The following is a 135,525-nucleotide window of genomic DNA, read 5'->3' as shown; positions in this document are numbered from 1 at the left end:
ATGGAGAGGAGATTTAGGAGGAACAGAATCTAAATGGGGTGGTCGCCATACAAGGAAGGTAGGTGGCGGGAGCTCAAAGCCCTTGGCCCTGTAAATAACAAAGCAAAACTTGGGGTGTCTATATCCTTGTGCCGTGATTAAAAGGAAGGGTCGCTGACAGATTTGGTGAGTTAAAAAAACTACACAACAAGTTAACATGCAGGAGTACCTCCGTTTTCAAATAGATGTAGTTCTAAAATACGTACAGTTAAACTTTAGAAACTTTAACTATTAATATATGAAAATGATAATAGTGAATTTGTCATGAAAAATATTTTGATATCATCTAATTTTTATTAACTTTTATCAAGAGGTAGTTGTCAAAAATAATAGTCAAACGTGCTTGTTGAAGACTGTGTCGGTATCCTAAACGATAAGTAAAAGAGAACAGAGATAATATATGACTACAAATTAGAGTTTTGTACACATAGGTAAGAGACATGCAAGCATGGATTAAGGATCTTTCACACTGGTCCTCCTTGAAGTAAGCCCTCTGAAAGAAATTAGTAAAAGGAACAAGATTGTGTTGGGAACAGATGCCGGTCCGTTCTGTTTTCCCCCCTTCCCTTGCTTGTTTCTCCTTTCTTCAAGTGACGCCTATTGTTTACTTGGGAATTGTGAAAATGAAGGAAAAATTCTGAAGATTTCTATTGCGTTTTGCTTATTGCCTCATGGTGTGTGATCTCTCTCTTTCCCTAACGTTTCAAGGAGGCATTTCATTACCTGTTGGTTACATTTGCAGTTCAAATAGACTCCCTCTGCATTCATCGTTCCAAGCCTGAGAACTTCCTCCTACTTTTACCTGATAAGCCAATGGCGGTTTTGGTATCTAATGAAGGCCGGCCAATTCGCACATCTTTGTTCAGACTCAAGATCAAGCCGTGGACACATCAAACTCATGCTTCTACGAGGAACCTACCTTTCATGGTTGATTTGGCCCTCGAGGGTATACCTGTTCATACATGGGACATTGCGACGGTGCAACATTTGCTTAATCCCTTCTGTTCGATTCAGAGTATTCATTCTTCTATGGCAGATCGTTCGGATCTCTCCACGTTCCGGCTCAGTGTTTGGACGCATCATCCGGATAGAATTCCGCCGTCCAGAGATCTCATTGTTGAGCCGGACGCAACTGCTGCCGCTGAAGAACCCCCGGGGAAAAGGACGCTGGCGTATAATGTGATTATATCCGTTTCTGCTGTCCATGGCCCTGATGATGCTCGGAGATCCCCTCCATCCTCCGGTATTGATGATGGTGATGATGACAGTGACATCGGTCGGTGTTGGCGTCGGCATCTCGATTCGGATCTCGACAACGGCGATGGTGTGTCTGATGGTGCTGTCGCCCATCATACTTCGGTGTTTAAAAGACTAAGGCCATCTCCAGTAGTTATCTTAAATTTTCATCTTCAAAAATACTATTACAATATCCTCTATCACTATTACAGCATCCTCTATTTTTTCATCTCCAACAGCTATCTATTTTCTACCTTCTACTCCTTTTTTTCTCTCTCTAATCCTGCTGTCAGCCTCTATAAACAGTACTGGTACAGTGTTGATACAGTACTAGTACAGTGTTGATACAGTACTGCTATAGGAACCGACGGTGTTTCCTCTTTCGGCCCACTGGCAGCCTCTGTAAACAGTGTGCTACAGGTTGCGGTGATACAGTAACTTCACATATTTGCAGCCCCATATTCTCCGCAGTACTGTAGCAACACTGTAGCACCGGGTATTGATTCTGATGGAGATGCTACAGTAGCCCGTAAACACTGTAGCACCCGAATCTGCAAATTTGAGAGATCTGCTGGAGTTGGCCTAAGGGACCCATCTTTCTTGGGCGGTCGGATGAGTGCCTCCTCGAGGGCCAGTCAGTTTGGGTTCGACGACTCTTCTCTCTACGCTGACCGTTGTTCGCCTCTGCCCCCCTCGTGTTGCAGCTCTGACCATCCAAGATGTATTCATATCGGGTGGCGAAGCCGAGGCAATTGCTGAACGGGCTCATAGCCCAGTGGCAAAGTCCCAGGGAGAGATCGAGCTGGTCGGGGATTCAAGCTTTCAGTCTCACACGACCCTGTTTACAGTGCTTATATATCCATCTTTATAGTGCTTTCCACTCTGGGTTTTAATTTTGACAATTTTGAATATCTCCCTGCGGATGGTACAAGAGGAGGCATTTTGTTGGCTTGGAAGGGCATGTTTGGCAAGCTACTGCCTCACGGACAGATATGCACACTGTTTCTATCCACTTTCAGCCATCTGAGGGGACCCATGGTAGTTTACCAGTGTTAATGGTCTTCACCTGGATGCGGAGAAAGTTTCCTTCCTTGAAGAGCTTCGGGAAATCAAATCTTTCTGTTCGGACACATGTGCGGTGGCCAACGATTTCAATTTGATCTATCAACCTGAGGATAAGAATAATGCCAATGTGAATAGGGCGATGATGGGGGCGATTCTGCCGGCTATTGGACGATTTAAAGCTCAAGGAAATTCCACCTCTTGGTTGATGCTATACTTGGTCTAATGAGAGACGTGCACCAATGCTTGTGAAGCTTGATCGAGTTTTTTGAACAACTGTTTGGGATGGTCTCTTCCCATATTGTCTTTTGCAAAGCCATGCATCTTCCCTGTCCGATCACCATCTGTTGAAGTTCGGTCTTGGTGATGTGATTGCATCTTGGGGAAGAGGCGGTTTCACTTTGAGAGTTTCTGGCTGAAGCTAGAGCGGTTTCATGATGTGGTGCTTGCTTCTTGGGGACAACCTACTGCTGCTACCTGTCCTTTGGAGCGATTTTCAGAGAAGTTGAAGCGGTTGACATGGGCTTTGCAATCATGGGGACAAAAGCGTATTGATCATATTAAATCCTAGCTTCAATTGGCAACATTGGTCCTACATATGCTAGAAATTGCTCAGGACTTCCGGTCTCTTTCAGCTGACGGGGATTGGTTGAAAAGGCACCTGAAGCGACATTGCCTCGGATTGGCATCTCTCAAGAGAACAATCGCCCGCTTTCGCTCTCACATCGGTTGGTTAAAAGATGGAGACACAAATAGTTCGTTCTTCCATTTACATGCTTGCTACCGGAAGTGAAAGAATTTTATTGCCAAACTTCAATCCGATGATCAAGTGGTGACCAGCCAATCAGATAAGCAGCAGGTGGTTTTTGACTTTTTTTTGGAGCTTTTAGGCACATCGGTGCAAAGGCCTTACTCAGTTAAGCTTGAGAATTTCTTCAGACAGCCTTTTGAATTCTCTTCCCTGGACATCCCATTTTCAGAGGAGGAAGTTTGGGCAACCATTAAGATCATGCCGCTTGATAAGGCTCCCATCCTTGATGGTTATACATGAAGATTTTACTGCTCATGTTGGAACGTGATAAAAAATGATCTCATGGCAGCTTTTCTTGTTGTACAACAAGGGGATAATCGTAAGCTTGGATTGCTTAACTCAGCTTATTTGACTCTCATACCAAAGAAGGTGGATGCTATTTTGGCCAAGGATTTTTGGCCTATTAGTTTAATTCACAGCTTTGCAAAGCTTGTGGCCAAACTTATGGCTAATTGGTTATCCCCATGGCTGCCTTCCTTGATATCCTCTAATCAAAGTGCGTTTGTGCGAGGCCATTCAATTCATGACAACTTTGTTTTGGTACAACAGACAACAAAGATGCTCCACCGCCAAAAAGATCCACACCTGCTATTGAAACTTGATATTTGTAAAGCATTTGACTCCATTTCTTGGTATTCCCTATTGGAAGTTCTTTCTCATCTGGGCTTTGGCCAGCAGTGGCACAATTTAGTGTGCAATCTGCTATCTTCTGTGACCACCAAGGTTTTCCTAAATGGCAAGCCGGGAGATGAGATTGTGCATTGGCGTGGGCTTCGCCAAGGTGATCCACTGTCTCCCATGCTCTTTATTCTCATCATGGATGTTCTAAATGCCTTAATTGCAAAAGCCCATGAAGAGGGTTTGCTGCAGCTACTGACTACTAGGGGATTGGGTCATCAAGTGTCTCTATATGCTGATGATGTCGTTCTTTTCATTCGGCCAAGTCCCGATGAGCTGAAGTTGATCAAGGATATTCTCACTCTTTTCATAGATGCATCAGGGTTAAAAACAAACCTGCAGAATCGTTCAATCTTTCCTATTCAGTGCAACGACACTGATTTGGAGGTCTCTCAAGTGGTTCTACAGTGTGACATTGCCAACTTTCTTTGCAAATATCTAGGCTTGCCTCTTTCGATTACAAAACTTACAAAGGCTGATGGGTTGCCCCTGATTGATAAAGTGGCGGACAAACTACCAGGGTGGAAAGCATCACTTTTAACGAGGCCTAGTCAAGCAACTCTTGTGTAGGCGGTTCTGGCTGCAATTCCTATATACCAACTTGTCAGAGTATTGAGTAAGGGAGCATCCTGGCTAACGGGCCCCACAAGGGATGTGGTGACCGACGGGGGATATTTCCTGAACCCTGGCCCATCGCACGATGAGCCCTTGGCTCGCATGACCAGCGTGAGGCTTGCGCAACTAGCCTCCTTGCGATATAATATGGTCCCGCGACTAGCCCTTGCTGGTCGTGAGATGTCCACATCTAACCTGTCTAATCGTATTTATTGATATCTACTCAAGTGTTTTTCTTTTCGAAGCACCTCCTCTAGTGAACAAAGATGTGGTCAGCGTAGATGGCCAGTGCCTCATCCCATAGCATTAATTGCTTACAGGGTGGGGTGTTGCGGATCGATTTGCACCACACGATGGATGGGACATGATCTGCAAAACGACCAAGCAAGTGGATGATTTTGCAGGAAGACTCGCAGAGCGTAGGGACGGGATGACTTGGTAGACGAACTTGCAGTGCACAACAATGGGACTGGCCGAGCGATCGGGGGAGGCACGTGCGGCAGCGTTCCACGGATGGGACGGGCATGTAGAGCTCTCAGAGCAAGTTGGGTTCACCCGGTTCTGCATGATGATGATCCAAGAGTAGAATATCTGATCAGGTATGGGTCTGCTAAGCAGGACCTACTTATAACTTCTCCTTCTTTCTAGTATATAAATAGAGGAGGACTCAGTTTGTAAAGGGACGAAGGAGGAGTCGTGAAAACTCATATGTAACAGGTTCATAAACTATGATAACAAAATAAACAGGATGTAGGGATATTATCCTGAGGGAGGTCTGAACCTGAATAATCCTTGTGTTCTTGAGTTCATCACAAACACACGCACACCACAAGCGTTGTTCACACACCCATCGACTAGTACACCCCAGAATCATTGTCAGGAACTAACCCTCGACAGTTGACGCGTCAGGTAGGGGGCGTGCATTTCTGCGTTTCGGTAAGTGTTGAAGATTAGATTGGGCTACCCATGACTAGATCCACGATAACCGTTGAGTCCTATTCCAGGTGCCGGTGATGATCCCCATGCCATGCGCCCAGAGGGGAACCAGATTGGCACCCAACATGGGGATGCTTTGGCAACCCCAACCACCACAGCGTCGCTCGGAGGAGTTGTTGTAAAGGACCCGATCTTTTGCGGCGTTGTCACTAAGTCTGTCATGTCGCATGAATGCAGGGGGCTCCCCCTCGCGATATGTCACCACTCCACACTTAGTAGCTCGACTATGAGGCCATGACGCATGCGCAAAATGTGCAGACCGTGCAAATGCTTCTTAGCCACCCATCGGTGGTCCGGGAAGTGTGGGCGACCACGTAGAGCCCAAGCCTGCGTCTGAAGTGGTCGGAGGTGCTCCGTACTTTCAGTCAGGCTGACCACCCCATGATTGTCAAGCCACCTAGTCGCTACCATGTTGTGGTCGAACCCACCAACCATTCAGAACATCCGACTGGGTCATATGCTGATCGATGGAGGGAGCTCCATCAACCTCCTCTTCGTTGATGTGCTAGACGCCGTGCAAATTCCAAGGAGCGTGGTTAAACCGTCTTCCCCTTCTTCAGGATTAGCTTGGTCTCTTCGGCTAAGCCCTTGGGGCAGGTCAAGCTGCCCGTCACTTTCAGCTCGCCAAGTAACTTTAGGATAAAAAATGTTCTATTTGATGTGGCGGACTTCGGGATTGCTTATAATGCGATCCTGCGATGACCAGCGATGGCCCAGTTCATGATTGTCGCCCACTAAGCATATCAGGCAATCAAGAACCTTGGTCTGACCTAGGCCATCATCATCTTTGGCAGCGCAAAGATGGCCCTACACTGCGAAGAGGATCCTCAACATGGTCGAGCTAACTTCTGGGTTGTAGCCGGAGAATACTACTCCTTGTCACCGCCTGGTGAAGGTTCACATCGTCATCAGCCAGGATGAGTGACTCAAGGCACTATGCCTTGACGACTCCGACCCAACAAGGACAGTCCAGATAGGGGCCGGTCTAGGCCCCAAACAGGAACTCAAGCTTATCACTTTCCTCCGGGCGAATGCGAACGTCTTTTCATGGAGTCTATCTGATAGGCCCGGAGTTCCCAGGGATATGATCGAGCACAAATTGTCCATGCTACCTGATGCACGATCAGTCAAACAAAAAGTTCGTCGGTTCGCAGCCAACCAAAAGGAAGCACTTCGTAATGAGATCAACAAGCTCCTGGAAGTAGACTCCAAGAAATATAGTACCCAGAGTGGCTGGCTAATCCACTCATGGTCCAAAAACATAATGGTAAGTGGAGGATGTGCAACGACTTCACCGACTTCAATATGACATGCTCGAAAGATCTCTTCCCTCTACCCCGGATCGATCAGCTTGTTGACTCAATCGCTGGCAACAATCTTCTAAGCTTCTTAGATGCCCATTTGGGGTACCACCAGATTAGCATGTATAAGGAAGATGAGGAATAGACTGCTTTCGTGACACCCTTCGGCGTTTTTTGTTATGTAAAAATGTCTTTTGGTTTGAAAAGTGCTGGTGCCACTTACCAGCGTTGTATTCAACTCATTCTTCAACCATATCTCGGTAGAAACGTTGTGGCGTATGTTGATGATGTGGTCGTAAGGAGTAGAACCAAGGATGACCTGGTCGTGGACCTCTAGGAAACGTTCGGCAACCTTCAGAAGTTCCACATGGAACTGAACCCTGAGAAGTGCACGTTTGGAGTCCCATCAAGGAAGTTGCTCGGGTTCCTCATTTCCAGTCGAGGGATAGAGGCAAATCCTGACAAGATCATAGCCATCGACTGGATGAAATCCTTGACCAGGCTAAAGGAAGTCCAAAAACTAACACGATATGTGGTAGCTTTAAGCAGGTTCATCTCAAGGCTGGGAGAGAAGGGGTTGCCATTCTTCAAGCTCTTGAAGAAGAGCGACCACTTCTGGTGGACCCTAGAAGCGGAAACAGCTCTCCAAGATCTAAAAATGTACCTCTCCTCCCCTCCTGTACCGACCACACCTCGACCAGACGAGGAGTTCTTGCTCTATGTTGTAGCTACCCCACAGGTCACAAGTGCGGTACTAGTCGTCGAGCGAGAAGGTCTTTAGAAACCAGTCTACTATGTTAGTGAGGTACTACACGACGTGAAGGCTTGGTACCCACATGCTTAGAAGCTGCTATACACCATTCTGATGGCCTCTCGCAAGCTCAGACACTACTTTCAGGCCCACAAAATCAGGGGAATCTCCTCACTCTCGATTAGAGAAATTCTTCATAATAGGGATGCGGTAGGAAGAACAGCAAAGTAAGTAGTAGAGCTTGGGGAGTACGATCTCCAGTTCATTCCCTGAGCTGCTATCAAGTCCTAGACGCTGATCGATTTTACGGCCGAGTGGTTGTCCTTTGAGTCCGAGCAGGTACAACGACAAGAGGTGGATGAGCACTGGACCATGCACTTCAACGAATCATTAACGCTGAAGGGAGCGGAGCCTGGAGTGGTCCTAACCTCACCAACCGGCAACCTCCTCTGGTACGCAGTTCAATTATATTTTCTAGTCACTAAGAATATTACGGAATACGACGGTCTCTTGTCTGGAATGCGAGCAGCCTCTGTACTTGGGATTAAATGCCTGTTAGCGATAGGGGACTAGTTATTGGTTGTTAACCAAGTGCAATATGAGTTTTAGTGCTCTAATCCGATAATGGTGGCATACCTCGCTGAGTGAAAAGACTAGATCGATGTTTTTTTGATTTTGAAGTCAAGCACGTTCCTCGCAAGGACAACTTTCTAGCCGATGAGCTGGCCCATCTAGCTTCTTCTCGAGAACCTATCCTGGTCGGAATCTTTGAAGAAATACTCACATGACCATCCACCATGATCTTAGGCCAAGGTGAAGGGGATGCTTCACTTGAAAATAAAGCACCAGAGGCAACACCTTTGGAGGCAACGCTTCCTTCAGTACCGTCGACCTCGGGTGGCCGTCATGTGGTCACCTTGCTCAATTCGGGTACAACCTGGATGGATCAGATCTTAGACTACCTTCAGAATCGAGCAATCCCTAACGATGATGCATCAGTAGAAAAGGTCTCGCGGCAAGCCCGCAGATACTCCCTGGTAAATGGACGCCTTTATCATCAAGGGAGCAATGCCTTTTATTGAAATGCATCACTCAGAAAGAGGAGAGCATATTGCTCTCTGATATCCACGGCAGCATATGTGGTAGCCACGCTTTGTACCATACTCTGGTCGGAAAAGCGTTCCGGCAAGGATTTTATTGGCTCAGAACGGCGAGACCATTAGAACGGGCTGGAATATTTTCATTCATGGAAAAGATAGGTTACATGCGGGTCGATTACATTCGATCGAGCTAACTTTCCTATTACATACTTGTTCTTTCCCTCTCGACTCGAGTGGCTAGAGTCAAGTTGACGAAAAGGTTTCGCCTAACTCTCGCATATCATAAAGATCCACCACCTCACTCTTGGAAGTACTGAGGAACCTCAACAGGTGCGACATCCGAACCACTCGAAATCCAAGGTGGCATGCATGGGGAACCAAAAGTTCCTCAAGCCTGGTAGCAATCAATGTTTCTCTCTCTCTCTCTCTCTCTCTCTCTCTCTCTTAGGACGCTTTACCTCCCCACGTGAAGTGAATTTCAGAGTCAAAATCTAAAAGCTAAACAACATCGATGACAACTCTATGGGTGGACTATGTTCCCACGGGGCCTAAGTGGTGCGACCAAACCTGACCACGGTCATGAGGAAGCTTGGGGGATATTCTCGGAGTATTGAGTAAGGGAGGCATCCTAGCTAACGGGCCCCACAAGGGATGTGGCGACTGGCGGCGGATATTTCCTAAACCCTAGCCCATCGCGAGACTATCCCTTGGCTCGTACGACTAGCGATATAATACGGTCCCGCGACTAGCCCTTTCTGGTCGCAGGACGCTTATACCTAACGGTGTGAATATTAGGGGGTGGATAAACAAGGACCCAAACTTGGTTTCTCTTGAAGTTTTCTAATTCCTCATGCATGGTATTGACCCAATTTGAATCAGATAAAGCATGTCCAATATCATAGGGCTCAAAGGATGCAACGAATGCAGAATCAGTAAAGTGAGCATGAGAAGCGAATTTGGACCATGTTACCCTTTCATTGATGTCACCGATCATCATCTGTGGAGGGAGTCGCCGCTGAATGTGCTGAAGAGCTTCGTTCTGTGAGATGATCTCCCCCTCAAACACTGCTGGTGTAGGCTCGAAAGCAATTGAAGTGGAAGTAGAGGCTGCAGGACCCTCTATTGGTGTAGAATGGGTAGAAACCAGCTTAGAAGCAAGTGTGGTAGTAGGAAGTATGGACCATCCTCGTCATCCCCGAGAGCTGAAAGGTCGTCACCTACAACGATGCTTTCGCTCATCTTTTGGTCACCTGCACACTCAAGAACAGGACTAGCACACGGGGTTGATTCATCAAAGATCACATTACATAATTTCATGATGGTGTTAGTGTCAAGATTAAAGATCATGTAAGAATGACCATGAAGAGAGGACCCTAAGAAAATCCCATCAGAAGAACGTGACTCGAACTCATCAAAATTGTCATGCTTTAGGATGAAGCATCGATAACAAAAAACTCTCAAATGTGAAACCTTCTGGTGCGAAAAGTATCAACCATCAAATAATAGAATCTTTCCACTTCTCTCCATTGTCGCCTACAGATCACACAACCAGTTAAGGTCAACAAATGATCAAGCTAGCTCTGATACCAATTATAGGACCGAGATTGGTGACTAGAGGGGGGGGGGTGAATAGGTGCCTCACCAAATTCTTCCACGGATGGCCTTCTCCTTTGTTTCACCCAACACACCTTAAAACTCAAGCATAAACAAATAGAGAGGAACGAAGAAAAAAAACCATTAACATATGACTCCATGGATGAGATATGAACACAAGGTTCCTTTTAAGATCATTCCATGACCCTAGTCATAACAAGCTCACAACTAAGAAAGAAACTCGAGAATATAGTCACAGGGTGAAGAAACTCTCCAAATTGATGACTTAGAGGAAAGGGAATATGAAACCCAAATTCGTACTATTGTACATGCATTTTATGTCCCCAGCAACAAAGAGATCAACTTCACAAGGGAGTAAAAACTGCAGCTCAAAAGGAAAACGAAAATCACAACCGAAAACTAAAAACTTGCAAAAGAAGCAAGGGAACCAAAAGAAGGAGACTAAAATTAGATGACCACAAACTCATATGAGAAAATAAACTTCATTAAACCTAGAGTCAGCCCTATTTTAGGTAGATTACAAAGTATTTTCCTCTCAAAAGCTCTAACCTATTACAAAGGCTAAGCATATCCTCTCCTCTACTTCAAAATCTATCACTAGGCTCTCAAATGGCTGGCTCCTACCTTCCCTACAACCCTACCCCTCTATTTATAGGCCTAGAGAGGTAGCTTAGCTCTTAAGCTTCCTTGATCCAAAAATACCCCTTGCTTAGAATGAACTCCTACCTACCATCGGAGCATTTTAGTCCATTTTCTACTCTGTCTATCAAACGATCGTGACACCTTCACAACTTAACTTCTCCTCAACGCTAGCTCTGCGATGATGTCACGTGCACTTCACCCCTCCACGGTTTTGAGGCAAAACCACGAAACTGCTTCGCATACTTCTCAAAGCGTGACTCACAGCTGCTTGCTTTGACATCAAGCAAGCATCCTGATGTCGACGTGTGTACCCCGTCTTAGGATCTTGATCGTCGACAAGTCTCTCCCGCTCCTGATCCCTTGGACCGCCTTGTCACTTGCACCCACATCCCCTTTCGCTTGACTTTGTCAACACGCCATCTTCATCCTTCCTTTCAAGCTTTGCTTGACCTCCATGTGCATAGCTAGGATCACCCTCGACTCCGCCCAACCTCCTCGATCGTCTGGCACCAAGTACCCCACTTGGCCTCGATCATCCCGCCGTTGGCCGCTAAGTTGCATCCATCACCTACACATCATAAGATAAGTAGATATGTATCTCCAAAATACAATGTAAACTTATCACAAGTTAGTTTAAATCAATTCCCTGTTGAAAAATAAGTCAAAAGAAAAACATAAACACCGAATGTTCTTGTGTGTACAATATCTGAACACTGGACCATCCGGTGAGTAAAATGATTCCTTCTTTGGAAACCACTTGAAAAACCCTCCAGCAAGTACAATGTCCATCTCCAGATCATCCAGTAGGTACAACTGCATCAGACCTCATTTTGCAACATCTCTGTTAAATAGTTTGATGAAGCCTTTGATGCTCATATAGCTCATCATCAAACTGTCCGGTATGCATCTTCTCGCTTGCACCAAAAACACACTTCTCTGAAAATTTATCTGGTGTTCACTTCCCTGAACACCGGATCATCCGGTGCAACATTCAAATTTTATCGCCAAAGAAAGAATACTCCGACGAGCACTATCTCTGATCATCAGACTATTCGGTGAGTAGACCATCCCATACGCCTATTTTTAGCACCTCTGTTAAATACTCCAGTACTGTTTCTAAGTGCTCACCGGATCATCTGGTGTGTACAAATTCCCACATACAGACCATCGAGTGAGTGCAATTTTTCTTGAACTTTGACATAACTATGCCAACTTCATTTCCTTCGATTTTGGTTAGTCAAAATTATAATTTTAACACATATACATGTTTATGCAATCAACACGTCATCAAACCAAAGCAACCATTTGTCAATCATTCATTACATGTAAATCAAGGCTCCTTTAAAATTGGTTTCTCATTCGCTTAGATAAAGAAATAAGATTATGGTAGCCTCTGCACCATCAGATATATATAGCAGACCAACTACCGTACTATTTTTAATGAAGGAATAAGATTATCTTAGCCTCCGCACCATTAGATACATGTGACAACCAACTAGCACAATCTTTGTGTAAGCTCTTTACTTTGCTTCACTGTAATGATATTGATCCCTTTTTGAGTTTTGACTCGATGTTCAGACATAGCCATGGAGTCTGAAAATGGCAACATTACTGGCATCAGGCTCCAGAGCATGGGCATCCAAACAGGCCCGGGTCAGGTCAGGTCACTCAACAAATTCTGCGAGAACTTCCAGAGCAAGCTAAATGATGAGCCAAGAAAAAGAAGGCACTTGTTAGGTGCTGAAACGAACTCTGTATTACTTCTCCCAGTAAAGTGTCTACTACACAAATGCCACTTTAGCAGCTGAATTTTACTATCGTAAAAAGATATAGAACTGTAATATTAGTAAAGTATCTACTACACAAAACGAGACTCATATTATTTCTCACACATCGAAATTAACTACTACATATTCTGCATAATATCTTTAGTCGAAACTAATACGGTTAAACTGCAAATCGTTTTGCTTCTTTTCCGAAGGCAGCACATGCTCACTTTGATCGAGTACAAATTTTACATTGGCTGTTGATGATTGCCACCCCGCTGCATATCATGTGTCGGCAGAGAAGAAATTAACAGCTCGATCAACGTAGTAACTGTAGAGGCACGCTGGGTTTAATTTGACAACCGCACGTGTAGACGACAATGGAAGCCGTCTTTTCCATGCAGATTAGGGCTACCCGTCATGCATGATAACCATCGTTACATTGCGCCATGGACTGAAAATTAGCCAACCTACTAGTACGTAATCACGTACGTATGCTGCTCCGTTAAATAATCCATGCAATGGTTACTGCAGTCTGCAGTAATCAGGGTTAAAAACTGAATTTCTACGCTAACAGATACTAGTAGCCGGAGAGGATGCAGGACTGAACGAATTAAGTTGTTGTCTACGCATTCATCTTCAAGAACAATGATCTGAAAAAAGAAAAATTGCTATTGCCGGAAGATATAGAGTGCAATCGATGACATAAGGCGAACCGATCGGCGTCGCCGTGTCAGATTTGCAAATTCAACAGTATACGCCACTGAAACTCTGAAAGAATCTAACAAGAACGAAAATGCTTACTGCATGCAGACAAGGAGACACATGGTCTTTGTTGCCAACACCACACGTTCAGATACAGCGGAAACTCACCGTCTTCTTCCCCGACTCCGATAGACTCCGGTAAGGGATTGAGCCGTTGGGGGGAATGAAGCCTGGTCCGAGACCGTCCAAAGCCGCCTGTCCGGTCTCGTGCCAGACGACATCCCCCTCAACAAGTTGAGAAGGAGGAGGAGACGGACAAGGCCTGGGCCAGTGTTATATGCTAGATGCCTGCAGCAAATGATGCAGCCTTGTGTCAGGCAATGGCGTCAAGTCCACAAGCAAGCTCATTTCTTCTTTGCTGCTTTTACACTACATCTTTCAAGCATGGACAAACAAAATCTTTGGCCATACATCAGTGTCAAAGAGGTGACTATTAATAACAGATTTATGCAGGCTGCTCTAGCCAAGGGGTTGAGACATTTAGTCATGGTCATGCATTTTAATATGGCCATTTATTAGTCGTAAATCGTAATCATGAGAAATATATGCTTAGCTATGATGGTTATGCCAAAACTCCACACCAAGATTCTATCGAATAGTCAACTGAACTAATAAATTTGTAGGCAGAGATGTCAATAAACTACTTATCAAACTTAGGTGATCATTACGCATATTCTTGGTTATGATTAGCCATAATATTGAGTTGCAGGAGAAACGATTAGTAGATTAGTTCATTCATTCAGGAATACTAGTTTCTGAGACTCCGACGACATCAGTCCATGATTTTTATTCCAACCAAAGGGGTTCTTTAGCTTTGCATGGCCGTGCCGAGTTGTTTTGATTCGCTCTAAGCTTAGCTCTTAAGAAACTACTGGCTAAGAGGCTCCCTGCAACAACGAAATAGCTTTTGTGAGGCTGTCGACTGATGTGTGAGAGGGAAGGGGCATTAAAATTGGTTAGGAAAAAAAGGCAGGCCATTGAAAATGGTTAGAAAATACGGCAGTCTTGTTTGCTCCTTTTTCTTATCTATACTCCTATATAATACACCAATTGTGATAGATTCGAACGATCTCTACCGTCCATTGAATTAATCAAACGGTCACTATACAAAGTTAGACTATATTTCTACTTCTAAAAATACATTTAATCTCATATTATTTATCTTTCACACCCATACATCAAATATGTGTCTTCCATATATTTTTAAAATACATTCAATCTTTCATTATTCGTCTTTCATACTTTTTCGGATTGCAATATACTAGATTGATTCCATGTGTAACTCATGTGTAGTTGCTAGTATTCGAAATGCATAAAAAATCCTTTCCCTTTTTTCCTTGGGCTAATTTTGCTCTTGTTTTTTTTCCTTTTCTTTTTGGAGCATGGATCATAATACCAGTGTTGCGTTAGACTTTCTGATGGCTTTGGTTACAAAGGGAGATTTATTGGTACTCATCTGTCACAAATAAGTGTCACTTCGCCAATGTTCTAAAACATAAAATTGGCCAGCGATTTTTATTTATACCGAGAAAACTCTAATCACATTGTTTTCGAATGTCCAACCTCATCAATATTCATAAAAGTTATTATTCATCAAATTTAATGATTTTCATGTGCAACATTAACAACCATTGGAAAATTTGAGTGACATGTCGTGGTTCTTGCCTCGTGGCGGCTTTTAATAAAGCGGTTCAACTTTAGAGGCAAACCTAACTCTGTCGGTGAGAGGTGTGGGTGTAGGATCGAGAATGACGACCAGAGAGATGTGAATAAATGTCTTACAAAATTCTTTTGAATCGGATGACCTTCTCCTTTATTTCACCCAACACACTTCAGAACTCAAGCGGAAGTAAAATATGAAAATAAGTAAGTTGCAATCAAGAACGCAAATGAAATCAGGGCTCATATGGTTGTAGATAAACCCTAGGTTCTATTGAAACCAACTTCACGAGCCATAGCTACAAAAGATTGCAACTTGAATGGAGAAACACTTTAATCCAAAAGGATAGACACCGGGGGAGAAACTCCAAATTGATGATTTCAAGGTGGAGATTTCAGCATAAGCACAAAAACAAAAATCACAACCGAAAATCGAAAAACTTGCAAACTTGCAAGAGAACCAATAGAAGAAAACTAGAACGAGGTGAATACAAGCATGAGAAGGAAAATAAACTTCATTAATTCCAAAAACCCTATTTTAAGAAGATTATAAAGATTTTTCTTCTCAAAGCTCTTATCTAATACATAGGTTAAGTACGCATCTTCCTCTCCTCTAAAATCCTAACACAAGATTCTCATATGGATAAATTAAGAGGCTAGTCCAACCTCTCTCATAGCCGTACCCCTCTATTTATAGGTATAGATTCATTAATCCCTAAGTTTCTTAGCTTTTTTCCAAAACACCCCTCTATTGTAGTATACTTCTACCTACCACCAAGGGTATTTTGGTTCATTTTCTCCTCTATCCATCAGACGGTCATGACATCTTCATGACTTAGTTTTGTCTTGATGCAAGCTTCAAGATGATATCATGTGCACTCTACTCTTTCACGGTTTTGAGGTCAAATCGAGAAACCGCCTTGTATGATTCTCAAAGTATGACTCATTGCTTCTTGCTTTGACCCCAAGTAAGCATCATGATATCGACACATGTATTTTATCTTGCGATCTTGACTGCCAACAAGTCTCTCCCACTCTCGATCCCTCGGACTCGCCTTGTCACTTATACTGGTATCCCGTTCGCTTGACTTTGCCAACACGCTGTCTTCATCGTTCCTTCTAAGCTTTGCTTGACTTCCATGTGCACAACTAGGGTCATCATTGACTCTGTCCGGCCTCCTCAATAGTTTGGCACCAAGCATCCCACTTGGCCTCATCCCACTATCAGCCGCTAAGTTGTATTCATCACCTGCATAATATTAGATAAGCAAACACATATCTCCAATTCTATTATAGATTAGTCCATAATCAAAATCATCGGTTAAAGCATATCTCAGAGAAATCGTAAATGTCGAATGGTCCAACGTCCTGAGCGTTGGACCATCCAACATGTGCAAACCATCAAGCTAGCAATTTTTGCAACCTCTCTGTACTAAAATGCAAAGACGTATTCTCCAGCGTGCACACTTCCAAAGCCGGATCATCCGGCGTATGTAACTCCTCCGGACCAGCAATCTTGCAACCTCTCTGCAAGAATTGCTCCGATGAAGCATCCGGCGTTCAATACTTCCATCGCTAGATCATCCGATGTTCAAAGCTTGATTTCATTCGAAAACTTCTTCTCTGCAAGAGTTAGTTCGATGTTCACAAGGGTACATCATCGGACCATCCGGTGTACTGATTTTCTAAGCTTCACCTCCTGGAACAATCTGGTGTGCTTAATGCCTCATCGTCGGACCATACAGCGTGCATAACCTTTTCTGCATCGGACCTTCCATGTGTAAATTTCCTGGGATAGAGACAAAACTCTCAACTCCATTTCTTTCTAATTTTGGTTAGTCATGATTATCATTGCAGTACATATACATGATCAAACAATTCAAAAATCATCCAACAAAATTCACACAAACTTGTCGATCACTCATAACATATAAACCAAGATATATTTTCACTTAGTTTTTCACTGGACATATGTCCTTAGTCAATTAGGTTTGAGCTCTCTCTGGCTCAAGCTTGAATGTTACTTGCTTCTTGCTAATAAAAAGGATATCCACCTAACCTAGGTATCCTTGCCCTTTCTTATCAATTGATCGAGATCTCGCGGTGTGTGGGACCGGAAAAGAAAAGGGTAAAACACAACTCCATCAAGCAAAAGAAAGCATGCTTTGGGGTGTCCATAGTCAACTATTTTTAAGTCGGCGTATAATATCTCCATATACATTTAGATTTTTCACATGAAAATAATAACTATAAATTTGAACAGAAATCAGTGTCTATACCTATAATCCCACTTTTTCCAAAAAATCGGGAGAGAGTGAAAATGATAGAAAAAAATCAGGGGAGAGTGAAAATGATAGAGATAGAACATTGTGACCTGTCCAAATCCTCGAGACCCAAAACTCGAAGCCCAATTCTTCTGACAGGGAGTTCAAGCGCAGCCAGTTGCGAGGGGCTGGAGGGGTTTTCAACCACGGTTTCCTCAAAACCAGTTAAACCGTCTACTGGGCATGAACAGTAGAAGCAGGAACGGTTTGGCAGCGAACCGTTGTGTACAGCCCACCGAGCCCACTGGATTTCCGGGCCCACAAGGCCCAACCGCCGATGGGGTCGGAGTCTTGCGGTCTTCCTAAACCCCTCCTCCCCCACCAACTTCAAAACCCCTTTCTCCCCTTGATCCCTCTCGTGCTCCGCCTCGGCTGGTCGTCGTCGCCATTGCCGCCTCCGCCGCCCCGCCGGACCCTTTCTAAGAGGAGGTAACTCTCCTCCCTACGTCTCTCTCTACCTCCCGCGCGCGTGCGTGCGTGCGTTCGCGGGCGCCTGAGCGGACCATCGGATCACGGCGGGGCGGGGGGGGGGGGGGGCGCCGCGGTGGGTCTCGGATTTGGAGCGACCTCTGTCGTCAGTGGGGAGCGGCGCCTCCATTTCTTTGAGGTGGGGATGGGGATGGGGTTGGGTTGTGCGGCGTTTGGGGGTGCAAAAAGGCGTCGCCTTGATCTGATCGTTAGCTCTATTGATGATTTTTTTTATAAAAAAAACAGCCTTACTTTTGGATGCAAATATACTGGTTGTTACCTTCAAGCTGCTTGTGTGGGGTCCCCCCCGCCCCCGCCGGCGGACTGTGGTTTGGATGGTGAGTGTCAATCTGTTAGAGGTTGACCAGCTTGACTTGTGCTGTAGCGATTTAAGTTCAAATCTCACATGCCTTGCATTTTGTGGAAAATTGTGTGATACTTGTTCTTGTGGTGTATGGTTCGATCGTGCATCTGTGGAAATGACAAGATTGTTCGACATTGTACGGTAGTCTTGCTCTCTTTGGCTCTGTCAGCACATATCACTGAAAATTTTAATGGAACTTTCTGCTGACTGCTATCTTTTAGGATGTACCCTGTGTTATTGTTATTGTTGGGGGTCGTTTTGACTTGTCTTGTTTATCTGTTTCGATGCTTCAGTGCTGGTGGGAGGAATGGCTAGGATGCAGATAAATTCGAAGGAGCAAGAGGTTCATAGAGTGGCCAGGAAATTTCATGAGCTACAGCAAAATGAAATGATTGGGAGTGTTCTAAAACAAAGAATTGTTGATGACGAAGACTACTGTGATACTACTTGCTCTGCTGGTGAAGACAGGTATCCTGGTTGGCCTGGAACCAGTGTCTTCAGGATACTCATTCCTGCACAAAAGGTTGGTGCGATAATTGGTCACGAAGGAGAGAGGGTTAGAAGATTGTGTGAGAAGACTAAAGCCTGCATCCGAATTATAGGCGGTCATCTTTGTGCAGCAGAGCATGCTGTGAGTTGCCCATCGATTAGTTGTCTTATTAATAATTGAGGATATTTCTTTGATCATTCTAAGGATTTCTTTTCTGGTTCATCGGAGAATACAATTCCTTATATTTTTGTCTTCGTTATACTGGCATTTTTGTCAATTATATGCTGCTTTTTCTTTGGAAAATAAAAATGGATTTCATTCTTGTATGTTGTTTGTTTACAAAACTCATGGTTTGTGGTTGCAATCGAACTTTTTGGGCTTTGTCAAACTTGGCTAACTATCAACTTATAGCCCACACTAGTCCTGTAAGCATTACTTCACATTATCCTGGTCACAGACAAGGTATTTTGTCAGCATGTTTGTCATCCCACTGTAAGTCTTTTTTGTTCCTAGTGTTCTGCTTTGTTGTTAATTATTATAAACTGTGCATAGTGCATCTCGATGTCTTGTTGTATCACCCAGGCCCTCCACGGGCGCCTAGGACAGTATTGCTATAACTGTACCACCTTTTAATCAATGATTCATCAAAAAATTATCAGGATCCCATTAAATATAAACAAGATATATAGCGGATAAATATTTTAAAAGAAAACCAGAGAACAACCTCTTTAACTAAATAAAACATTTACCATTAACTAAGAAAAATTCCAGGAGTTAATCATGATAAAAGTTCCTCAAAACGGTATGACTTGGGGCCATGGATTCTTTTATCAGTGTCCTTGGTTGCGAAGACCCACGGTTTATGAAAAGAAGAGCATGATTTATGTTTTGGTTCAATACAAAAAAAAGTTGTCCTAATTTGTTTTTTCATTTTGTCGTTAAAAGGTTATCATATTTGCAAAGGAGCAGCCTGATGAGCCAATACCTCCAGCCTTGGATGCACTACTAAGAGTATATCGGCAAACAATTAATGATGATGCTTTAGATGTGGGATCTAATAGTATTATTGTGACAAGGATTCTTACACCAAGTGAACAGGCAGAAAGCCTTATTGGCGAGCAGGGTGTGATGATAAATTCAATCATGGAAGCTACTCAAACCAACATATGTGTCCTTGGTAACTTCCTTACTTTGATGTACCTCTCAGCTCAGTTTTCCGCAACTACTATTTCCTTCTAAAATTGTCATAGATGTGCATGTTTGTCTATGGATGATTGGATTGTCATAGTTAGAGTATGAGTAATCTGTCAGTAAGCAACATGATTTTGATCTTATTGAAGTGTGTTGTTAGTCCTGTTGCTGCACAACTTTTGCTTTGGTGAAGCTGATGTTTGAAAGCATACAGTGTGTTGTGCTCCCATCACAGGAAGTACACTTGCTATTGCATTTGCATCTTTTCTCAAACATGGTTGCACCAATCAATACTAGGCTAAAAATGCACTTTTGAAATGTAGTGTTTCTGTAGTAATGATTTGCGATGCATATATGTGCTATCTGTTGTCAGGTATCAGTATCTCATTTGTGCTCAGAAAATATCGGTCTTGTCTACCAATTCGATTCTGGACAAATCAATTGATTTAGTAGTCGCGGCACAAGCAGAGAAGTCAATGTACACCAAGTGTTTCTACTTGTACCGAACTGGGACTCCAGCTACATTCAAAGGGTTTTAGTAAAGTAAAACTGCGCTAGAACTTTTTTAACTCCCCAATTGCTGATGTATCTTTTTTGTTACTTTTTAACCGATTTCATGGAGTTTTGTCTAGTGATATCAACTTTAACACTAAAATGAGTGCTCATGATTCATGAAAGCCACAGAAAGAAACAGTTTGAACCATGACTTCATCAATCACATAATGCATTCATCTGTTAAATAAGATGAAGCACGGTCCCAACATCATCCATCTTTGAATTATAGTGGGTTTCAGTGTCACTCTTAAGTTCAATTTTATTTAGATTTGGAAGTTTCAACTTGTTACCAACCTTAATGACAATCTATCTTTTCCATTTGATGGACAGTTTGAGTGTGGAATCCTTTCAATTGGTATCGTTGGGTTTGTTACTCCAGCCTTCAGTATTATTTAGTCCGTATCTCATTCCTTACATGATTTGACTGTTTAGATGGTGACCTGCCGCCTGTTGCACTGGAAGAAGATAGGGTTATTGAAATATGGGGACTGCCTGCACGAGTGCATAAGGCTTTGGAACTTGTTGCTTCTCATCTGAGAAAGTACCTGGTTCACCCAAGTGTCATCCCATTGTTCGAACCTCATGTAAGTTGCTACTATTTTGAACATTAGTTATTTATAGGGCATACTGAAATTAGAGCACATTTTACTCTTACCAACACTTAATTCTGAGGACTCGCTCTTTAGGTGCCTGTGCCAATCTTCCACATGGACATGCCTCCAGGTCACTTCATTGACCATCCTGAGGGCCTTGGGCATGCAGTTAGTCCAGGCTATCGTTCTGTATTTGCTGAAGATCTTCAGCGTGAACCATGGATTGACACTTGCTATTTGAGGGGTAGGCATCCTATGGGAAATCTTTCACATGCTGATACATTTGAATACAGATGGGAAGCACCTGCATCTTTCAGGAGATATCGATGGGTTACATCACCAAACCATGGTATAAGTGCATATGGGCCAGAAGCATCTTCATCTATGGAATTAGGTTCACACCACAACCTGACTTATGGATTGCGAGCAACTCCAAATGGTCCACCAGCTACTGTTGAAAGAATACGCTCCCTTATATCTGTGTATGGACAACAAGCACATCCATGGAGACAAACATATCAATCAGCCAAAATGGGTAAACATCCTCACTTTGGAGTGTCTTTACATGGAAGTGAAGCTCATCCAGCCAAGGTATCTCCGTCAGATGCTACTGAACTACCTCCAACTGATGGTATTTCTGCATGTGAACGAGAAGCATCACTATCCTTCAAGATGCATGCACCAACTACTGTTGAAAATCTTCTGCACTGCCGCATATCTGCATGTGGGCCAGAAGCACCACCACGTGTGGCTCCGCCTTCATTAACTAGTCAGTCTACAGCAGTTCCTTCTCAGGTTTGTATGGTTTCCAAAGGAGAGTCTTATTTAGTTATTTGTATGATTGACCACATGTTTCTGTTGCCTTGCTAAAATTGATTAGTTTCTATTTGGGATGGTGGATTGTTTAACAGGTTAAGAAAAAGATGCAAGTTCCAATATTCTATGCTGAAGCTGTAATTGGCCCAACTGGTGAAAGAATTCAATACATTCGTCGTGCCAGCAGGTCGAGCATTTTGATAAACGACTCTGAGGAGGGCGCAATGTCTATTGAGATCTCTGGAAGTGCTGCAACAGATGTTCTAACTGCAGAGCAGCTGATTAAGGTATTCTAAGAAATTTCATTATACTGCTGCTGAGATAATATATTATCCTTCAGATAGGACTTTACCTGGTTATGCTAAGAAAATACTTCTATTAAATTTCTCGGTTGACTACAGTGTGGTTGCATATGTAGAACATAAAGTTCTCTGTCCTCTGTTTTTGTGAAAACTGCTTCCATTGATTGGATGCCTATTTATTGTCTAGTGTGTTCAATTCTCTTAATCTATTGGAGGGTTGGTTACCTGTTCTCTAGTTAATCTATTGGAAAACTGCTTCCGCTCTCTTGTTATTGTTGAAAGACTATAAGTTATTGTAAACTGATGTTCACTTTGACAAAGAAACAGCTCAATACTTTTGGTAGGGTAACGCGATTTCAATTAACTTATTTTGCATCGCATCTTATTTTCTGTTGTTGTACTACTTTTTCTTTTGATAAGCTTGTTTTAAAATGTTTTTCGTTCATGGTTATCTCCCTTACAAACATCACCTTTTCACTCTCTTGATCATTGTTTTCTTTTATAGAACTTTATGGCTGAAGGGGCTGCTGCGTCCCCTGGTCACAGTTTCGACTTCATTCCATCATATTTGCCAGCACCCAGATCTCCCCAAGCTGATATTCTTACTACTTCCAAGACAAGCGGAGTGTCCACTTTGCCAGAACGGCGCCTGCAAACAATTTACTGAAAGCCCCCAAAAGTTATATTTCTGCACATATTACCAAAGATACCCAAACACCAATACCGGCATCACAGGAAATTCTGTAACAGTAAATTCACCAGATGTTTTTGATATTCATCCAGTTACCCAGAGATTGTTCTAGCGTTGCTTTCTTTATACCGAAACCCCAACACCAGCAGTACAAGAAATTCTGCACAGTAAATTCACCAGATGTTTTGCGGCAAAAAACAATTCACCAGATGCTTTGGTATTCATCTAGAGATTATTCTAGCGCTAATTTTTTAGCCTGAAAATTTTCTGTATTCTTTGTAGACCGTTTTGTTGTAGCCTTAATCCATGAGTTAAACACTTGAGGCTGAGCTTATGCTGTAGGAAAACAAAAAATGGACATTAGAGTAGTTGACACAAATAATAGGGATATCAAAGAGCAAACATTAGCACATATTTGTTTGACTGAGATGTGTCCCGAGATATTTGAAACTGTTGTTGTTGCAGTCAAACAAATATGTGCTAATGTTTGCTCTTTGATATCCCTATTATTTGTGTCAACTACTCTAATGTCCATTTTTTTTCAATACGGGTGCCCAATTATGAGTATGATTGCCACCCCAAAGCCTGAGATTTTTGGGTGTTGCAATAAGGCGACTACCACTAATGTTTAGACAATTCGGGGGAGGAACTGAACTCGATATTTGGTATTTTCAAATAACATGATAAATAAAACCTTGAATATAAACAAGATGGATAGCACAACAGTGCAAGATTAATCAACGGTGAAACCAAAACAAAAACAAAGGAGGTGTTTCTTAGGTTGAGATAAACATGGGACAAAAATGTAGCTCCTAACTGTGGTTAAGATAGCACTCTATTTCTTTTTACAACGTGTATTAGGATCTGAGAAAGTTATACTTTACCATTAATTCCTTTTGTAATATATTATTAATTGCTACGAAACCAATATCTTTTTAAAAGATATGTAATATATGAATCTATTGATACATCCTTTGTACACTAGATCTGCACATAATTTGACTAATTGCTGATCAAAATTTATAAAGATTGAGTTTTTTAATCCTAATACGTCTTATATTTTGAAACGAAGGGAGTAGCAGGGTCAAAGGGCAAGGAACCAGAGCAGGTGCTCCTGCCAGGGATAGCTTGTCTTCCAGGGTTGATTGCAATGGCTTCTTTTGACACAACTTCTGCTTCAGCTGGGAAAAAGGCAGCTCCTGAATGGTAGGATTCTTCATATTTATAAATACGGGATTGAAACGAGAATGAGAAATTGCCTCCCATAAACCATAAAGCTTCTTTACAAATTAGGATTTAGGGTTTTTGGAGTATTATATATATATTTATACATCTTAAAAAAATATATACTTTATTTATAAAGAAGTATACATATCTCAAAATATAGTATAAACATCTTAGAAGTATATATATATCTCATAAATCTTTACTATATAAAACACGAGTTAGTTCTCGTGTCATTTCTTCCTCTATTTTCCTCTCATATAATAAAAACTCATAAAATTTAAATAATTTACCTACTGTTACTATTCACCTTCATCCTTCAGCCACTTAGTCTATTACTGACTACGGATATGGGATATATTTTACTAATAAAAATAAATAAAGAAATTAGGAGGAAAATTAGCGGATAATCTCCTCTTCCTTTTTCAGATCACATCTGAAATCAAACTACAACATCACTTCTGACGTATTTATTCGATGATGCTCTCATGGTGCATCTACATCTACATACCTTGAGTTTATACTTGATGTTATTATATATACATATATATATATATGTATTTATGTATGTATGTATGCATACGCTATTGTACACCTATGGTGTATTATACTATTCTACACTTAGGACCCAACACCCAACCTAACTAACAACCTAGTCTAACCTAACTAACGAACCCAGCCCATTTCCCACCCCCACCATTTATTGTAGTAGACAACCCAACACACTCCCCCTGTCGGGCATTGTAGCAAGTGGACCAACCCACTTCCCATGATGGCTACTGTAGCAAACGGACCAACCCACCCGTCGATCATTGTAGCAAATGAGTCGACCCACTCTCCCGATAGTTACTATAGCATCCGGGTGTCGCTCGTCTTATGCCACTTGCTCAGTAATTATCTAGTAACTGTCATCTAGTAATTCTTCAGTAGATGTAAAAGTGCATATAGCACATAAGTGTGATTTTAATAATTAATAACAATACCTATGAACTAACAATATTGTTAAGAATTGTTAGTAGGTTGTTCCATATGTGATGCATAACGAAGAGATATGCATCAAGATGAATAAACTCTAGGTGATGCTCGGGTAAGTGAATGATAATACCTATGAACTAACAATATTGTTAAGAATTGTTAGTAGATTATTCTATAGGAGATGTATAAGAAATAAGACATAGAGTCATTTAGGAATGCTATGAAGATCAAAGATATGCATCAAGATAAATAAGCTTTAGGTGGATGCTAAGTTACTTGTGAAGATCAAGTAATTAAAGTTATGAGATTGTCAATTACGTTTTATGGACTAATCCACGTGCTATGTGCTTGAGAGTAAGTGGGGTTAGGTTCTAAATGAAGATTGACAATAAAAGTGAAGACCAAGTTATTTGTGAAGATCAAATGACTAAAGGTATAAAGTTATTGATTAGGTTTTATGGACTAATCCATGTGCTTTATGTTTGAGAGTGAGTTGGGGTTAGGTTCCCTAAGAAGGTATGAGTTAAATTGAGATATTCAATATGTAAGTTAGAAGAGTAAGATCAAGACAAATTTAATGGACAACTTATATGCTTGAATACTTGTGGTTCATGCCTCGGTAGTGAACAAAGTAAAGAGTGTGTAGATGCTAGATACAAAGTGACTTTTTATGATAAGATAGTGAAGGGCAAGCAAAACTCAGGTGCGATAGACCATTCGGTGGTGAAGGGCAAGCAAATGGCTTGACGCCAAAGGATCAAGGCAGTGGTGAAGGGCGAGTGAAGGTTTTGCACTAATGGAGTGAAGTTTATATGAAAGTTGGCAAGTCCCAAAGTTTGAAAGAAAGAAGTGGTACTAGAAGGTATTCAAAGGCTTTAATTAGTTCAAACTAGTTTTATATTTGAATTTGAGTATATGTGTGGTGCACTATTAAAAGGGATGCAACGTAGAACATTTTGACTTGTCTTAGTGCTCAAGAGTATCTAACCAACACAAAGTGAGAGACACAAAACACTCACAAACATCAGCTAGTGCTAACTTGAGTTTGTGTTGAGAGTTCGCTTTAGGAATCCGGTGCCAAAAGTGTGAAAGTGCCCGAATCGAATTTTAGAGTGTTCCTAGTTTTGATCTAATGTGTTTGAGATCATGATTTTTTGTGGGATAGGTAGCCCTCTGAATAAGCTTTTTGCAGAGTCCAAAATCATCGAAATCGAATATCAGGATCAAAAGTTATCGCCTTTTTCAAAGGATCTGTTGTGCTCAACTTGGAAGTTCTGGGTTAATCCGGAAGTTCCAGATGGATCGAAAATTTCGGATGAAATCTGGATTGGGGTTCTCAGTTCTGGTTTTTAAAACCAACCTGAAAGTTTTGGGTTGATCTGGAAGTTTCAGGTAGTCAGAACCTCCGGATGGAGTTCCGAATAGGGGTCCTCGGTTGCTTAGTCTCAAGCTAACATGGAAATTTTGGGTTAAACTCGAAAGTTCCGGGTTAAACCAGAAAGTTGCATAACAACTAGTTTTTGGGGGTTAGGTATAAATACCCCCTCTTTGCTTGTGTTGCTGGTGCTCCTACGAAAATACTCAAAGCCAAAGCCATTAGAGCTTTTCCCACTCTATTTTAGTGTGAGATTTGAGAAGAAAAGTGAGTTGGGTTAAGAGATTAAAAGATTGAGTTGAAGTGAGCATAACTCCCATCTTGAGCACTCGAGTTCATCGGTAAGAAGTTCATCGTCATGTTTGTTACTCTTGGAGCTCGAAGCTCCCAGATGGCTAGGCGTCATCAACGAGCACCTAAGGTTGTAGTGTGCCATGGAAAGTTTGTGAATGCTTGGATTTTGCTTCTACAACAGAAGAAATCAAGAGTGAAAGCCTAAAATCAAGAGTGAAAGATCAAGTGTGACCGAGCTTAGTGAGGAAAAGGGTTGAAAGAGATGCTAGTTGACCAAAAGCATCCAAAAGATAAAAGTAGTCTTGGATTCAATTCCAACAAGAACAAGTCCAATAATACCAAGAACAAGGGTCAAGGTTAAAAGAAGATCATCGCACTCATGACTTGCTTCAAGTGTAAGAAAGAGGGTCACCATATTCGGGATTGCCCTTTGAAGAAGAAGAGATCCTTGATCAAAGAACAACAAGACAAGAGGTCTATGAAGGAAGAAGCTCCTTCATCATCAAGAGATCAAGAAAGTTCTCATCAAGATGACCAATATCAAAAGAAGAGGCTTCAAGTCATTTCAAGATCATATAAGCGAAGGAGTCAAATAAATGGTCATCAAGGTATAAGCCTCAAGTGAAGCGGCTAGGTGGCAAAATATTCTATATATGCCGCAATAAGGGACATTTGTCCTCATCATGTCCCCAATGTATCAATTATAATCCTCAAATTGTCAATAACAATTATTTACTTAGAAACGATAAAATTGGTAATGTGTTTGCCAAACTGATTGGTACTCAAAGTGACTTGAATAAGAAAAAGGCTATTTGGGTTACCAAGCCTATTGTGGCTAATATCTTATAACCCAATACTGTTGGGGACCAAAAATCTTAAAATTGATCAAGTAGGTTAAATGAAGGGTATTGGAGACTTGGCTAATTGTTTGAAGATTTATCTAATTGATTAAAAAGCTAATTTATGTGAAAATATTATTATTATCTATCCAATATCACTCTATAAAGGTAGTTTCCTATAATAATGTTTTAAATTTATATTCTTCATTATGTTAGATTTATTGCTCTATACAATTTTTACCATCCTTTAGAACCCAGAAGTTCTAGACTCAATCTGGAAGTTCCTGTCTCTTTACATGTGTAGGTCTTGTATCTATACTTATTTAAGAGTTTATGTTTATCCTAGCATGTGTAGACTTTATTGTATTCTTGACATGATCTTATTTCCTATTTCAAACATGTCTTGATTGCTTGCTAAGTGTGCTATGAATTTGTTTCTAGCATATCTAGCTTTCTTGCCGACTAGTATGTGTAAGTCATATAACTAATATTTGTATGATACATTGCATATTCATTTGTTGATTATGTGGTTTTAGAGCCTTATTTGATCTTATGATCATATTGAACAACTTGTGATCATAGCTATGTAATGCTTAATTATTCGCTAATCACAAGTGAAAAGACATTTAATCAAAATCGGTTCTTCAAATCTTTTTAAAGTCCATTCTTTTTGCTTGTTCTGGATAACCTGGAAGTTCTGAGCTGAACCCAGAAGTTTCAAGTTACCCGAATATTCCGGATGGAACTCAGAAGAAGGTCCTCAGGTTGCATTTATGCTCCAATCTAGATGTTCCAGATTGAAACCAGATATTCCGGTATCTATGTGCTTTAATTGTCTTATTGAATTATATTAAACTCTTTTGAGATGTTAATGGATTATCACATTATGAGGAAGTATTATGTTTTATATATTTTATTTAATCATAAATTGTGAATATTTGAGCAATATTATTTAGAATTGATATAATTGTTTATCTAGCATCTACGTGGTATGTTAAATTCATATAAAGCTCTTTCTTGCAAGAATCTATTATTTGATCCTCATTTTGATCTTAAATTGAAACATGAGATTCTTGTTAATTCTTTAGTGATCTATTTAATCTCAAGATTTTAATTTGTATCTTTTTCTCATTGGAATCAAATTGACTATAATTTTATGTGTTTACTTGTGTTAGTTAATTTTGCGAAGAATGCTTTTAAAGCATAGCACTCAATTTCTAAACCTTCTTCATATGCTTCTTTAAAAAAAAAAGTTGATATATGCCTTAGTGCAATTACCATCTTGTGAAAACTCTATATATCATAGTTTTCTTATAATTGGTAATAATACAAGTGGTAATTTTTATTGGTCAACTTTGTTTCAATTTTTTGCTTCCAAGCGATTTTTTTCTTTGTCAAAAACTTTATTTAACTTGTATGTTAGGTAATTTGGTTTCTTCGAGAAAACTTTTTTTTTGAGTTTATATAAGCTTGCTATCTCAATACTTGTATCCTTTTTAATATACTTATTTGAGGTAAGTTTTTAAGTATGAATGCAATTCATTTCTTTATATGCTCAAATCATTGCTTAGTTCACATGTTAAACTTTGCGAGTGATCATTTGTTGATCTTTTATTTTAGATGTAATTTGAATATCATTTGTGATATTTTACCTTTTATTTGGTATCTTCAAGTCTTATATGCTATTTTATCCAAATTATATTTTTACTTAATCTAAAAGTAGTGAGCATGCTTGTTTGACTTAAATTTTAACATCTATAGCATGTTTACTTTTTTTATTCAACATATGGAATAAACCTCTCTTAAGAGCTTTTAATGGCTAAAAGGTACATATAGTTTAATTTGATTTAAATTGATATATGCTTTCAATTGGTATCTAGCTATTGGTATGAATGTCGATTGTTATCAATTCAATATCAATATGCACCATTTATTGAAGAATTTGCTCTATGTGGTAGGGTTTGCTAACCTCTTAAGACCCAATGAGTTTAGGAACTAAATTGTACTTAAATGAGATTTAGGTAGGAGATGCATTGGATGCTTGTATTAATTATAATGAAGGTCTTTCCGAAAATAAGATCATTTCAATTGGGATTCATAAAGAGTGTCTTTACCTTTCAATTGGTATTTATAAAGAAGATCATCTTCTTCAAACTCAATTGGAATTAAAAGAATGATCATATCAAAGTAAAGCCAAGCACGAATAAATAATGATCTACTACATCAATTCAATATCATTCTCCGTAACTTATTCTTAATTCATGCATTTAATGTCAAAGATTCAATCTTGTGTAGATTACATCGTAGCATGACAATAACTTACTTAAATTTATTTTTTATGCAAGTGCCAAAAAAACTCTATATTGCAAATATAAGTAATTTGAAGTAACGTATTTTTGTGAGAACTCTATAATCATGTGACTCATCCAATCCCAAATATGCAAAAGAATTTATATCAAATGCTTGAGTTGTTTTTATATGCAATATTGATGAAAATTGCAAAATCTTTTGCTTCAGATTTATAGTCCATTTTGAATGGCCTTATCGAACATATAAGATTATGAGATGTTGGCTCTTTGTGATAAACTAGAAATTCATTATAATATCAAAAATTTGCTATGTTCAACTTTTAGCTTAATCTATTGCACTTGTATTTTGGATATTAATTCCGGTCTCATGCTTAACTTGCCTTCAAAGTGAATTTGTTTCAATTGACATCTATTTCAATTGGCATACTTTGGATCTTCAATTAGTATCTCTCGTAGGTATCCAATTGATATCTTTTGAAATTTTAATTGGTATTTTTTGAAATCTTATTTGGCATATCTTTAAACCCCTTTGTTCCATTATATAGTATGATCTCCTCACATAGTTCATAATTAGATAAATTTATTTGAGTCCACTCAATTATGAGAAATGCATATATCATAGGGAGCTCATACTATATATATGGTCATGCAATAGCTTTCAATGATTATTTTTGTGAGATATGGTTAATGCGCTTCAGAGAGATTTTTCTTTTGACAAATTGAAATTTTTGGGGGAGAATTTGTATCCATTTAGCAAGTCCTCCAAAATTCTTACCAAATTGATGTCAATTGGAGGAGGTTTTGTTTGGATAATTTTATTTTGGCATTGATATCAATCAGGGGAGAATTTGTATCTAGATGTTATATTTGTAATTGGGGGAGAAATTTCTTAAATTGAGGAAGAATTTGAATGCTATGACTTTGAGATATGAGATAAAGGTTTTTTGCATGCATAAGTTGCATGGTTTTGCTTTGCATGAGCATATTCAATTTAATAGCTACTTTGTTATGCTTGCTCTATATGTATAAAGAAATTTGAGATAGACAATATATGCAATGATATTCAAGATTAATTCACACAAGCATAGTTTGTGAGAGAGTTTTTTAAATACATATGTTTAGTTCTACTAATATCAAAACTTTAATTGTGTTTGATGCTAGTAAAGCTAGTTTTGGTAAACTCAAATATCTTTGTGATGTTTGATATTTCTAAAACTTGTTCTGTGTATATATTCATCTTCGGATTAAATGTATACTTATAATTTTAAATTTTTAAATATAATCATCTAGTGAAATTATCATCAATTACCAAAATAGGGGAGATTAAAAGTGCATATAGCCCCTAAATGTGGTTTTAGTAATTAATAATAATATCTATGGACTGATAATGTTAATAATAATTGTTAATAGGTTGTTTCATAGGTGATGCATGGAGATGTAACAACCTAAATTCTTAAAAACCAAAAAAATTAAAAAACTTTTTCAAAGAAAACTAAAGAGTTTTCAAAAACTAAATAAATCCCTAAGTGTGTATGTGTTCCTTTATACATATACACATATATGAGAGTATGTGTGCTATATGTATAAATACATATATACATTGAGGGATATTTTCTTATAAAAGAACATCTATATATATACGTGTATATATTGGTTGATTATTTGTTTGATTGATTGGTTGTTTAAGTGAGTCAATATAAAGTATACTGAGAAGGGTATATACTGTATAAGTATATGTACATGCGTATACTAGTATATATGTGAGAGAATAGAAATGGAAAATAAAACGGTTTTGGAAAAAGGGGAATCACCTCGGACCAACCTCTACCACCTCAGCCCATACACTTTCTCTTCACTGTCAGCCCAACTTCCAGCCGGCCCAGCCTGCCCCTATGCCTTTCCTCCATTTGGGCCCCAACTTGTTCCTCTACGCACAGCCCATCTCAGCCCCGCCCATCCTTTCTGCCGGGCTACGACGGAGACGGCGCGTCTCTATCTCTCTCTCTCTTTGCCAGCGGTCCCCACCGATCAGGAGCTCCTTCAACCTCCGGATGAGTCCGTTCTCTCCATGAGACTGAAGCCACCGAAGAGACTCGCGCCAAATCCGAAGAGATCCACCGAGGAAGTGCTTCTGGAGGATTGGCATCAAGTAAGAGGGAGATATCATAACCGAGTCAAACGCTATCTATAGCCGGTGGGGCATTCAAATGAGGAAGTCGTCGCGGATTGACACTCGTAGCCGCCACACTTTGTCTCCAAACCCTACCCAAAACGCCTCGGACTCCCCTCGGCCGCCCCTATAAATTGATAGTCCCTCGACCCTCCCCAGCCAATCCCAAGCTTTTCCCCCATGTTTTCGACGTGATTCCATCACCAGACAATCCTTTGCGCTAGGCACCGAGGAGCTTCGCCGCTTCGCGCCGTCGCCCCGCCTCTGCGCAACGCACTGGTGCTCCAAACCTCTCCAAACGAGTTCGCATGAGGCACCTTCTTCTCTTCCACCGCTCATCGGATGATGCCAAGCAGTGTGGCGCGTTTTTGGCGAAATCCGGCGATGCGCTGCCGTGTTCTCAGAGCGCCGGCAGGGCTGACCGCTGGAGAAGACGCCGTGAGGAACCAAGTAACACCTCAGCCGTTTGATCCAAACTACACAGACGAGATTAGATGGTACTGCTGGATCATGGATCAAGAGCCAGATTCAAATAGACTTAGGTCCGGTCATCTAGCCATGTCACCATGCCATCTCATCGCTCCGGTCCAAGTGTCCATGCCACCTCGGCCAGTACCGCTTGCGTGGCGTTCCAGCCAACCACCGCTTCAACTGCAATGCCACCTTGGCCACCTCACCCTTGTTGCCTAGTCAGTGCAAAGTGTCATCCACCTCAGTGCCACACAGACGCCATGTCAGCCCTATCAGCACACGTGTCAGCACAATAGGTTGTTGTTTCCTTTTTGGTTTGTTTTCGGTTGATGACATCGAAAATAGATTTTTGACGTAATAATTAGGTTTGTAGCATAAAACGAATTATGTTAATTGGTTTTAGACTGATAATCGATCTAATAATGGTCTTCGGTAATAAATAGATAGTTAATAATTAAGTTTAAATATTTCCTATAGCAAGAATGATTCCAATAATTTTTTGGAAAATAGTTAATAGTTTATATAGTGTTTTTCTTTAGTAAATAAATGTGTCGTAAATTTGTGTAATGCTTTCTTTAGTTTAACAATTCCGATCCATATGCTTTCCAGTATAAGTATAGCTTAAAAAATAGGATAAAATCTGAAAATAGTTTTAATAATGTTCTATAATGTTCTATAAGGTTATATAATTCTGTTTAATGTTTTTATATATTTTATTAATTCAAATAAATGCTAATAAATTTCAAAAAAATCCTAAAAAATTTCAGAAAATCATATATGTCTTGAAAAAATTCTAGAAAATTCCTAGCAATATCAATTAGAGGACAATATGAATATTTTACCATGTATCTATAGTTAATCTTTTTAGTCCTATTTTGATCTTTAGAAAATCATAACTTATTAACTGTAGTTCCGTTTTGACCCGTTCTTTCACCGGAATGTCTGGAAAAGCGTGATTTTGTATGTGATGATGTTTGTTGTGTGATATTTTGTTCTTTTTTATCTTGGCGCTTATTGGTCTATGCCTTTTTGTTTATGTTCACGGGTAGACGTCAACGTTCTGAGGAGCTGCAAGGATTTCAAGATCAAGACTTTGAAGACCCAACTGAGTCGAGTGAAGACAAGTTATGTTTTTTTTATCATATTTATCCTATCTTTTAAAATTTTTGTTTTACAAAAATACATGCTAATAATTTTGTTGGGAATCCCAAGAGTTAGATTTTACCCTAATTTTCTCTTATCATCCTTACCACCATAGTATGGTTTTGTCTTATGGAAGGGTAGATAATGCTTAGCCTTGCTTTGTGATGGTAATCATGATAATTTCTCTACAAAATTGATAATGGTTCTATACAACAATGATAAAATATGATGGAATGATTTTTGTAGCAACATGACATAGGAATTTGAGCAAGTGGTATGATAAGGCTGGTATATGATGTACAATTGGAAAAGTGGTAGTCTTGCTCAAAATCTAAGGACCGGTTTGTGGGGTAATCTTTCTATGTTTACAATACAACCACAAGCCTGGTGTGGGACGGACCTCGCTATGTAATTTCTTTACTCTCAACATAGTGTAGACCATTTAGTGGTACAAGAAATGGAAGTGATGAACTTCCTTAGATCCGTAAGGCACAAGAGAGGCTTCTGTTGTTGAGGTGGAATCACGTGACCGTGAAACCTTAGCGGGTAAACATGTAATGAGATGAGTATTGTAAAGGTTTTGTAGTGATCTCCTGGCCATACACGTTAGAAGTGTGCAAGTGTCTAGCTAACACAAGCAAAATGAAGACTTAGTCACCAGCTTATGGGTGATGAAATCACGACTTATGGGTAAAGTACAACCTTTGCAAAGTTCAAACTGAATATTTAGCCATCACGAGCGGCATAGAAAACTTACCATGATTATAATTTGATGTTTTGGTCAGTAGGGTCAACTGTGGTGGTGGGAACCATAGCTGAGGTGTGGTGGGTCAATCAAGATGGTGGGAATCGTGGTTGAGATGGGTTGTCAGTGGTTCAATCTTAGCGGTGGGAGCCATGGTTGAGGTGTTGGGTGTTCAACCTTGGTGGTTAGAACCTTGGTTAATGTGGTTGGTTGGTTAAGTTAGGATACATGGAATCTTGAGGTGGTTGGTTATTTATAGATATTTATTTAATTACTATTACTTTTCAAATGTCTATATGTAAATGACGTTTTCTGCAAAAGAGCCGAAGGAGCCTTATTCTTGTTAAAGCCTTCATATGCATATTATTCATTCACAACTTGTTGAGTACGATATATGCTCACACTTGCTATAACCAAACACTCGATTGGGAAAGAATTTGAAGACCTCGTGGAAGGTGCATTCTAGGGAGGTGTTCTCCGTCGATTCTCCTGTGGAGTTATCAGTGAAGATGAAGAATATCCTTAGGATCCGCTGCAATTAATTGGTTCTTTGACCCTTGAAGGTCTTTTGTAAGATGATTTGTCAATTAAGGTATGGATATTGCAATGAAGTCGCTATGTGTTGGGATTGATTCCTGGGCTCAGCACATAGACTGGTCTCAACAGAGAAGAGATATGCATCAAGATGAATGAGATCTAGGTGATGCTCGAGTAAGTGAATGACAATAACTGTGGAATAACAATATTGTTGAGAATTGTTAGTAGGTTATTCTATAGAAGATGCATAAATGATAAGACATGGAGTCATTGAGGATTGTTATGAAGATCAAAGATATGCATCAAGATAAATGAGCTCTAGGTGATTCTCATGAGATGAAGGAGAAGATAGACAATAAGGATGAAGGCTAAGTTACTTGTGGAGATTAAGTAACTAAAGGTATGAGATTGTCAATTACGTTTTATGGAGTAACTCATGTGCTATGTGCTTAAGAGTGAGTGGAGATTAAGTCATAGTAAAATTGTTCAGTAGTTTTGTATTAGTAGTGTTAGTAGTTATCAGTAGTTGCCAATAGTATCAATAGTTTGTTCAGTAGTGTCAGTACTATGGACTTGGAACTACTGAACACTAAAGTATTAGGTCATACTGCAACAACTAATCTACACCCTGGGCTGTAGAATAGATTTGTAGTGCTTAGTAGTGTTCAATAGTTCAATAGTTCAGTAGTCCAGTAGTGCTGAGTAGTGTTCAACAGTTTGTTCAGTAGTGTTAGTAGTATTGAAAACTACTGACACCTACTGGGCGGGCACGTGGTGCGACTAGCGCGCCATGTGGCACATGCTAGCATGAACACGTGGGCATGGTTGCGGGTGCACGAGCACGACTGCATGGACACGTGGTGCGCTCTGGTGCGTGTAGGCAAGCTAGGCCGGGTGGGGTATAGAATAATTATTATATATATATAGGAAAAATAGTCTGTACTCCCGGCTTGATCCATAGTTGATCTCATTATAACTGAAGTATATATTACTTTTTGAGATGTATATATTATTTTTTAAGATGTATATATTATTTTTTAAGATATACATATTCCTTTCTGAACATCTATTAGAGGGGGAGTATGTATACCTATGAGTACAGTATATATATATTAAAACTAGTCTATACTCCCATGAGTACATACTCCCGGCTTGATCCATGGTTGATCCCTTTACAAGTGAATTATATACTACTTTCTTATATGTATATAGTACTATTTTCTTAAATGTATATATTTCTTTATAAGTATTTTTTCTAATATGTATATACTACTTTTTAAGATATACATACTCCTTTCTAAACATCAATTAGAGAGGGAGTATGTATACCCGGAAGTACAGAAAATGCTTCCTCTCTCTCTCTCTCTATATATATATATATATAATATATATGAAGCATTTATATATATATATATATATATGGAATAACTGCAACTCTTGTGTTTGCCTAATTTCTACCCCTAATTCCAAAATTATCTAATTTCTACGTATCAAAACTGGCTCAATTTACACCTTGAGACTGTTTTTCCCTCTTTCCTTGTTCTTTCTCCTCCCCTTCTTTCTTCTCTGATAGCCATTTCTAGCCACAAGAAGCGATAGCGCTAGTGTCGGCAAGAGCTCCCGCACCATCCCTCACACGGACCCCCCCCCCCCCCCCCCCGCGCCCCGCGCCCCATGGTTTTCATGGGCATGCTCCCCTTGAAGGATCAAGGTGGCCAAGAGGGGGATGAATTGGGTTCTCAAACTTTTCTAAAACTACAAACTAAGAGTATTCAAGTAAAACAATCTTAACTTAGATGAGCCCTAGTTTGCTAGTGTGTCTATCTAACGCACGAAGTTTTGTAACCTAGTTCCAATCCTAATCTAGCATGAGAATTTTAGTGAGATAAATTGCAAAATGTAAAAGACATGAATTGAAATGCTAGAATGAAAATGCTCAAATGTAAAAAGAGGGACTAGGAAAGCTCATTTTTCCCAAGGTATCGGAGAGTTGGCACTCTCCACTAGTCTTCGTTGGAGCACTAGCGCAACGGTGTAGCTCCCTCTTGATCAAGTGCTCTTTAGTGGTAGTCCTTCTTCACTCCGGATCGGTGGACTCTAAACAAATACTCATCATCTTGGGGCTTCAAAAATCACTCCACCATGAAGCTCACCTAGATTAAATGTCACCAAACTGTCTAGGTGATGTCAATCACCAAGAGTAAGAAGCCAAATAACTCCCTTAAACTAATCTAAGCCAAACAAATGGATGGATGCACAATAGTTACTCTTCTAGCACTAATGATTGCTTTAATCTTGCAATTAAGGAGCTTGGAAATTACCCAAGTGCTTCCTCTTCCTCTTGACTCTCCAATGATGTAACATGTGAAGATTTATTTATGACCCCAAAGAAAACTAGCCGTTACAGCTCACATGCTCTAGAAATCTAGCCCACCGCATCATACGGTGACTTTAATCCTCAATGGTAAAAATTGTACCTGTTACTATTATGTATTGTTGATCACATCATGCGGTGAGACCACTACATCATGTTGTGACTGCATACTCTTCAATTTTAAGATTTCCCCATAACCTCATGGAAACAAGGCGCGATGCACCATCCTATGAGCATCGCATCGTACGGTGACTTCAATCCTTGAGCCTCCTCAAACTTGGGACCTCCTGGAAATGAGGTGTGGTGCATCGTCCCTTGACGTCACCGTATCATACGGTGACTTATAATACTTGAAGTCCAGCTCTCAAACCTTTCCTATAGGGCACTCATTGGATGTGCGGTGGCCCCACCGCATCGTGCTATGGCCCCACCACATCATGTGGTGACTTAAGTTTCCGAGTCTACAAGAATTTACCCATCTACCGAGAGACACCGCATCACATGCGATGACCTAAGAAAAAAACATTGACATCCAATTCAATCTCATCCTTGTCTTAACTTTGATTCCTCACCTTCTTAGACTTCTTCTCAGCTACCTAGTGCTAGACTCAACTATTGAGCATCACAAGTATCTCTTCTAGTCCAAACTAGGTTAAGCTATTATCCTCAACTCCCTTTGTAGTATGGATAAAGGAAAAACAAATAATCCTATCTACTCCAAGTGTCAGCTTCAACTCCTTGTGACACTTAAAGCTAAATAGTCCTTGATCTTTGCACATATCCTTTGATAATCCCCTTGAGAACAATATCAGGACGAGAATATTCAAGAACCATCACTATGACCTAACTTTCAATGATCCTTTATAAAACAAGTTAGTCATGATGAGTCTGTTATCATTAATCACCAAAAGTAAAATTAGTGGGCTAAATGCTTTCACCCCTCTGCTGTCGTGCTGATCCTGACGTCCGAGGAGCTCGCGACCGACCTCCTCGTACGCTTCTCATGCAACCTGGTGTTCCTTGCCGCCTGCCTCCACGAGGACTTCTATGAGAGGTTCTGCAAGCACTACATGTGACCAATGCTCCACTACCTCCTTCCGCTCACACCCATCTCTAGTGGCGTTGACTTATACTTCAATGACTACCATCTCTGGGCACTCCCCACCATCCTCCACCACAAGTCACCGCACGCTTGCATAGGCTTCTTTCTCCAATCACCCTATTCCACCTCGGAGCTGTTCTGTGTCATCCCTGTCTATGAGGACCTCTTCACGCCCTCCTCAACACTGACCTTGTGGGGTTCCAAACCTATGTATGACTTTTTCCATGGAAGGCTTCCTCCACTCCTATGCTCGCTCCCCCTATCTCGCCATCATCACCGTCTCCCGTAGCTAGAAAGGGCAATCGAAGAAGGAAGAAGGGGGGATAGAAGAAATTGAACGAGGGAGATTAGGGATGATAGGTGGGACCGGTGGTGAGAGAGAGAAAGGAGAGGGTAACAAGGGTAAAAAACCATTGCCATATCACCCGAATACCACTTATAATGGGCTTAGGGTGTAAATTGAACCAGTTTTGATTGTTGGGGTTAGAATTTATACGGTTTTGAAGTTGTGAGTAGAAATTAGATGAACACAAGAGTTGAGATGTAAAAAATGGACTTCCAATCTCTCTCTATAAATATACAACAAAAAGTTGGTGCATGACATCAATATATGTCCATTTTTCACATTGGAAAGGGCATGTAAGGTCGGTAGAGAATTAGCGCGAGATTAGAGGAAGCAGGCGCATTGGCGCAAGTTCAAATCAAACAGCAACACTGACGAGTGGCAAGTGGGTGAGCTGGTGTGAGTGGGACCATGAGGGCAGTGTGTGTGGCTATGGGGGGTTTATAACCCAGCCGTGTAATCTGAGAAAACTAAGGAAGAAAAATAGAAACAAAATTGCCCAAAGTTCTTCTCCCTCAAGTTTACTCGATGATTGTGATACTTATCTAGCTCACATCATGGTGATCATCGCTAGTGGCCACGAGTGTTACAAGTGGTATCAGATTCATCGATCCTTGGTGAGCGCTTTGTCTGATTATCATGGTAGTCCTTCAGCTCGTGTGGTAATTCTAGAGTGGTGGTTGAGATTGAGTTCGGCCGACACTAGTCATGACGAATTCGACATCCCATAAACCTTATCTAGTTCATTGAGTTTGAGGCGTGACCATCACAGTGCCACCGAAGCCATCTCCGCAGACGTCATTTGTGTTGGAGGCAGCAGAGAAGAAATCTGACAGATGGTGGGATCGCATCATGGAGTGCTTGGAGTTGTTGTTCACGAAGATGGGCATGATCAATGATGCGCAACAATAGCTCAATTGGATATTACCATAAAGGCAGTTGAGCAATCCAACCATGATCATCAAGCTCTAACGCATTAGGTGGAAGCAGCAAGTCATGTTGTGGCCAAATTGATGATGTCCCAGTTGGCAGATCTAATGGATCATCTAGGAGGCAATCCTCCATGCCTCAAAAACACATGGGGGGATCCACTACTTCCACGCCCATGCCTTCTCTATTCTCGGGTAGCATTTTCATCATACACTGGTGAGCCACACATTACATGTTTGACGTTGGTCCTTTGGGTGGTGGAGATAGTCAGCATGTGCCTCGTAATACATTACCTAAATTGTCTTTCCCTAAGTTTGATGGTGATAATCCTTGTATCTGGAAGGATAAGTGCTTGGACTATTTTCATCTATACAATATCAGTGAAGCTGTGTCCGATAGCAGCTTCTTTACACAAGGAGGGCAATGCAGCCATATGACTTCAAGTGTATAAGCTGTAGTAGGGCTTAGGCAATTGGGAACAATTCATTGAGGCTGTAGAAGAGAAATTTGGGGCACATGATCACAGGCAAGCAGTTGGGGATCTATTGGAGTTGAAACAAACAGATTCTATGGAGGAATATACCAAAGCCTTTGAGGATATTAGATATCAGATATCAATGCACGATATTGGATATGATGAGCTCTTCTTTATGTCTCAATTTGTGAAAGGATTAAAGTATGATCTGAGAGGTGCTGTGCAGTCTCAGGTCCCTGAAACTGTAGACAAAGTTTCTTTGTTGGCTAGAGTCCACAAACAGGTTTTGGCAAGGGGTAATTCAAATATCAAACTTAGGGCTCTATCAACAAAGGATTAGGAATTTAGCGGAAAGAGGAACCCAAAGGGACACAAGCAATTAGTGGGTTATGGAAGGAAAGACAATTAAGAAACTATAGAAGAGCCAATGGCCCTTGCTATTATTATGGAGACAAATTTGATTCAACTCATGCTAAATAGTACACAAAAAAGCCATAGGCCCAGATCAACGCTCTAGCTCTTGAGGATATGACAATGACATTATCTGATACAATATTGCATTAGTTAGAGCTGGAGGATAATCTAAACCCTAACACATATCACCTATCTATCAACGCCATATTAGGCACAAGGTAAAAGGACCAAATGAGGATAAGGACAATGGTTAAAAATCAAGTCATGCTCACCTAGGTGGATAGTGGCAGCTCTCACAGCTTTGTTAATGCTGCTCTAGTGAACAAACTAGGAGTTCAGACCATATTTGCCCATCAAGTACAAGTAAATGTGGCTAATGGAGAGGCTTTGATCTGTGATAGAGTAGTGCCTTAGTTAGAGTGGTGGGCTCAAGGCCATACTTTCCAGCATGAGATGAGAGTGTTGGACTTGGGGGGCTTATGATGCTATATTGGGATATGACTGGCTCAAGAAACACAACCCAATGTTATGTCATTGGGATGAACAGATCATACAGTTTAGTCATCAAGCGAAAATAATTACACTAAAAGGAGTAGGAGTTCCTTTAGATAATGTTACTGAGATGCCAGAATAACAAGTAATCAAGTGGTGTCAAGGTAATGAAGTGTGGGCTTTGACAGTTTTACAATACTCAACTTTACCTGCTGACACAAGTGTCCCTAAGGAAGTAAAAATCTTGTTGTTTGAATTTCAAGATGTGTTTGGGGAGCCTACAACTTTGCCTCCTGCTAGAAGTTATGATCATTCTATTCCTCTGATTCCTGGTGCAGTACCAGTGAATTCAAGGTCCTATAGGTACTCTCCATTCCACAAAGATGAAATGGAGAGATAAGTGAGAGAACTACTAGATGCAAGCCTAATCATACCAAGCACAAGCCCTTTTGTTACTAGTGCAAAAAAAATAATGGCTCTTGGTGATTTTGTGTGGACTATAGAAAATTAAACTCTCTCACTATCAAAAACAGATTTCCTATGCCCATAATTGATGAAATTTTAGATGAATTAGCTGGAGCCAAGTGGTTTACAAGTCTAGATATGAAAGCAGGCTATCACAAAGTTAGGATGCAACTTGCAGTTGAGTATACAAACTACATTTAAGACTCATCGTGGGCACTATCAGTTTAGGGTGATGCCATTTGGTCTCACAAATACCCCAGCTATATTTCAGTGTGTGATGAATGAAGTGCTTGCTCCTTTTTTGAGAAAATTTTCTCTAGTCTTCATAGATGACATTTTGATATACAACCCTACACTAGAATCTCATGTGGATCATATCATGCTAATGTTGGAAAAGTTAAGGGAGCATAAATTCTATATGAAGCCATCCAAGTGCTCTTTTGCACAGAACCAATTGGTGTATCTAGGACATATCATTCCAGCTGAGGGTATTTCTATTGATCCAAGTAAAATTGAAGCCATGCTCAAGTGGCCTCCACCTACCAATGTTACTGAGTTGAGGGGTTTTTTAGGCCTCACTGGCTACTATAGGTAATTTGTGAAGAATTATGTGATAATTGCCAAGCCCTTAACCAATTTACTGAAGAAGAAGTCATTTCAATGGGATGAAGAAGATCAAGTAGCATTTTCTCAACTGAAATAGGCTATGATCAGTGCACCTATGCTCTCACTGCCTGAATTTAATGACCAGTTTGAGGTGGGAACTGATGCCTGTGATACTAGGATTGGAGTTGTGCTCATGCAGCATGGGAAACCAATAGAATTTTTTAGCAAAGCTTTGGGACCGGTGCATCAGCATATGTCTATCTATGAAAAGGATTTCTTAGCACTGATTATGGCAATAGAACGTTGGAGATCCTATTTGCAAAGGAAAGAATTTATTATTAAGATTGATCATCGCAGCCTATGTTATTTGGCAGAACAACATCTTTAGTCTAATATGCAAAAGAAGGCAATGACTAGACTAATGGGGCAACAATTCAAAATTGTGTACAAAAAAGGCTCAGAGAATACTGATGCTGATGTTTTATCTAGAGTGGGATAACTCCTAACTTTACAAGCAATATTTCAAATGATTCTTGTTTGGCTTCAGGAGGTTGTCAATTCTTATGTCACAGACCCAAAAGCTCAAGAATTCGTGACACAATTAGCCATAGCTAGTCCGATCATGATGTAAATGGTTATTCTCTGCATCAAGGAATCATTAGGCATAACAATCAGATTTGGAATGGAGACAATTATGCTCTTAAGACCAAGTTGCTTGATGTTATGGACTCTAGTGCTATTGAAGGACATTCAAGGACTAAGGCCACTTATAACAGAATGAAGAAGATATTCTGGTGGAGGAGGCTTAAGCAAGATGCGGAAAGCTTCATCAAACAATGCAAGGTATGTCAACAAGCTAAACATGAACATACTCATCATGTTGGGTTGTTATAGCCACTACCCTTTCCTACTGGAACATGGCAAGATATTGCCATGGATTTTTGGAAGGCTTACCAAAATTAGAAGGTTATGAGGTCATTTTGGTGGTGGTGGATTGTTTCTCCAAATATGCACATTTCATTCTTGTAAGTCACCCTTCCACAACCCCTCAAATAGCTAAACTCTTTCTAGACAATGTGGTCAAGTTACATGGTGTGCCTAAATCGATATTGTCTGACGGAGATAAGGTTTTTATAAGTGTATTTTGGTGTGAGCTATTTAGACTTATGGACACTAAACTACTAACAAGTACTGCTTATCACTCACAAACCGACGGTCAAATGGAGAGGATAAACCAATGTTTGGAAATGTATCTTTGTTGTGTTGTGAATGATTCCCCAAAATAGTGAAAATCTTGGCTTCCTCTAGCTGAATTTTGGTACAACTCCTCTTTCCATTCATCATTGGGTTTTTCTCCATTCAGAGCTTTATATGGGTATGATCCAAGCATTCGCACAATACCTAATCTTTCTTCTATAGATTAGCTGTCAGTAGCAGATTTTTTACAGGAAAGAGCAGCACATGAACACGCTTTGAAGGAACATCTGGCTGCTGCTCAAAACCGTATGAAGATACAAGCTGACTGTAAGTGGACATATCATGCTTTTCAGGTGGGAGAACAAGTTTTGCTCAAACTTTAGCCGTATGCTCAATTTTTTTGTCATGCATTTTTGGTCCACACAAGATACTACAGAAGATTGGTGTGGTAGCATATCATCTTGAATTACCAGAAGGGGCAGCTATGCATCCGGTATTCCATGTTTCCCAACTTAAGCCATTCACTCCTGATTTCTCCCCAGTATACTTTGCATTACCCCAGGTGGTCGAGTTGGATGCAAAGGAAGTTGAGCCCGAGGCAATTGTTGAATGTAGGTTGGTGAAGAAGGGAAATACAGCAATTCCGTAGGTATTGATCAAATGGGCCTCGTTACCAACTGATGTCGCTACATGGGAGGATTTCTATGTTGTCCGACAATGCTTTCCTCGTGCCCTTTCTTGGGGACAAGCAACGCCTGAAGAGGGGGGAGGTGTTAGGTCAGCGGAGAATTAGCATGAGATTAGAGAAAGAAGGTGCGCTGGTGCAAGTTCAAATCAAACGATAATGCTGGCAAGTGGTGAGTGGGTGAACTGGCGTGAGTGGGGCCCTAAGGTCAGTGCGTGTGGCTATGGGGGTTTATAACCCAGCCGTGTAATATGAGAAAACTAAGAAAGAAAAATAGAAATAAAATTTCCCAAAGTTCTTCTTCTCCCTCAAGTTGTCTCCATGTCTACGATAGTTATCTAGCCCATGTCACGGTGATCATCGCCGGTGGCCATGGGTGTTACAAGACCTTCTTTTTCTTTTTCTTTTTAGGTGTTCCATGCACCATCCTGACATGTGTTACACCCGAGTTTAAGACCAAACTGAAAGTAAGTTATATGTATACCAGGATCAAGTTACATACATATAGTGACATCATGAGTGAGTAACAAAAACAATATCCTTAAATTAAACATACCTTCGTTCTAACAAAAAGGGACCATCAGTGCAGCTAAACTAAGCGTAGTCTTCAATCTTCCGGACAACTCCACAGGCAATCGACGGAGAACACACCCTAGAACATAGCATCATCCTCAGGTACTCCACAAAATCTTTGCCTTCTGAGCAGCACATTATGAGGGGAGATAGCAAGCATGAGTCAATATCAAGAATTGCTTAATTCCATGGTTTATTTGCATAAATGCCATTTTAGTAGTACAACAATTAAAAAAGCAATATATTTTATATGTGAAAGATTCTCTAAAACTTAAGCCAAGGTTCCAACCACCTTGCTCCTCATCTGAGGAGCCATCCACCTCTTAACCAAAACCAAACTCGAATCACATCTCCCATCGCTATGATCCATTAGAACCAACCAAACCCTCCGAAACCACCTAACTAATCATGTGATGAGTTTATGCCACTCAAGACCATGAGCACAACTGATATATTAGTTTTCACTGTACAGAGGTCATACACTTTACCCACAAGTCATGATTTCCATTATGCCCATGTTAATCAAACGCTTACACACTTCCGAGGTGTGCGGCTAGAAAATCACTACAAAGCCTTTTTGTCACCTCTCTCAGCATGTGTCGACCTGCTAAGGTTTCACCGCTGTGTGAGTACACCCTCCACTCTAGAAGCCCCCTCTTTCCCCTTGCGGATCTAGGAAGTACACCATTCCATCCCCGTACCACCAAATGATCTTCACCATACTGAGAGGATAACGAATTACTCGGCTATGCCCGTCTCATACCAAGCTTGGCTGTACTATTTTCATGGATGATCGCTCCATGAACTGATCCTTAACATGGTTTGGGAAAGACCGTCATCATCCAACATAAGGTAATAATTGAATATCTAGCAAAGCCAGCAATTTTTCCTAGAATACACCCACAGGTCAACCATCATGCCACACTTGCCTAGACCCTACTCTCCATGTCTAAACACTTTACCAGAAACTTAACCTTATGTTTCATATATCACTATTCAGATTCATCAATCCTATACTATCCATGAGTAAGCAATGCTAAGCATAATCTATCCAAAAACATGATAACCATACTACGGCTATAAGGAATGTTAGGCAAAATACTAGTAAACCCTGCCATAGGATATCATATTTGACTAGCATGCAATTTGTAAAACAAAACTTTATAAAACTAGGCACAAGATGTTTAAGGACACTTGCCTTCCCTAAAGTTTTGCTCAAAATCACCGAGTCTTGGTCTTGAATGTTCTCGAACACTTTCGAGATGAACTCCTCTACACGTAGACAAAACAAATAATACTAAGGACAAGCACTAGACAAAGCCAACACAACAAACAAATGCTAAGGCTGGCTAGGGCATGATTTTTTATGGGAGGAGGTAGGGGATGGTTCTGATGGGTGGGCCCGGCTTAGAAGCTAGAGAGGGGAGAGATCAGAGGGAGGAAATGAGAAAACGGGTGTGATAATAGGGTTGGCCAACGAGCCAGCTTGGCTCGGCTCGGCTCATTAGCGAAACAAGCAAAAAGGCCAACTCGGCTCGACTCGCTAAAAGCTCGAGCCAGTTCATTTGGCTCACGAGCAACAACTTCAGTGACATGTGGGACCTGTTGCCCTCATTTGGCAACTTGCTGCCCTCCACGAGCTTGACCTTAGCAACAACCAGATCCGCAAGCTGCCGGACTGCTTCGACCGATTTGACAAGTTGGAGCGGCTCTGCCTGGACCAGAACCTGCTCGCCATGCCACCCACTGAGGTGATCTCCAAGGGAGTCAATAGGGTGAAGGAGTTCATGGCGAGGCAGTGGACTGAGGCAGTTGCCGAGGAGGAGCGGTGTGTGAGCGTGGCCACCACAGCAGGGAGCCCAAAGGCCTCGACGCCCAGCGTCGGGCCAAAGAGGATCCGACGCACATGAAAGCTCTAGAGGGGCACTATGAAGCTTACTGTGCACGTGGATTGGAGGGAGGAGTTACAGAGAGGCGAAGCGACGGTGAGGGGCGGAGAAAGTTTGCCACCGCCGAAGAAGAAGGTGGTGCGCAGCTTGATTCAGCGAGGACTCGACGGGATCTGACCATAGACACGTCGCATGACCTCCCACCCTACTTCTTGTAGCTCAGGCTGGGTGGAGATGGCTCGGAGAAGTGGATTCGTTGGTGGCATCAGAGGAGCTTAGCGCTGGCGTTGAAGAAGATGAGCACGGCTTGACGTCTTCCGACGAGGAGGAGAGGAGCATGTGGTGGAGGAAGCTACAAAAGCTCTTGGCGATAACCCTCATGGCGGATCTACAGTGGAGGAGGCCGGACACCGATCGGTGGTGTTGTTTCCCTCCAGCGACAGTGCTATGCTCAGTCGCGAGTGGAGGGGAACAAGTGAGGGAGAGGAGAGAGCTGAGAAGATGGGGAACAATACAACTAGTAGTAGTGGCACTTTACATTTAGGACCTCTCGCTTATGCTCAGCGGCGGTGGCGTGTAGCTTGGACTAGCTCGTTTGACCTGTGAACAGCTTGTAGGCTCGCTCGAGCTAGCTGTTAAACTAAACAAGCTAAAAAATTGGCTTAGCTCGCTAGAATTTACATCAAGCTAAGCCAAGCCAGACACTACGAGCTTTTTGTTTAACCCTATGTAACAACGTGAGCTTTTTGTTTAACCCTATGTAACAACGTGAGGTTACCCTGAAACCTCTCGCCTACTACTATTACACATGTAGGCATTAGAGAGGGAAAATGCCGTGTTTAGAGGACTGCAAGGCAAGCATTCTGTTCCTCCTTTCTCTCTCCTCTCTTCGTTCCCGCGTGGAGAGGGAGAGAGGGGAGCCCCGTCGCCTCCTCTTTCCTGCCAAGAAACCACATTTGCGGATTTCCCCCCAATCTGCTTGCAGATTTTCCCCCACACATTTCTTCGCCTTTTCGGTCGATTCTGCTGCAAGGTTGCTCTTTCTCATCCAGCAGGCTCCCAGGTCGCTGATCGCAGGTTGCAGCATCGGCGCTCGATAGGGTACGTCTCATAATCTAGTCCCTTTTCTTTGTTATTAATAATATGAATTATCTTCTGCGGACAAGGATGCGTTTGAGTACAATTTGATTTTATGAAACTAATTTTGAATACACAAAGGAAGATTTTTTTTTTTTTTTTGGCTGCAAAAAGAAATCTTGGATTGAGTTTATCGATGCCGCTAAGAGAAATCTTAGGGAGGGAGTGTGGTTGTGAATGCTAGAATGTGGAATACAACAATATCACACATTGCTGCAGATTTCTTGCAGGGATTTTTTTATTATTCTGCTACAACAGGTGGAAAATTTAGATTTTCCCATCAGAATTCCATTTTTCTCTGTGCAATCAGCCATTGGTATTTTGGTTCTGCAAGAGAGGTTTGCATCGGTGTGGTTGCTGCACTGGCAGTACGAATTTTGCATCCGTTTTACCTTCTGAACAAACGGATATTGATATCTGGCACTGCATTGGGCATTGGCGTGACAAAGATCCAGTATTTGCTTCCTCATTAACGGTGATTCGGGTGCCTTGCTGGCTTGCTGCTACATTGAGGAAGCACTGTAACCTACGTGTGAACTTTGATGTACATTGATCACCCATGGCTGCGCAAACCCGTTCGACATCGCAGCGATTCTGGTACATGCTGTCCTACGCTTGCAGTGAGCTCTGCTTGATCATACTGCTCTATGTTGCTGCTGTGGCATCATACGCAGCGACAAGGTGGGCGCGCATCTGCAGGCTGAAGGCGCCTTGCCTCGTTTGCTCAAGGCTGGACCATGCCCTCCATGGCAAGCCATGGTTCTCTGTGGATTTGGTTTGCGCCGCACATCGGTCAGAGATCTCATCTTTGTCTTACTGCAAGAGCCATAACCAGCTTGCACGCTCTGATGATCTCTGCAAAAGATGCCTCCTTGCATGCACCGGGCTGGTCGCTTGCCCAGCGTTAGGTGTCAGCGAGGAGGTTAACTCTCGGTCCAGATCGAGGTCCAAACGGTTATGTTCTTGTTGTTCAGAGTCATTCAAGAATGCTCGCAATGCACTAAAGCTTTCTCAATCTGTGAATGATGCGGAGTCTTCAGATACCGTGAATGTTGTGGAGGAGACTAACGAAAGGAGCCAATTTGCTGCAAGTGACAGCAATGTTGCCATGCCATCAAAGGTTATACCTGAAGAAGTCCCTGCAGATCATCCAAAAGAAAAGAGTAAGTGTAGCTGTCTGAACTGATGTGTTTCAATTATATTCTAACTGAATTATTTCGTGACGTCCACTAATTGTATGCATATTCCCTGTGTAGCTTTTGTGGTGGGAATTGAAGAAGTCAACGAATCAGATGGTTCACCTGGCTCAGATGGACAATCTACAAAGGACAATGGTCCTTCTACAAATGCTGTGACAGCAAAGCCAGTGACCTATAGATCAGCCGCACCGACACGCATTGCTGTTGACCGGAACAGCAGTGTAAAAAATGCATTCATTGTTAGTGTGAATTTGCCATCTCCTCGTCCATCAGAAATAATCTCTGCCAGGGACAACAATTCAACAACTCAGCAAGAAGTGAAAGCACTTCTTTCTCAGATGTCTTCTGCAAGGGCCATTGACAGTTCTTCGAGGGAAGGGGCACCTAGCCCTGGTATCAATATTCAGACTGATGAAAGCAGAAGACCATCGCTTGAGAGGAATTATTCTGTGCTGGAACCTACAGATGGGAACCTCGCCGAGGATATTGAAGGGGAGAGTTCTGTTGAGAATCTAAAGAAACACCTTGAGCTCAATAAGAAATCAATGGCAGCTCTTTACAAAGAGCTTGATGAAGAAAGGAGTGCTTCAGCGGTTGCAGCTAGCCAGACGATGGCCATGATCAATAGATTGCAGGAGGAAAAGGCAGCAATGCAGATGGAAGCACTGCAATATCTGAGGATGATGGAAGAGCAGGCTGACCACGACCATGAAGCAATACAGAATCTACATGATTTACTTACAGAGAGGGAGAAAGAATTACTAGACATGGATGCTGAACTTGCGAGCTGCCGGAGGCTCCTTCAGAATGAGCCATTCAATGTTGGGAGATTTGATGGCAGTGATACAAGAGATGACATAAATGTGGCATTTGAATTATTGGATGGTAAAGGTTTCGTGAAGAGCACCATGGCGTATTTCGAAGACGAAAAGGCATATATTTTGGAATCCTTGAGCAGATTGGAGGAAAATCTCTGCATTTCCACAAACAGACTTGCTTCTGATGTCGCCAAAAATCGTCAAGAGAACATATTGTTAGAAGATCACACAAGGGATGATGGCCAGTACTTGGAGAATTCTCAATTGGATGGCCGGAGCCCACCAATGAGTCGGAGACACTTAAGTAGTGAATCGACTTCTATTCAACAGCATGATGAAAATGAATCCATTAAGGAGAACCACAAGGATAAATGTTCATGTTCTCCTTTAGACAATGACAAGATGAGTGATGTGAAAAGTATTAAGAATGAAATTTCACTACTGAATACAAGACTGGAGGCACTTGAAGCTGATCAGAAGTTTCTCAAGCAGGTCCTGGGTTCCCTCAAATGTGGTAGTGATGGACTGCAGTGCGTACAGGAGATAACCAGCCATTTAGTAGAGTTGCGAAGAGTTGTGACTCGATGAAGATAAATGGTTCTGCCTTGAGTTCACACTGTTTGGTCATGAGGTAAGAAAATTCTAGCCATCATTTAATAGTAGTGAGTTATTACTGTGGAAACTCTTGAACATATTCTGAAAAATGAAAAGATTTTACAGCATTGCCTAAGCAAACAGCGCACCAAATGATAACCTGAAACCTTCATTAGCCTCTGTGCTCAAAATTTCTAAAATTGTTTTCATGATGGAAACAGCAGGGGAATGCATACCTGTAACAAATCTTATGCTTTGCAATACACATACAAAGGTATTACGAGTATGCAGTCGAGCTGTTTCCTTGTGCCGCAATTTCAGCTCATCGAGGTTTCGGAAGATGGCTGGATTAGCAACTGCCTACTCTATTGCCTAATACTTCCAAATTGTATCTTTTTTCTTCATATTTTCCTAATACACTAGAAACCAATTGACTTGTTGTCTCAATTTTCTCTGAATTGAAATTCTAGCAGTGGATACTAGTGTAATAGCGTTTATAGTTCTTAAGTATCCAAATAGTTTGTAGGCAGTTTTACTGTAACATGACATATGCTAGGACCACAGATCGTATCCATGAATCGTCCAGTCAACTCAGAAAGAAATTGACACAGTTTGATCCAATATTTTTTGCAGTTCTTCTCATGTAGTGATCTAGATGGTGCTTCCAGTGAGTGCCCATTGTGCCATCCGTCTTACATCATAGAGACCTGAAGACTGATGCCATTGCGGGATCACCAATGTTCTTCACTTCTGATCTGGCTAAATGTGGGAGAGAGCGCATACCGAACCAAACTTTTTTCCATCTGTTGCACTGACCTTCAGTTTTCATCGACCAGGCTGGTCCATTGTTGCTGTTCTTCTGACATTACTTCAGCAGATAACTGAAACAGACAAAACATCTCTTGTATATGATATGGTGGTTGTTGAATTAGGAGCAAGTTTGTACTGTAGATGTAACCAATCTTTATGGTTCTTGCCAAGAGGAGTTTAATTGTACATGGTATACAAAGTTCATGTAAAATCAATGAATATTCCTATATTCTGGGAAGTAAGGTATTCTGACCATTCAAATTCATCGTCTCCAACAACTTCAGGCTCCAATCCTACCAATCTTCCAATGGCTGACGATTTTTTTTTTCGAGAACGTCCAATGGCTGATGAGATCAACATGCAATGATACCAATGGGCTCTTTGCTAATTTGCTCCTAATAGAAACATGAGCTCCAAGTTGCTTTGAACTTTGAAGTCGGTTCAGCTGATTTATCTGTACATTGCCATTTGTCAAAGTGATAATGCTTCGTCTACCACTATTATTATTCTATTCTGAAACCAGATGTGTGATCTGCCTCTTCCTTCGAATATTCCAAATTGATCCTACTACCATTTCAGATCTGAATCTAATAGGAGATAGTCAACATGCATTCCAAAATTTCGATGAGAGGCTTTGTCTGTGATGACCGGCCATCCTGAAAGCTCAGGCGTCCAGAACTCAAGATCCAAATGTCAGTATTTTCTCTTTTACCATCTGTCCCTATATAGCAGGCCATGGCCCGTCAGTTCTTCACGCTTTTGTACTTCGTTTAAATTACAATGGCATCGGAACTTCGGCAAAGTTGCAAAGTGCTTGTGCACTTAAAATAATATCATGGTATGTTTTTGGCTAATGTCAACATGTAGGTAGTAACTCCGCCTATGTTGTACCAACATAGCCGGTCCCAAGCCTAGGTTAAGGAGGAGGTTTGTGACAGGCTTGATGAGTCAACATAAAAAACCTAGCAACTTTTAAAGAGATGAAACCCCAAAAAAATCTATTGGTGCGTAACCCTTTTAGCGACGCGCTATATATGAACTCGGTGTGATGTTAAATGGACAAGAGCCAGTCCGCCACCCTCTTGGTGACGTGCAATATCTTAATCTGGATACGGTGACAAGTGGGCAAGGATCGAGTCGTCGTATCCTTAGTGGTGCGCTACATCGGCGTCCGGGTGTAGTAAAAAATAAGCAAGTGTCTTTGCATTTGTCTCAACGGGTACGAAGGGTAAGGAAGTTAGCCGAGCTAAGTAAGATCCCTAACAGGTAAGTTGCGAGAGTTAGTTGATACAACAGTTAGGAGATTTGTAAATATTCTATATGTTCAGGAAACTAAATGGAAGAGACATAAGGCGAAGGAGGTGGAGAATACTAGCTTCAAGCTATGGTACACGGGGACCACAAGTAGAAATGGAGTTGGCATCTTGATCGACAAGAACCTCAAGAACAGAGTGGTGGACGTCAGAAGGCACGGAGATAGGATTATCCTTGTTAAGCTGGTTATTGGGGATTTGGTTTTGAATGTTATAGCGTGTATGCCCCTCAATCAGGTCACAATGAGAGCATCAAGAAGCAATTCTGAGAAGATCTGGATGACATAGTTAGTAGTGTGCCTATTAGTGAGAAGCTCTTCATAGGAGGAGACCTTAATGGCCATGTAGGTACATCTAATGTAGGATTTGAGGACGTGAACAGGGGCTTTGGGGTTTGGCGGTACGAACCAAGAGGGAGATGATGTCATGAACTTTGTTGTGGCCTGCGACTTGATAATAGCTAACACCTTCTTTAGAAAGAGACAACCCCATTTAGTGACCTTTAGTAGTGGCCACTACTCTAGCCAGATTGATTTTGTCTTTGCAAGAAGAGAGGATAGATATGCTTACTTAGATTGTAAGGTGATACCTGTAGAGTGTGTTGTCCCTCAACATAAGCTTGTGGTGGCTGACTTTTTCTTTCGCATTCGTGTTCGACGGGACAAGGGTGCCAAACTCGCAAGAATGAAGTGGTGGAAGCTCAAAGGAGAGGCGACATAGAACTTTAAGGAGAGGATTATTAACGAGGGATCTTGGAAGGAAGGAGAGAATGAAAACGACATATGGATGGAGATGACAACTTGCATTAGGAAGGTGACTTCATAGGTTTTTGGGGTGACCAAAGGAAGTAGGTGCGAAGTTAAAGACACTTGGTGTTGGAGCAAGGATATTTAGAAGACTATCAAGGAGAAGAAAGAATGTTTCAGATGCTTACACCTTGACAAGAGTGCGAACAACATAGAGAAGTACAAAGTGGTAAAGAAGACTGCAAAGCGAGCTGTGAGTGAAGCAATGGGTTAGGCTTTTGAGGACCTTTATCAGCGGTTGGGCACAAAGGGAAAAGAAAATGACATCTAGCCAAGATCTGTGAAAGGAAGATGAGAGACGCCAACCAAGTCAAATGCATCAAAATGTGACCAGTCGATTTCTGGTGAGAGATGGTGAGATCAAGGCTAGATGACGAGAGTACTTCGATGAACTGTTCAACAGGGAGAGCGAGAGCTCTACCATTGAGTTGGATGAATCTTTTGATGATAAACATGAGATTTGTACGAAGGATTCATGAAGCTAGGGTCAAGGAAGCTTTAAAAAAGATGAAAGGAGGCAAGGCGACAGGCCTGATAGTATCCCATTGAGGTGTGGAGATGTTTTGGAGATATAGCGATAGCATGGCTAACTAAGCTCTTTAGCCTAATTTTTCGGTCAAACAAGATGTCCGAAGAATGTAAGAGAAGTATATTAGTACCAATCTTCAAGAATAAGAGAGATATTTAAAGTTGTACTAATTACCGTGGAGTTAAGTTGATGAGCCATACAATGAAGCTATGTGAGAGAGTTATTGAGCATTGCCTAAGAAGAATGACTGGCATTACAAAAAGCAATTTGGTGTCATGCCTAAGAGGTTAAGGCAACTTATGCAGAGATATAGGGAATAAAAGAAGAAAATGCACATGATATTCATTGACTTGGAGAAGACTTACGGCAAAATACCAAGAAATATCATGTGGTGGGCTTTGGAGAATCATAAAGTCCAAACAAAGTACATTATCATCAAGGATGTGTACAATAACATTGTGACAAGTGTTCAAATAAGTGAATGTGTCACCGATGACTTCCTGCTTAAAATAGGACTACATCAAGGGTCCGCTTTTAGCCCTTATTTATTTGCTTTGATGATGGATAAGGTCACAAGAGACATTCAGAGAGATATCCCTTGGTGTATGCTTTTTATTGATGATGTGGTGCTAGTTGACGAGAGTAGAATAGAGGTTAATAGGAAATTGAAGTCATTGAGATATACTTTAGAATCGAAAGGTTTTAGACTTTTAGGACTGAAACCGAGTATATGAAGTGCGATTTTGGTGATACTAGGCAAGAGGGAGAAGGTGTTCGTCTCGGTGGAAAGGTAATTCTCAAGAAGTATACCTTTTGATATTTGGGATCAATGCTACAGAGAGATGATGATATCAATAAAGATGTTAGTTATAGAATCAAAGCAGGATGGATGAAATGATGTCAAGCTTCTGGCATCCTCTGTGACAAGAGGGTACTACAAAAGCTGAAAGGTAAGTTATATAGGATGTCGATTCGACCAGTGATGTTGTATGTCGCCGAATGTTGGTCAACTAAATGGTGACATGTCTAACAGTTAAGTGTAGCAGAGATGCGTATGTTGCGATGGATTTGTGGCTATACAAGAAATGATTGTATCCGAAATGATAATATACGTGATAGTGTAGGGACAGCGTCAATTGAAGAAAAGCTTATTCAACATCAGTTGAGATAGTTTGGACATATCCAACGGAGACCTCTAGAGTCACCTATGTATAGAGAGATACCGAGACGTATTGATAATATGAAGAAAGGCAGGTGTCGATCAAACCTAATATGAGAGGAATCTGTAAAGAGAGACTTGAAGAAATAGAATATCTAAAAAAACTATTTATGGATAGAAACGTGTGGAAGTTAACAATCTACATGGTAGAATCATAACATATACTTTAGTCTCCTTTACTATTATTATTTTATTTTTTTTATTATTAGTACCTTTATTATTATTATTATTATTATTATTATTATTATTATTATTATCTTTTTTTTAAATTAGATCTTATATGTTTGGAACAAAGATTTTGTTGGTGTTGTCGTCGTCAACATGAAGGTAGTCCTGCGAATCAAACCATGTTTGGCTAGGTGATAACTGGCGTCGCTAGACAGTACGTGTCAGGGAGCTTCTCGTTTATTTCGCTTCATTAATAGCCACAATATTACTTAACATAAAAAATACCACGTGCTCATAACTTTACATCACAAGCTGCACTCCATCTCCATTTCCACTCCTCTGGCTCTGCCGAGGGGAAAATAGTCAACTTAAGACAATTGGTGCACCACTTTCCATGCGCTTTCCTTTCCAAGAAAGCGAGATCTCTGCCTGCGTGAGATGTCGTGCATCTCTGTCTCTGGTGCATCACTGATTGAAGGCAGGGGAAGAGCAAGTAGCAACTTCACACATGCCGTCGCCGGCAAGAGGTGGCGCACCGGAGGATCAGGAGGCAGTGACCGTCGGCGTCGAGGGAGGGAGAGGCACGTGGAGGCACGCGGCGTTCCACGTGGCGACGACGATCGCCACGCCGGCGGCGTATGCTCCCTTGCCCTTTGCTGTTGCCTCCCTTGGCTGGCCTCTTGGTGAGTAGCATCAGTCTCTCCATGCAGGGGTTAAGTTTCTGCTGCTCCACTGTTTAGGTTGTGTGTGTACTCTGATAAGTGTAAGAGCAGCTTTCTTGCCATATATGCAACCTTTGCTTCCAACTGATTCAGTAATCAATTGCTTTAACCACAGGTGTTTGCAGCTTGGTTACTGGGACATTGGTTACATGGTGTTCAAGCTTGGTTGTGGCCTCCCTGTGGCAGTGGAATGGAGAGAAGCACACCAGCTACCGGCAACTTGCAAAGAGCATCTTTGGTCAGTAACATTTTCGCTTCATCAAACTGTTGTTTTATACCTGACAATATTTCAACAGCTGAAACTTCTGAGATGCAGAACGAGTTACTGAAAGAGCAATGATGCTACTAATTTCTCACAGAAATGTTCTTAGTGATTACTGTAGTTTTAATGTCTCATTAGTGAACTCCTTTTCAGTTAAAAGCAACTCTTTTCAGTGCTGCAACTGAAAAGTTACCATTAAGCGATGACAAAAATCTGTGCTTTATTGAAGGTCCCTGGGGCTACTGGTATGTGTCATTATTCCAGCAGGTGGCATCAGTCGGCAACAACATTGCAATCCAGATTGCGGCCGGCAGCAGCCTCAAGGCTGTGTACAGGAACTACTACACCTCTGACAAGGGCGCAATGACACTGCAGCAGTTCATCCTTCTTTTCGGTGCATTCGAGTTGCTCCTCTCTCAGCTCCCTGACATCCATTCGCTCCGGTGGGTCAATGCCACCTGCACTGCTAGCACCATTGGATTTGCAGGGACAACCATTGGTGTCACAATCTATAATGGTAATTTCAGCACATTTTCAGTCTGCAAGAAGTGCTAAAATTGCTGAAAATGGAAGAATGAACAGCTGTTTCTACTGCAGGATATCGGATCGATAGAAAGGAAGTCGATTACAGTCTACATGGAAGCACTGCAACTAAGATCTTCAGAGCTTTCAACGCATTGGGCACAATAGCGTTCTCATTTGGCGATGCGATGCTGCCAGAAATTCAGGTGCACATTTGATATTCAATTGAGTTTCATGCTCGTAATATCCTGTCATTCTCACAAACCTTGACTGAATCCAGAGCACGGTGAGAGAACCGGTGAGGGCAAACATGTACAAAGGCGTCTCAGCAGCGTACACGATCATCGTCATGTCCTACTGGACCCTGGCATTCAGTGGCTACTGGGCATTTGGTTCTGAAGTCCAGCCCTACATCCTGTCCTCCCTGACTGCTCCAAGATGGGCAATTGTAATGGCAAACCTATTTGCGGTCATTCAGATCACAGGTTGCTTCCAGGTAAACATCTGTCATTTTCCATCTGCAATAACCATCAAGTAACCATCCTCAAGTAACTGTACTTTTTCACCAAGATATACTGCAGGCCAACATTCGCTTACTTTGAAGGGCGGGTTCAGGTGAAGAACAAGGGCTGCAAATCCTGGCTGTGGAGGCTGATTTATACTTCTACATACATGGCAGTGATCACCCTCATCTCCGCGGCAATGCCATTCTTTGGGGACTTTGTATCAATTTGTGGAGCAGTTGGCTTCACCCCTCTGGACTTTGTGCTGCCTGCATTAGCACTTCTGAAGACTAGGAAGTTGCCTGATAACCCAGGATTGCAGTGTGCTGTGAAGGTGCTCAGCTCTGCTGTCGCCATCTTGTTCTCAATCATTGGTGCTCTTGCATGCATCGGTGCCATCAGATCCATTGCGCTCGATGTCAAAACTTACAGGTTGTTCCATGATATGTGATGACAGTTTTGAAGCATCAGGTTGCCTTGTTCATTAGTTCATGCGATGTAGCTTCGTTTGTTCCAGTGGTAGATGCCTGATAATTTGCAATGTGTGATATACAGTACACGGAGAGAAACGATTTTATCAGTTTCTGTAAGATAATACATACCGAATAAGAATACAATTCCTTCCTAAACAAGAGAACTTGAGCGAATGCAACAGAAATTTTCCTCACACTCAGACCTGACTCTAATACCCCCGGGGGGGGGGGGGCAGTCATGCATTCTGCTCTGGGCATATATTCATCCTCATTCATGGGTACTAGTGTTACCGGAGGCAATATCACAACAAGAGTACTGCCATCATAATAGTCAAGTTTTGACCTATAGAGATCATTACAACTACATTAAATGAGGGGGGAAAGGAAATTGAAACGGCTTTAGACCAACACTAGAACAGTGTTCTTCTAGAGGGATTACTAGCTTATTCTGAGATGCAGCATAGACAATCTCAGCAAAAATCCTTTAACCTTCTCTTCAGCACATCCAAGGACTTCTTTCGGGCATTCTGCACCATGTTTCGGCTTGAAAGGCTCCCAAACAAGCTGTCTGGGGCATCTTTGAACTTGTCGCAAATAATTGCCACCTTCTTGTGGTCCAAAGATCCATAATTCTTCTCCCTGATTACAGGATTCATGAAGCTTTCAGGCTGGTTGCTGAGCAGAAGATTGATTAGCTGCCTTACTTCAATTAGACAATCTTTGAAACTCGTTTCCTTTCTCAGGTTTGACAACCCAGTGCTGCGGTATGTGTCATCTGCAAACCCCTCCAACATTTTTAGGTCAATGTCAATACCAGCAACAGCATTTGCATTGAACCTTTTCACCCTGTCACTAAGAAATACTGTTATTATAGAGTCTGAGATGTGGCTTAGTGCACCAGATACGACCTTGTATAGGGCATCTCTTGGTAAAATTTGCTGCCCAGAAGATGCTACTGCATGAAGATAGATTATGACTTCGTTCATGTAGTCATTTGCGTGTTCTGGAGCTTCCTCCACAGTCCAATTGATGCTAGTCAACTGCAACATAAACTCATCAATCTTGGAATTGACCAAAGTTATTGATCCATTGTATGCTGCATTCTGGGAGGCTTTGAGCACAGCTCTAGCAGTCAAACCAGAATGGGGCTTCTCAAGAAGTCGCCTAGGAACACCACAACGTTTTGCAGCATGCAAGAGGAACATATCACAGGACTGCTCGAGAATGGCAATATTTCCTGCAATCTGCACCATCTGTGGAAATTCCAGGGAGCCACCATGTATCAGGTTTAGAAAACCATCATTTAGTACATCAATTAACAACTTGTCTAAGTAACTTTTCACCACATCATACAAGTTCATACTACCACCATATGACAAGTAGCTGACAGAATCCTCGATAAAAGAATGCACAATACGGCAAGCACTGGGAACAGAAGAGGAAAACGGAGCAACATACGGAAAATCTGGTACCACGTTAATGGGTTCTAGTTGAAATGCTGCGACATTCATGTTGTACTCATTTTCCTTCTTTATAACCATCCGCTCATATGAGTCTTTAGAAAAGATGTCATTTATCTGCTTCCGGCAATCAGAAAGAAGCAGCTCAAGATACTTGTCCCTAGTTTTGTCAAGAATTTCAACCAATGATGTGGCTTGGTATCCATATTTCTTCATGGATGTACCCAAAAGACTGACATAATCTTTTACGAGAAGGAGGTGGTTGGTAGCATCCATGCGAGAGAACTGTTCCTCTAAGATCGACATGACCTTAGAAATAGCTGTTTCCCACATTGTCTCAACCTGGCTCTCAGATAGAAGCCCATCTGCAGTTCGAAGGACACGGTCCTCAACAATAAAAAAGCCAGCTACCTGAGAAAGGAAAGGTTGATAAGACTCAACAAAGGGTTGTGATGTAGAAATTTGCAGGTCCAAATTGAGTTGCATGAGCCTATTGTTATAGTAATATTCTCGAAATTTTTCCCCAAGACCAAGACATATGTGAATATGGTGCGCTCTGTACACTGGTGTGAGATCAAATTCTAACATTGGTTCCTCATCCATGTGCTCCATATCCAAGGTGTAAGCATGCTCATCGAATCCGACGCGGCTACATTCTTCTGCTTCCCTCTGTCGGGCACGCATTCCCTCATCTTTCTGACGAGCCAGAGAAGCCAGGCCAATCGCAGCCTGCCCAACCTCCTTTGCAATCCTTCTGATATACACAAGCCACTCATTAAACTCACTACAAACTTTCTTCTCGATGTACAGCTTTATCATAGGAATTTGTTTCTGAATAACATTTTTCAGAAGCTTCAGAGGAATATTTTGCAGGTAGTCCTTCTCAATCAACTCCAAAGTTTTCAATGCAGAATGAAACTTGGCTTCTGCAATGTCCCTGTTGCATATCTTGCAGAGACTGGTAACTTGCAGACAGATCTTCAATGTAGCTAGGGCCTCCCCAACATTCCTATTTACCGAATACAATTCAAGGAGTTCGTCGAGCTTCAACAGCAAAGTGCTAGCAACCTCTTGCAAGAGCAGGTTCTCACCAGACAATGTACCCTTAAGCTCATCAGCGTCAACCAGCACGCCACGTAGCTCGTCGACCGCAAGGATAAATTCCTCATAATGAATTCTACAGATCTCTTCAATCTCAACCTCCTTATTCTTCGTGATGTTCCTAAGGCTGTGCAAGAGAGTTTCAGGCTTCCCAGACTCGAAAGAGTGCCGGACAATGGGACCCAAATCCTCATTGTTCGCAATGAAGGCAGCGAGGCCTGATCCGGTACCACCATTCCCATTTTCCACAGAACCCCTCTTCTTCTGAGCAGTCATGGTTAAACTGCAAAACAAAAGGAAAGAGATGTTGAACACAGAAGATATGTTTGGACTTCCTTAAAAACGAATAGATGCTACAAATGCTTAGCATATGAACAATGCCCAAGAAAAAAAAATAGCAAGCCAGTAAAACCACATATTTTTAAGAGGGGGGATGAGAAGGCAAAATCGTTAATAAGATTGACACTACAGGTAACAAAAGTCACACTAAGAAAAGCCCAGAGCATATATGAAATCTGAATGACACCGTAGCAGAATCCCACATAACAGAACACACGGCACACCTGGAAGCTAAACACGCGCTTACATTTTATCAAGAACCTTCTAAAAAACACATACAACACAATATCGAAATCGAACCACCATCCATGACAATTCCCTCCTTGAAATCTCATATTATCCGCACAGCAATAACCACTCGACGGACACAGAATCAGCCATTCGCGGAACCAAAATCTCGCCGCAAGCTTACAGAGATGCACACTGCCCACACAGGTAGCGATATCAGTACAAGAACTCGCGGTTCCATCGATTCCACCCCTTATTGTTATGACATCAGCACGCGCTGCAGTGATTATAACACTCTACCAAGAGCACAGGCAGCCACAACTAGTAGCACCCGACCCTCGCAAACCAAAGAACTGAACGCTAGGGATTTCACCCAAAATGTCCATTTGGGAGGCTGCCCGGTTCGCGGCCGCCGTAGCTCCTCCACCGCCGCAGACTGCGGCGCCCACCCACGGCCAACGCATCGGAACGCCAGCACCGACGCAACACACAAACACATCCGCGTAGAGTCCAAACCCAAACCGCCATGGTGGGAACGCAGGAGGCGAGCCCCCCTCACGCGCACCAACATAGAGCGGTGGGAGGAGAAGGGGAAGCATCAGTAGGGGAACCCTCACCTGGCCCCACGGGGTGCAAGCTTGGGGAGGACCGGAGTAGAGCCCCCCGGCGTCGCGCTGCGCCCTGCGAGAAACAGGGAGCGAGTGAGAGACGGAGGGTGAGAGCCGCAGCCAGAGGGAGGAGGACCATAGACGGGGGGGGCCTAATGGAGGAAGGGGAGTGACGGCGAACCTTGGGTCGGCCGCCGGCGGCCGAGAGAGAGAGAGAGAGAGAGAGAGGGGTTTCGACGTCTCGGAGCGTTTGGAATGGAATTTAGCGGCTTCCGGGGGATGGGATGCAGCCAAAGAAATTTTATAAGATCCGGTTGAGAAAGGTTACTGTGAGACTCAATATATATTGTTTTTTTCAATGGTTGTACATATAAAAAAGATGAAAGGATATATATCATATTGAGAGGGTAGATCTTCTTTAAAATTGGGTCTTATAAATTTTTTTTACTGAGATATAGAGGTAAGTGAGTGTAGTAGGGACACTCACGGTTGATTTCCAAGTGGATGGATTAAATTAACTGCTACAGTATTGTTACAGTGTCAAATGCTATGTACAATCCGTGCTATGGTACAAATCCGCTTTGTAGTAGAATCGAATATTGTTGGTATAGTAGCTAGTGATTAATTAATACATAAAACTATAATAGTAGACTTATATTATTATTTAAACAATGACTCTAAATATAATCGTTATCAATACATATGATCCGTGTCCGCTTCCGGGGTGTTCTTGAGGTGGGGTTCAGTTTAGTTTAGTGTTGTTTGAGCATGTTGAGGAAAACGACGGACTCCTATTCTGCCTTCCATTGCATTGACCAATTCTAGTTGTCGTAGGTGATCAGAATAAATTACTGAGTGCTAAAACATTTTTCTTGCCCGGTGCCTATGCACCACGTTGGCTTAATGTGGATTCACCACTGCATACAATATCGTATCATTCAGGTGCTTACTTCACCATTCCATGCATCATCTTCTTCATCCTCCCGTCCAATTTAACATCGTACGACGAACCAAACACTAGTTTAAACCTGACACCTCTGATCTAAACCCAAGCTACATCGGACAGCAAATGCGTGTTGCTTTCACGAGTGGATCCGGCGAACAGATAATTCCGTAGATGTGTTGGTAATTTTCAGCTTCTTGCAGCATTTGCATTTTTCCTTTAGTTGTAAGGGATTATAATCTGAACTCCTAGATCATAATACAACTCTAAACCATTCAGGATCGTTGCCCTTACAAAAACAAAGGCGATGCACTGAGCGCAAAGATTGTAAACCTGAAATTGCATTGACCGGTTCGTACCCACATGTTGTCCACAGGGACGGGACGAACACCCCGAGGAACAAAAGCCAAAATTCCCCTCTCGCACGACCCGTGGAGTTCACCTGCAAACAGATAGAAAGGACCAAAAGATATAGAAGCACCTCTGCCGATGCCTTACACCAGGAACCAGCCCAAGAAACAGGCAAATGTTGAAGCATACGTATTACAAATTGCCTCTTCTCCAGATGACAAAAGCATCATCAGACAGAAGCCTAATTCGCTCATTGACCTTGCAGGAGAAATAATTACAACCACCATCCAGATAGTCGCTTCAACATGCCTGTAGTGTTACGGGATATGGATATGAGTGTCAGAATTTAAGTCAAATTTAGTAGAAAAATTAGACATGTGAAATATAATTTAAAATCTAATATGGGTATTAGAATCCAACTCAAATTTAATGTGTCATATTAAAAAAACAAATTGTCTAGTAACATTGCATGCGTGCCAGCGAAATGTAGCCGATGAATGCAAGAGCCACGCGTTACGTTACGTACACATAAACCACTACTCAGTACAACTGATAAGCGCCCCAAAAGAAACCCAAAAAAAAAAAACTTCATTTCCATCCAAGCTGTTATATCAAGATCTCTAGCATTTGTTTGAACAACAGGCTGCAAAAACAATGCAGTATGAGATACCAGTTATGTGCCCTCGTGGATATCGCGGATGGTACCAGTTAGTATTTGCCAGTTGTTTCTGTAATTAGATATTGATCGAGTTTGGGTGTGCCTCCTCTGAGAATGCCTGCAGCGCAAACACTACATCAGAATAAGATCAATGGTGGCGAAATCAAGCACGTTAATTCCTTTGCCAGTTGTGGAAACATATGAAGGAAGTTGTTCTATGTTACTCCTACTTTGCAATTGAAACATGAAAGAGCTGGCCGACATACATTAATATCATGCTATCGAACTTTCTGGCAATGCTTATGAACCGCAAAAACTTCAATGGAAAAATCCTAAAGATCAAAGGTAGCGGCAAGACAAAATTTCAGATCTCAAGTTTTTAAAATCTTAATGCAAAGGATATCTCTGGAAAGCTTAAAGTTTTAACAAATCTAGGAAGGATGTTAATGCGGACGAACATTATAATCAACAGCAAATCCATTTTTCCTCTCCTTCAAAAGAAATTCATTGACAGTTGAGACATAGCTCCACAGTACTCTAAGTTCAAATTTCAAAGAAGAATTTTCGTGTTCGAAATGCTCACCTTATTATGCAAAACAAGCATTATCTACTTCTGACTTACGGTCTCATCTTTAGTCCTTACCTGGAGTTGTAAAATGAAACGGTAAGAAATAAACACAGAAGAACATACTAGAACTAGAAGAAACAAACAGTTCTGGAGAGCCTGTGCTTTGGCATTTTCTACAGAGTATATCAATGTAACTATAGATCTAAGGTGGAATACCTCAGCAGTAGTATCACTCCGGACCTTCCTAGTTGGATTCCTCATTGTGACAAATTCTTCGGCGGCCTGGGTGAACACCAACAGTGGCATCAAAATTTTGCTTTGTCAATCCAGCCTTAACAGCAATTGCAATGTAGTCCGGATGATCCTAACAATAAATCTGAGGTGTATTGGATGACGAGCACGTTAATCGGCGTTTCTTCATGGTGGGATCAGATGAACACAAGAACATAAGAATTTATTCAGGTTCAGGACTCCTATAGAATAATAGCCCGTCATATGTATTTTGTTATAAATTATATGAACTTGTTACAAAATATTATTTTTACAAGTTGGGTCCTCCCCTTTATATAACAGGAGAAAAGGAGTACATACAAACAGATCGTGCCAAACTTTGTAGTAAACATACTCCTGATGAAACCAACTACTCCTAACTCATCATGATGGGGGTAAGCATGTCTGATCTGCCCTGGTCATCCTGCACACCCCGTCACATCCGATGAATGTTGTCACACTCGCCTACGAAGCCATCTCATAGCATTAAATGTTATGGGACGGGTCACTGCATCACCACGCCTGCTCACGATCTGGCTTTCCGAAAGAGAGTGCATGGAGAAGGAAAACCACTTGAGTGAACGATATTAAATGTGATTTGATTGGTTAGGTGAGTACCTCCCATACGATCAATATAGGTTGGTCACAGGGTCTTGTCCTTTGACAAGGGGGCTGGTCACGATGTCAGACCGTGGTCTTGAAAATATTTACCATCGGCTGACATTTGGTAGTGGGGTGCCCGTCTGGTGGGGCACCCCCTTACATATTATACTGACAGTAGCCCCCAAGCTCCGTCGCGGATGTAAGGGGCTGAGTGGTTGTCGTAGTGGTCCGTGGTTGCTGTGCATCTGGTGGTTAGGGTTGGGTCTGGTCGCGCCACTTGGACCCAGGTGAGAGCATGTTCGCCTTAGGAGTGGTCGCCGACACGACCCACTTTTGTGGTCGACTTAGGAAACTGCATCCTGAGGGAGGTTAAACGTCTGAAGAGAGAGAGAGAGAGAGAGAGAGAGAGAGAGAGAGAGAGAGAGAGAGAGAGTATGAGGGAGAAATGAAACAGCACCATACCCGAGGGAATTTCAATTCCCAAGCGCAGCCTCTCAAATTTGAAAGGATCGAACCCTGTGGCGGCCCTTTAAATTGGAGCGCCGAGGTCCCTCACAAATCTTTCCATCATCTCCTTTAGCCTCCAGGCTTCTACGCCCAAAGCCCTTCGTCTCCACCTCTATTCTTGCCACAAAAGCATCTTCCTCCATAGTCCAATGGCACGCACCAGCAGTGAGCCTGCCTTCCCCAAATCCAAGTGATGCGAGGAAAGGCTGAAGCAAATGCACGATACTAACCTGCTCACTCACCTCCTGTCCTTTGGGTACCGCTCCGAGGAGAATGTGCTCGCTCTCCACCAGGGAGAGATTATGATGTTTGTCTCTTTCTTCTTAGCCAGCCACGTGCTGCCCTTCTTTGAATTCTTCACCATCATCATCTCCTTCTACGACATCTGTCACCTCCATCTCAACCCCAATTCTATTCTCATGCTGAGCATATTTGCTTATCTATGTAAGAACATCATCGGGTTCGTACCGTGCCTAGACCTCTTCTGGTTCTTCTAACATGTCAATCGATGACCAGGCCGACCACCAAAAGCTGTGGGTTTGTCTCCACGATGGCCCCATGGACTCCTACATCAAGGTGGGCCTCAAGTCGACGCGATCGGACTGGAGGGAGAAGTGGTTCTACCTTGTGGCAGACAACTCCTTGGACAACCACCACGTGCCGAGCACGTTGGCGCAGGTCATCGACAACTGGGGGAGCACCTCCACGACAATTCAAGAGCTGCTAACCCTCGCCAAACGGATCGGCCAGCTTCAAGAAGCCAGGCTAACAGGTCGGACGTCATCTGTGACTTCATCAAGCGCCGGTTGTGCCCCTTGCAGAGGCGAGCACATCCGACATTCCAGTACGCCGGGCCACACGACGTCAGTCGGGAGAGTTCCTCAGGTAATGCCACAGCTATTTCCCTGGTGTTTCTTGTTAGGTGTGCGACCTCTCACTTCTCCCCCTTTTATCCATATCTTACTGATGAGGTTGTCGACTTGTGGGTTTGAAACCTAATGTTGGCTGCCCCAAGGAAAGACGATCATCCGACTAGTGCCCCCCCCCCCCGCTGTGTGATCTTCCTTTGTCGAAAAGAGAATGGCTTAGGAGGGTAAATTTGGCATTTCCAAAAGTCCCACCCCCAAGCCATTTCTTGGTGTAGGATTTCATGGTTTGCACTGAAGCAGGGTCTTCCTAAGGTCTATGTCCAGCGCCTAGTAATCAATGAGGTCATGGAGGTCGTCTGAGATCTCCATCTGGGCGCCCAAACAATCTCTATCTCACATAGTACTGACCCATCTGGTCGCGGCGATGACCAAGCTACTCAAAGTTGATCGTCGACCACGGGTGGAAGATCCTGTGAGCAGTGCATCCAGTAGAGGGATGACCAGCACTGCACCAAACCAGCCAGGGATGATTAGGCTACTCAGAGTCGACCATCAATCACGGGTGGAGGTTCTGCGAGCAGTGCTCGCCAGCAAAGGAGCAACCAACCTCACACCAAAGCAGTCGAGGATGATCATGCTACTCGGAGTCGACCATCGACCATGGGTGGAGGTTCTGCGAGTAGTGTTGGCTAGTAGAGGAGCGACCAGTCTCACACCGAAGTAGCTGGAGGCACCCAAGATACTGCTCGTCAAGCCTCTGGGTAAGGGGGAAGAGATTGGCGACGGATCCGGCCTCCCCCAAAATTTCCAAACACACCCATGAGACACCAACCACCGGCGTCTCTCTGGTAGCCACGACCTCCTCTTCGTCTATTCTTAGTGGCTTTGCAAGGATGAGAGTTGTGCTCACCATTCCGGCCATGCGGTAAGCTCTCTGGTTAGGCACAGACATTTCGGGTTCTTTCCTTAAATCCGCTATTCGCTTGTCATTGCAGATCCTCGACCCCTACAACAACTCCGGACACCACTCCTCCTCTACCGCCCCAGCAGGATGCTGCAGCCATCGGGACAACCACAACCCCGACATCGGGATCACTTGTCGTGGCCTCCGTAGATACAGAGCCATCCGTAACATTTCCCAAAATGCATGCTCCTGCTTCTGATCCACTCTCCCTGGTCGCCAGCCTCTCTGCCTCCATCAGCACACTAATCACCGAGAAAGAGGTGGCAAACCGCAGTTGTGCCAAGTTGGAGAGGATGGTGTTCGATGAGAAGGAAGCGAGGCATGCTCTTCAGTAGGAGAAGGACGCGCTCATCGCCTGAAGCGTCAAGCAGTTGGAGGCTGAGCAGGAGACCCGCAGTTTTCTAAGGGACGCCTTCCTGGCAATGCGGGGGGGCCCTGAGGAGTATCAGTTTGGAAGACACTAGGCCAAAGGAAGAAACTGCGTAGGCTGGGCCTATGCCGTCAGCGTCTTGACAGAGAATTTCACCTAGATCCCAGGCATTCTGGCGGTGTGGATCATGGGAGACATGGAGAAGGCGGCGAAAGCCTTAGCGGAGTACATTGTCCAGTGCTACCACTGCCACAACCCTAACTTCAACCTCGAGGTTGTTTGGGAGGGGGTTGTGACCGTTGGTCCTGAAGCCAAGGCGAGGCTGCAGGCGAAGTGCCAAGGGCCGGTGGAGTATGTAGGGTCTCTCTTCTAGGTGGTAATCATCGAAGAGTAAATACCGCCCTGTAACTTAGGCTTGTATCATATTTGAATGAAGTTTTTTATTTCTTTAATGGGCATGTGTCGCTACTATGGTCATAGAGTTCTTGCGTTGACTGGCCCTCCTGTTCTCTCCACGCCCTCGACAACCTCTATCGACGACTCCATTGACCAGCTCAGTCAGGAAGCGGTGGCCGAGTGTGAACTTGTGTTCACGGTTGAGCAAGAGACCCTACAGAGTGATCTTTGAGGTGCATCAGCCTTGCCATAGACTAAGCCATGTGTAGTTTTAGGCTAGCTAAGTAAGACTCGACCAGCTGACTCATGCGTGTTTTGTGACTTGTTTCTTCAATCAGCTTACTGGGAGGAGTTGCTGGCGACGTAAAGGGACCTAGAGCAGATGACGAGGGAAAACAACCAGCAGTGGGTGTATTTCTACAATTGCCTTAGTCAGATGTTTTCTCCCTTCAACTCGCTGCTTCTGTCTACTGGCGTTCAAGTTCATAGAACTCCCGAGAGCACCATGAATGATTATATCGATTGGCTCTTGGTGGCCTCTGAGGAGGCAAGCGAACTCAAGCAAAGGCTTCATGAGGCCGTTAGCGACCACCTTTTTGAGGTTGGAGTCAACAGCGCCTGCCTTGCTATTGCTTGCATCAGCGAGTATTTCCCTGACCTCGACCTTGCTCTGATAGTATTCGAAGGCTTCGTCGATACCCAAAAGACCACGATGGAGCTTCACGATCTTGCTGACTCATTTCTATTCGTAGCTTGCTCTCTTCTTTAGACCGTCCGGTTCAAACTATTGAAAAGCATCTTCGGATCCTAGGGACACTAAACAGAATGTTAGAACCAGCCCCCGGGTGTTACCCGGGTGGTCATTTTGTAACCTAAGGACTTGCTCATAAATAGATTTTCCCTGGGCTCATGTGGTGAGTAGGCTCTGACTACTTTGTACTCCTAGAGGGGACCAAGGTTTTCTGTACCACTCGCTAATTAGGTTTGCATTGCCTAGGATAGCTTTTAGCACGATAAGCCCTTAAGTGGCGACTAGCGCTTGACCCGAATTGGGACTTGCAACCTCTTGGTCGTTTTCCTTTAACTGCCCACATCCCTGATATTGCACAAGTAGCAATTTTGTTTTCCCCTCAAAGTGACTTGGTACTCACAATATGCGCGAACAGGCAAAATAATCTAGGAGCATAAAATAATTTATGACCATAAAAGGAACACAAATCCAACATTAATCTACCACATATGCCTCTGTGGATACCAGAGAGCAGGGTGCTCCCTTCTTCATGAGTGATGCATTGCTATTGCTCCCACTGTGGTAGAGGTGTCCCTATACTAGGGACTATCTGCGAGCTTATCGTGTGACCTTTTCTGCTGATGCATCATCGTCAGGGATCGTTCGATTCTAAAAGTATGTCAAGATCTAATCCATCTAGGTCGTACCCAAATCAAGATGGGCAACCACATTATTGCCCCCTGAGGACTATACCAAAGGAGACATTGACTCCAAAGGTGTTATCTCGGTGCTCGTGTAACAGGTGTGCGTGTGAGTCTTGGCCTAAGACCGCAGTGGATGGTCGTGTGAGTCTTTTTTCAAAGACTCTGACTAGGACAGGTGCACGAGAAGAAGCTAGATGGGCTAGCTCATCGGTGAGGAAGTTGTCCCTGTGCAGGACATACTTAACATCAAAACCGATAAAATGTCGCTCCAGCTTTCTCACTTCAGCAAGGTACACAACTATTGTCCAGTCTGAGCATTGAAACTCCTTTTGCACTTTGTTTACGACCAGTAACGAGTGTCCTTTCGCTAGCAGGCATTTTATACCAAGTGCGGATGCTACTCTCATTCCGAACAAGAGGCTCTCGTATTCTCTAATATTGTTAGTGGTAGGAAAATATAATTAAACTACGTACCTGAGGGTGCCCCTAGTCGGTGAGGTCAAGACCACTCCAGCCCCCGCTCCCTTCAGCATGAACGACTCATCGAAATGCATGGTTCAATGCTCTTCTGCCTTTGTCTATTGTTTCTGCTCGGGCTCTAAGGACCACCACTCGGCCACAAAATCAACCAGCCCTAGGACTTGATAGCTGTCCAGAGGACAAACTAAATATCAAACTCCTTGAGCTCCACTGCCCACTTTGTTGTTCTCCCTGCTGTGGAGGATCTCCCTAATCAGGAGCGAGAAGACTACCTTGATTTTGTGGGCCTGAAAATAATGCCTCAACTTATGACAGATCATTTGTGTGGCATACACTAGCTTCTGTGCTTGCGTGTACCAAGCCTTCGTGTCATGTAAGACTTCACTGACGTAGTAGACTGGTCGTTGAAGACCTTCATGCTCGATGACCAGGACTATGCTTACGACCTGTGGGGTAGCTGCAACATAAAGCAAGAGCTCCTCGTCTAGTCGAGGAGTGGTTAGTATAGGAGGGGAAGAGAGGTACCATTTGATATCTCGAAAAGCTGCATCCTCTTCTTGCATCCACAGGAAACGGTCATTTTTCTTCAGTAGCTTGATAAGCAACAGCCCCTTCTCTCCCATCCTCAAGATGAACCTACTCAGCGCTGCTATGCATCCCATTAGCTTCTGGACTTTCTTCAACCTGGTCAGGGACCTCATTTGGTCAATGGCTTTGATCTTTTTAGGGTTTTCTTCTATCCTCGACTGGATATGAGGAAATCGAGCAACTTTCCTGATGGGACTCCGAATATGCACTTCTCAGAGTTCAGCTTCATACGGTACTTTTGGAGGTTATCGAACATCTCTTGGAGGTCCACGATTAGGGCATCCTTGGTTCTACTTTTTACGATCATATCATCAACATAGGCCTCGATATTTCTACTGAGCTATGATCGATGGATGAGCTGAATGCATCATTGGAAAGTAAAACCAACACCTTTTAAGCTATAAGGCATCTTTATATAGCAAAAGACCCCGAAGGGCGTTACAGAAGTGATTTTCTCCTCATCTACCTCATACATGCTAATCTAATGGTACCATTAACGGGTGTCTAAGAAGCATAGCAAGTCACTACTGGTAGTCGAGTCAACAAGCTGGTCGATCTGAGGTAAAGGGAAGAGATCCTTTGGGCACACTTTTGTTGAGATCGGTGAAGTCGACGCATATCCTCCACTTACCATTGGGTTTTCAGACCATGACGGGGTTAGCTAACCATTCTGGGTACCGCACCTCTCGGATGAAGCATGCTTCCAAGAGCTTATCGATCTCCTCACAAAGTGCTTTCTTTCGGTCAGGTGCGAACCGACGTGCCTTTTGCTTTACATGTCACGCTTCTGGTCGCACTGACAACTTGTGCTCGATCACCTCCCTAGGTACCCCAGACATATCGGATGGACTCCAAGAAAAGATGTTTGTGTTTGCCAGAGGAAAGTGATGAGAGTGAGTTCCTACTTTGGATCCAGGCCGACCTCGATCTAGACCATTCTAGACGAGTTAGCATCATCTATGCATACTGCCTTGAGCCGATCATCGAGATTGGTGACGACGGGGACCTTCTCTGGACAACCGCTTGGCTTGATGTTCTTGGGTTGCGAGCCAGGAGTCAACTCGACCATGTTGAGTCTCCTCTTGTCATATTGCAGGGCCACGAGGTATGCCCAAAATGGTGATGGCTCCCTTGGGACTAGGGATCTCGATTGTCTGGTATGTATAATGGATGACGACCATGAACTGGGCCATCGTTGGTCTCCCTAGGATCGCATTGTACATGGTCCCGAAGTTTGGTACGTTGAACAGGAGCCTCTCAATCCTGAATTTGTTTGGCAAACCGAAAGTGACGGGCAGCTTGATCCGCCACAACAGCTTGGCCGAAGAGCTGGGGGTGATCCCGAAGAAGGGAGGAGATGGTTTTAATGCACTCCTCAGGATCTGTAGGTCATCTAGCACGTCGGTGAAGCGGAGGTTGATGGAACTCTCTCACTCAACTAGCACACGCCTCATTCGGATATTGTGCACTATGGGCTCGACCACGATGGGGTAACGTCCAGGGTGCTTGACGCATGTGGGGTGGTCCGCCTGGATGAAGGTGACGGGTACCTCCATCCACTTCAGTCGTGGAATCGGGCCTGACATAGTTGTGCATACCTCATGGACCATCGACTTGCACTCCCTATTTGAGGAATACGTCATGGCACCCCCAAAGATATGGTGGATTATGTGCTTGACTTACTGAAAACCCATAGCCGACTTGTTGGGATTGGCCTCATCTTCACCATCATCGTCATGCCCAGGTTTACGGCCCCTAAGCTCTTTGTCAATGATGCGTCGCATGACCTTGCATTCAGTCAGGTAGTGTGCGTCAGTACTATGGATCAGGCAGTAGCCTCTGCCCTTCTTCCCGTCCTTCTCCTCGAAGTGTTGGCACGGTTGGTCGGCCTGCTCGACTGTCATGACATCGGATGGCCCGTCCTTGCACTTATTCTTCTTTTTCTCCTTCCGGTCAGCCCCTTTGGAAGGGACGGGCTGGTCGGAGGCTAGCTGCCGCCTTGCGCCGATCTGGCGCTCTCAGGCCTCGGCGACCTATGTACACTTGTCCTCAAGCTTGTGGTCTCTAACCCTCCTTCGGAATGCAATGACCACAGACTCGCTTGTGATATTTGGAATGGTATTCCGGCATTCGGTGAAATACCGAATGTAATCTCATAGCAACTCACCATGCCGCTGCCTAACTTGGTATAGGTCATCCTCAACCCCTGATTAGGCGTAGGTTCCCTGGAACTTAGCGACGAACTGGTCGCATAAGTATTCCTAGGAATGGACTGACCCGTGAGGGGGGTTCATGAGCCAAGACCGAAGCAAATCGATCAGGGTGGTTGGGAAATAGTTTGATATGACCTTCTCGCCGCCATCCATGGCTTGCACTATGGTGGAGTAGATCTGCATGAACTTCTTCGAATTGGTCGAGCCATCGTACTTTTCGGCTAAGATCGGTCGAAACTTTTCTGGCCAGCGCACCTCCCAAAGTTGACAAGAGAAAGCGTTGCACCCCGTCCCGTAACGGGGACCCACTCACCAATGGGTAGCTTTGTGTGTCCAGAGAGAGAGTCGACAGTCTCACTACCATAGCGATGGGATGAATGAGTCCAACATCTCCCTGCGAGGGGAAGGTGAATGACAGGGTCGCTTGTCCTTTTTCTGCTCTCGCTAGGTGCGGTCCTCCTGCTTTCGTGTGACCCTCTGCCCCTGGATTATGTAGCGAAAAACACGGTGGTGAAGAGATTCACACATGTCAGCAGGTGGACTGTCCTGATATGGTGGGGGTCTCCACGTACTCACTGTTACTAACAGGGGGTCCACTGCGAACATGTCGATCGTGACCTCAACCACTCATTGTGATGGACGGGGTAGCTACTGCCGCGGAGGGTGAGATCGCGTATCCATGGTACTACCGGTGAACTCTTTGGTACCGCCACCGACGGGTGGCTAAGAAGCACTTGGGCGGTCTGCAGGTTCTGTGCAGGGGTCATAGTCGAGCCACTGATCGTGAACCAACAAAACATCGCTAGGGGGAGCCCCCAGTGCTCGCTTTCCGTGTACAGCGCGAGTCTGTGGTGTGGCGCGATAGCCTTGAAGATGACGCCGCCAAGGGCTCCACCTCAAGCGGGTGCTCCTCCAGATGGTGTTGTAGTCACAGGGGCAGTATAGAACCACCTCCATGCCTGGTGCCAGGCTGTATCCCTCTTGGCCAATGGCCTAGGGCTCACCTCTTGTTCTTGACACACGAGCGTCTCTGCTGCCTCCCGTTGCATGGTCAGCCATGCAGATTTCATGTTCAATATCTAAATCCTTGGACTCCATCATAGTGTCCCATGATTGGAGCACACTGGCTCATCTAGGTCGTACCCCATGATGAAAACCTCGTGATGGCTGGGGTCCTTGAAACGAGACTTAGTGGCTGTCACAGATCCGGACATAGGTAGCCCAACCATAGCCTCAACACCTGAAGAAACGTGAAAACACCCACCTACCTGGTGCGCCAACTGTCGGAGGATGATTCGTGATAATGAATTCGGGGTGTACCGGATGACGGGCGCATTGATCAGCGTTTCTTCATGGTGGGATCAGATGGACACAAGAATGCGGGGATTTATCCACGTTCAGGCCTCCCATGGGATAATAGCTCTACATCATGTGTATTTTCTTATAGATTGGATAAAGTTGTTACATAATATCCTTTTTACAAGTGGGGACCTCCCCTTTATATAACAGGGAAAAAGAGTACATATAAACAGATTATGCCAAACCCTGTAGCAGACCTACTCCTGACAAAGCCAACTACTCCTAGCTAATCATGGCAGAGGTAGGCATGCCCGACCTGCCTTGATCGTCCTGCACGCCCAGTCCTATCCACTGAACGTCGTCACGCTCGCCTGTGAAGCTATCCCATAGCATTAAATGCTACAGGACGGGCCATTATATCACCACATCTGCCCACAAGGCATCATCGACCAGGAGCTTGGAGAGCGCAAGCACAAACACGGCGACAACGATGAAGACCAGGCTGCCCCTGACCAGTCGGTGCTGGGGTACCAACAGGCCGACCACATGGTCCATCACATCTTCGGAGGGGCCGTGACATATTCCTCTAATAGGGAATACAAGTCGGTGGTCCGGGAAGTGTGGGCAACCGCATCAGACTCGAGCCCACGCCTCAAGTGGTCGGAGGTTCCGCTCACCTTCAGCCAGGCCGACCGACCGATTCTTGGAGCATGTAACCAAGCTAAACCGCAACCATCCACAGGGCCTATATGGGTATGGCTTGGCCAATTAATTAGCCACCCCTCCGGTTATGCGAGCACTATTGGACGGTTGAATGGCACAAGAGGGGGCTTCTGCAGCGATGTAACGTCTGTTAGTGGTGAAACCTCAGTGGGTGCTTGCAGGTCGACGGAAGCTTTGTAAAGGCCTTGTAGTGATCTCCTGGTGCACACCTCAGAAGTGTGTAAGTGCTTGGCCGGCACGACAATATGGAGACTGTCACCTGGTAATGCAGGTGATGAAACCGCGACCCGTGGGGAAAGATGGACAAACTCTGCAGAGTATAAAACTGATCGATCAGTCGTGCTCACGGTCAAGAGCGGCTTGAACTTCTTCTTGATTAGTTGGGTTCAGGGTTCTAGTATGGATGGTTGGGTAGCCAGGTAATGGGATTACCTGGTGAGTTATGGTAGCCATATATAAAATATCTGGTGAGCTTGTTAGTCGGATGAAATCTGATGAGCTGTTCTTCTTGTTTAAGTTGTGTCTTCACACTTAATAAATAGGATGCCTGATTCTGAAAGTTATAGATTAAAATTGCTTAGTGCAGTAAATCGGTGTCTAACCCTTTATTGACTTAAGCCCCATGTCATATTTTCCTACACTTGCGGAGTACGATATATACTCACACTTGCTATTTACAATAATAAATATTGTTCAGTTAGAGAAGACCTTATCAAGATTAAGGAAGCTGAAGGCTATATGAAGATGTAGCGTTTCGGGTCGCGTTGCCCCCAGTCGATTGTCTGTGGTGTACCCAAAAGATTCTTAAGAGTCCTCCTGTGTTCTTCCGCTGTTGTCTTGTAAACTCTGGTATTTATTTCAATTAAGTTGTTTTTGTTCGATATAGAACTGTATATCACTGATAATGTCACCGGATGTATGATGAAACTGATCCTGGTATACATGTGGAATGCACTTAGTTATTTTTTTGAAAAAACGGGTGTGACACAATTGCATGATCCATATACATACCCTTTGCAGATTTGTGAATATGTCTTTACTTAAGAAAGTGTTCAAATAATCTTGTGGACAATTAATCCAAAGTTCCATAAGAAAATATTTTTCTTACCATTATAACAAAGCAATCTTTTGTTATAACATTGAGGATATTTCCACAGCCATTACCGTTTGAGATTTAAACTAATTCATTCTAGTATAATCACTTCGTAAATTCAATTTAATTCATTTCAAATCCTGGTTCAAGTTCAAATCTCATATTTCAAATCCTCGTTCTAAAGTCATGTCAATTCTAACTCAAATTCAATTTGAATTACCCCAACTTAATTCAAATTCAAGTTATTTATATTGAATCATTATAAATCCAGTTTCAAATTCAAATACATTCGTTTGGATTTGTCATTCGTATTCTCTCTCAGATCTTTCCCACCTCCCTCAGATCTTTCTCTCCCAAATCGGTCAAAGATTGCTGCGCCTCTTCCATTCTCCCAAAGCCTCTTCCTCCAGGTCTTTTCCACCAGCTCTGTTCTCACGACATCTCAGCTCTCCCTATTCTTTCACACGGAGCAGCAGCTGCAAATCCACATCCACCGCTGCTCATCTCATCCCAAACCGAGTGCCACCTTTCATCTCTGCTTCCTCCCTGCCTAAGTCGATCAGAGCAGCAGCGCTCCTCCACCCAGCTCCCATGGCCGAAGCCAATCCAACTCGCCCACTGTCCTCGCCCAGACACGCGCCGTCGCCTCCTCAAGATGAAGCTGTGCCGGGGCGCGCCGCCGTGCAGGACCCCCGCCCCAATGGGCACAACTCTGCCGGTGCACCGCGCAGCAACGTGCCTCCCCTCCGCGCGAAGCCCACCAAGCCACCCTTTTGACTCGACGGGCGCCGGATGCCGCGAATCTGGGAGCACTGTCGACGCCGGCTGCGGAACTCACCATCGCCGATCTCCCATTCTGGTGAGTTCCCTCTCCTAATACCTGATGCTTTAGCCTCGTCGTCTCATGTTCTAGCCCGTGCTCCCGCTCCCTTGGCTTGAAAACGAGCTCAGAGTGCGTTGTGTAACTGCTTGGCGTTGTGGGCCGTGTGCGTGTGCGCTGTGTTGCCTGTGACCAGCTCTAAGGACTCGTGAGGAGAGTGGAGGTGGCATGCTATCAGACATGAGAAAACTGAATACAACCTGACCTCTGTTCTTCGGTTTCCTTCTTCTAGTTTCCTTCTTCTTCTCCAATCCTCCAATTCCTCAAATCCTTCCCCATCTCTCAAGGTTCACAAGATATGGTATCACAGTCGACGACCCTGGAGCTACCAGAGTACCTATGACGACCTCAGTACCATACCCGTGAACAGTGTAAGGCGATGGATGTCGAGAAGCAGTTGAGCGAGCTTGTGGCATCACAGAGCAAGATCGAAGCGTCGCTGGTGGTTCTTCAGGAATCCAGCATGAAGATCATGGAGGCCATGGCGGAGCTGACCGGCTGGAGACCGAAGATGGACACCGCGGTGGAAGAAGTTCGCGAGGAGTTGGGAGACCTGCGTTAGCGGGTTGACCACATCGCACGAAACCCCGTCCTCTCGGTCAAGCCTTCCGATGTTCCTCTGTTATTCGTCAACCCACCGGTGATGATCAGCGTGTCGCAACAACTGTCGAACCCATTGCCGTCGTCGGGCGGGTGGAGGTTGGAGTGCGACCAATCGCTTGGACGAACCGATCACACCACCAAGCCGGATGACCATCGCAAAGATTTCGGGCACCAGGGGCTGGCGATTGGGGAAGGTTCTTTCCCCATCCCACCTCCGGACAAGGGTACGTACCATACCCTCTCATGTGTTTGACCATGGGACACCAAGGGGGAGGCATCGTGCCGGAGTTGGGGTAGCTCACATGGTCCATTGTCGCCTTGCATGGATTTTTCGTCATTCGATGGTGAGAATCCGTGGGTGTGGCAACTCAAATGTGAGGCCTATTTTAGGGTGTTTGGGATTCAAGAGGAAGTGTGGGTCAGTATCGCTACATTGCAGATGGGTAGGGGTGTTGCGTTGTGGCTACAAACCAATCTAGGGGTTCCGTATGTTGGTTGGGAGAAATTCGTTTGCTAGGGGTGTGAGAAGTTCAGGAGAGGTGAATTCCAGAGCGTTTTGCGCCAATTTATTAGGCAACCGAGTGGAGTGTTAGAGTACGCAGAAGTTTACTAATTTGATGCATAAGTTGAATGCGCTTCACCCCTCACGTGGGCCATAATTTTTCATCACACAATACTTAGATGGGCTGAAAGAGGAGGTTAGAGCACTTGTAATTTTACATGGTCCATAGGAATTGGATATTGCTATTTCCTTGCCTTCTCTACTGGAAGAGGTGTTGGAAGTTAATCAACACCGAGAGCCACGATGGCTGGATTCAGTCACAGGGCGAAGCGTTGTGAGGATTGGCATACCATTGCCACCGTCACCCGAAAAACCTCGAGGGGTGTCGGCCACGCCATCTGAAGATCTTCGAGGAACAAAAGGGGCCCGTGCTGCTACCAATGAAGACAGGCTAGCCTCCCTTCGTGCATATCAGCGGGCACAAGGTTTGTGTATGAAGTGCGAAGAACGGTGGTCCAAGGAGCATCGGTGCAGCCCCACATTTCAATTGCATGTAGTAGAGGAGATACTGGATTTTCTGGAAGGAATTGGGCTGTCAGGAGAGGTGCCAAGAGGGGAGAAGTACCACGCCATCAGCAATGACCTGATGGCAATCTCGATGGCTGCTGTCAGTGGGGTACATGGACCTTAGACAATGCGCTTGAAGGGCCAAATTCAGAAGAAAGAAGTTTTGATGCTAGTAGATTTGGGCAGCTCGCACAATTTTGTGAGTTGCTACTTTGCTAGAAATCTATGATGTGTTAGCAGGTCACTGAAGATGACAGTGAGGGTAGCAGATGGAGGAACTTTGAAATGCGATCGGGAGATGCTAAGATGTGAGTGGTTAGTGTAAGGGAATTCGTTTTTGTCCCCACTCAAGGTGCTGTCACTTAGTTGTTATGACGTAATCCTCAGAATGGATTGGTTGGAGCGCCATAGCCCTATGCAGGTGCACTGGAAGGACAAGGTGTTGACGTTTGTGCATCAAGGAAAGACAATTACATTAAGGGGAGAACAAGGGTGTAGACAGTCAGGAGGAATGGTGTCTACAGCCGAGCTGTTTAGTTTGATGTGCAGAGAAGCTATATCAAACATTGTACAACTTTGCAGTGTGGAGGACAAGGAGCCTGAAGTTCTACCGAAGGCTACTGCAAGACTGCCGGAGGAGTTTGCAAATCTTTTGCCGCCAAGAAGATTGTGTGATCATTTTATTCCTCTCATCCCAGGGGCTCAGGGTGTGAACTTAAGGCCTTACCGATACAGTCCTACCCAGAAGGATGAAATTGAAAGGCAAATTAGAGAGATGTTGACGCATGGAGTCATTCAATTCAGTACAAGCCCATTTGCTTCGCCCATTTTGCTGGTGCAAAAGAAGGACAAAACTTAGCGTTTTGTGTAGATTACCGGCGGTTGAATGATATAACAGTGAATAATTGGTTTCCACTACCTATCATTGATGAGTTACTGGACGAGTTGGTCGGGGCATGCCTGTTTTCAAGCTTGGACATGAGGGCTGGGTACCATCAAATCCGGATGAACCTGACTGATGAAGCTAAGATCGCGTTCAAGATGCACAATGGGTGCCAAGCCTCTCACGGTGCTAACGGTCAGTTAAACACAGTTTTACTGAGCCAACTCGGGTTCAAGGCTCAGCATCCTCTTAATGAAATCTCAGGAGGACGTTCTCCCCCTCGGTGATTTTTTTTCAAGACGCACAATGGGCATTATGAGTTTCGCATGATGGTGTATGGACTCACAGGAGGTCCAGTGACGTTTTAGAGTGTAATGAATCTAATTTTGTCTCCTTTGTTGTGTCGGGGGTTCTAGTATGCATTGACGACATATTGGTGTACAGTTAGACTAAAGAAGCTCATGTGGAGTTGTTGCACTAAGTGTTCCAGATTATAGTAGCTCACAAACACAAAATCAAGCGATCCAAGTGCGTCTTTGCCAAGGAAAAACTCTTATACTTGGGTCATGTGATCAGTGCATGGGGAGTGGAAACAAACAACAAGAACATTGAGGCTGTTGTCGGATGGCCGGTTCTCGGCACGGTTAAGGAGCTGTGTGGATTCCTAAGTTTAGCAGGCTTGTACCGAAAGTTCGTGAAGAACTTTGGAGTGATTGTTCGCCCACTCATTATCCTCCTAAAGAAGAACATGCAATTCAATTGGCGACCAGAGCAACAGGCGGTGTTTCAGACGTTGAAACAAGCTTTAGCGACTACACCCGTGTTAGCACTTCCGGATTTGTCTCGATAGTTTGTGATTGAGACCGATGCTTCCGAAAGAGGGATTGGGGTGGTCTTGATGCAAGGAGGATAAACATTGGCATATCTGAGCAAGGCACTAGGGCCCCGAAATCAACAATTGTCCACTTACTAAAAGGAAGGCTTGGCCATTCTATTGGCAGTGGAGCATTGGCGCCAATATTTGCAAGGAGAGGTCATTATTAGGATGCATCAGCGCAGTTTAACTCACTTGGAGGATTAGCGACTAGGTACACCTTGGCAACAGAAAGTGATGACCAAATTGTTGGGTTTACAATACCAGCTATGCTATAAGCGGGGAGAGGAAAATCAAGCTGCTGACACATTGTCACGGTGTCCCGAAAGCCTGAATAGTGAAGTCAGCACCATTTCTGCAATGGTTCCAGTTTGGCTTGAAGAAATCACCAAAGGTTGTGAGGGTGATGAAGTCACCCAGGGCATTCTGGCAAAGATGAGCCTAACTAACTCAGAACATCAAGGATTTCAATTGAAGGATGGATTGTTACATTACAGAGGCATGTTATGGGTGGGAAACAACAAGACGACGCAAAATTTCATCATGGTTGCCTTACATGCGAGTGCTATTGGGGGCCATTCGGGATTCCAGGTAACCTATGCTCGGATTCGTCGGCTTTTTATTTGGATAGGGATAAAAAGAGATATCAAGGTTTGTCTTATCTTGCACTGTTTGCCTTCAAGCCAAATCCGAAAATGTGCAATACCCAGGACTACTCCAACCATTGCCGGTTCCTGAGGGTGCTTGGCAGGTGGTGACCATGGATTTCGTGGAGGGCTTGCCTCGATCAGGAAGATATAACTGTGCATTGGTGGTAGTCGACAACTTGACTAAATATGCTCACTTCTTGGCGCTAATGCATCCATATACTGCTCTGCAAGTGGCTAAACTATATATGGAGCATATTTATCGGCTGCATGGAATGCCTCAAGAACTGACAGAGACCCAATTTTCACAAGCACCTTGTGGAGGGAGCTGTTCAACCTGTCGGATACGAAGCTGTGCATGAGTTTCGCCTACCATCCTCAATCCGACAGGCAAACAAAAAGGGTAAATCAGTGCTTGGAGGCTTATTTACAGTGCTTTGTGCATTCCTGTAAGAGCAAATGGGTATCCTGGCTTCCACTCCGAATTCTGGTACAACACTATTCCTCACTCTTCAATTGGTCGATCTCCTTTTGAAGCTCTATACAGTCACCCACCCTAGCACTTTGGACTCAAAGACTCGGTCACTTGTACTTCTGCTGATCTGACAAAATGGTTGGAAGATAGGCAATTGAAGGTACAATTGCTACAACAACATTTGGAGCGTGCGCGCCAAACAATGAAGCACCAGGCGGATAAAAGGAGATCAGAGCGCTCATTTGTTGTCAGAGACTAGGTGTACCTGAAGTTGTAGTCGTATGTGCATACCTCGATCTCTGACAGAGCTAATAACAAGCTTTCCTTTCTATTTTTTGGCCCATTTCAAGTGTTGGAGCGCATCGGTGAAGTGGCTTATCGGCTATAGCTGCCTGAGACCAGCCAGATCCATCCGGTAATCCATGTGTCACAGCTCAAGAAGAGGGTACCTCTGTCTGTCCGAGTGCACACAAGCTTACCCGAGGCGCGAGGTGAAGACACGGAGGAGGGCCTGGTACCTAAACGCATACTGCAACGCCGACTCTACCGCAAGGGGTCTGGTCTAGAGCTGTGGAGCAAGTACGTGTCAAATGGGACAGACTCTCAGAGGATCTAGCGACATGGGAGGACGCTTTTGAGAACTGCATCATCATTTTCCAGCGTCAGCGGCTTGGGGACAAGCCAGCTACCCAAGAGGAGGGGATGTCATGGTGCCGGACTCAGCGCAGGAGCAGCAGACCACAGGAGGGGCAGCCATTGCCGGACCATAGCAGCTTCGACGGGCCACCCGGGCTTGCAAGCCCAACTCATTGTATGCGAGCTCAGAGCGGGTTGTGTAACTGGTTGGCGTTGTGGGCCGTGTGCATGTGTGCTGCGTTGCCTAAGACTAGCTATTAGGACTCGTGAAGAGAGCTTAGAGTTTTTTTTTATATTTTTTATAACTAATATTTAAATAAATAGACTCATAATGGTAAGATTTGCACAATAGGCGTCTACCACCCCTGATCTCTTTCAGAGGGCGGTAAGAATGTCACGGTGGTAGCGCCACCCCTTACCGCCCTCTTAGAGGGCGGGTAGGACCCACCCCCCGCGCCCACGGCCGTACCGCCCTCTGAGAGGGTGGTTAGCCCCCTTGCTGCTCTCTCAGGGGTGGTTAATCCCACCGCTTGGAAATTTGTTTATTTAATTTAACTTTTGTATACATCAATTTGAAAAATAGTGCACATTCATTCGGTGAAAAATGTTAGTTGTGCAAAAAGTGGTCAAAACGGCATCATGGAGTAGTTACTTTTTGGAAATTTTGGATCGATGTAAATTTGGTGATATTTGTTTATTTATTTGATGTAAAATTGAATGAGCAATTTTTTAGTGACATAATGTTGGGAGGATACAAAATCTAATTTTTTTGAACAATTATAGTTGTAAAGTACTATTAGCATAATACCTGACACAGAGGTTACATACGCTGACAAACATTACATGGGACATGGGGTTTATCGTTGTTGCGCGAATGGACCTTAACCATAAAGACACAACAACAACAAATGTTGGTATGTACGGTACGTCTAAAGATCAACCTAATAGCGTGTTGCTGCTAATCCTAACATGCCTTAGCGAGTGAAAATATGCCGGGTTACAGTAGATGCTCTATCTTGAGTGCATCTAGGATATTTGCCATTTCTCAGGACATCGGGGCCACCCACCTTAGCGCGACGGGCCCTCTCCCGCTTTGTCCGAGGATTAACTCCTGTCGCAGGGATCCCGAGAGACCCCTTTTTAGAGATTCGGCCGGGGGGATGATCCTGAATAAGTTCGTCAGAGAAATGAATGAGAGTAAATGCAACGGCCGGTGGTGGGGGATGATGACCTAGTGCAGAAAGAAGTAAATGCACCGGAGTTTAGACAGGTTCGGGCCGCACGGGGGCGTAATACCCTACTCCTGTATGGATGCAATAACTGTCCCGAGGGAGATCCCTCAAGGATGTAGCTGGTTACAAGAAATATGATCTAACTAAGAGCTTGAGGCTCCTTGTTCCTCGGCTGGAGCTGTGCTCAACCTTGCTCACAGTGTCTCTCCTCGTTGGCTTGGTTCGTTGTGGGGTTGGTCTTCTTCGTGAGTCAATTCGCGTCCAGCCGAGAGCTTCTTCTCGCTTCTATGTTGCCGGCTCTTTTAAGCACTTGCCGGCTACGACATGCCTCGAACGGGAAGGAGGGGGGCACAAGTTCCAAGACACCATCACTGGGAAAAGCGTCATCATTTCTTCTGGGCGAAGTGACCGGAGGGTGGAAAAACGCCGCCCGCCCGGTCACCTATCACTGTGGACGCCCTGGCAACGGGCGCCATGGAGGGGGCCCACCGGGCAGCCGTAGAGCAACCCGGCGTGCCCGCCCTGTCTTGTTCCTCTGCCACAGCAGGGCGGCAGACGGAACGCGATCCTCGAGATGATACCGGCGATACGGGACGAGACCCATGCAATTAATAGCCCCACGCCCCTCTGCCAAAGCATGGCAGGGACTGACGCTGCGGCTGGAGCAGTTGGATGTGTCAGGCCACACACGCTCATTAAATGCAGCCTCGGACCTCTGACTGGCGGACACCTCATCGATGGGCCCCTCGGGGGCCTCTCTGGGTCGTCGGGGAACCGAGTGCTCGGGGGTACTGTTCACCTCCCCGGGCACTCTCTCCCGGGAATGCCTATCTTTGTCTTCGGGGTACCGGGTGCTCGGGGGTACTGTTCACCTCTCCGAGCACTCTCTCCCGAGCACTCTTGCACGATCCTTCGGGGAACCGAATGCTCGGGGGCCGCCACGTGCATCCCCGAGCATTCTCTCCCGAGCACTCTTTGTGTGGAACCTCAGGGAACCGAGCGCTCGGGGGCTGCTGCTCGTAGCCCCGAGCACTCTCTCCCAGAACTTTAGCTCTTCTGGTCATCGGGGGACTAGGGTGCTCGGGGGTCACCTGGCACCGGCCCGAGCACTTTTCTTCCCGGTACTTAGACTCCGCGGACCATCGGGGGACTGGGGTGCTCGGGGACCAATGACTGTGGCCCCGACCACCTTCTCCAGGGACTCGAACTCTCCTTACCCCGTGGGAGAGACCTCGCGGGATGGCGATACGTGGCAGATGGCTGGCCTGGCCTCGGGACTCAGGGACCCCCGGTTCTTGATACACCGACAGTAGCCCTCGGGCCTATTGGTAGGCGATGACACGGAGACTGCGGATGGGCCCTTCATTCGCGAACGAGGCCGAGGCCGCCGCGAACGCCACGAGGCAAGCTCTCAGAGGGTGGCCCCTCTGACTCGGGCCTTTAGTACGGCCCAATGGGAAGACGAATGGACGCGTGTCCACACAACTCCCGACGAGCGTGACAACGGGACGGGCGGCACGCGCGGCTGCTGCGTAGATCGAGGAAAATGCACCTGGCAACCGCTGACACCGCACGACCAGTTGGAGATTCGCCTGGCAGTTCCGCTGATTGAGGAAACCGTCCCGCCGAGTTAGCCGTTTCGGGGGACGTTTGAATTCTTTGAGGTATAAAGGAGGGAGGGGAGCGGTCCGCCCCCCTCTTTACGTCATCTTGCGATCCTATTCTCGTTTTCTTCGCGCTCCTGAGCCCTTAGAGTCCTTCAGGCGATCAGAGCACTTCTATCTCTTCCTCTCCACCACCCGGACAACCTTCCCCTCCGATGAGATGCCGAGAGCCGGGGGAAGCCACCGCGATAGGACTCCGGACAGCGTGCTGCCGGAGTCTCGCTTGAAGAATGAGGAGGCAGCGGAGAAGGTCCGGAAGCTGCTGGTCCCCGAGGGCCAGCAGGGGGCCTCGGTGGTGACGCCGGCGAACTTTCCGCCGGCGACGACCATCCCCGGGTGCATCATCTTGTTCACATCCTTCGTGGCAGCAGGACCGGTGCTGCCATTCTCGATGTTCTTCTTCCAAGTCTTCGACACCTACGGCGTGCAGCTGGTGCATCTGAGCCCCAACTCCGTCGTCGTGCTGGCGGTGTTCGCGCATCTATGCGAGATGTTCGTGGGAGTGGCGCCTTCGGTGACGTTTCTTCGACATTTCTTCGTCCTGCGACCGGCCGGGAAGAAGAGGGGGTACTCCACGGCGGACGTCGTGGGGTGCTGCAATCTTCAGCTGCGAGACGGCATGGGGGAGCGGTACATCCCCCAGGTGCTGCGAAGCAAATGGGAGGACTGGCGGCGGGACTGGTTCTTCGTCGACGTCGACCCCCATGACCGCCTCGCCCTACCGGAAGTGACGGCGGAGCCCCAGAAATTGATGTGGGAGGTGCCGCCGTCATGGGACGCGAGGTTGGAGCCGGTATTCGAGCGCATCAGATTCTTGCATGACGCCGGGCTGACCTCGGTGATGGTGGTGGCGGACTTCCTGCGTCGCCGCCTGGCACCCCTGCGGGAGCGGGCCCGGCAGTGCTGGTTCTACACCGGGCCCGAAGACATCACCCGGACCCAAATCGGCGCAAGCTGGGACCTAGGCCTGGCGGAGCTGAGGGGCATGATCCGGGTGGTGACCGGCGTGGAGGACATGAGCCGGACGGAGCTCCTGTGGTTGGAAATGGCGCTCTGCGCCAACCCCGAGCGCGCGACGATCCTAGCGAAGCTGCCGGAGTTCGATGCCCAGGGGCTCGTCGATCGGCCGAGGAGCCGGAGCCCCGAGGCCCCCGAGCTCCCTGAGTTGGATGAGGAGGCCAGCGAGGGGGCCACGAGCAGCCCGGTGCGGACCGGTGGCCCGGGCGCCGCGAGCAGCGAGCCGCAGGCCAGCGGTGGAGCCGCTGCGGGTAGCAGCCGCCTCACCGGAGTAGAGGGCACCGCAGACAGCGCAGTGGCGGCGGTGCTGGGGGACTGGGGGAAACGCCCCCGAGTCTACATTCCCGTGCCGGAGTCCTCGCCGTCGCCATCGGCAGCGGCGGCGTTCCCGGTCTTGGAGCCGCGCCTCGTAAGGATGGGGCCTGACCCGGCGCCCGGAGACCACGCGGCGGCCCCGCCGAGCCCCCGACGGAAGAGAAGGCGGGAGGATTCCGGGCTGGCGCTGTCGGGCCCGGAGTTCAGGATCCCGGCGGCCAAATGGCAGTACTGGGGGACTATGACCGGGTAAGTTTCATTCTAAGTTCTTTCTTGGGCGCGCTCCGCCCGAACTAAGTTTCGGTTTTGACCTTCGTCTGTCTCCTCCAGGCCACCCACGGGCGCCGTCGAGGTTGAAGGAGCGCCGGCGCCGGCGCCAGCGTCCGAGCCAAGCCGACCGGCGGAGTCGAGGCAGGCAGACGCGGCGATGGAGGCGGGAGCCGCGGACGCGGCGGCCGTGGCGGGGCCAGCGGACGCGGCGGCCAAGGCAAGGACGACGGACGCGGCGGCCGTGGCGGGGCCAGCGGACACGGCGACCAAGGCTTCGGCGCCGGTCGAACCTACCCCGGGCGTGCCGAGCCCGGGACGGATGATGGGGGAAGCAGTGGCCTTGACGGGGCCAGCGAACGCGGCGGCTGAGGCGGGGACGCAGCCGTCGCCCGCGCGCCTGGCGCCAGTCGAACCTACCCCGGACGTGCCGAGCCCGGGGCGGATGATGGCGGAAGCAGTGGCCTTGATGGGGCCAGCGAACATGGCGGCCGAGGCGGGGACGCAGCCATCGCCCGAGCGCCCGGCGCCGGTCAAACCTACCCCGGGCGTGCCTAGCCCGGGGCGGATGATGGTGTTGCAACCCTCGGGGACCCCGAACCCCCCGGAAGCGGGTCGCGGGGAAGCCAGCGCCCAACCGGTGCCCGACCGGCCTGCCGACCCTTTCCTGGCCGCAATCGAGTGCGTCCAGGTGGCGGTCGATCGGCTGGGCATGGCGGTGGACGCGAAGGAGGAGCAGCTTGAGGCGGAGCGCACCAGGCTGGACTCAGAGAGGGCGCAGCTTGCATCCACCCGGCGCGCCTTCGAATCTCGCCTCGTCGCGTAGCGTGCTGCCAACGAGGAGGAACGACGCGCCATGGAAGAGGCCCGCGCGGCGGCCGCGCGGGAGCAGAAGCTTTTGGAAGATACCCGCGCGGAGATCGCGCGGGAGCGGGAGGTTTTGGGGAGCGCCCGCGCAGAAGCTGCGCTGGAGCGAGAAGACGCCGCCCGCCTGGCTGAGGCATCGCGGCAGAAAGCCGCCGAGGCCCTCGCCAGGGAGAGGCAGGTACAGGAGCGGGAGGAAGCGGTCGCGGGCCGCGAGAGGGCGGCGGAGGCCCTCGAGGCTGATCTGACCTATCAGGAGGGCGAGGCCGACCGGGATCGCACCGATTTCCAGCGTTGGGCAGCGAAGCTCCAGAACACCGAAGGGGACCTCCGACGCTGGGCGGAGGACATCGTCCTCCGGGACTTGGACGCCGGAATCTCGGCGGCGGAGCTGGGCGCCCGGGAGGACTTGCTGGCCCGCCGGGAGGAAGAGGCTGCCGGGGCGGCGGCGGCCGTTGCTACCAGGGAGGAACAGGTCGCCAAGCACGAAACAGAGCTGGGCGCCCGCGAGCGAGCCCTGTTCGAACTGGTGGTGCAGGCGAAGCCTACCGCTAGCCCTGCACCCGACGCCAGCGCGGGAAGGAGTAGTCGAAGCCGAGGGAGAGGCCGCCCGGGAAGCGGTTCGGAGCACCGCTGCCGAGGTGGTGGCCGGCTTCTGGCGGGAAGTGCCGCCGCCGCCAACCCCCGGGGATGGACGTGACGACTCCGGCTCCGACGCCGACTCTGCCTCCGATTAGGCTTTTTTATAGTTTCTTCTTCTTTCATTGTTTTTGTCTTGATGTAAATACGGGAGTGATCCCTCAGAAATGCTTGTATTCCCTTTGTAAATATAATGGAAGTTTTTCTTTGGGCTCGCAACTCCGGCATTCTTGAGTACTGAGTGTTTCTTCTGATGTTTTGCCTTGAAGCCCCGGGGAGTACTCAGTCGGACCGTTCCCGACCTTTCCGTCCCCGAGAACGAAGTCATCCCGATCGTCTTTCTCGGCACGTTCAGCCCCCAAGCCTTCGCGAGACCGCATCGACTAAGTCAAGAGACAAAAACACGAACTTCCTTGCTCGGGAGATAGATCGATCCAGCACGGGACACGCCATGACCGGTGAATACTTTTCCATCTTGCGACCACTCAGTCAGCAGATAGGAGACACGCACGGGCGGAAATGTGACCAAGAGTCCCCATGGCTTGGTAGTGCCCGGGCTTAAAACGGACCGGATCGAGCACCGACAGCCCGCCCCTGAGGCCTAAGCTCCGGACTACTCGAGCAGCTCGAGCGATAGGATTACCCAGGACACCCAGGGCCTCGGTAGTGCTCGGGGCCCTTAAAAACGGACCGAACACCACGACCACCACGAAGGACTTCGGTCGGACATTACCGCATGTATGGTACACCTTTCTACAGACCGTTCTGTCGTTCTAGGAAAAAGTAGATACACGGTAGGGTTTTGTGCGCGAGGAGACCATCTCACCGGGCAGATTAGAATACGAGGGCCCCCGAGGACAGCTCGGGAACAAAATATTACTGAATGTAGATTCGTCTGAATTTAACTACTCACCGGATAGCTGTCAGCCTTTCGGCCAACCGATCCAGGAGGGGCGTGCACTCCGAGCTCGGGGTGCCCGGGGACTTGGTTCCTTCAGCCGGGGTGCACGAGCATCAAGGGACACGCGAGGAGCCCGGGGTCGGGTGATCTCGACCACTCATGCTTAAGCGGTTGGACCACCCGAGGACCCTTGGGGCCGAGCAGCGACCTAGGCATCGAGGCCCTCGCGGTCGAGCTGCTTTTGCTTTGATTGTCGACCTGTGACTTGAGAGAAAATAGGGAATTTCTTTGCTTGGTGCGCTCTGTTAGTGCAGTACTTGTTATAGACTGCTCTCGTTTTTGACCCGAGACCTCTCGAATACCCAGACCGGCGGACAAGAGCGGGCAGAGGCATAACCCAGAGGTCCTATGGTTTGATGGCGTCCGGGTATGACAGACCAGACCAAGCACCGACAGCCTGCCCCTGGAGCCTGGGCTCCGGACTACTCGAGAAGCTCGAGCGATAGGATTACCCAGAGCGCCCAGGGACTCGGTAGTGCCCGGGAGCCTGCCACGACACCGAACACTACAGCCTACCACTTCGGACGTAAGTTAGCGGAAACTGCCCGCACGCATACCGATCGGGATTCTTTGATCAGCGGGGAAAATGAGAGAGCGAACTTTTTCTCGCACAATCGAGCATCTCACCAGACAGATTAAACATATGGAATCCAGAAAAGTGAAATTGACACAACGATTGTACATTAATATTCATACTGGATTGACAAATTTTTACAAGGTTGGGCGACTTACCCTATTAGTGGTAGCCCCCGGTCAACTTGGGCGGGGGGGGGGGGGGGAAGCCCCCGGCCTGGTTGACTTGAGCCGCGAGCGTGGCCATCTACGGGTAGAACTTACGCAGGTGCTCGATATTCCACAGGTTGGGAAGCGGCTGCCCATCTTCTACTGCCAACCTGATAGAACCTTCTCGCGGGACCCTGATCACGGTGAAGGGACCTTCCCACATAGGAGACAGCTTATTCCTTCCTTCGCGCGCCTGGACGCGTCGGAGAACTAGGTCCCCCACCTCGAGAGACCGGGCCCGGACATAGCGCTGATGGTAGCGTCGCAGACTCTGTTGGTACCGAGCCGCCCGGACAGCGGCACGTCGCCGGCGCTCCTCCAAGTAGTCGACGTCGTCGCGCCTCTACTGCTCCTGTTCGCCTTCTGAATAGGCATGCACCCGAGGGGAGCCTAGGGTGAGATCGGAGGGGAGGACCGCCTTAGCGCCGTAGATGAGGAAGAATGGAGTCTCCCCGGTGGCGCGGCTTGGCGTGGTCCGATTAGCCTATAGCACGGCGGGCAGCTCGTCCACCCATCCCTTCCCGTGCTTTGCGAGCACGTCATAGGTCCGGGTTTTGAGGCCCTTCAGTATCTCCGCGTTGGCGCGCTCAACTTGCCCGTTACTCCGAGGATGAGCGACGGAGGCGAAGCAGAGCTTGATGCCGAGGTCTTCGCAGTAGTCCCCGAACAGGGCACTCGTGAACTGGGTGCCATTGTCGGTGATGATTCGGTTCGGGACGCCAAAGCGACTGGTGATGCCGCGGATAAACTGGAGCACCGTGTTCTTGGTCACCTTGATGACTGGGACCGCCTCTGGCCACTTGGTGAACTTGTCGATGGCGACGTAGAGGTACTCATAGCCCCCGACTGCTCGGGGGAATGGACCCAGAATGTCCAGCCCCCAGACCGTAAAAGGCCATGACAGGGGGATGGTGTGAAGAGCCTAAGCTGGCTGGTGAATCTGCTTTGCGTGGAACTGGCACGCCCTGCAGCGCCGAACCAGCTCGGAAGCATCCTGGAGAGCTGTAGGCCAGTAGAAACCTTGCCGGAAGGCCTTCCCGACCAGCGTGCGGAACGATGAATGGCCACCGCACTCGCCCTCGTGGATCTCGGCGAGAAGCTCACCGCCTTCTATCCGGGAGATGCATTTCAGGAGGACGCCTCCTGCGCTACGCCGGTAGAGATCCCCATCTACTATGGCATAGCGTTTGGATTGCCGAGCAACTCTTTCGGCAAACGCCTCATCCCCGGGAAGGGACTTTTCCTTCAAGTACCCTCGGATGTCGTCCATTCACGAGGCATCTTGAGAACATTCAGCAAGTGCAGCACACTCGCCGGACGGCGGCACCCTGACGGGGCTTCCCACTGAGGGCGCCACCGGGGTCCCCTGAATTGGGTTCGAGGTTTCCCCTTCATCCTGTTCAGCAGGTAGGACGGAAGGCCGTGTGAGTCTTTCTTTAAAGACTCCGGCAGGGACGCGCGCACGGGAGGAGGCCAGGCGGGAGAGCTCGTCGGCTAGAGAGTTGTCGCGGCGAGGGATGTACCGCAACTCAAGGCCATCGAAGTGCCTCTCCAGCTTCCTGACTGCTGCCACGTATGCCGCCATTTGAGGATCCGTGCACTGGTACTCTTTGGACACCTGGTTGACCACCAGCTGGGAGTCTCCCTTGGCCAGGAGGTGACGAATCCCGAGCCCCACCGCAGCTCGGAGGTCGGCGATGAGACCTTCATATTCCGCCATGTTATTGGAAGCGCGGAACTGTAGCTGCACAACGTACCGGAGTTCTTCACCCGTTAGGGAGGTGAGAACCACTCCGGCCCCTGCACCTTTCAGCGAGAGGGAACCGTCGAAGTGCATGATCCAGTACCCGGGCGCATCGAGCCCGGGATATGCAGAAATCTCTTCGGGGACGACCTCGGGGACGGGTGTCCACTCTGCCACGAAGTCAGAGAGCGCCTGGCTTTTGATCGCCTGGCAATTGACAAAGTGCAGGTCGAATTCCGCCAGCTCCACCACCCACTTGACAACACGCCCGGTGCGTTCTCGGTTCCGGAGGATGGGTCCCAGCGGATATGTGGTAACCACCGAGACCTTGTGCGCTTGAAAGTAGTGGCGCAGCTTCCGGGAAGCGATGAGCATGGCGTAGAGCAGCTTCTGAGCCTGGGGGTATCTTGTTTTGGCCTCCCGGAGGACTTCACTGACGAAGTACACCGGTCACTGTACCCGGCGGGCCCGGACGGTGGCTTCACCCGAGGGGCTGTTACAGCCCCCAGGCTCGGCGGCGTGGTCAGGGCTGGCCGGGTGCTCGGGCTCGACTCCCTGGTCGGGAGGAGCAGAGTGCTCGGACTCGACCCCCTGCTCGGGGGGAGCCAAGTGCTCGGGCTCGACCCCCTGCTCGGGGGGAGCAGAGTGCTCGGACTCGACCCCCTGCTTGGGGGGAGCCGAGAACGAGGGTGAGTGCCCGGGGGCGGCCGGGAGCTGGGACCCGGCACCTGGCCCCGCTCACTCGTCGCGCTCCACCACCAGCACCATGCTCACGACCAGAGGAGTGGCTGAAACATAGAGCAGTAGGGGCTCGCCTTCGGAGGGAGCCACCAGCACGGGTGGTGAGGTGAGGTACTTCTTCAGATCGCGGAAGGCCTGCTCGGCCCCCGGTGTCCAGTCGAAACGACCGGTCTTCTTCAGAAGCTTGAAGAGGGGGATCCCTCACTCCCTGAGCTTGGAGATGAAGCGCCCGAGGGCCGCCATGTAGCCGGTGAGACGCTGGACCTCTTTGAGTCGAGCCGGGGGTCGCATCTGCTCGATGGCCCGGATCTTCTCTGGATTGGCCTCAATCCCTCGGCCGGAAACCAAGAAACCGAGGAGCTTGCCCGCCGGCACCCCGAAGACACACTTCTCGGGGTTGAGCTTGAGGCGGGTGGTGCGGAGACTGTTGAAAGTCTCGGCAAGGTCCTCGAGCAGGGTGGCACGGTCTCGGGACTTGACCACGAGATCGTCGATGTAGGCCTCGACGTTGCGGCCAACCTGCGAGTCAAGGGTGATGCGAATGGCGCGCTGGAAAGAAGACCCAGCATTGCGCAAACCAAAAGGCATTGAAATATAACAATAAGTCCCCACTGAGGTGGTAAAGGCAGTTTTTTCTTCATCCTCTACGGCCATGCGGATCTGGTGATAGCCAGAGTTTGCATCTAAAAAACATAAAAGATCACATCCCGCGGTTGCATCTACAATTTGATCTATGCGGGGCAAGAGAAAAGGATCTTTAGGGCAAGCCTTATTCAGATCGGTGTAATCTACACACATGCGGAGCTTGCCGTTGGCCTTCGGGACGATAACTGGATTCGCCAGCCAGTCGGGGTGGAGGACCTCTCGGATGAATCCGGCGTCAAGGAGCTTGCTGACCTGCTCCCGGATGAACTCCTGGCGCTCAGGCACCTGCCGTCGGACCTTCTGCTTCACCGGGCGGGCGTCCGGACGCACCGCCAAGTGATGCTCGATCACCTCCGTAGGGATCCCGGGCATGTCGGACGGTTGCCATGCAAACACGTCTGCGTTAGCCTGGAGGAAGGTGACGAGCGCGCTTTCCTATTTGCTGCCCAGGTCACCGCCGATCCGGACGACCTGGGTAGCGTCTTGGCCCACCACGACCTCCATCGTGGGAACAGAGGCGTCGGCAGCGTGTCGGGGTTTGGATGAAGAGGGTCCCGGGCCCCCTGGGCAGCCTTCGACCTCGGCCTGAGCTGAGACCAAAGCCATGTACGACTGCTCGGCGCAGGAAACGGTGTCGCCGGAGTCGGCAGTCACGGAGATGGGGCCTGCTGGGCCCGGCATCTTAATCGTGAGATATGCATAATGGGCGGCCATCATGAATTTGGCGAGCGTCGGGTGCCCGAGGATGGCGTTGTAGGGGAGGGGGAGCTCCGCGACGTCGAAGAGGACGTTCTCTGTGCAGAAATTGTCCCGACTCCCAAAGGTCATGGGTAGCTCGACCTGCCCGAGAGGAAGGGAGTGCCCGGGCGTCACTTCGTAGAATGGAAGCGACGGCTTTAGGCGCCGGGAGGGCACCTGCAACTTCTCGAAGGCCTCCTTGGATAGGAGGTTGAGGCCTGCACCCCCATCGATCAGCACTCTGCCGACCTTGACATTGCAGATGGTGGGGGACACCACCAGGGGTAGTCGCCCCACGGCTGCAGTACTCGCGGGGTGATCGGCCATGCTAAACGTGATCGGGGCATCTGACCACCTCAGGGGCCTGGCGGCCTCCTCGCTCGGGGTTGCCGAGCACACCTCGCGCCGCATGACCTTGATGCCACGCCGCGAGGAAGGCATGTAGGAGCCTCCGTCGATGAAGGCGACGGTATGCTCGGGCTCCTGGAAGCCGAGCTCGGCGTTACCGGGGGCGGCCTCAGCATCGCCTCCCCCGCGGGACTAGTCGCGCTCCCTCTGGCGCTGCTCGACGAGACCTTTGACCGTACGACACTCCGTGAGATCGTGGCATCTGGTCTGGTGTATGGGGTACCATTTGCCTGGCTTGGGCCCCGCGGGAGCGGGTGCAGGGGCTCTTGCGGGAGCTGGTGCTCTTGCGGGTGCCGGGGCCCTCGCGGGGGCCGGAGCCCTAGGAGGGGCCCTGGTCGGGGCCCTTGCGGGCACAGGCCGCCGGTCGGTGGCTGCCCGGCGTTCTTGTCGGCGGTCGGGCTCTTGGGCCGTCCTATGGGCAGGGCCCTGGGCTGGCTCGAGAGGAGCGGCTTCACGCTTTCTTCTCTTTCTCCTTTCCCACCTGTCGAAGCGGGAAGAACTTGGTTGGTCGGCGGCGGGGCACTCAAGGCGCGGAGCATGCCAAGCCCGGGACTCCGCCGCCTTGGCGCACTTGTCGGCCAGTGCGAAGAGTTCCGCAGTGGTCTCAATTTCATGCGTACCCAGCTTTTTGAGCATCCGCTCGTCGCGGACGCCCTGTCGGAAGGCGACGATGACAGCGTGGGGGGCTATCCGCGGGATGGTGTTGCGGACCTGGCTGAAACGCTGGATTAACTCCTGTCGCAGGGATGCTCATCATTTCTCTGGGCGAAGTGACCGGAGGGTGGAAAAAACGCCGCCCGCCCGGTCACCTGTCACTGCGGACGCCCTGGCAACGGGCGCCATGGAGGGGGGCCCACCGAGCAGCCGCAGAGCAACCCGGCGTGCCCGCCCTGTCTTGTTCCTCTGCCACAGCAGGGCGGCAGACGGAACGCGATCCTCGCGATGATACCGGCACGGGACGGGACCCGTGCAATTAATAGCCCCACGCCCCTCTGCCAAAGCATGGCAGGGACTGACGCTGCGGCGGGAGCAGTTGGATGTGTCAGGCCACGCACGCTCATTAAATGCGGCCTCGGACCTCTGACTGGCGGACACCTCATCGATGGGCCCCTCGGGGGCCTCTCTGGGTCGTCAGGGAACCGAGTGCTCGGGGGTGCTGTTCACCTCCCCGGGCACTCTCTCCCGGGAATGCCTATCTTTGTCTTCGGGGTACCGGGTGCTCGGGGGTACTGTTCACCTCCCCGAGCACTCTCTCCCGAGCACTCTTTCACGATCCTTCGGGGAACCGAATGCTCGGGGGCCGCCACGTGCAGCCCCGAGCATTCTCTCCCGAGCACTCTTTGTGTGGAACCTCAGGGAACCGAGCGCTCGGGGGCTGCTGCTCGCAGCCCCGAGCACTCTCTCCCGGAACTTTAGCTTTTCTGGTCATCGGGGGACTAGGGTGCTCGGGGGTCACCTGGCACCGGCCCGAGCACTTTTCTTCCCGGTACTTAGACTCCGCGGACCATCGGGGGACTGGGGTGCTCGGGGACCAATGACTGTGGCCCCGAGCACCTTCTCCCAGGACTCGAACTCTCCTTACCCCGCGGGAGAGACCTCGCAGGATGGCGATACGTGGCGGATGGCTGGCCTGGCCTCGGAACTCAGGGACCCCTGGTTCTTGATACACCGACTCGCTTCCTTTCCCTCTTTGCTTCGCGTGCTTGAGCCACGGCGAGCTCCTCCGCTGCCTTCCTCATGCGCTACTCCTGCTGCTGCTTCAATCGTAGTTCCTCCTGCTGTTGCTCATACTCCCGGCGTTCGTACGTTTCTCTCCTCCATCGCATGCTCATGTCAACCCATCGCTTCTGGTCTTCATTTTGCTCCATGTCGAGCATGTTGAGCCATTCAATGAAGTCATAGATAGGTGGAGGAGACTGGACAATTGAAACAATGTGTGAGATTAGTAAAACAGTGCGTGAAATCGTATGGAACAAGATGTGGAAAGTGCCACATGATTGATCTATATCGCTATACCGGTGGATACTCATACGGTCCATGTTGAGGCTTGTCGTATTGGTAGTTGGCACACATGAAGAAGCATGGGCCATAGGTGTAGGAGATGTCTCGGGACTCGCAAAGCCTACAAAGGTCGCCACAGAAGCACATCGGCGGTTTGACCCCCTGGGGAATGAAAATCCCTTAATGTTTCTTGGGTGGGCTTGATGGAGCTGAGGAAGACATTGCAATTGAGGTGAGGAAGGAATGGTCTATCCATGAATAAGGGTGAGGTTATTTATGGTGTCTGGGGGCTGGTACATGGACTGAGTGCATGGGCTTCTCTGAGGGCTGGAACATAGGATTCCCTGTGAAAGATGGAAAAGTTGTGGCATTGATGATAGGCAGAGATTCCCCGTGTCAAGATAGAGGTGCTGTCATTTAATTTATGATTAAAGCTCTACCGTGTGGTCAGTTCTTGTCTACAGCCTGCGTCAGGACAGATGTGTTGTCAGTTCATGTTTAAAACTGAGTCGTGTGGTCACTTTATGCCTAAAGCCAGACTCACGACAGAGGTGCCGTGTGGTCACTTCGTGTATAAGTAGCTTTGTAAGAAATGCTTTTCTAGCTCTGTCGTGAACGGTTCATACAAAGTCGAGGACCAGGAATGAGTCAACCTGTTGAAGAAATGCAACTAGCATGTGGTCACGTGGGATTAAGAAATGCAGTAATGACATAGTAAGTAGACCATAAAAAGTAAACACGTCCGAATATGTAAGACTAATTAGCGAATCAAAGATGCATCATGAAATAAACATGTAAGTTACAATAACGAAGGTAAAATCCTACTGATGTCTCTCCTGCTGCCGTTGGCTGTTCCCATTATCATGGTCCCGAAGCCGCTGCCACTGGTTCGCTCTCACGTGGCCCCTAGAGTAGGTCAGAGCGTCCGGTGGACCAACCTACCTGGTAGGCCTAATAGCGATCACAGGTGTCGAGGCCTCCTCATGGGTTTTCTGCGTCGGAAGTAGAGCATTGGGCAACTGGGACCGCGTGACGACGTCGTAGTCTGGTGTGGCCCTGAAGAAGTCCCTCACGAGGTCGAATGGGGGGTCTGGCCCAGGCTCATCCTCCTGACTCGGGTATGACAACTGCGATGGTGCCGCTGTCATCCATGTATAATCACTCGAGGGGCCTATGAACGGATGAATTTATTAGGTACGGTAAATGTGCAAATGAATGTTGTCGGAGGGTTAACTCCTGTCGCAGGGATCCTGGGGACCCCTTTTTAGAGATTCGGCCGGGGGGATGATCCTGAGTATGTTCGCCGGAGAAATAAATGGGTATGAACACGATGGCCGGTGGAGTGGAATGATCTAATGCGGAACGGAGTAAATGCGCTGGTGTTTAGACAGGTTCGGGCCGCACAGAGGCGTAACACCCTACTCCCGTATGGATACTATAAATGCCTTGAGGATGTCCCTCAAGGATGTTGCTGGTTACAAGAATGTCTATCTATCTTAGAGCCTAGGGCTCCTTGTTCTTCGGTCTGCGTGTAGCTGCTGGCTTTGGGTGCTCTCGATCTTCTCTTCGCTACCTCAAAAACTTCTTCAGCCAAAAACTCCTTTTGCCCGAGAGCTCTTTTTCTTGTCTGTACTGCCGGCGGCTTTAAATACCCGCCGGCAGTAGCGTGCCCCGAACGGGAGGAGGGCATGAGTTCCAAGATACCATAAATGGAAAGGGCGTCATCATAGCCTCTGTGCGAAGTGACCGGGGGTGTTAAATGCGTCCCACGCCCGGTCATCCGTCACCATAATGCACTGGCAATAGGCGCCATGGAGAGGGCCCACCGGGCAGCCGCGGAGCGGCTCGGCGTGCCCGCCCTGTCTTGTTCTCCTGCCACAGCAGTGCGGCAGACGGAACACCTCGGCCCTTATGACGTTATCCCGAGACGGGCCGGATGGCACGGGATGGGACCCGTGCATTCAATGACCCCACGCCCTTCTGCCAGAATGTGGCAGGAACTAACACTGAGCGTGGCGGGAGCAGTTGGAGGTGACATGCCACGCACGCTCTTTAAATGCGGTCTTGGGCCTTTGACTGGCTGACACCTCATCAGTGGGCCCCTCGGGGGCCACTGCCAGGGGGCTCTCTGGGTCGTCGGGGAACCGAGTGCTCGGGGGTCACCGCTCACCTCCCCGAGCACTCTCTCCCGAGAATGCCCTTTCTTGATCCTCGGGGAACCGAGTGCTCAGGGGTACTATTCACCTCCCCGAGCACTCTCTCCCGGGCACGCTCGTACGGATCCTCGGGGGACCGAGCGCTCGGGGGCCACTGCACGCAGCCCTAAGCACTCTCTCCCGGAGCTTCCTTCTGTGGGTCCTCGGGATACTTGGGTGCCCAGGGGGCCACCGTTCGCGGCCCCGGGTATATTTCTCCCGGTACTTAGCTTTCCTGAACGTCGGGGGACTCGGGTGCTCGGGGGCCACCGTATACCTTCCCGAGCACTTTCTTCCCGGCACTTAGACTTCGTAGATCATCGGGGAACTTGGGTACTCGGGGACCACAGACTGTGGCCCCGAGCGCCCTCTCCCGGGACTTAATCTTTTTTACCTCGCGGAGGAGTCTCCGCGGGATGGCACCATGTGGCGGATTGCTGGCCTGGCCTCAGGATTCGGGGACCCCCGGTTCCTGATTCACCGACAAATGTATTAGTATAAAATGCAATGTTGTACCTATATGGTATGCAGGTGCAATAGTAGATGGCTAGGCGCGAGTGCCGAAGTAGGGTCCGAACGGTGGAGGTCCGAACGGTGGACATGCGAACAATCGAGGTGCAGATGAAGAAGTCCCGGCTTCATCACCGCAGTAACTTGCGGAATATATTTGATATACTATTGAATATATTGAATGCGGCAGTATATTGGCGCCCATTACCTGAAGGCCTGCGAGCGGTGAATGTGTCGACACTGGGCATAGTCTAGGTGTCAGCGTCGATAAGTATGTAGGTGCACCTAATATATTTTTTGAAATTAATGCATTAGTAACAAAAGAATATCGCTAACCATCGTGTGTATGAAAAATGCGTACCTGTTGTGTCCGGGCTTGGAGGGCGTGGTCCAGGTGGCGGTGTGGATGTCGGTCCCGGTGGAGGTCGTTGCACATCAGACCTCCTGGATGACTCTGCGCGGACCCCACTCGACGTGGAAGGAGCACCGACGACGTCTGCGGTGGATTGGCATGAGGTAAGCTTCTAGGCCCGCACGGTCTTGTCGAAAACCCGGTTGACAAATCCCGCTACATCCGCTTCACTAAGCTGCATCCCTTGCCTGAGGCGCTCCATGGTTCCAGCCGCGTCCCTATGGATATCGTATATGATATCGGCCGGTTGAAATAAACATGAAATGAGAATTTTAGTTTATAGTGGTTCTTATGGGATTATATGATAAATAAACAAGATGTTAATTATACATACCGCTAATGCAACGTCCTCATCCCAATGGCTCGGGTAAGCCTCCGTAGTTGAAGCAACGTGTTGCCGGACAGTATCTGGGGTGTAGGTGACCCGTGTACGTGTACGCGGGACATATTACCGCAAGTACTCCTCGAAGCTCGGGTCAGCGAAAGGATGAGGCTCCTCGACGACATCCTCAAGGGCATGGGCCCACGCCGAGACGTATGGCGCCAAGCGATGTGCCCAGAGGTTGCCACCCTGTTGGCCCTTTCGTGTATACCTACAAGTCAACCACGTTAGATAGACTATAAATGAGACGAATGCTATGGATTATATATTTGATTTTAGTTACCTGTGAACATGGCCCAGAACCGTGTGAACATTGATGAGAGGGAATGCCTGGAAGCGTCTGAACTACCTCATCATGCGGTGGGGTGAGTACTTCTCGACGTAGATGTCGAAGACGAGCGGCTTCTTTGTAAGCCAGTAGTCCTCGTCGCCACTACACAACGGGGATAGACCGATCAGCGCACGGGCTTGTATCAACAAGTGGTTGTAGGGGGTCCAGACCACGTTCTCTAGACGCAGACAGTCGAACTGTGACTTTAAAAGCTTGTACGCGTTGTGGGCCTGCTCGTGCGTCCAGTGCGGCTATGGAGAAAAATAGTAAGAAACCGGAATTAAAACATGTGGCAAATGAAGCATAACTTTATTTCATACGTACCCGATGTCAACACCACAATGAGCCCATGGTGGGCCCGTCCTCCTCGGGTTTCTCGTACCATTCCTCAGGTTACGAGGACTGGTCCACAACGGGTCGGCGAATCGCGAACCGCTCGTATGACCACAACTGTAGCAATAGTGGGCACCCAGCAAATGTGGGTTGTGGCTCCTTCGTGCACGTGTCGTACAAGGCCCGATACATCGCTGCCAGGACAGCGGAGGCCCAGCTCAACTGGGGATATCATCGGGCTCTGCATCTGCGATCCACCTCGCATACGGAACAAGGGTCCTCGACACCAGGTGGCCTTGGCCGCTGGTGGACATAACCCAGCCAAATAACCAAAGCAGGTAGGCCTCCAAGTGCCTCGAGACTGAGTACACACCGGCGTCCGGGTGGATGTATGCAGGCTTGAAGTAATGCAAATGATGATGAGTAAAATATCTTTGAAATCGTAAAGTAAATGGGAAGGTAAATTGCAAGGTACCTAGAATTGGAGGATCCACTTCTTCGTGGGCCCTCGTGGATTCGACAGGAACTCGGGCACGTAGGCGGGTGCGTCGTCCGTCCGCTGAACAGGGGCCAACCACTGGTGCATGACGTTCATCCAGTCTGCATCCACATCGACGACTCCAACGGCGGCTTCGGCGCAAGGTAAGCCTAACAGGTAGGCTACGTCCTGCAATGTCGGAGCCATCTCGCCGAATGGGAGGTGAAAAGTGTGGGTCTCAGGCCTCCACCGGACGACCAGTGCAGCGATCAGCGAGCGATCGAAATAGAATCGTCTCACCGCTGCCTCAGGGTTCTCTGTCGCTCGGGCCTCCACCAAACCACACAGCGGTAGGAGTCCAGATGTTGCTAACCTGAACCATTTGGAATATATAGTGAATGTAGAGCATGCAATAAATAAATAAACAGGCACATACATAGCTAATTAGCGACATACCGGTGCTTTCAACGATCGTCGATCGTAAGTAGCTCTCTAGGGCCACGTGGTCGGAAAACTCCTAACTCCATCTGGTGAACGGTAGACAAGAAGCTGCGGTGCTTCTTTTCCACTGCAGGATCACATATCTGCATTGAAACCAAATATAAATAGTCTGTTACATTGAAATATACACTATTTACGTGAACAACATATAACATACACATACACAAAGTTATATGAACATATTACAGCATATAGGTACACAATCAAATACAAATGTAGGGGCCAAATGCAACATACATATGTAAGGCAAAAACTTTACAAATATAACATCAAGATACGCTAAATACATTCACACTTGATCGCTGTCATGACCCTATCTACATACTAGGTGTATTTTTCGGACAATACTTGTATGTGTGACCTGTTTCATCGTACTTGCTGCATCGCTTCACCCTTGGACCCACCTCGGATTCATCCATATCATTTTCATGACGCCATCTACACACTAGGTGCATTTTTCAGACAGTACTTGTATGTGTGACCTGTTTCATCGCACTTGCTACATCGCTTCACCCTTGGACCCGTCTCGGATTCATCCATTCATTTCGAATCTGCCGAGTTTGTTGACGTCCCGGTGTGTACTTCATCCTCTCAAAGTCTAGCACATAGATTCGTGAGGGACCTGGATTATTTGTAAATGTATCAACAATATCGTAGCCATAAAGCTTATGGTTTCATATGTTCAGTATCTGATCCTTCATAAAGTATTGAAAAATATATTGTCTGGGTAGCATATTGTGCTCCCCACATGCAGCTATGACGTGTGTACATGGCCTGTGTAGCAGTTGTGGCTTCTAGCATGTACAGATGCATATTCTAATCCTAAGCACACACTCTTGCACATGGTGCTCACGTCTGCCACCCCTACGACCCTTATCATGGCACAAGACACTGAACCTGTGCTCCCAGTTCCCTCCTGATTGGCGCGGTGCATATGTGCCTTATTTGTAACATTCTCCATATTCTCACATAGCATCGATCCATACAACATACAATTATCTTCCATTGCCTTTGAAGCAACTGCGTAGCGATCAATGAAATATCTGCAAGTCCCATGCACAATACCTTTAACAATTCTAACAAGTGGGAGGGACCTCATACCCCGCATGACCCAGTTGTATATCTCAGCAAGATTAGTTGTCATTATCCTGTACCTTGCCCCTCCAATGTCGTATATCAATAATCATTGCTCTCTTGGCTTATTTTGTATCCACTGCAAAAAGTTCCTAATAGCTGACCCTGACCTCCTTACTATTTAGGGAGTATATGTTGGGATGGGTCCAAGAGCAATCGGGTCATCTCCTGTGTCTCCTAGCTCAGCTGTTTGCTTCGTGGTTAGTTCGTCTAGTCTTGCCCATAGGGCATTGCTGGTTTTGGCTCCATAATTTCTTGAAAAGATTCATCAAATCCTTATTTTTGGATTATTTGTAAAAGTTTGCACCCATATGCCTCATGCACCACCTGCTCTTCAAGTCGGGCCACTTTGCTCTTACACGCTGTCGAACACTGCCGTATTGCATATCCAGCAAAGACTGCAACAACCCTGCATGTCTATCATGAATCAAACATACATCAGGCCGGTCTAGAACAGTAGCATGCTTCACCCACTCAAGAAACCAATACCAGCTCTCCCCGTTCTCACTCTCCACAAAGGCAAACCTCAGTGGCATGACTTGATTGTTCCTGTCTACCCCTATTGTAGATAATATCTAACCTTTATACTCCCTATGAGGAATGTCCCATCCAAACAAATGATACATCGATAGTGTCTAAATGCCTTGATAGTTGCCGCAAATGCAAAGAAAGCACGCTGCAATACTCGCTTCCCGCTATATTTCATATCAGTCGAGGGGTAATGCTTGATGTCAAAGTAACTTTCAGGGTTTCTCGTACATATTGTGGCTAGTTGACGTGGTAGGTTGTCATATGAATCTTCATATATCCCAAACCTCATCTCAATAGCCTTCTGTTTCACCCTCCATGCCTTGGCGTAGTTTATTGTGTACTGAAATATTTCCTCAATAGCACGGATTATTGATCATGGCTCATACTTTATGTGGTCCACAATCTCTCCGTACATAATATTGGCAACAAAAGAAAATGACAGGTTCCGTTGGGAGAACTCTATTTTCTCAATATGACAATTATGCTCCCTAACTATTGAGCAATCCCCGTAGTCAACACACTTCCCCCTGAATGCGTGCACCCGCCACGGGCAATCTGGCAACAAATACTTGACGTCGTACTCCCTTTTGCTCGACTTCACAACCCTGAACTGCCTTCGAAGAGACAGCGACCAGAATTTTACTGCATCAATAACAGCCTCCTTACTAGGGTACATAACACCCTAGGACACCTCGTTCTCATGATATTTCCAAGGTGTCTGATGACCCTCACTCACCACTAACTTTGAAAATTCCTAATTCCTCCACTCTATAGGAACAGGAGCATTTCCCTCCTCGTCGAATGAATCCTCATCGGCAATGGCTTCCTCCAGCTCTTGATCCTCCATCTCCATCTCTTCATTTATGCTAGGGATGTGCTCCCCCTCATCGGCTACACCCCTCGGTTGCATCTCACGCAGATCCCCAACATCTTGCTCGTCCCCCACAATTGTCGGGTCTCCTTTATCTACCACTGCCTGACTTGTTCCTACTACTGCTTCCGCAAAGTTTATCTCTGTTGGATCCTTCTGGTATGCCTCAGCTAACAGCATAAGAGGGAGACCACGTTCACATGATATATCTACGTACTGCCTCTAAGTAGATGTCGCATTAATCGGGATGAGCTCCCTAAAGTACCCCTGAGTAGCACGGCTTAGCACAACTCTCAACTTAAGCTCATGTTACTAGGGATCTAGTTAAAAATGGCGCATCAGCCACTTGCACACGCCCACTATAGTCCTCTCAGTGGCTCTACTAAGTCCCTTGTCGACATGCTGAAATTCAGAGAGATCTACACCGCTAGAACCATAACTAATTTGACATTCACCATAATATATCTAAAAATATAATTTATCGGACATCTTTGGAAACATCCGAAAATATATCCAATGTTAATACCGGAAAACTATACTTCTGATTATCGAAACTCTAACAAAATACCGACACCAATGATCACCTAACAATACATTTACTTAATATTTGCTCATAAGCAAACTACCCCTATCTCTTTCTCTAATTGTATCATTGTATGGGCTGAAGCCAAGAATGAAGCCCAAAAAGCCTTATCACCTTCTCAATAGCTAAACTCACCAAGGCCGTCAGTAGAGCTGGGCCGAGCCAGCACAGCACGAGGTCATGGGTCGTGCCTGGGCCGAGCGCGCAGCATGGCTGGCCAGCACGGGCACGTCCCAGCGCGGGCCGGCACGGACGAGCACGACCCGGCCCGGTATGTCTGGACCCGGCTATTTTGTATTTTCTATATATATATATTTTAATTTTGTAGCTATTTTTTTATCTAATTTCTATATTTTTATCCCAATTTATCTTTTTTTTTTATCTATTTTCTATATATTTTTTAAATTTTGTAGCTATTTTTTATTTTTATTTTTATTTTTTTGGGCCGTCGGGCCGTCCGTGGCACCGTGCCCATTGGACCGGCCATGCCGCCGGGCCGTAATCGTGCCCGGACCGGCCCAGCACGGCACGATGCATGACTGACCGTGTCGTGGGCTGAGGGCGCGACATGTGGGTCGGCACGGCACAACCCATTACACTAGCTGGGCCTATCGGGCCGTGCCTAACCGGAACTTTCCCTTAGGCTTGAACCTAAGTTGATCCGACCCTAGCCTCGACCGCCTTGACCCAGTGGTCCCACTAATCAGTAATTTCGGATTTATCAAAATTTACATAAATCAAAGAATATTCTAGGAATGTTCTCTTCCTTTCTTTTTCCCGAAACAATTCTGAGATAAATCTTCTGCAAGCCGTATCTTCTCCATTTTAACTCTGTTTTGGGGATTCTTTCGTCAATATTCCTCTAAATTATAATCTATCTCCCTACCAAATCTTGTAATTTTTGGAGCTCTTTTAGTTTTCTTGTTCGGTATTTATTCCGTGTCGCAACGTTTAACCTAGAAATAGATTTTTGTCTTTAGTAAATAAAGTTGAGTTTAGATAATGCAATAATTATGTTTAGGTTATAATAGTAATTTAGTCGCATATGATAACCTAGTTCCAGTGTAGGTTTAATCCTTTTGCTAATTAGAATAGTTTTTAGAATAAACTAAAGGTTTGCTTTTAATTAATGTTTATAATAGTTTATTATTTCATGCTATAGGCTATAGATTAATCTTAGTATAATTAACATAATAAAGTTAACCAGCGTAGTTGCTAGATAAATAAATTACAGTCATTTGATTATAGTAGAATAATTTAACGTTAGTAATCAATTAATTAAATACCTTTTTAATAAGAGTAGTTTAACCTAGTTAATTAATTTACATGTATGCTTTTGCAATAGCAATAGTTTATAACTTAATCAGAGTGGCAATTAAATAACACTAGTTAATTAAGAATAAATTCTAGATAACCATGATTTCGTGCTATAGATTAGAATATTTAATCCGATATTTAAGCACATGTTGTCACCTAGAGGTAACTTATGTATATATGTATACATACCCACATATATATAGATGTAAGTATTACACATACGTATATGTCTGTACATGTGTACTCACCTACACGTAGAAACTTAACTGTCGCTTTTCGACAGTTAAGCTAATATTCACTCACCTAGTCTATAGTAACTTGATTAGGCTTTCTCTTAAGTTAATGAAACAACTAGGCTAACAACTTGACCTAGCTTCACTAGATAACCTCACTAGACTCTGTATGTCAGTTTTGCATAGCTAAGAGTTACCGGTCGTTTTCCCGCTAAGTTAGCTTTTGTCGTTTTCCCAGTCATTCTTCTTTCGCTTTGGTGTTTCTTTGGTTTTGTTCTGGTGTTCCTTTGTTTAGTCATTGTACGCTTTTTGTCGTTAATCTAAAAAAATAGACTCGGAGCCATAAATCTAAGCAAGGATGCGAAGAAGGAACCGAAGGCGAGACCCGATGATGAAGAATCTAAGAGACTCGAACAACAATACCAATTCAGAATTGATCTTCGTTGAGACAAGTCATAACTCCTTGATCATATTGAACCTATGTTACAATATAATAAAATGACGAACTAAAACATAACAGTTATACATGCATATATGCTATATAATAGTTTCTCTTTAAATGCTGTTATTAGTTATAACCCATTTATAGACATACTACAATCACCACTCACAATGTTCAAAATCATAACCCTAGATTGCTCCGAACACCTGATATAATGATGTATGATGAAACCTTGTCAACTAGTATGCTTAGGGCTGGTTACTCTGCTCTCTTCGAAGACGCTTGATCTCTCCTCGGAGAGTACTTAATCACTTTTATTATGAGCTTTGCAAATAAGTGAAAGGTGTTGAGGTGTTTGATGATGTGTGTGATGGAAAATGGTGTGGTGTTAAGAAAACCTCGAAAACCGCTTTGGTGGGGGTGAGCGGGGTAGTCCTTTGAAAGTTGGATGCTATCTCATGCAGGTATTCCTTTGGAAGGATGAATCCTAGGTAGGCAAGTCCTCTGGGGAAGATTGCTGATATGAAGATGCTTGCCCCAATCGTATAAGTAAGAAATCATTGTGTCATCATACTAAGCCACCCTAGTGCAATCATGCGTCCTGTATGGGTAGGACTTGATTTTTCTATCTCCCGACTAGGAGGCCAGACGGGCAACAAGGACCCAAGCATCTGTCAGGTGCTCTGCGTAGGTGTTTCCGACCCAGCCACAAAGATGGTAAGTGGGGATGAGCACTCTATACGAGACCTGGAGCATTTGGGGTATCTTGTAGAAAAGTCCAGCAAGGGAAGGTGATTGAAGTGTCTCAGTATGATTCGCTTCTCCGTTTGCAATGGTTGGAGGCTAAGCATATCGTGTGGCTGCAGTGTACAATCTCTGTAGAGTGTAAACTATTCGAATAGTCATGTCCACGATCATGGACATGCAAAAGCAATGACCGCGGCAATTAGACTCAGGGGGTGTGTGTATCTTTGATGAGTGAGTGTGTTAACTAGATGTTTGTGTGATGAGATTGTTGGCTCAATCTGCCAGAAGCTGCGTGGTACTAGAGGTACACTAGACATAATGGCAGGGACTGCAGAGTAAGGTATAGCCCCTCCTAGGACCACCCATATATACCTTATTATTTTGTTTATACTATTTTCAAAACTATCAGTAGAGAATATATACTGAATATCTGCATAAACTGTTTTACGCTTAAAACTAAAATCGTAAAGACTTATCCTTGAGTCATCGCTTATGCATCTATCAACACCTTAAAGTAATGTAGGACTTATTGAGTATCTTCCATACTTATAGTCTTTCTGCTTTTAGATTGTTGAGATGGAGATCAACCTCAATCTAGATGAAGTAAAGAGAAGAAGTCTAAGATTGCGTCTACACCCGAATTGCATGTGGCATTGGGTTGTTCCGCTTGGTTTTGCTTCTTTCGTTGTAGGCTGATCTGCCATGGATCCTAGTCCACGAGATCATCGATAACTCTTTTCAGGTAATTATTGTATTCGAATTATGTATTTGATATCATTCTGTTGAATTTTGTGCATATTAGCTACTTGATTCAGAGACTGATACAGGAGGCTTTGACAATATTGGTGGAGGCACTGATAATGGCCAGTTTCCTTCACTTTGATAAGGTATTTCTCGTTTTGCTATAGATGCAAATTTTGTGCGACTTCAAGATAGGCAAGAGGTTAGCCAAGCAATAAATGGATAAAATTAGAGATGGTCATGGAAAACATTTAGGAAATATGACACGCATTTAGGGCAATTAAAGTGGTGCGATTGTTTTTCATGGGCGAGCATGCATGAGAGGGAGGAGACAAAGAGGGTGCATTGAAGTATCCGAGCTGCAGATTCGATGATATGATCGAGGCTCATTAATTCTTTGATAAATGCTAAATGCATTTTTAAATTCACAAAATCTGAGAAGTGCTCAAAAAATTTCAAAAAAAGTCCTGAAATGCATTGAGAAGATACTTGGCATACACATTACTTTTTATGAACTGGAACTGAATAGCACATTAATGATTTATTACCTGTTCCATTGCCATCAAACTTTAGTTTAGATGAAAACCTCTATCCAAGACATGATTACATATACAGGGACAATATAGAGCTGACAGCAACACTAGTTCAACTCTAAGCATGTACCAACTCACACATGTTTCTTCTACCATTACGCTTTACAACATTTTCTATATGTACATATAGTTACACCTAACCCTACAAATGATCCACCCAGTGAAACATTCTTAAACAGGCTCAAAAATAACTCTGGAAACATGTCTATCCATCATATATGGTGGGCAATGAGTAGCATAGTAAGAGCTTCTCACAATATGCCATAAGGTTTGCTTGGTCTTACTGTTACTGGTTTTCTCATCCGATCTCATGAGGAGAGATTGAGCAAGCTCTTGCATATCCAACTCAATTTCATTGTCAATGCGGTTTATTGTTGCTTCATTCTTCTCGGTATCCTGAAAATTGTATCATTACTTCAGCATCACAACTGAATATATTTTGTAAGCTTTTTCTTTTGAACTATGGAATACATGGTTCAGTCTGTATAAATTGTTACAGTATTTACATCTGAATAAGCAAGTGAATGGTCGAATAACATGGCGGAAGTTTACAATTACTATATTTGCCAAAAAAAACTTTGTTCCTACCTTTTTATATATGAGTATGCCATTTGACGTGGACCAGATGGAAAAAGAAAAATATATGAAATATAAATTTATTCAGTAGTTCTCAGTTCGGTAAAAATATGAACTGAGGCAGGACTATTTATACATGTGAGGAATTTTATCGACGAAATTAGCACGAGATATGAAAACTTATTAACTGGTCAACAACAAGAGAGTCATTCATTATATCTATTTTATAATATGTTGAACCAAACAAATTGACCATGTTATTTTGCATTAATTTGTTTCTTGTTTTAGAGTGTAGATAATTTGCTAATCTGGTTATTTTAAGGCTCAGAACTCACAAGTCATGGGTGGTTAATGTAGTCATAATAAGGTTCATAACTCACTGCGCCATGGCTGTAATCCTAGAAAATTAAAATGAAAAATGTATACGAATAACTCAATCAACCTAAACTTGAGGTTGGTGAGAACTGAATTCTAGTCTTCAGCAGAGTCGAGGGGCCATTGTCGGTGTATCAGGAACCGGGGGTCCCTGAGTCCCGAGGCCAGGCCAGCCATCCGCCACGTATCGCCATCCTGCGAGGTCTCTCCCGCGGGGTAAGGAGAGTTCGAGTCCCGGGAGAAGGTGCTCGGGGCCACAGTCTTTGGTTCCCGAGCACCCCAGTTCCCCGATGATCCGCGGAGTCTAAGTACCGGGAAGAAAAGTGCTCGGGCCGGTGCCAGGTCATCCCCGAGCACCCTAGTTCCCCGATGACCAGAAGAGCTAAAGTTCCGGGAGAGAGTGCTCGGGGCTGCGAGCAGCAGCCCCCGAGCGCTCGGTTCCCTGAAGGTTCCACACAAAGAATGCTCGGGAGAGAATGCTCGGGGCTGCACGTGGCGGCCCTCGAGCGTTCGGTTCCCCGAAGGATCGGGCGAGAGTGCTCGGGAGAGAGTGCTCGGGGAGGTGAACGGTACCCCCGAGCACTCGGTTCCCCGACGACCCAGAAAGGCCCCCGAGGGGCCCACCGATGAGGTGTCCGCCAGTCAGAGGCCGAAGCCGCATTTAATGAGCGTGCGTGGTCTGACACATCCAACTGCTCCCGCCACAGCGTCAGTCCCTGCCATGCTTTGGCAGGGGGCGTGGGGCTATTAATTGCACGGGTCCCGTCCCGTATCGCCGGTTTCATCGCGAAGATTGCGTTCCGTCTGCCGCTCTGCTGTGGCAGAGGAACAAGACAGGGTGGGCACGCCGGGTTGCTCTGCGGCTGCTCGGTGGGCCCCCCTCCATGGCGCCCGTTGACAGGGCGTCCGCAGTGACAGGTGACCGGGCGGGCGGCGTTTTTTCCACCCTCCGGTCACTTCGCCCAGAGAAATGATGACGCCTTTCCCAGTGATGGCGCCTTGGAACTTGTGCCCCCTCCTTCCCATTCGGGGCATGGCGTAGCCGGCAAGTGCTTAAAAGAGCCGGCAACACAGAAGCAAAGGGAGGAGAGAGAGCTCTGGGCTGGACACGAGTTGACTCACGAAGAAGACCAACCCCACGACGAACCAAGCCAACAGACGGGGACCTTGTGAGCAAGCTCGAGCATAGCTCCAGCCGAAGAACAAGGGGCCTCAAGCTCTTAGTTAGATCATATTTCTTGTAACCAGTTACATTCTTGGGGAATCTCCCTCAGGGACAGTTATTGCATCCATACAGGAGTAGGGTGTTACGCCCCCGTGCGGCCCGAACCTGTCTAAACTCCGGTGCATTTACTTCTTTCTGCAGTAGGTCGTCCCCCACCACCGGCCATTGCATTTACTCTCATTCACTTCTCCGACGAACTTATTCAGGATCATCCCCCCGGCCGAATCTCTAAAAAGGGGTCTCTCGGGATCCCTGCGACAGGAGTTAATCCTCCGACAGCTGGCGCGCCAGGTAGGGGGGAACATCCCTGAATCTGTTCTTTTGTTTTCTTCCGTAGGAAAAAATGGCCGGTGGACACCGTCTCCAGCGTTTCGGCTCCACTTCCAGTGAGGAAATGCTGCCTGACGTCCAGGAGGCCCCAGTCGCTGCTGCGTCCCAGCAGCAGCCGCTATCTGCACGCGTGGCTTTCCCGTCCCAAGGGGACTAGGGCCCTGGGCCCAGCAGGGCCGCCGCCGCCGCCGCCGGTGCACCGTCCGACCCCCATCAGGTGGTCAAAACCCCGGCCGCCATGTCCACCTCTTGACAGCGCCGGGCGCCTCTGCGGCGTAGGCTCGCCTTCGGCGAGGCCGGCCCCGGAAGTGCGCTCCTTGCGCCGCACGCTCTCCTCAGGCATCCGCCTGTCCAGGCAACGCTGAACACTCCGGAAGGCCGCTGGATGCAAGACGTCGCTGCCCTGGTCGGCACTGCTCACCGCCAGGTGCTGGCCGGGAGTTCTCGCGCCACCACCCAACGTGGCGCTGCCAGAACCGGCTCATCAACGGGCAACGTTCGCACGGGCCGGGGGGCCTCCAGGCGGAGCACCCCCCCCCTGGCCGCGTCCGAAGCCCAGGACCTCCACTTGCGTCTCAACGAGCGGAGGGGCCACGATGATGCGTGTGTCACCATCGAGCGCCAGTGGGAAACCCAACAGAAGGCCGAGGCTGAGGACCAGGCTTCCTCTTTTTCGGCCCACGATTGCCAGGAATCCCCGGCTCGCCGGCATTCGCCGCCAAGGAATGCCACCCGCGCCATGGGGTACGGCACCGGCTGCCGTGCCTTCTCTAGTGAACTCCGACGGGTCAAATGGCCCTCCAAGTTCCGCCGTCCAAGCGGCCGGGGGCAGTGAAAAGGTGATGGCGAATTATTTCCATGTTGCCTTGAGGGGCTCTGCCCGTTCTTGGCTCATGAACTTACCCCCAGGATCTATTAGCTCCTGGGATGACCTCTGCCACCAGTTTGTGGCTAACTTTCAGGGCACATTCACACGCCCCGGCTTGGAGTGCGACCTCCATGCCGTCAAGCAACAAGAGGGGGAGACACTGCGACGCTTCATCCAGCGTTTCAGCCAGGTCCGCAACACCATCCCGCGGGTAGCCCCCCACGCTGTCATCGTCGCCTTCCGGCAGGGCGTCCGCGACGAGCGGATTCTCGAAAAGCTGGGTACGCACGAAATCGAGACCACTGCGGAACTCTTCGCACTGGCCGACAAGTGCGCCAAGGCGGCGGAGGCCCGGGCTTGGCATGCTCCGCGCCCTGAGTGCCCCGCCGCTGACCAACCAAGTTCTTCCCGCTCCGACAGGCGAGAAAGGAAAAAGAGAAGAAAGCGTGAAGCCGCTCCTCTCGAGCCGGCCCAGGGCCTTGCCCACAAGATGCCCGAGAGCCCGATCGCCGACAAGAACGCCGGGCAGCCGCCGAAAGGCGGCCTGCGCCCGTAAGGGCCCCGGCCAGGGCCCCTCCTAGGGCCCCAGCTCCCGCAAGGGCCCCGGCACCAGCAAGGGCACCAGCTCCCGCAAGAGCCCCGGCACCCGCCCGGGCTCCTGCTCCAGCGAGGGCCCCCGCTCCCGCGGAGCCCGAGCCAGGCAAATGGTGCCTCATACACCAGACCAGATGGCATGATCTCACAGAGTGTCGTACGGTCAAAGGCCTCATCGAGCAGCGCAAGAGGGAGCGCGACGAGTCCCGCGAGGGAGGCGATGCTGAGGCCCCCCCGGCAACGCCGAGCTCGGCTTCCAGGAGCCCAAGCATACCGTCGCCTTCATCGACAGAGGCGCCTACACGCCTTCCTCGCGCCGTGGCATCAAGGTCATGCGGCACGAGGTGTGCTCGGCAACCCCGAGCGAGGAGGCCGCCAGGCCCCTGAGGTGGTCGGACGTCCCGATCACGTTCAGCATGGCCGATCACCCCGCGAGTACTGCAGCCGTGGGGCGACTACCCCTGGTGGTGTCCCCCACCGTCTGCAATGTCAAGGTCGGCAGAGTACTGATCGATGGTGGTGCGGGCCTCAACCTCCTATCCAAGGAGGCCTTCGAGAAGTTGCAGGTGCCCTCCCGGCGCCTAAAGCCGTCGCTTCCATTCTGCGGAGTGACGCCCGGGCACTCCCTGCCTCTCGGGCAGGTCGAGCTACCCGTGACCTTTGGGAGTCGGGACAATTTCTGCACGGAGAACGTCCTCTTCGACGTCGCGGAGCTCCCCCTCCCCTACAACGCCATCCTCGAGCGCCCGACGCTCGCCAAATTCATGATGGCCGCCCATTATGCATATCTCACGGTTAAGATGCCAGGCACAACAGGCCCCATCTCCGTGACTGCCGACTCCGGCGGCGCCGTTTCCTACGCCGAGCAATTATACATGGCTTTGGTCTCAGCTCAGGCCGAGGTCGAAGGCTGCCCAGGGGGCCCGGGACCCTCTTTATCCAAACCCCGACTCGCTGCCGACGCCTCTGTTCCCACGAAGGAGGTCGTGGTGGGCGAAGACGCTACCCAGGTCATCCGGATCGGTGGTGACCTGGGCAGCAAATAGGAAAGCGTGCTCGTCACCTTCCTCCGAGCTAACGCAGACGTGTTTTCATGGCAACCGTCCGACATGCCCGGGATCCCTAGGGAGGTGATCGAGCATCACTTGGCGGTGCGCCCGGACGCCCGCCCGGTGAAGCAGAAGGTCCGGCGGCAGGCGCCTGAATGCCAGGAGTTCATCCGGGAGCAGGTCAGCAAGCTCCTTGACGCTGGATTCATCCGAGAGGTCCTCCACCCTGACTGGCTGGCGAATCCAGTTATCGTCCCAAAGGCCAACGGCAAGCTCCGCATGTGTGTAGATTACACTGATCTAAATAAGGCTTGCCCTAAAGATCCTTTTCCCTTGCCCCGCATAGATCAAATTGTAGATGCAACCGCGGGATGTGATCTTTTATGTTTTTTAGATGCAAACTCTGGGTATCACTAGATCCACATGGCCGTAGAGGATGAAGAAAAAACTGCCTTTACCACCTCGGTGGGGACTTATTGTTATATTTCAATGCCTTTTGGTTTGCGCAATGCTGAGTCTTCTTTCCAACGCGCCATTCGCATTACCCTTGATTCGCAGGATGGCCGCAACGTCGAGGCCTACATCGACGATCTCGTGGTCAAGTCCCGAGACCGCGCCACCCTGCTCGAGGACCTTGCCGAGACTTTCAACAGTCTCCGCACCACCCGCCTCAAGCTCAACCCTGAGAAGTGTGTCTTCGGGGTGCCGGCGGGCAAGCTCCTCGGTTTCTTGGTTTCTGGCCGAGGGATCGAGGCTAATCCAGAGAAGATCCGGGCCATCGAGCAGATGCGACCCCCGGCTCGACTCAAAGAGGTCCAGCGTCTCGCCGGCTGCATGGTGGCCCTCGGGCGCTTCATCTCCAAGCTCGGGGAGCGAGGGCTCCCCCTCTTCAAGATTCTGAAGAAGACCGGTCGTTTCGACTGGACGCTGGAGGCCGAGCAGGCCTTCCGCGATCTGAAGAAGTACCTCACCTCACCACCCGTGCTGGTGGCTCCCTTCGAAGGCGAGCCCCTACTGCTTTACGTTTCGGCCACTCCTCAGGTCGTGAGCATGGTGTTGGTGGCAGAGCGCGACGAGTGCGTGGGGCCAGGTGCTGGGTCCCAGCTCCCGGCGGCCCCCGAGCACTCACCCATCCTCGCGGCTCCCCCCGAGCAAGGGGTCGAGCCCGAGCACTTGGCTCCCCCCGAGCAAGGGGTCGAGTCCGAGCACTCTGCTCCTCCCGACCAGGGAGTCGAGCCTGAGCACCCGGCCAGCCCCGACCACGCCGCCGAGCTCGGGGGCTGCAATAGCCCCTCGGGTGAAGCCGCCGTCTGGGCCCACCGGGTACAGCGACTGGTGTACTTCGTCAGTGAAGTCCTCCGGGAGGCCAAAACAAGGTATCCCCAGGCTCAGAAGCTGCTCTACGCCGTGCTCATCACTTCCCGGAAGCTGCGCCACTACTTTCAAGCGCACAAGGTCTCGGTGGTTACCACGTATCCACTGGGACCCATCCTCCGGAACCGAGAAGGCAACGGGCGTGTTGTCAAGTGGGCGGTGGAGCTGGCGGAATTCGACCTGCACTTTGTCAATCGCCAGGCGATCAAAAGCCAGGTGCTCTCTGACTTCGTGGCAGAGTGGACACCCGTCCCCGAGGTCGTCCCCGAAGAGATTTCTGCATATCCCGGGCATGATGCGCCCGGGTACTGGATCATGCACTTCGACGGTTCCCTCTAGCTGAAAGACGCGGGGGCCGGAGTGGTTCTCACCTCCCCAACAGGTGAAGAACTCCGGTACGTTGTGCAGCTGCAGTTCCGCGCATCCAACAACATGGCGGAATATGAAGGTCTCATCGCCGGCCTCTGAGCTGTGGTGGGGTTCGGGATTCGTCGCCTCCTGGCCAAGGGAGACTCCCAGCTGGTGGTCAACCAAGTGTCCAAAGAGTACCAGTGCACGAATCCCCAAATGGCGGCGTACGTGGCAGCAGTCAGGAAGCTGGAGAGGCGCTTCGATGGCCTTGAGTTGCGGTACATCCCTCACCGCGACAACGCTCTGGCCGATGAGCTCTCCCGCCTGGCCTCCTCCCGTGCGCGCATCCCTGCCGGAGTCTTTGAAGAAAGACTCACACGGCCTTCCGTCCTGCCTGCCGAACAGGATGAAGGGGAAACCTCGAACCCAATTCAGGGGACCCCGGTGGCGCCCTCAGTGGGAAGCCCCGTCAGGGTGCCGCCGTCCGGCGAGTGCGCTGCACTTGCTAAATGTTCTCAAGATGCCTCATGGATGGAGACATCCGAGGGTACTTGAAGGAAAAGTCCCTTCCCGGGGATGAGGCGTCTGCCGAAAGAGTTGCTCGGCAGTCCAAACGCTATGCCATCGTAGATGGGGATCTCTACCGGCGTAGCGCAGGAGGCATCCTCCTGAAATGCATCTCCCGGGCAGAAGGCGGCGAGCTTCTCGCTGAGATCCACGAGGGCGAGTGCGGTGGCCATTCATCGTTCCGCACGCTGGTCGGGAAGGCCTTCCGACAAGGTTTCTACTGGCCTACAACTCTCCAGGATGCTTCCGAGCTGGTTCGGCGCTGCAGGGCATGCCAGTTCCATGCAAAACAGATTCACCAGCCAGCTCAGGCTCTTCACACCATCCCCCTGTCATGGCCTTTTGCGGTCTGGGGGCTGCACATTCTGGGTCCATTCCCCCGAGCAGTCGGGGGCTACGAGTACCTCTACGTCGCCATCGACAAGTTCACCAAGTGGCTGGAGGCGGTCCCAGTCATCAAGGTGACCAAGAACACGGCACTCCATTTTATCCGCGGCATCACCAATCGCTTTGGCGTCACGAGCCGGATCATCACCGACAATGGCACCCAGTTCACGAGTGCCCTGTTCAGGGACTACTGCGAAGACCTTGGCATCAAGCTCTGCTTCGCCTCCGTCGCTCATCGTCGGAGTAACGGGCAAGTTGAGCGCGCCAACGCGGAGATACTGAAGGGCCTCAAAACCCGGACCTATGACGTGCTCGCAAAGCACGGGAAGGGATGGGTGGACGAGCTGCCCGCCGTGCTATGGGCTAATCGGACCACGCCAAGCTGCGCCACCGGGGAGACTCCATTCTTCCTCGTCTACGGCGCTGAGGCGATCCTCCCCTCTGAGCTCACCCTAGGCTCCCCTCGGGTGCATGCCTATTCAGAAGGTGAACAGGAGCAGCAGAGGCACGACGACGTCGATTACCTGGAGGAGCGCCGGCGGCGTGCCGCCGTCCGGGCGGCTCGGTACCAGTAGAGTCTGCGGTGTTACCATCAGCGCCATGTCCGGGCCCGGTCTCTCGAGGTGGGGGACCTAGTTCTCCGACGCATCCAGTCGCGTGAAGGAAGAAATAAGCTGTCCCCTATGTGGGAAGGTCCCTTCACCGTGATCGGGGTCCCGCGAGAAGGTTCTTTCAGGGTGGCGGCAGAAGATGGGCAGCCGCTTCCCAACCCGTGGAACATTGAGCACCTGCGCAAATTCTACCCGTAGATGGCCACGCTCGTGGCTCAGGTCAACCAGGCCGGGGGCTTCCCCCCCACCCAAGTTGACCGGGGGCTACCACTAATTGGGTAAGTCACCCAACCTTGTAAAAAAAATTGTCAATCCAGTATTAATGTACAATCGTTGTGCCAATTTCATGTTTCTGGATTCCATATGTTTAATCTGTCTGGTGAGATGCTCGATTGTGCGAGAAAAAGTTCGCTCTCTCATTTTCCCCACTGATAAAAGTATCCTGATCGGTATGCGTGTGGGCAGTTCCCGCTAATCTACATCCGACGTGGTAGGCTGTGGTGTTCGGTGTCGTGGCAGGCTCCCGGGCACTACCGAGTCCTTGGGCGTTCTGGATAATCCCATCGCTCGAGCTTCTCGAGTAGTCCGGAGCCCAGGCTCTAGGGGCGGGCTATCGGTGCTTGGTCTGGTCTGTCATACCCGGGCGCCATCAAACCACAGGACCTCTGGGTTATGCCTCTGCCTGCTTTTGTTCGCCGGTCTGGGTATTCGAGAGGTCTCGGGTCGAAAACGAGAGCAGTCTATAACAAGTACCGCACTAACAGAGCGCACCAAGCAAATAAACTCCCTATTCTCTCTTAAGTCACAGGTCGACAATCAAAGCAAAAGCAGCTCGACCGCGAGGGCCTTGATGCCCAGGCCGTTGCTCGGCCCTAAGGGACCGCGGGTGGTCCTACCGCTTAAGCATGAGCGGTCAACATCACCCGACCCCGGGCTCCTCGCGTGCCCCTTGACGCTCGGGCGCCCCGGCTGAAGGAACCAAGCCCCCGGGCACCCCGAGCTCGGAGTGCACGCTCCTCCTAGATCGGCCGGCCGAAGGGCCAACAGCTGTCGAGTGAGTGATTAAATTCAGATGAATTTACGTTCAATAGTATTTTGTTCCCGAGTCATCCTCGGGGGCCCTCGTATTCTAATCTGCCCGGTGAGATGGTCTCCTCGTGCACAAAACCCTACCGTGCGTCTACTTTTTCCTAGAACGACAGAACAGTCCGTAGAAAGGTGTACCGTACGTGCGGTAATGTCCGATCGAAGTCTTTCATGGTGGTCGTGGTGTTCGGTCCGCTTTTAAGGGCCCCGAGCACTACCGAGTCCCTGGGTCCCCTGGGTAATCCTATCGCTCGAGCCACTCGAGTAGTCCGGAGCCTAGGCCTCAGGGGCGGGCTGTCGGTGCTCGGTTCGGTCCGTCTTAAGCCTGGGCACCACCGAACCATGGGGACTCTTGGTCGCATTCCCGCCCGTGCGTGTCTCCGGTCTGCTGGCTGAGTGGTCGCAAGGTGAAAAAGTGTTCACCGGTCATGGCGTGTTCCGTGCTGGATCGTTCCATCTCCCGAGCAAGGAAGTTCGTGTCCTTGTCTCTTGACTTAGTCGATGCGGACTCGCGAGGGCTCGGGGGCTGAACGCGCCAAGAAAGACGATCGGGACGACTTCGTTCTCGGGGACGGAAAGGTCGGAAACGGTCCGACTGAGTACTCCCTGGGGCTTCAAGGAAAAACATCAGAAGAAATGCTAAGTACTCAAGAGCACCGGAGTTGCGAGCCCAAAGAAAAGCTTCCATTATACTCGCAAGGGGAATACAAGCATTTCTAAGGGATCACTCCCATATTTACATCCAGCCAAGATAAAAATAAAAGAAAAGGAAACTACTACGAAAGCCTAATCGGAGGCAGAGTCGGCGTCGGAGTCGTCTTGGCCATCCCCGGGGGCTGGCGGCGGCGGCACTTCCCGCCTGAAGTCGGCCACCACCTCGGCAGCGGTGCTCCGAACCGCTTCCCGGGCGGCCTCTCCCTCGGCTTCGACTACTCCTTCCCACGCTGGCTCTAGCGGGAAGTTCGAGTCTCTGCTCCAGTAGCAGGCCAGGACGTGCTCGGCCACCGCGTGAGCCAATCCGCGCCCTTCCCGGGTGGCAAGCTCCTGGACGGCCCAGGGCAGCGCCTCGAGGCGCTCGCAGACTTGCTGGAGTCCCAGGACGTATCGTCCGGGGGCGTCGCTTTTCTTGTCCACGACGAGTCGCCCAAGGCCGGCCTTCGCCACGGCCCGCCGCATCCCCCGGAGTATGTACTCCAACATTTGCTGCAGGTTGACCCGCGAGACAAAGGCAGCCTCGAGCTTCTCCTTCGCGGCCTGCAGCTACTCCTCGAGTCCCTGGCCCCCGGCTACGCCAGAAGAGCCGGCGCCGGTTGCGGGGTTGGCGGCTTGCTTCGTCTGCACCACTAGTTCAGACAAAGCCCGCTCGCGGGCGGTCAGCTCCACCTCGTGTTTAGCGTTCTCCTCCTTCCTGGTGGCAACGGCAGCCGCCGCCACAGCAGCCTCCTCCTCCCGGAGGGTCAGCGAGTCTTCCCGGGCGCCCAGATCCGCCGCCGTGATCTCGTTGTCGACCTCCCGGATGGAGACGTCCTCCTCCCACCGTCGGATATCTTCTTCAATTTTCCGGAGCTCTTCTTTCCAGTGTTGGAGGCTGGCGCGCGTCCGATCGGCCTCGCCCTCTCGACGAGTCAGCTCAGCTTGGAGGTCCTCCACCACCTTCTCGCGGCCCGCGACCGCCTCCTCCCGTTCCTGCGCCTGCCCCTCCCTGGCAAGGGCCTCGGCAGCCTGCTGCCGTGACGCCTCAACCAGGCGGGCGGCGTCTTCTCGCTCCCGCGCGGCTTCGGCGCGGGCGGTCTTGAAAATCTCCCGCTCCCGTGCGACCTCCATGCGGGTATCCTCCAAAAGCTTTTGCTCTCGTGCAGCCGCCGCGCGGGCCTCTTCCCTGGCGTTCGCAAGCTGCGCCCTCTCCAAGTCCAGCCTGGCGCGCTCCGCTTCGAGCTGCCCCTCCTTCGCGTCCACCGCCGCACCCAGCCGCTCGATCGCCACCCAGACGCCCTCGATCGCGGCCAGGAAGGGGTTGGCAGGCCGGCCAGGCACCGGTGGAGCGCTGGCTTCCCCGCGATCCACCTCTAGGGGGTTCGGGGTCCCCGAGGGTTGCATCACCATCATCTGCCCCAGGCTCGGCACGCCCGGGGTAGGTTCGACCGGCGTCGGGCGCTCGGGCGACGGCTGCGTCCACGCCTCGGCCGCCGCGTCCGCTGGCCCCGTCAAGGCCACTGCTTCCGCCATCATCCGCCCCGGGCACTGCATGCCCGGGGTAGGTTCAACCGGCGCCGATAGTTCGGGCGACGGCTGTGTCCCCGCCTCGGCCGTCGTGTCCGCTGGCCCCCCAGCCATCGCCGCGTCTGCCTGCCTCGGCTCCGCCGGTCGGCTTGGCTCGGGTGCTGACGCCAGCGCCGGCGCTCCTTCGACCTCAGCGGCGCCCGTGGGTGGCCTGCAGGAGATAGACGAAGGTCAAAACCGAAGCTTAGTTCGGGCGAAGAGCGCCCGAGAAAGAGCGAAGAATGAAACTTACGCGGTCATAGTCCCCTGGTATTGCCATTCGGCCGTCGGGAGCCTGAAGTCCGGGTCCGGCAGTGCCGGCCCGGAATCCTCCCGTCTCCTCTTCCACCGGGGGCTCGACGGGGCCGTCGCGCGGTTTCCAGGCGCCGGGTGAGGCCCCATCCTCACGAGGCGCGGCTCCAAGACTGGGAACGCCGCCGCTGCCGATGGCGACGGCGGGGACTCTGGCACGGGGTTATAGATTCGGGGGCACTTCCCCCGGTCTCTCGGCGCCGCCGCCACTACGCTGTCGGCAGTGCCCTCTTCTCCGGTGCGGCGGCTGCTGCCCGCAGCGGCTCCACCACTGGCCCGCACCGGGCCACCACTGGCCCGCACCGGGCTGCTCGCGGCCTCCTCGCTGGCCACCTCATCCAACCCAGGGAGCTCGAGGGCCTCGGGGCTCCGGCTCCTCGGCCGGTCGACGAGCCCCTGGGCGTCGAACTCCGGCAGCTTCGCCAAGATCGCTGCGCGCTCGGGGTTAGCGCAGAGCGCCATGTCCGGCCACGGGAGCTCCGCCCGGCTCATGTCCTCCACGCCGGTCACCACTCGGGTCATACCCTTCAGCTCCGCTTGGCCCAGATCCCAGCTTGCGCCGATTTGGGTCCGGGTGATGTCTTCGGGCCCGGTGTAGAGCCAGCACGGCCGGGCCCGCTCCCGTAGGGGCGCCAGGCGGCGGCGCAAGAAGTCCGCCACCACCATTACCGAGGTCAGCCCGGAGTCGCGCAGGAATCTGATGCGCTCGAGCACCGGCTCTAACCTCGCATCCTCCGGCGGCGGCACCTCCCACGTCGACTTCTGGGGCTCCGCCGCCACTTCCGGTAGGGCAAGACGATCATGGGGGTCGACGTCGACGAAGAACCAGTCCCGCCGCCACTCCTCCCATTTGCTGCGCAGCACCTGGGGGATGTACTGCTCCCCCAGGCCGTCTCGCAGCCGAAGATTGCAGCACCCCGTGACGTCCGCCGTGGAGTACCCCCTCTTCTTCCCGGTCGACCGCAGGACGAAGAAATGTCGAAGAAGAGTCACCGAAGGTGCCACTCCCATGAACATCTCGCACAGATGCGCGAACACCGCCAGCACTACGACGGAGTTGGGACTCAGGTGCACCAACTGGATGCCGTAGGTGTCGAGGACTTGGAGGAAGAACGTCGAGAACGGCGGCACCAGTCCTGCCGCCATGAAGGACGTGAACAAGATGATGCGCCCGGGAATGGTCGTCGCCAGCGGGAAGTTCGCCGGCGTCACCACCGAAGCCCCCTGCTACCCCTCGGAGACCAGCAGCTTCCTGACTTTATCCGTCGCCTCCTCATTCTTCAAGCGAGACTCCGGCAGCACACCGTCCGGAGTCCTGTCACGGTGGCTTCCACCGGCTCTCGGCATCTCGGCGGGAGGGAAGGTTGTCCGGTGGTGGAGAGGAAGGAGGAGAAGCGCTCTGGTCGCCTAAAGGAGTTCTAAGGGCTCCGGAGCACGAAGGAACGAGAGCAAGATCGCAAGATAGCGCAAAGAGGGGGGCGGATCGATCCCCTCCCCCTTTTGTATTTCAGAGAATTCAAACGTCTCCTGCCCATGATGCATTCGGCGGGACGGTTTCCTCAGTCGACGCAACTGCCAGGCGAATCTCCCGCTGGTCGTGCGGCGTCAGCGGCTGCTAGGCGTATTTTCCTCGATCTGCGCGGCAGCCGCGCGTGCCGCCCTCCCCGTTGTCATGCCTGTCAGGAGTTGTGTGGACGCGCGTCCATTCATCTCCCCGTTGGGCCGTACCAGAGGCCCGGGTCTGAAGGGCCACCTCTTGAAAGCTTGCCATGTGGCGTCCACGCCAGCCTCGGCCTCGTTCGTGATGAAGGGCCCATCCGCAATCTCCGTGCCATCCCCTGCCAATGGGCCCGGGGGCTACTGTCGGTGTATCAGGAACCGGGGGTCCCTGAGTCCCGAGGCCAGGCCAGCCATCCGCCACGTATCGCCATCCCGCGAGGTCTCTCCCGCAGGGTAAGGAGAGTTCGAGTCCCGGGAGAAGGTGCTCGGGGCCACAGTCTTTGGTTCCCGAGCACCCCAGTTCCCCGATGATCCGCGGAGTCTAAGTACCGGGAAGAAAAGTGCTCGGGCCGGTGCCAGGTCATCCCCGAGCACCCTAGTTCCCCGATGACCAGAAGAGCTAAAGTTCCGGGAGAGAGTGCTCGGGGCTGCGAGCAGCAGCCCCCGAGCGCTCGGTTCCCTGAAGGTTCCACACAAAGAATGCTCGGGAGAGAATGCTCGGGGCTGCACGTGGCGGCCCCCGAGCGTTCGGTTCCCCGAAGGATCGGGCGAGAGTGCTCGGGAGAGAGTGCTCGGGGAGGTGAACGGTACCCCCGAGCACTCGGTTCCCCGACGACCCAGAAAGGCCCCCGAGGGGCCCACCGATGAGGTGTCCGCCAGTCAGAGGCCGAAGCCGCATTTAATGAGTGTGCGTGGTCTGACACATCCAACTGCTCCCGCCGCAGTGTCAGTCCCTGCCATGCTTTAGCAGGGGGGCGTGGGGCTATTAATTGCACGGGTCCCGTCCCGTATCGCCGGTTTCATCGCGAAGATTGCGTTCCGTCTGCCGCCCTGCTGTGGCAGAGAAACAAGACAGGGCGGGCAAGCCGGGTTGCTCTGCGGCTGCCCGGTGGGCCCCCCTCCATGGTGCCCGTTGCCAGGGCGTCCGCAGTGACAGGTGACCGGGCGGGCGGCGTTTTTTCCACCCTCTGGTCACTTCGCCCAGAGAAATGATGACGCCTTTCCCAGTGATGGCGCCTTGGAACTTGTGCCCCCCTCCTTCCCATTCGGGGCATGGCGTAGCCGGCAAGTGCTTAAAAGAGCCGGCAACACAGAAGCAAAGGGAGGAGAGAGAGCTCTGGGCTGGACACGAGTTGACTCACGAAGAAGACCAACCCCACGACGAACCAAGCCAACAGACGGGGACCTTGTGAGCAAGCTCGAGCATAGCTCCAGCCGAAGAACAAGGGGCCTCAAGCTCTTAGTTAGATCATATTTCTTGTAACCAGCTACATTCTTGGGGAATCTCCCTTAGGGACAGTTATTGCATCCATATAGGAGTTGGGTGTTACGCCCCCGTGCGGCCCAAACCTGTCTAAACTCTGGTGCATTTACTTCTTTCTGCACTAGGTCGTCCCCCACCACCGGCCGTTGCATTTACTCTCATTCACTTCTCCGACGAACTTATTCAGGATCATCCCCCCGGCCGAATCTCTAAAAAGGGGTCTCTCGGGATCCCTGCGACAGGAGTTAATCCTCCGATAGCCATAAAGTTGGGTTATTCAATGGTTGGCTCATCAAATTCTTTTGTTTAGTGGTCGGCGACTTCATCAGGGGCGCTGGCTTACTACCCGTCGAGGTCAACGAGTATGACGGCCGATGTGCTCCAAAGGGTGGATGTCTTGCGGCTTTTCAAAGTTTGGATGTCTTCTCCAGTGGCTTGGTCTGGGTTTATGATTCCCGATCTTTGTGTTTCTTCTCCACAACCGGTGGTCTGACGAGTAGCACAAGGATCGGTCGTGAAGAAGATGACCCTGTGGTGCTTCAATGTCTTTTTCTATTCTCCTAGGGGCTTGCTTGCAAAAGGTTCTAACCGGAGAAGGGGTTGTCGTGAACCTTCTTGTAATTTCAACCTTCTCTAGGGAGTGTTTTGTAAAACCAGGGGGTGTAAGCACTGCACTTATAAAATAATATAAACTGGGCTTCCTTCCCCTTCCGAAAAAAAAAATCATAGCAATCATGGTATCTCATAGCTAGGTACAAGGAGTGAGAATAAATTCGTTGTAACATAGGTTTTACCTGAGATAGTAACACCTTGTGATCAAGACTGTCACAAATAGAGCATGCAAGTTGAATAAACCGATCACTATCCTTCTTGTCCATCACAGATGTAGCCTCATCAATTCTTCCAGCACAAATCTCAATAATTTGAACTAAAAGTAAATATGTTTGCCTGTCAAGAACCATGTATCGTGGTTCCTTAGCACTGGATTTATTATATTTGTCATCTTCTTTACTAGTCTTTTGCATCATCCATTCAGTCCACTAGAAGTGCAAAAAAAGATGTTAGAATGATTGTTGAGTAAAACAAATGTAATTACTTACAAAGGAACATTCCTTTTAAACTTACTGTAAGTCTCAAGAGATTGCGAGTGTAATTTTGTCTTTCTTGAACTGATTCTGCTTCTTGTGCCAATAGATCAGTAAGTCGCCAAAGTGCCCTCACAAGAATACCATCTTTTGGATTTCTTTTAAGCCTACATGCACCGTTTATGTCAGAGAAATTATTCCTCACTCAATTTTATATATTACATAATAGGCATTGTAAAAAAAAAGGGAAGATAGATGTTGAAAGGGAATCTCGTCAGCCCCTACTATATTAAAGGCTGATTTGTATCTTTGCACTCTACTTAAATCATTAAATGAAAGAGCCTTGCTCATGCTTGCGGTTAGAAATATGTTAAAGGGGAACATATGTACTAACACAATGCCTTAACAGTAGCACATATATTAATCTCTAGCATGGAAATAAAACATGTAATTCACACAATCAATCCTAGTAAAGCACGAGGTATTAAAATTAAAGCATATTATCAAAATGAAACATCCACGGTAAAAGAGTAATATAAGGCTTAAATTTATACACATTTTACATTGTGTTTTCTAAACTTTGATGCATTTATCAGATTCAACCTTAATTGGTGTGCCATATTAGCCACCAAAATTGCAAGGTAGTCCACATGGTTTGACAGATATTTCTATCAGGGTTAAAAAGGAAACTCAAATAATTTGATACATCACTGTTGATCCTTACATGGTGTACAACAATGAACACCACGGCATATTTACTATTTTTGTAATGTATGTAAGTAACTAATGCAAAATAGTATGAACTGGTGCACTAAAAGAAATGTATGGATTTCAAGTTAACATTGTTAAAAAAAGAGGATTTTAAGTGAAAATGGAGAGAACAATACACATTTTGAATATCAAATATCAAGGATGCAATTCACTCTTGCAGAAACATTTGCTTGTCAACACATATCCAATACTCATATTAATCGTTGTGTAAAATTATCTCATGCCAAGTAGACCAAACTTTATGTAAATACAAAATTCCTAATTGTTAAAATAACCATCATCAATATATTCGTAGTTTTTGTTGTCTATTAATGGAAATTATCGATTATATTACTCACTTCAGTTTTATATTTTGCTTATTAAGAGGTAAAACATCAAAGTTACATTGTAACTAATACCATGACAAATGATGATTTATAGATGAATACAATGGCCAATCAAGTGAAGCTGTAGTACTCACCATGATACATCATTTTCTTCATAAAGACAATGCGCGAAACATTCCAACCTTTTCTTGTCCGACAAATTGTTATGAAAATGTGCAGAAATAGTGTTGGCAAGCAATAACGCTCTAGCCCATGCAAGCCGCTCAGCAGCACGGCTTGGTTCAAAAATGCAAGCAGCAGCTAGAAAATAAGCTTTCAAAATATCTTCTGGTGCCACTCCAAAAGTCCCAAGGCCATTCTCAATGTACCACCTAAATACAGTGCCAAAAAAATATTAAGTTTAACCAAAGATAGATAATCTTGGAAAAATGTGATTCATGAAAAATGAAAATTGAACTAATAGTATATACATTTGAAGACCATGACACTCAAGCTGATGTAAAACTTGGCAACGGTTGAAATCCATTCTTGCCAACTCGAGATATTCATCGTTATTCACAAGAGGCATCCTGTCAAAAGCCATACACACATATAGGTAAAATATATCTCTTACTTTCATTAAAGAAAATATACCATGACCTATGGACCAATATTTGGCTCCGAAGAGCAAATTGTGAAACATTACCTGTAGAGAGTCTTTCCGATCCACACATCATCCTTACCACCATATTGATCTAGATAGGTTCTTGCCTCTACACGTGGCAAACTTGCATACCAAGGGAAGTCTAGTGTATATTGTACCTATTGATCAGTATCGATATCTTTATTGGTATAGAGAAGACTGAAAAAAATTCAACAAAACAATCTAATAGGCTAGAAACTTCATAGATGGCAGCATCATAACAGGACACAAACAGTGATTTCACGAACACAAAAGTATGCACTAGCAAACATGTAGCTGGCATCAACTCCATTGTTTCAAAAAGGCTTAACCTCCATCCTTTTGTACATCCCAATCATTTTTATCTTGCTTTGCTTGCTTCGATTCTTTTGATTGACTTGGATCGTTGGGCGTGTGATGATCACCAATTTAGCTAAAATAATCTAGTTTTCATATATCTGCTATGCCTAGTGCCAATTAAAAGCATGGTAGTCATAACTAAATATTATTAATTTTCAGATCAATCGCTATTAATTTGCATTAGTTATGATCCACTAATACCAGCCCAAATAGTTCCTAGTATGTTTGTACTATAGCAGTTGGTTTAGTTTTCTGGAACTTCAAGTACTTGTACATTTCCTATGACATTAATGTGCTAGTATCTCAAAACATTATAGTATGCTATTTATTACGTATATCATACCAACAAAGATAAAGATGAGGCATAAACCCCGACAAAAACAAATAATACACCATTTATCTTGCAACTCTATTCACTTTGCATTCGATCTATGATCATCATATGCTAGAATGGATTGGATTACCTCGCCAGCTAGATCCTTAGCAATGATCCATTTATCACGAAGCATGCCTCGGGCTTCTCTTTGTCTTAGAAACTCATATGAGAAAATCTTAGCACGGTGCAAAACATCCTCGCCTTGAAAAGCTATCTGAGAGGCTCTATTGAGGTTGTACATCCCAGTGACGGCTTGAGTTGATTGCCCAACAAAACAAAAGAACTCCCCATCCTTTTCAAAGTTCTTAAACACACCTACAAAAAACAACATTTATGTTTCAGATTCAAATTAAAACCTTAATGAAACCTATAGAACAGTGGGATGAAATTAAATATTTGAGACATTTATAAACTATTCTGTGTATTACTTCAATTTAGATGAGCATTGATTGGTCAACCAGAAACTTGTTACTCATTTGACGATTCGGCAAAATAGCCTATTTGGGTTTGCATTCAACATTATATAATTCATTAGAGACATGGAATGGGCTTTGTACTTGGGGAGACATTATATCCATGCAGCCGTAGAAGTCGGAAAGCCATAGCTGTGTCATCTACATCTTTTACATTGGAGTTCCTAGCCCAGCAAATCCCTTCTTCAGTCCAGTGCCTAAAAAATGAGAAGATAAGTAGAAATTCCTCAGAAGGCGCTTATTGTAGCTAAGAAATTCTTCAAAAGGAAAACAATAGTATTGAGAAAAGAGGTTGCATAAGCAAAAAAACCTGTACACATAGTCCATGCATTGTTTAATCTCTCGTTTGAAGTAATGGGAAATCCCGAGACGCTCTAGTCGATCAACGACCCAGATGTGCTCAAAAAGATCGACAGGGTAAACATTGGGGACTGAAATGGTGAAGACAAACAATTTGAGATGAGGAGAAGACACAAAACGACATCTAATATTGTGGACTGTGGTACATCACTAACAGTCATCTATGCTCTATCATTGACCTCTTACCTCCGCCGTCGAATTTTTTGACTATTTTATCGATATAGTCGAAGCACTTCTTGTCACCAGTTTGCATAAGAGCATAGGCAGTAGCTGAAGGAGAATACAGAAAAGATCCATCACTTGATTGGAGATTTAGAAGCTTGGCCCAGTCCAGATCAGGCATTCCTTCAAGGCTATGCAGAATCGATGTAGGAACTCTATGCATCATGTCCTTTGGGATCCTACAACACGGGCGCCGAAAAGAATTAGAAAGGAAACTTAGTAAAATTTTCCAAAGGAAAAGAACGTTTGAGTGTCACTCCATATTCTATGGGATGTATATATATGTATACCTCTTCAGCTTGATTTCTCTGTTAGAGTATATGCTCTGTAAAGCCGGATGGTCGTATGGGAAGTCAATGTCCAAGCTCCTCGCTGTCTGAATGAGAGAAGGGAATGCGATTTCGAAGCCGATGGGCATTGACTCCTGCTCTTCCTCTGCTAACCTCCACATGTTCTCATGGAGAAAAGAGAGTCCTAAAAGATCGAATGAGCAAAAAGCAAACGGCATGGATTTAGCAAACAAAAGATCACACTCATCTTGGTTCACTTGGAACTACCTGTAATTTTAGCGTACCTGTCTTGCATTTTTCAGGCTCAAGAGACCATTTCCTCAGTGCAACGACACAGGCAAGGGTGTTTGTCGTACGGTCGTAGGCAGAGAACAAGGCCGAGTCGCCCCAGGAACCGTCAGGCAGCTGGTTGTCGACGATCCAACGGACGGTAGCCGGGAACTGGGGGCCCTCGCCGCCGTCCAGCTTCGGCACCAGCGCAACCCACGCCGTGTCGTACGCCGAGATGCTGATCTCCCCGTCGTTCATTGATCTTAGCATTGCCCTGACCTTATCAATGAGTGGCTGCAAGTCCGTCACATCAGCCTGATGGAAATTGTCAGGAGAGAGTAATTAGCAACTAGTTATATATCCAAATCACTAGGCTCCATATAACAAATGTAAAAGGTCAATCGAAAAAAGAAGAAGATTCACCTCAGGCATCACTTGGTAGTCATCAAGATCATGTGGTTTCCCAGGCCATTTCGTGATTTCGGTCTCGTTTTCGATGAGAATGGTTTGGAATCCTGCAGGTGCTGCGAGAAATTCTGTTAGTTTCCTTCAAATCGCAACATTTCATTCTGTACATTGTAAGCATGCAGCATGAGACATCAAATAAACATGAACTTGTCTGAGCAGAGTAGTGCTGTCCAATGTCCATTACCAGATTTAGAGTTTCAGCGTCAGATTCAGTGTTCCATTGCAAATTTTCACACTTTTTTACTGCACAGCTTTGAGCGGTAAAAGTAATGTACACTAGTAGGGACCCAGTGATCAAAAGGTACATTGACCGGATAAAGCAAAACAAACTTAAATTACCTGTTCTAGTTTAATTATAACCGATCAGATTCTCTATTTACTTTGTGAGTACGTGATTTTTCCATAAAGACATCTATGCTTTCCAATCCAAATCATGCCCTTGGAGATCTAGTTGCAAGTGCCAAATCTATGAGATTGAGTCTTAATCGAATATTTGGTCATTTTATTCGTAACCAAGTTGATCCACTGGCTATTTGGCTAAAAAGAACATGGTGTACCGTACAAAGAGAACAAGTTCTCCTAACAAATACACATCCATACATAGATACCTTAGGATAGAGTAAAGCACTTTCACTAAGGATTTGGGCTAAAAAAAAGCACAATACTGATAGCTACAACAAGATCAATCATACATCAAGAACAGTAACTTCCCTGTCAACTGTTGAACAGCACACTGTAAGATTGCATGGTACCGATAGTGACATCAAGTCTAGGTTGTGTGAATCAAATAATGCTAGAATTGTTTTTCCATTATCTAAAAAAATTAACAGTTCAAGTGTCCAAGCCGCAATGATTGCGTCTTCAATGGCGTATCTCCGGGTGTGAACAAGGTGCTGCAGGCTGTGGTCGGCGAAGGAACTTTGTGGTGTGTGACTGGGGCGCTAGCGCTCAGGAACTTGATGTCCTGGACCCTCGGCTCATCCCTGGTGTAGCTTCGTTTTTTTTTCTCTCTCGGTCCTTTTTTCTTTGTTATGTGTGGCGTGTTTTTCTTGTTTTGGGTGTGTTTTTCCTCTTTTTGTTTGTTCTTTGGTGTGTTTTTTTATCTTCATCTCCTTATATGAAATGATGCGTATCTCTCGTAAGTGTTCGAGGGGAAAAAGTATCCGATTGTATCATCAGACTGGGCTCTAGCTTATGAATATAATAGGATGCAAGGTGCAGACTCCCAAGTCACAACCTTACGGTTGCTACATGCAGGATAGCTCAGCGTGCTGCTTGTGTGCTGTTTCAGGTAGCTCGCGATGGTCTGCTAATTCGATCTATGGGTCTCCAAAAACATGCGTCAAAACTCATGATCCAAGTAAGGTGGTGATAATACGATGTCTGAGCTGTCTGTGCTCAAGTTCTTTGATGATATGTTTTTTACTTTTTCTATATACTGCTTGCCAGTTTCTTCCTTTAGAGCATTTTATCTCCGCTAATAAACGTTCAGAATGGTATTGCTTGATCAGCAGCAAACAGGCCAGAATTTTGCAATATTCATTGTTCAGAACTTGTGGTAAAATTCTTAGGGAAAATATTTTGCAGTGTCTTATTGAATGTACCTTTATATACAGTACTACTCATAGTGTCACCGTACTTTCAGACTTTCAGTGTTCATAAAGTCAAGCGTTGTTGCTATTTGTATAGCTTCTAATATATTGTCCGGTGATGCTTAGCACCGACCAGCGAAGAAAAATCAGCTTGATATATCTGGTTTACCAAGTCTACCGGTGGATCCCGCTAACTTTGTTTTAATTTTATTTAAATTTTTTAAAATTTGTTTGAATTTTGACCTCTGTTAAATTTTATTTACTAGTAAAAAAACTCTATCACCGACAGAAAAATAATAGGCCCTCACTAAACATCCATTTTCCGGTAGTGGCTTACTGAATGCACAAGGATGCTTTGTGAGGATGTATATGACTGTTCTTTTTTCTTCGAGCGAGATGACGTAGATAATAGGTCATGCAAGTACATATGCAAAATTGAAAATTAGCTGCTGGTAATCATGATCAAACTTTGCTAGTAACAGTAGCAGGACTGGAACTGTACTAGCTTTTCTCTTCTTTTTTTTTTGGAAAGCAGCAGCTAGTGATGCTAAACAAAGTGACAAGTGCATGCAGCACAGGCCCAAGTCAAGTGATCAGAAGCCGGTACCTTTGGCACTGGATGCCTTGTCGTCGGCCTGCGTCGTCTGGGTCCTCGCCTGCGCCCTCCACCCGGCAACGCGCGTGCCGCGGGGCCCCGCCACCCGCTCGGCAGCAGCGCCTTTGCCGCGGATACGGCATGGACCTGATTGAACTGAGTTGCGAGAGCAAAAAGCAAAAGCAATGGTTAGAGGTGCCGGACAAAGCAAACTCTCGCCTCCATCGCCTCGCTCCTCACGCAGGCCAGACTGAAATGTTGGTAGAGTCTGGGCATGGCGAAAACTTTGGTAGCGCAGGGGTGTTTGGATCGCGACCATACCTGACGATCGTTGCCAGAATTCCTGGAGCTAGGAAGACTGCTAGGTAGCACGTGTACGTTTAGGCGAGGGGGAGACACGGTGGGCATGCACGGGGCTCACCTTTCGCGAGAGCACACCGCCGTGACGATCCGACGTGGGCCGGCGGCGAGTGGAGCTTCATGCCGCCGCCGCCGCCCTTGCAATGCAGCCACGCACGCAACACCACCCTCCGATCGGACCGGCCGGCGTATATATCAGCAGCGCTAGCTGTCCCTCCGGCGAGGCTAAGCGGGGAAGGTGACGTTTAGGAAGGGCGGCGAATGCACTGCCTATTAATAGCCGAAGCAACAATGGCAAGTGATCCTTTGGGGATGTAGGTGCGTATATATAGAGGAGAGAGAGGAGAGATAGATAGATAGATAGATAGAGAGAGAGAGAGAGAGAGAGAGAGAGAGAGAGAGAGAGAGAGAGAGAGAGAGAGAGAGAAGAGGAGGAGGAGGGAGAAGCGAATGATTCTTGTGAGCGGGTGCTCCGGTGGTCGACAAAAACCTGGAAACGCTTTGCTTTTGCGAACGGGCGGTGCGCAGACATTCGACTGCCTCATCACGGCTGATACCCTCTCTAATCCGTCCAGAATTCGTGACACAAATCAATCAACAATTTTTTTTTATGATTAACAAATCTCTATAGTATAAAATATGGGTTGATCCTTACGTTACTTGTTCCTCTATTTTTTTCATATCTAATAAAAATATTTAAAATTTAAATAATTTATCTATTTTTATAATCAACCCTGGTTCTCCAGCCTCACCGTCTCGTTACCGGCTATAAATATAAGATATTTTTACTAATAAAAATAAATAAAAAAATAGCGGATAAACTACTCTTTTTTATCACATCTAAAACCAAACTACGGCATCGCTCTAATATACGCATCCATATTTTTATAACTTAAATTTATATTTTATATTACCATATTTAATATTTATATTTTTATTATAATAGGGACACTTAGCTAAGCTAGTAAATAATTGAATTGCCGGTGCGAGCCTTTTCTTTTTTGTTTTCAGGGAAAAAGAGGTGAGCAGCCAAAGCGACAGGTGCAGCACAAAGCAGAGCAGGCGGGCACCCCCCACACGCGCCGCTGCTGCAGCAGTAACTTTCTTTGCCGCGGATACGGCATGGACCTGATTGAGTTACAAAAGCAGCAGGGTCGTGCGTGAGAGAGAACCAGACAAAGCAGCTCGTTCCTCCTGGGCCTACGTGAAGTGGAGAAACAGTCGTCACGCGGCGATCGAGATACGGATATATTATAGGCGGGGACGGAGCTCGATCACCTGGATATGGTAATGGGCATGGGCGGATCCACCATGATACATGGGTATTCAATTGAATACCTAACTTTTTTAAAAAAAAATTAAGTATATAGCACCTATACTACGTATATATATCTTTGCTGCTTCAATCTATCAGACCACTCAGCAAATTGTAAACTAATTATTTTAGTAAACTAATAAAAGTGGTTTCACTAATTTTGGGTGTTATGGATTAATTATGAATTAATCTATCTGCAATACATTTACTCAATCCTGCACGTTACAATAACTATTTCAAGATTTCATGTATTTTTACAAGATAGAGGATCATGTAAGAAGACTAAAAAATTTTGTTTCATAATTTTTGGATTAGTAAATAATTAACTATGCATTTAACTCGAATTAATAAATGAGTTGTACGTTTTTTTTTCAAACTTACTCTCCATGTAATATGATGCAAAGGATATTATTTTTGAAAATAAATTTCACAAAAGATCTTATAATTGTCTCTAGTTTTTTTTAGAATTTTTTGTGATTTTTTTTAAAATTTTAAATTTTTGGGCGTGTTTTTCAACAAAATCAAATCTTTGGGGTTTTTTTTTTGCAACAAAACAATTTTTGGAGGGGAAAGTTAAAATCCAAGTGACTTTTGGGGGGATTTTTGCATTTTTCCCTAACTGAAAAGTGCCCACATAGCAACAAACATCAGGTATTTATGATCTTTATGTTGTGACTGCCCAGTTCGGCAATCAACAGTTGAGCGTGAATTTTTTGTGCAAGTTAAGGATAGTGACATCATTAAATGCTTCCAAGCCATAAAGGAACACAAAGTTAAATTGTAATTTTCTTTAAATGCTTTGTAATTTCTTTTAATTAGTTAAAACTTCTCTACTATGAATAATTTAAAATTTACGCTACTATGGACTTCTCATATTTTAGATTGAACATTTTTTTTAATACTGAATACCCAATCGCCAAATCCTGGGTCCGCCACTGGTAATGGGTCCCGAAATCTGAAACTCGTAGGTAATTACTCGAGGTCAAATATAGATTACTTTTCGTACACATGGGTTTTTGAATGGTGAAAATCATCGTCTATAGGGTGAAATGAGTACGGATCTATTCTCCTACTATTTATACCCGTGTACCAATAGATCCTAAATCTCCCAGACCACCAGCAAATCTAGCCCACCTAGACTCAACTAGCCCGATTAGCCCACATCACCCTCCCGGCCACCCCTCCTAGCCGCCTCTAAGCCTTTCTTACCGGTCACCCACCCCTCCCAACCGCCTCTCTCGACCGTCGCCCCACTACTACAGAAAACCCCTTCTATGTCGGTTTCAAAACCCACTTCACTGCTGATTTTAGAGCCAGCAGTGGACAACAGGAGTGATAGTCGAGTTCTATAATTGCAGCTCGGTGGACTAACAGTGAAGAGGGTTATCACTGCCGGCTGAAGGATTCAGCTGGCAGTGATTCTCTGGCATCACTGTCGTCTGTATCCTTCGGTCGGTAATGATTTGTTGGAATCACTGTCGGCCAAGGTTTGAGGCGGCAATGTTTTCCCTCTCCCCCCTCCACGGTTCTCCTCTCTGTCCTCTCTGTCCTATCTCTCTCTCCTCAATCTCTCTATCTCTCTCTCAATACATGCACAAAATGATACATATATTTATTGTAAATCAATAATAAAAATATCTTCATTAATACATAGTCATGAACACATATTACAAGTCAGGCATCGACAAACACACAATATTACAAGTCACCCCCTGAAAAGTCGGTTGAGTTGAGCCAGTCCAGTATCCCTCTACCTCTCTCGCGACGAGGACCGCGTCCCCGCACTGACGATTGATGGCATGAGTACGTCCGGGGACGCCGGGTGGGGGGGGGGGAGGTGATGGTGGTGGAGCGGAGGACATAGAACGCCTGATCGACCGGAGCGTCGCCTATGCTCCAGGCTTGCCGGTGTGTCAAAGACATTAAAGTCTGACGCCTGAATGCCTCTAGGTTTTAAGCCTTCGGCCTCCTCCATAGCACGCTGACGGGCCACCCTCTCGTCCTCCTCATCCTGAGCGCGTTTACGGGATACTACTTCTTGCTCCTCCGCAGTGCAAAGCTCACGGGTTAGCCTCTCATCCTTCTCCTCTTGTGCATGTTTATGAGACGCAAGAGGGCCACCCTCTCGTCCTCCTCCTCCTGAGCGCATTTACGGGATACTACTTCTTGCTCCTCTGCAGTGCACAGCTCACGGGCTAGCCTCTCATCCTTCTCTTCTTGGGCACGTTTATGAGACGCCGCTTCTTGCTCCTTCTTCGTATCATCTTTGGAAGGCCATTGTGTCCAAAAGTCGTCCGACGAAACCAACTTCGCATCATACATAGTAATTCATATAATTCATTAATAAATGGAAAAATCTATGATTTACAATTGAATAAGTGCTGGTTCTACAATATGCCATCCATTGTGAGGATGACAAGTGGGACCTGGTCCCACATGTCATTGATACACTGGTGGCATATCGTAGAACATGTAATGTCATTCATTAATATTGTGTGAATTGCAAAAATAGAATACGTTGTCAAGCCCCTTGGTAGCCTTCCTCGTTGTCACATACTCTCTGCTTGAAGGTAAGGTGCCATCTAAAGGTCTCGCATGCGTGGATGGCATGATCGGTACATGAAACTCGCCATTTGGGTTGATAACATGTTCCAATAAGAACCCGGTCATCTGTTCTTGAAGGGCATGTATTTTAGCAGGTTATAACACACTTATGTGTAGTTTGGAGCGATGTGTTTGAAGAATCGAAAGAATTAGTCCTTAAACACGTGTAGAAATTGAAAAGAAGGCATCGATATGTTATTTCATACCTCAAGGTCATTGAACCTATCAACGTCTCCGTCTGGGCTGAATGCGTGCATGAAAGTAAGAACATAAAACGCGCAGAGAATGTTGTCGGGTGGCTACCTCATACACTTCAAGAGGAAAGGATTCGTCAGTGGAATGAATTGACCCTTTTTATTCAGTAGGAAATGCAAGATATGAATATGTATTGTGTACCGGAAAGTTGGTTTTTACAGTGTACTCCTTCCTGAATG

General features: G+C 47.0%; 5 protein-coding genes and 1 long non-coding RNA gene across 7 annotated transcripts; 4 read left to right on the top strand and 2 right to left on the bottom strand.

The window, feature by feature from the left end:
- The first annotated feature begins 17,511 nt into the window (after positions 1–17,511).
- LOC133907522 (RNA-binding KH domain-containing protein PEPPER-like) lies at positions 17,512–22,930 on the top strand. Its single transcript, XM_062349576.1, has 7 exons — positions 17,512–17,788; positions 18,485–18,822; positions 19,627–19,858; positions 20,860–21,011; positions 21,114–21,815; positions 21,932–22,123; positions 22,644–22,930. Exons 2-7 carry the CDS (start codon positions 18,499–18,501, stop codon positions 22,803–22,805), a joined length of 1,764 nt encoding a protein of 587 aa, XP_062205560.1. The 5' UTR covers positions 17,512–17,788; positions 18,485–18,498; the 3' UTR covers positions 22,806–22,930.
- A 24,997-nt stretch (positions 22,931–47,927) lies between these two features.
- Positions 47,928–51,167, top strand: LOC133907771 (myosin-binding protein 1-like). The gene is made up of 3 exons (XM_062349853.1): positions 47,928–48,756; positions 48,850–50,241; positions 50,838–51,167. The coding sequence occupies exons 1-2, from the start codon at positions 48,153–48,155 to the stop codon at positions 50,196–50,198; spliced, it is 1,953 nt and encodes a 650-aa protein (XP_062205837.1). The 5' UTR covers positions 47,928–48,152; the 3' UTR covers positions 50,199–50,241; positions 50,838–51,167.
- Positions 51,168–55,486: 4,319 nt separating this feature from the next.
- Positions 55,487–57,525, top strand: LOC133907334 (GABA transporter 1-like). The gene is made up of 6 exons (XM_062349353.1): positions 55,487–55,732; positions 55,887–56,009; positions 56,263–56,550; positions 56,631–56,761; positions 56,836–57,051; positions 57,126–57,525. Exons 1-6 carry the CDS (start codon positions 55,558–55,560, stop codon positions 57,507–57,509), a joined length of 1,317 nt encoding a protein of 438 aa, XP_062205337.1. The 5' UTR covers positions 55,487–55,557; the 3' UTR covers positions 57,510–57,525.
- Positions 57,526–57,657: 132 nt separating this feature from the next.
- Positions 57,658–61,550, bottom strand: LOC133907333 (exocyst complex component SEC15A-like). The gene is made up of 3 exons (XM_062349351.1): positions 61,449–61,550; positions 61,277–61,340; positions 57,658–60,375 (listed from the first exon to the last, which is right to left on the bottom strand). The coding sequence occupies exon 3, from the start codon at positions 60,366–60,368 to the stop codon at positions 58,002–58,004; it is 2,367 nt and encodes a 788-aa protein (XP_062205335.1). The 5' UTR covers positions 60,369–60,375; positions 61,277–61,340; positions 61,449–61,550; the 3' UTR covers positions 57,658–58,001.
- Positions 61,551–75,946: 14,396 nt separating this feature from the next.
- Positions 75,947–107,481, top strand: LOC133907469 (uncharacterized). The gene is made up of 2 exons (XR_009907966.1): positions 75,947–76,455; positions 107,250–107,481. It is a non-coding gene; the product is annotated as an uncharacterized LOC133907469 (long non-coding RNA).
- A 496-nt stretch (positions 107,482–107,977) lies between these two features.
- LOC133907468 (ent-copalyl diphosphate synthase AN1, chloroplastic-like) lies at positions 107,978–131,502 on the bottom strand. 2 transcript variants are annotated; one of them, XM_062349522.1, is made up of 15 exons: positions 131,234–131,502; positions 130,825–130,968; positions 128,581–128,681; positions 128,172–128,472; positions 127,888–128,071; positions 127,562–127,776; positions 127,326–127,446; positions 127,100–127,212; positions 126,631–126,857; positions 125,831–125,946; positions 125,616–125,714; positions 125,280–125,516; positions 124,089–124,215; positions 123,758–124,003; positions 107,978–108,412 (listed from the first exon to the last, which is right to left on the bottom strand). In XM_062349522.1, the coding sequence occupies exons 1-15, from the start codon at positions 131,292–131,294 to the stop codon at positions 108,188–108,190; spliced, it is 2,517 nt and encodes an 838-aa protein (XP_062205506.1). In that variant the 5' UTR covers positions 131,295–131,502; the 3' UTR covers positions 107,978–108,187. The 2 variants fall into 2 exon arrangements, with proteins under 2 accessions (XP_062205506.1, XP_062205507.1); XM_062349523.1 differs by having other exon boundaries at positions 128,581–128,672.
- Between the last annotated feature and the right edge of the window lie 4,023 nt (positions 131,503–135,525).

The sequence above is a fragment of the Phragmites australis genome, chromosome 24 (assembly GCF_958298935.1).
Source record: "Phragmites australis chromosome 24, lpPhrAust1.1, whole genome shotgun sequence".
NCBI lineage: Eukaryota > Viridiplantae > Streptophyta > Magnoliopsida > Poales > Poaceae > Phragmites > Phragmites australis.
This window is presented reverse-complemented; position numbering and strand designations above follow the sequence as displayed.

Excerpts from the sequence above, each read along its gene's own strand:
- LOC133907522 (XM_062349576.1), top strand. The coding sequence starts at position 18,499 with ATGGCTAGGATGCAGATAAATTCGAAGGAGCAAGAGGTTCATAGAGTG. Across the intron at positions 19,859-20,859 it reads AACCAACATATGTGTCCTTG|ATGGTGACCTGCCGCCTGTT; the intron begins GTAACTTCCTTA and ends TTGACTGTTTAG. Across the intron at positions 21,012-21,113 it reads TCCCATTGTTCGAACCTCAT|GTGCCTGTGCCAATCTTCCA; the intron begins GTAAGTTGCTAC and ends CTCGCTCTTTAG.
- LOC133907771 (XM_062349853.1), top strand. The coding sequence starts at position 48,153 with ATGGCTGCGCAAACCCGTTCGACATCGCAGCGATTCTGGTACATGCTG. Across the intron at positions 48,757-48,849 it reads AGATCATCCAAAAGAAAAGA|CTTTTGTGGTGGGAATTGAA; the intron begins GTAAGTGTAGCT and ends TTCCCTGTGTAG.
- LOC133907334 (XM_062349353.1), top strand. The coding sequence starts at position 55,558 with ATGCCGTCGCCGGCAAGAGGTGGCGCACCGGAGGATCAGGAGGCAGTG. Across the intron at positions 55,733-55,886 it reads CTCCCTTGGCTGGCCTCTTG|GTGTTTGCAGCTTGGTTACT; the intron begins GTGAGTAGCATC and ends CTTTAACCACAG. Across the intron at positions 56,551-56,630 it reads TGGTGTCACAATCTATAATG|GATATCGGATCGATAGAAAG; the intron begins GTAATTTCAGCA and ends TTTCTACTGCAG.
- LOC133907333 (XM_062349351.1), bottom strand. The coding sequence starts at position 60,368 with ATGACTGCTCAGAAGAAGAGGGGTTCTGTGGAAAATGGGAATGGTGGT.
- LOC133907468 (XM_062349522.1), bottom strand. The coding sequence starts at position 131,294 with ATGAAGCTCCACTCGCCGCCGGCCCACGTCGGATCGTCACGGCGGTGT. Across the intron at positions 127,213-127,325 it reads TGCATGGACTATGTGTACAG|GCACTGGACTGAAGAAGGGA; the intron begins GTTTTTTTGCTT and ends CTCATTTTTTAG. Across the intron at positions 124,004-124,088 it reads GCAATCTCTTGAGACTTACA|TGGACTGAATGGATGATGCA; the intron begins GTAAGTTTAAAA and ends TTGCACTTCTAG.